This window comes from Papio anubis, chromosome X (genome assembly GCF_008728515.1).
Source record: "Papio anubis isolate 15944 chromosome X, Panubis1.0, whole genome shotgun sequence".
In the NCBI taxonomy this organism is placed as follows: domain Eukaryota; kingdom Metazoa; phylum Chordata; class Mammalia; order Primates; family Cercopithecidae; genus Papio; species Papio anubis.
In genome coordinates this window covers 1,431,023-1,574,302 of record NC_044996.1, presented here as the reverse complement: position 1 = coordinate 1,574,302, position 143,280 = coordinate 1,431,023, and the positions used below count along the sequence as shown (strand labels likewise).

The following is a 143,280-nucleotide window of genomic DNA, read 5'->3' as shown; positions in this document are numbered from 1 at the left end:
TGCCTGACTAATTTTTGTATTTGTAGTAGAGATGGGGTTTCTCCATGTTGGTCAGACTGGTCTTGAACTCCCGACCTCGGGGATCTGCCCGCCTCGGCCTCCCAAAGTGCTGGGATTACAGGCGTGAGCCACCGCGCCCAGCCTCCCTGGTTAATTCTTTAAAAAAAAAATTTCCTTTTTTTTTTGAAATGGAGTCTCGCTCTGTCGCCCAGGCTGGAGTGCAATGGCGTGATCTTGGCTCACTGCAACCTCCACCTCCCAGGTTCAAGCAATTCTCCTGCCTCAGCCTCCCAAGTAGCTGGCATTACAGCTAAAAATAGCCCGGCTAATGTTTTTTTTTTTTTTTTTTGAGACGGAGTCTCACTCTGTTGCCCAGGCTGGAGTGCAGTGGCACGATCTCTGCTCACTGTAAGCTCTGCCCCCCGGGTTCACGCCATTCTCCTGCCTCAGCCTCCCATGTAGCTGGGACTACAGGCACCCGCCAGCACGCCCGGCTAATTTTTTTTTTTGTATTTTTAGTAGAAACGGGGTTTCACCGTGTTAGCCAGGATGGTCTCGATCTCCTGACCTCGTGATCCGCCTGCCTCAGCCTCCCAAAGTGCTGGGATTACAGGCGTGAGCCACTGCGCCCGGCCAGCCTGGCTAATTTTTTTGTATTTTTAGTAGAGATGGGGTTTCACCATGCTGGCCAGGCTGGTCTCGAACTCCTGACCTCGTGATCCACCTGCCTCAGCCTCCCAAAGTGCTGGGATTACAGGCATGAGCCACCATGCCTAGCCAGAGCCCAGCCTAATTCTTAAAAATTTTTTCTAGAGACGGGGTCTCTCTGTATCGCCCAGGACCACACTCCTGCCTTGCCCTCAAAGCACTGGGATGACAGGCATAAGCCACTGTACCCAGCCTCCTCATTTTGTCTTCGGACTCCTGGGCTAAAACAATCCTCCCACTTTGGGATTACAGGTGTGAATCTTAGCATCTCCTGTAGATGCTTCAGATCTTTTTATTATAAAATTTTCATTATAAAATTATTAGATAGTTAAAAATTATGTTTATAAAGAAAAAAATGCAGCTGTCACATTGCCGACATGACAGTTTATGTAACTATAGTGAAGTGGTGCACTTGGTGAGGGAGGGAAATGCCAGCACGCTTGCGCAAGGTGCCTCATTGCAGCCTGGGAGAACAAAGGTGGGCAAGGCATTTCCCTCCCATGCCGAAGGCCTCCAGGAATAGAAATACCTGGTAAATGTCCACTGGCCAGTTCGTGTCCTCCAGTGGGTCCCCACGCCATCATGTGATTGAGGAGCGCTTCTTCCCATTCAAAGGGGGTCTTTGGGGACCCGGGTTTATGGAGCCCTCCTCTGCCTTGGTCCTGGGGGCTGCTTCTCCGTTCAGTGACCCTGTGACACCGGACCATCTTGTTCCCAGGGTCACTAGAGCCTGATTACTGTGGTGGCACGCCAGGTCCTTCAAACCTTTCATGTTTTTATTTTATTATTATTTCTTTTCTTTTCTTTTCTTTTCTTTTTTTTTTTTTTTTTTTTTTTTTGAGATAGAGTCTCACTCTGTTGCACAGGCTGGAGTGCATGGCGTAGTCTCAGCTCACTGCAATCTCCGCCTCCCATGTTCAAGTGATTCTCCTGCCTCAGCCTCCCGAGTAGCTGGGATGACAGGCATGTGCCATCACACCTGCCCTATTTTATTATTATTTTAAATTTTATTTTAGTTTCGGGGCTACATGTGCAGGTTGGTTCCATAGACAAATTGCATGTTGTGTGGGTTTTGTGTACAGATTATTTAATCACCCAAGTATTAAATAGTAAGCCTCACACCTAATAGGTGGTTTGTTTCTATGTTTTTCTAGCCTTTCCTTCCATGGCCGGCCTTTCACTTTGATCTTTGCTGTCTGTTTCTCTTCAGAACCACTGACTTCTGGTTTTGTCTTTCCTCTTCTTGGCCCCACTTGACCTCCACTGGGGCCTGGGCTAGCGCGCGTGCGCCACCGCCATCTTGGCCAGCTCAGGTCTGTTTCTTTGGGAGATTCTGTGATCCTCCCATGCCTCTCCTGCATGTGGCCCATGCACAGTAGTGTGTGGCTGCCCTTGCCCTTGTGGGTGGTTTTTGTTGGTGGTGGTGGTTTGTTTGTTTGTTTGTTTGAGATGGAGTCCTGCTCTGTCGCCCAGGCTGGAGTGCAATGGCGCAATCGCGACTCACCGCAGCCTCCTTCTCCTTCTCCTGGGTTCAAGTGATTCTCCTGCCTCAGCCTCCTGAGTAGCTGGGATTACAGGCGCCCGACACCACACCTGGCTAATTTTTGTATCTTTAGTAGAGATGGGGTTTCAGCATGTTGGCCAGGCTGGTCTCGAACTCCTGAACTCAGCTCACCCGCCCGCCTCGGCCTCCCACAGTGCTGGGATTACAGGCCTGAGCCCCTGCGCCCAGCCTCCTTGTGTTTCTCTACATGCACATTGTGCAGAGCCTCCCCACCCGGCTGCAGGACGTGACCAATGGCACATGTCCCCAGTCTCACACTCCTTCGCACGCCTCTTGGTGCTTATGTGTGAGAGCTTCGCACTTCAACTCAAGTAGAATTTAGCAAATCCCTTGCCAGTGGGGACAGAGCTCCCACTGCACCACAGCCTCAACAGCACTTGATGTGCTCACCAGGGTGATCTGCTGATCTGACAGGAGTGACAGTTTCATTTTGTCCTCTTTTGCCTTTTTCAGCTTAAAATCGAGGTTGCCTCAAAATATTAAACATAGATTTCCCATAGGGTCCAGCAGTTCTACTGCTGGATATAGGCACAAAGGAGTTGAAAGCAGGAGCTTGAAGGGATGCAATTCACAGCAGCCAAGAGGTGGGAGCTGGCCGAGTGTCCATGGATGAATACATAGATAAACACAATCTGCTTTATCCACACAATGGAATATTATTCAGCCATGAAAAGGAAGGGAATCCTTACACAGGCTACCACATGGATGAACCTGGAGGACATCATAATCAGTGAAAGAAGCCAGGACAGAAAGTACCTGATTCCACTTTTGGGAGGAACCTGTGTCAGACTCAGAGACACACTGCAGGATGATGGTCGCCAGAGCGGGGAGAGTGGTGGGGAGTTAGTCTTTTTCTTTCTTTTTTTTTTTGAGATGGAGTCTTGCTCTGTTGCCCAGGCTGGAGTGCAGTGGTGCAATCTTGGCTCACTGCAACCTCCACCTCCCGGGTTCATGCCATTCCTCCTGCCTCAGCCTCCCGAGTGGCGCCCGCCACCATGCCCAGCTAATTTTTCTTGTATTTTTAGTACAGATGGGGTTTCACCATGTTAGCCAGGATGGTCTCGATCTCCTGACCTTGTGATCCGCCTGCCTCGGCCTCCCAAAGTGCTGGATTACAGGCCTGAGCCACTGTGTCCGGCCTGGAGTTAATCTTTCTTTCTTTCTTTTCCTTTCCTTTTCTTTCTTTCTTTTTTTTTAGAGACTCACTCTGTCACCCAGGCTGGAGTGCAATGGTTACTGTGATCTCAGCTCACTGCGACCTCTGCCTCCCTGGTTCAAGCAATTCTCCTGCCTCAGCCTCCGGAGTAGCTGGGACTACAGGCATGCACCACCATGCCCAGCTAATTTTTTATATTTTATTTTATTTTAGAGACAGTTTCATTCTTGTCGCCCAGGCTGGAGTGCAATGCATGCTATTGGCTCACTGCAACCTCCATCTCCTGGGTTCAGGTGATTCTCCTGCCTCAGCCTCCCAATTAGCTGGGACTACAGGCCTGCACCACCATGCCCAGCTAATTTTGTAGTTTTAGTAGAGACGGGGTTTCACCAAGTCGGCCAGGCTGGTCTCAAACTACTGACATCAAGTGATCCACTCGCTTCGGCCTCCCAAAGTGTTGGGATTACAGGCGTGAGCCACCGCGCCTGGCCTCTACTTATTTATTTCTTGTAGAGATGGGGTCTCACCATGTTGCCCAGGCTGGTCTTGAATCCCTGGGCTCAAGTGATCCTCATGCCTCAGTTTCATGCCTCATCCCCAGTTGCTGGGATAGCACACATGAGCCACTGGGCCCAGCCTCCTCATTTTGTCCTTAATATCTGCTTGTAACCACCTCAACTCAGAATACATACCAAAACTTAGTTTGGATGTGTTTCCCAGGTTGCAATCCTCAAATTTGGCCCAAATACACTCTCCTTATATTAATGTTGCCTCAGTGGGTTCCTTTAGGTCGACACCACAAAATCTCGTACGGGTAATTCTGCAGGGCCACTCCCTCACCACCGCTGTCTCATAGATGGCTAGACGGAGGCCATGCTGGCTAGCAGCGATCGAGGGCTTACTGTCGAGAAAAGTCAGTTTAGAGAAATTGAAAGGCCAAGTTCACAGTGATAGGAAGTGGCTGCGGTGGGCTTTGCCCTGGGGCTTTGGACTTTGCCTGGAGCTGCTCCTCACTCATTCCAGGGAGCCCTTCCACCATGACCACTGTGACTTGCGATCCAAATTTCATTTGAAAATATATTTTTTTCATTTTTAAAAATTTTTTAGAGGCTGGGCGTGGTGGCTCACGCCTCTAATCCTAGCACTTTGGAAGGCTGAGGCGGGCAGATCACGAGGTCAGGAGATCGAGACCATCCTGACTAACACGGTGAAATTTTCTTTTTCTTTTCTTTTTTTTTTTTTTTAGAGATGGGGTCTTGCTATCTTGTCCAGTTGTCCTGGGCTCAAGCCATCCTCCCACCTCAGCCTCCCGAGTTGTCGAGATTACAGGCCACCATGCCTGGCCCGATGTTTTTTATTGGGGTAAAATACATAATAACATAAAATGTACCATGTTAACCAGTTTTGTGGTTAGTTAGTTCAGTGGTATTACACACATTCATAAAATGGTGCAACCAACCCCATCATCCATCTCCAGAACTCTTTTCATCCTTCCAAACTGAAACCCTGTCTCCATTAAATGCTAACTCCCCAGTCCCCCTCCTGCAGCCCCTGGAAACCACCCTTCATTTGCGCCACAGGTCAAATGTGGACACAGGGAGGCCATTGCACCCGGTCCCTGCATCTGAGCTTCCCCAGGGACTTCCCCGCCCCTGCTGCCTGAAGCTCTCCATCTCGCTGTCCAGATGGGCTGTCTTCCCCGCTGGCTCTGTATAGAGTGCAGCCCCAACAGGTGGAGAAGCTCAGCCCACAGCTCGCACACGGAGCTGAGATGTGCAGGTTGCCCAGCCGGCCCCGCTGCGGGGCTTCTGCTGGGACAGACACAACAAGCAGCAGATGTAGCACCCCTCCGAGGACTTCAGATCAGGAATTGTCAGAGATTCCAGAGACTGTCAGATTGGATGGAAACCCCCACTTCCAGCATATGCTGTTTACTAGAGACACACCTCAAACATATGTCCATGGAAATATTACATGTGAAAGAATGAATGCTAGGCAGTTACTACCAAAATCAAGCTGCCGTGGCTATATTAACATCAGACAAAATAGGCTTTGGGATAAAACAAAAACAGTTTAGGAATGATGTTAAAATAGGCTCTATATATCTTAAGCAAAAGTTGACAGAACTCTAGGGAGAAATAGGCACATGAAGCATCACAGAGGGAGGTTTGTTTTTTTTTTTTTTTTTTTTTTTTTTTTTGAGACAGTCTGGCTCTGTCGCCCAGACTGGAGTGCAGTGGCACACTCTGGGCTCACTGCAACCTCCGCCTCCCCGGTTCAAGCGATTCTCCTGCCTCAGCCTCCCGAGTAACTGGGATTACAGGCATGCACCACCACGCCCAGCTAATGTTTGTATTTTTAGTAGAGACGGGGTTTTGCCATGTTGGTCAGGCTGGTCTTGAACTCCTGACCTCAGGTAATCCACCCACCTTGGCTTCCTAAAGTGCTGGGATGACAGGTGTGAGCCACCGCGCCCGGCCCATAGAGGAAGGTTTCTACAAGGCTTTCCTGGGACAGTTCCATGGAGACACAGACAGTGTGAGCAGGCCCATGATTAAAGGCGCCTTGATGGACAAGTGTGGCAGTTTGTACCCTGCATGGGTGCAAAACACACCTCCCCATGTCCACAAGTGGCATCTAGAGGCAGTGGTGGTATCTGAGCTACAAAGCAAGAAGCAACTCAGTTCTAAGACTTGGAGTCAGACAGATCACATTTTCAGAGCACAAGCTACTGAACTAGAGTCAGTCACACACACACACGCACTCTCCACGTGATGCAAATTAAAAATATCATAATGAGGCTGGGCATGGTGGCTCACGCCTGTAATCCCAGCAGTTTGGGAGGCCGAGGCGGGCAGATCACTTGAGGTTGGGAGTTCGAGACCAGCCTGACCAACATGGAGAAACCCTGTCTCTATAAAAAAAATTAGTTGGGTGTGGTGGCACATGCCTATAATCCCAGCTATTCGGGAGTCTGAGGCAGGAGAATCCCTTGAACCCGGGAGGTGGAGGTTGCAGTGAGCTGAGATCATGCCATTGCACTCCAACCTGGGCAACAAGAGCAAAACTCTGTCTCAATAATAATAATAATAATAATAATAATAATAATAATACGGCCGGGCGCGGTGGCTCAAGCCTGTAATCCCAGCACCTTGGGAGGCCGAGACGGGTGGATCACGAGGTCAGGAGATCGAGACCATCCTGGCTAACACGGTGATACCCCGTCTCTACTAAGAAATACAAAAAACTAGCTGGGCGAGGTGGCGGGCGCCTGTAGTCCCAGCTACTCGGGAGGCTGAGGCCGGAGAATGGCGTGAACCCGGGAGGCGGAGCTTGCAGTGAGCTGAGATCCGGCCACTGCACTCCAGCCTGGGCTACAGAGCAAGACTCCGTCTCAAAAAAAAAAAAAAAAAAATAATAATAATAATAAAATAATTAGCCGGGCATGGAGGCACATGCCTGTAATCCCAGCTACTTGGGAGACTGAGGCAGGAGAATGCTTGAACCCACGAGGCAGAGGTTTCAGTGAGTGGAGACCATGCCACTGCACTCCAGCCTGGGCAACAAGAGTGAACTCGTCTCAAAAAAAAAAGAAAAAATCATAATGAGAATTCGAAAGTATTTAGAACTACTTTTTTTTTTTTTTTTTTTGTTTTAAAGTCACCTCTTGTCTCCCAGGCACAGGTCTATGATCTCAGCTCCTGCAACCTCAGCCTCCCAGGTTCAGGGATTCTCCTCCTCAGTCTCCCAAGTAGCTGGGATTACAGGTGCCACCTAGCCCAGCTAATTTTGTATTTTTAGTAGAGATGGGGTTTCAACATGTTGGCCAGGCTGGTGTGGAACTCCTGACCCCAGGTGATCCACCCGCCTCAGCCTCCCAAAGTGCTGGGATTCCAGGCCTAAGCCACTGTGCCTGGCCTTCAGGGTTTTAAGGAACAGTTTCATTTCCACAGTGGGGTGGCTGGAGAAGTAGGAGCGCCCCACCAGCAGCTGAGCAGAGAAGAAATGGTGGCTATCACACAGCCCACGCCTAGTGAATCCTCCAGTGAATTATTTCTGGCCTTTAAGAGACAGGTAATTCCAGCCGGGCAGGGTGGCTCACGCCTGTAATCCCAGCACTTTGGGAGGCTGAGGCAGACGGATCACGAGGTTAGGAGATCGAGACCATCCTGGCTAATACGGTGAAACCCTGTCTCTAATAAAAAAAAAAAAAAAAAAGAAATACAAAAAGTTAGCTGGGCGTGGTGGCGGGCGCCTGTAGTCCCAGCTACTCTGGAGGCTAAGGCAGGAGAATGGCGTGAACCCGGGAGGCGGAGCTTGCAGTGAGCCGAGATCGTGTCACTGCACTCCAGCCTGGGCAACAGAGCGAGACTCCGTCTAAAAAAAAAAAAAAAGAGAGAGAGAGACAGGTAATTCCAGGGTTTCAAAGAAAGTAAAGAAAAGTTTCCAGATGTGCTTCATGAAGCCAGAATAACCTTTGTCCCCCAGGAGAATGTTAGTGTTACAAAGACAGATTCTTATGGGTCCTGGTCGCTTCTCCACTGCGAGTCCACACCGGTGTCTGGCACACAGTAGGTACTCCTGGCTGACTCACTGAATCTGGTTGTAGACCTGACACACACACATGCACACACGGAAAAGTATCAATACTGCTGTTAAACACTGGTAGGCATTTCTAAAATCAAAACATTAGCTAATATCATCCAAAAGCAGATCAAGGCATGAATATCCAGGCTGGGCACGGTGGCTCATGCCTGTAATCCCAGCACTGTGTGAGGCTGAGGTGGGAGGATTGCTTGAGCCCAGGAGTTTGAGACCAGCCTAGGCAACATGGTGAGTCCGTCTCTAAAAAAAAAAAAATACAAAAGTTAGGTGGGTATGGTGGCGCGAGCCTGTGGTCCTAGCTACTTGGAGGCTGAGGGAGAATTGCTTGGGCCTAAGAGTCTGAGGCTGCAGTGAGCCGTGATCAAACCACTGCACTCCAGCCTGGGTGACAGAGGGAGACCTGTGTGAAAGGAAAATCAATCTTGGGGCCCCCGAATCATTAAGCTAAAGGGAAAAGTCAAGCTGGGAGCTGCTTCTGGCCAACCTGCCTCCCATTCTATTCAAGGCCACTCCTCTGCTCACTGCTTTTATTTTTTTATTTATTTTTTTTTTGAGACGGAGTCTGGCTCTGTCGCCCGGGCTGGAGTGCAGTGGCCGGAACTCAGCTCACTGCAAGCTCCGCCTCCCGGGTTTACGCCATTCTCCTGCCTCAGGCTCCCGAGTAGCTGGGACTACAGGCGCCCGCCGCCTCGCCCGGCTAGTTTTTTGTATTTTTTAGTAGAGACGGGGTTTCACCGTGTTCGCCAGGATGGTCTCGATCTCCTGACCTCGTGATCCGCCCGTCTCGGCCTCCCAAAGTGCTGGGATTACAGGCTTGAGCCACCGCGCCCGGCCTGCTCACTGCTTTTAATACTACCGTATTAGCCAGCAATTTCACTAAAGGTATACATTTAAAGTTGAAATCACCATGTCAAAGAGATACCTGCACTCCTGTGTTCACTGCAGCACAATTCACAACAGGCAAGAGATGGAATCAACCTACGAGTTTATCAGTGGGTGAATGGATAAAGAGAGTGTGGTATCTGTACACAACGGAATCCCATTCAGCCATAAAAAAGAAGGAAATCCTGTCATTTGCAACAAAGTAGATGAAACTGAAGAACACTATGTTAAATGAAATAAGCCAGGTACAAAAAGACAAATGCCACACGACCTCACTGATAGGTAGAAAATCAAAAAGCTGAACTCATAGAGCAGAATGGTGGGTACCAGGGGCTGCAGGGTGGTGGGTGGGGAGGGAAGGATGAGGAGATGTTGGCCAAGGGACTCAAAATTCCAATTAGTTCAAGAGATTTATTGTACGCCATCATGACTATGGTTAATAACAATATATTGTATACATTTGGTTATAGTATATTCACTTCTTTGCATTTTTTAGGAGTCGGGTGTGAACCCTGAATATCTGAGAGAGGTCTCAGTGAATTTATTTTGCCAAGTTTATTTTGCCAAGGTTGAGGATGCGCACCCATAACACAGCCTCAGGAGGTCCTGACGACATGTCCCCAAGGTGGTCAGAGCACAGTTTGGTTTTACACATTTTAGGGAGACTTGAGACATCAGTCAACATATGTAAGATGAACATTGGTTTGGTCCAGAAAGGCAACTCGAAGCGGGGAGAGGCCTTCCAGGTCATGGGTAGATAAGAGATCAATGGTTGTGTTGTTCTGAGTTTCTGATGAGCCTCTCCAAAGGAGGCGATCCAATATCCAATATGCATTCGTTTCAGCCAGCAGAGGAGCGGCCTTGAATAGAATGGCAGGCAGGTTGTCTTTTCTTTTTTCTTTTTCCTTTTCTTTTTCTTTTTTTTTTTTTTTTTTTAAGACAGGGTCTCACTCTGTCACCCAGGCTAGAGTGTAGTGATGAAATCTGGACTCACTGCAGCCTCAACTTCCTGGGCTTAAGCCTCCCACCTCAGCCTCCTGAGAAGCTGGGACTACAGGCGTGCACCACCACACCTGGATAATTTTTGTATTTTTAGTAGAGACAGGGTTTCTTCGTGTTGACCAGGTTGGTCTCAAACTCCTGACCTCAGGTGATCCACCTGCCTCAGCCTCCCAAAGTGCTGGGATTACAGGCATGAGCCACCATGCCCAGCCTACTCTTAATTTATTTTTTAAGTGCACGAGCTAATTTTTTAATTACTATTTGTAGAGATTAGGTCTCCCTATGTTGCCCAGGTTGGTCTCAAACTCCTGAGCTCATGCAATCCACCTGCCTTGGCCTCCCACAGTGCTGGACTGCAGGTGTGCGCCACTCTCTGGCCTCATTCTAGTTCTTAAACCCAAGGGTACTTATTTTCCAACATGAACCTTAACCTCACCCTTCCAGAAACTTCTCAGGCATGGGCAAGGTTGCAGTCTCCCTTACTGCAGGCAGCAATGACTTTACCAACAGGTGATCTCGGTGGGCTCGTAGGGGAGTGGGAGTGGGCAGTGGCCGTTGTCTTCCTTTTGTTGTCCGCTGGGGATCTTGGTTGGGACGGCTGAACCCAGCATCGTCTCCTAGCCCTGTGTTCAACAGCGCCGGGAGCGAGGTGACTTCCTATCCCCATGGTAAACAGTTCTGGGGCCTGGCGCTCTGCCACACAATCCTGAGAATTCAATTCACTTCCAGGACCAACACACCCGTGCTCCTGAAAGATGAGACTCGCAGAGCCCGGCCCGAGGCTGCACCCAGCAGTCCGAGGCTGACCATGCTTCCTACCCGGCCCTCTCTGCGCTGGCTCGCACTTCGGGCATTTTCTCTCTTCCTTTCCTCCGTAGTGATCCAAGGCCAGCTCTGTCGAGGGAGTGTTCTTCCTCTTTGCAGTGAGTCCAATAAACTCAGCTTTGCCTGAACAACAGGTTTTTCTGGTGGTGATTTTGGGGAGTCTACAGCCAACAGCTGAAATGGGGAAAATGGGGCGGGGGTGGGGAATCCCTTTTGTTTTTTGTTTTTATTTTTTACAGTCAAGTGAAAGCAAGTTTATTAGGAAAGTAAAGGAATAAAAGAATGGCTACTCCATAGACAGGGCAGCCGGGAATCCCTTTTAGCACCTGGTGGCTGCAGATGGGTAGAAATACAGACCATATTCGGTTCTTAGTTCAACTAGCCAGAGACGCAGAACAGGGTGGGAAGCCAGACGGTCACACCCAGCAGGGTAGCCGTGCCCCAGCACCTCATCAGGCTGCAGCCAACCAGGGCCTCTCCAGGCTGGGAAAACTCGATTCTTGCTGTACTTGGGCTTACTCGGCTCTCCATCTTATGCAAACACCTCTCTCCTTATGAAAGGCAAGAAGAATTTCTTCTGCACCAGGGATGGGTTGTGCCTGTCACAGCGGCCTGGGGACCTGGAGGGACCCTTTAGAAGCTTAGCCCAGCAATTCCTTTTTATATGTGACTCGTGTTCTATTCAGTTTTACTACTTCTTTTTTTTTTTTTTTTTTTTTTTTAGACAGAGTTTTGCGCTTGTTACCCAGGCTGGAGTGCAATGGCGTGATCTCGGCTCACTGCAATCTTCGCCTCTCGGGCTCAAGCGATTCTCCTGCCTCAGCCTCCCGAGTAGCTGGGACTACAGGTGCCCGCCACCATGCCTGGCTAATTTTTTGTATTTTTAGTAGAGACGGGGTTTCTCTATGTTGGTCAAGCTGGTCTTGAACTCCCGACCTCAGGTGGTCCCCCTGCCTTGGCCTCCCAAAGTGCTGAGATTAAAGGCGTGAGACACCATGCCCGGCCTTTTTTTGTTTGTTTGTTTTTTTGAGATGGAGTCTTGCTCTGTCACCCAGGCTGGAGTACAGTGGCACGATCTCAGCTCACTGCAACCTCTGCCTCCTGGGTTCAAGCCATTCTCCTGCCTCAGCCTCCTGAGTAGCTGCGATTACAAGTGCATGCCACCACGCCCGGCTAATTTTTGTGTTTTTAGTAGAGACGGGGTTTCACCATCTTGGCCAGGCTGGTCTTGAACTCCTGACCTCGTGATCCATGGTGCCTGGCCTACTACTTCTTTATTCATTTATTCATTTATTTTTTGAGACGGAGTCTCGTTCTGTCACCCAGGCTGGAGTGCAGTGACATGATCTCGGCTCACTGCAAGCTCCATCTCCGGGATTCAAGCGATTCTCCTGCCTCAGCTTCCCGAGTAGCTGGGACTACAGGTGCCCACCCAGCTAATATTTTGTATTTTTTAAGTAGAGACAGGGTTTCACTGTGTTGGCCAGGGTGCTCTCAAACTCCTGACCTCAAGTGATCTGCCTGCCTCAGCCTCCCAAAGTGCTGGGATGAGTTTTACTGGGACGTGCTTGGCGCAGTTTTACTTCTTGAGACAACTCTGAAGATTCTCTATTTTTCACAGAAAGTCATTCAGTTATATCTAGATTTTCAAATGTGTTGCCATAAAGTTATATTTATTATTTTAAAATTTTAATTTCCTCCTTAACCCAACATTTATTTAAAAGGGTCATTTCAGCTGGGCACAGTGGCTCACACCTGTAATCCCAGCACTTTGGGAGGTTGAGGCGGGTGGATCACCGGAGGTCAGGAGTTTGAGTCCAGCCTGGCCAACACGGTGAAACCCCATCTCTACTAAAAATATAAAAATTAGCCAGGCATTGTGGTGGGCACCTGTAATCTCAGCTACTTGGGAGGCTGAGGCAAGAGAGTCACTTGAACCCAGGAGGCAGAGGTTGCAGTGAGCTGAGATTGTGCCACTGCACTCCAGCCTAGGCAACAAGAGCAAAACTGTCTTAAATAAATAAATAAATAAATAAATAAATAAATAAAGGGTCATTTATGTTTTTTTGAGACAGGGTCTCCCTCTGTCACCCAGGCTGGAGTGCAGTGGTGTGATCATGGCTCACTGCAGCCTTGCCCTCATGGGCTCAGGCGATCGTCCCACCTCAGCCTCCAAGTAGCTGGGATGACAGCTAGTTGTGCCAACTAATTTTTCCTTCTTTTTGTAGAGACAGGGTCTCACTATGTTGTCCAGGCTAGTCTCAAACTCCTTCAGCCTGATTTTCAGTGTTCAGTTGGAGATTTCGTGGGGAGGGAGTGTTTTCTTTGCATTTCAGTCACTAATGAGGTCTGTCAAGCCTCCACTTCTTGCTGACCTGTTCTTTGTGGCCAACAGCATGGTATGTTTCTGAATGTTTCATGTTTGTTTGAAAAGAATGAGTATTCCCTGTTAGTTGGGCACACTTCTCTGCATATCAGAAAATAATTAAATGTTAAAAGATAAACATACTGGAAGAAAACATGAGTGGCTTTCAAAAATGATCTGAAAGTGGGAAAAGCCTTTTGAAGCCTGATATGCAAGCCAGAAGCTTAAAAGAAAAGATTAGTTTTTGTACGGAAAGTACCGCAAAGTCAGACAGAAACCAGGACAGAGTATCTGCAACATGTGTGGACAAAGGATTACAATCCCAAATATGGAAATAATTCCACCCACCAATCAGGAAAAGACCCACAACCTGATGGAAATCTGACAATGGAGGAAGGTCCACCTGAACTCATGATGAAAGAAAGAAAAGCATGTTTAAAAACAAGATATGGTTTTTTAATCTACGAAATGTGCAAAGATGAGGCTGGACATGGTGGCTCATGCCTGTAATCCCAGCACTTTGGGAGGTCGAGGCAGGTGGATCACCTGAGGTCAGGAGTTTGAGACTAGCCTGGGCAACATAGTGAGACACCATCTCTACAGAAAAATAAACAATTAGCCGGGCATGGTGGCACACATCTGTAGCCCAGCTCCTCAGGAGGCTGAGATGGGAGGATCACTTGAGCCTGGGAGGTCGAGGTTGTAGTGAGCCATGATCACACCACTGCACTCCAGCCTGAGTGACAGAGCCAGACCCTGACTGCTGCTCACAGAGATCTCACCTGAAGACACAGATACTGGAACAACCGAACTGGCCCTTCGGAGAGGCTGGTGAAATAAATGGCGTAGAGTACATTCATACAGCTCTAAAAAAGAACAAAAGTCAGGGTCATCCGTGTCCAGGGAACACTCTCGATTTGTCTTGTGAAACTGGCAAGGTGTGGAATCATGAGAGAAGCGTGAGTAGAGGGGACTTAAACCAGGGACTGGTGGCCACAGCTACTGTTAGTCAGGGGACTGGAGACTGGGAGACTGAGAAAGGGTTTTTCTTACTTTGTACATGTCTGTACTATTTGGATATATATTTTTTTTTTTTGAGAGGGTTTTTTTTTTTTTTTTAAAATTTAAAAAGCTTGTTTTGTTTTTCTTTTAAAAAAATAGGCTCTAAAAATTCTGGAGAAAAATAAAAAAGGCAACATGGTGGCCGGGTATAGGCGTCTCTTCTGATTCCAGGCTGGTCGGCACTGGCCGCCTTGCTCAATGGTTGCCTTAGAAACCGGCCTAGCGAGGGGGTGTCAGTTGTCTCTGGTAGCCATTAAGGCAGTGACTCAGCAGAAAACCCAACCCAAGAGGGAGTTGTTCATTCACTGACTTTCCTTCCCTCCCAGAAAAGCATGGGCGAGGCCATTTCTGTTACATTTGCTATCGGGTGGCAGCTGCTCCGCTGTGAAGGCGGTAGTGAGAAGCCTACCCACTCTTCCAGCCTCTCACTAGGTGAGTGGCGTCTCTGTGCTGCCCTGTCCCTCAGAAACCACAGGTTCCGGTCCCTCTGCCAGCCTGTCCCCTGTCTCGCCCCTCCTGCTGACAGGGTGAAACCAGCTTCCGTTCACAAGCGCTTGCTGGGGGTTGCCACGGCAACTGCTGTCCTAGAGACCACAGGCATGGCTCTTGGGGAGATCTTTAGTAAAAAACCCAACCAAACATCACGAGTGGTGGAACTCAGTGTGGCTCATAAACTCAACTGAGAGAAAAGCCAAGGGACGCATGTGGGCGTTCCAACCATTAAGCAAAATAAATACAAAGAAAACCCAGCATTGGTCCGAGTGGCTCGCACCTGTAATACCAGCACTTTGAGAGGCCGAGGTGGGTGGATCACCTGAGGTCAGGAGTTTGAGACCAGCCTGGCCAACATGGTGAAACCCCATCTCTACTAAAAATACAAAAATTGGTTGGGCGTAGTGGCGGGCGCCTGTAATCCCAGCTACTCTGGAGGCTGAGGCAAGAGAACTGCTTGAACCTGGGAGGTGGAGGTTGCCGTGAGCAAGATCATGCCTCTGCACTCCAGCCTGGGTGACAGAATGAGACCCAGTCTCAGAAAAAAAAAAAAAATGACATGCTGAGGCATGCTGCAACATAAATGAACCCCAAAATCATAATGCTAAGTGACAGAAGGCAGACACAAAAGATCCCATGAGTATTATCCCGTTTATATGGAGTGTTCAGAGTAGGTGAATCTATAGAGACAGAAAGGAGATGAGTGACTGCCTTAGCTGGAAGGGAAAATGGGGGAGAAATGGGCAGTGACTATTAAAAGGTATGATGTTTCTTTTTCTTTGTTTTTTTTGTTTTGTTTTGTTTTGTTTTTTGAGATGGAGTCCCGCTCTGTCCCCCAGGCTGGAGTGCAGTGGCACGATCTCGGCTCACTGCAACTTCCGCCTCCTGGGTTCTAAGAGATTCTCCTGCCTCTGCCTCCTGAGTAGCTGGGACTACAGGCACCTGCCACAATTGCTGGGCAATTTTTGTATTTTTAGTAGAGACGGGGTTTCATCATGTTGGCCAGGTTGGTCTCAAACTCCTGACCTCAGGTGATCCACCCACCTTGGCCTCCCAAAGTGCTGGGATGACAGGCGTGAGCCACCCCGCCTGGCCAGTGTTTCTTTTGGAATGATGAAAATATGCTCAAATACAGTGCTGGTTGCACAAGTCTGTGAATCTAGTAAAAACAATGAGTTGCACACTTCAAACAACTGAACCTTGTGGTGTGTGAGGTGTCTTAACAAAGCTGTTCAAAACCCCAGGATAGCTGGGCACAGTTGCTCAGCTGTAATCCCAGTACTTTGGGGGGCTGAGGAAGGAGGATCGCTTCAGCTCAGGGACTTGAGACCAGCCTTGGCAACACAGCGAGACCCTGTCTCTACTAAAATGTAAAAATAATTAGCTGGGCATGGTGGCATGCACCTGAGGTCCCAGGTACTCCAGAGGTTAAAGCAGGGGCTTGGGGGGCAGGTAGGTGGGGATTGCTTGAGCCCAGAAGATCAAGGCTGCAGTGAGCTGTGATCACGCCACTGCACTCCAGCCTGGGCAACATAATGAGATCCTGTCTCACTGTCTCAAAAAAAAAAAAAAAAAAAAAAAAAAAGTCCCAGCATGATCCTGATCACCCAAGCCCTCTCAACAAACACATGAAAGAAACACATATTGTTATTTCAAACTTCACTCAAAATACATAGATTTGTTTTGAACCTTTTGAATTTATTGAGACTTGGTTTGTGGCCTTCTATGTGCTGGGACCTGGAGAGGGTTTGCGGCATGTTTGTAGGAATAAGTCAGGATCAGAACAGAGCTGAGAATGGGTGTTCACTCGTATTCTTCAACGTCTCCTATTGAGATGATGTTATCCACTTGTTATTTTCTTGACCCTATTTTCTGCCAAAAATAAAGTAATTTGAGAGACAGATTGAGATCTAAGGTGGAAGAACAGATCTGCAGGAAGGCATGGAAGGCTCTAGAAAGGGTGTATACATGGGTAAAAAATGAGTTGTTTAGAACAACACTAATAATGTCCTTTGGGATTTAAAATATATTAAAACAAGAGCACCCGAGGCCAGGCGGAAACACAGTCTTGCTGCTGGGAGGCTCTGGCGTTGCTTGGGCCGCTGTGCCGGCGCTAAGGCTATCCTAAGGCAGGGCTGCAGACTCAATCCCTAGGGTAACTGCTGGAGTAATAATGAAAAGTGACACTGAGAAAAGGCAAAAAAAGAGAAAGAAAGTAACCAACAACAGATGGGACAACAGAAAACAAATGGTAAGCTGGTCCTCACACACAGCCAGAGCAGGAGGGTGGCGGGGGTCACGGTCTAATGGTGCAGAGGAGGAGGAGGATGTTGAGGGTGAAGAAACAAAGCCCATGCCCCCAAGTTGTACACTTATGAATAGTTAAACAGATGAATATTATGTTCTGTATATTTTATCACAATAAAAGATCGCACATACAGCCATATTGGCAAATCCATTAAAATGAAAATCGATAAACACACAAAGATTGCCGGGCTGGAGTAGAGGGAAAATAAAACCAATCAATCAATATGCTGCATCAAAGAGACGTTTTTTCTCTCTTCCTTTCTTTCCTTCTTTCTTTCCTTCCTTCCTTTCTTCCTTTCTCTCTCTCTCTCTCTCTCTCTCTCTCTTTCTTGCTTTCTTTTTTGACAGAGTCTTACCCTGCTGCCTAGGCTGGAGTGCAATGCAATGGCACAATCTCAGCTCACTGCAAACCCCGTCTCCCGGGTTCAAGTGACTGTCCTGCCTCAGCCTCCTGAGTAGCTGGGATTATAGGCGTGCACCATCATACCCCACTAATTTTTGTATTTTTTACTAGAGACAGGGTTTTACCATGTTGGCCAGGCTGGTCTCAAACTCCTCACCTCAAGTGATCTTCCCATCTCAGCCTACCAAAGTCCTGGGATTACAGGCATGAGCCACTGTGCCCGGCTGCATTTTATTTCTTAAAAACAGCTTTTTCTTTCTTTTTTTTTTTTTTTCCTGAGATGGAGTCTCGCTCTGTTTTCCAGCCTGGAGTGCAGTGGTGTGATCTCAGCTCACTGCAAGCTCTGCCTCCCGGGTTCACACCATTCTCCTGCCTCAGCCTCCCAAGTAGCTGGGACTACAGGCGTCTGCCACCACGCCTGGCTAATTTTTTGTATTTTTTTAGTAGAGATGGAGTTTCACCATGTTATCCAAGATGGTCTCGATCTCCTGACCTCGTGATCCGCCCACCTTGGCCTCCCAAAGTGCTAGGATTACAGGTGTGAGCCACCGCGCCCGGCCAAAAACAGCTTTATTGAGGTATAATTGACATAAAATAAACTGCACATTTAAAGTGAACAGTTTGAAAGTTATATCTGCCAAACGATCACCACAATCAAGAGAATGAACACACCAGGCCGGGTGTGGGGGCTCATGTCTGCAGTCCCAGCTACCTGGGAGGCTGAGGCAGGTGGATTGTGTGAGCCCAGGAATTTGAGACCAGCCTGGGCAACATGGCGAGACCCCATCTCTACAAAAAATACAAAAATTGGCCGGATGCAGTGGCTCACGCCTGTAATCCCAGCACTTTGGGAGGCCGAGGCAGGTGAATCACGAGGTCAGGAGTTCGAGATCAGCCTGGCCAACATGGTGAAACCCCGTCTCTACTAAAAATACAAAAAAAAAAAAAAAAAAAAAAAATTAGCTGGGCGTGGTGGCGGGTGCCTGTAGTCCCAGCTACTCCGGAGGTTGAGGCAGGAGAATTGCTGGAACCCGGGAGGCGGAGGTTGCAGTGAGCTGAGATCGCGCCACTTGCAGTGCAGCCTGGGTGACAGAGCAAGACTCTGTCTCAAAAAATTAAAAAAAAAAATTAGCCAGGCATAGTGGTGAGTGCCTGTAGTCCCAGCTACTTGGGAGGCTGAGGTGGGAGGATGGTTTGAACCTGGGTGGTGGAAGCTGGAATGAGCTATGATTGCACCACTGCACTCCAGCCTGGGTGACAGAGCTGGTCTCTGTCTCTAAGTAAGTAAGTAAATAAATAAATAAAAGAGAATAAACATAAACCAAATAAGAATAAACCAAAAGTTTCCTGGTGCCTCCAGCATCCCTTCCTCCAGCCCATTCCTCTTTGCCTACCCGCAGGCGCTGACACTTCCTAGACCGGCACAGAAATGGAGTCATCGCTCTGCTGAGTTGAGTGCTTTGCCCCTCTCTGTTGCTAGACTCCCCGGGGAGTCTTTCTCCTAAGGGGCGTGGGCGAAACTGGATGTCCCTGTGAAAAAAGGACATCTTGATACCTACCTACCCCAGATACAAGTATCAATTTGAGATGTAGCACAGATCTAAATATGAAATAAAGCAAGCATTAACCATAACAGAAATGAGGGGTGAGTTCGACTACGCTAAAATTAAGAATCATGTGCTTTTATCCCTAAGGCATAATGTTTTAAAAATTAAGATCTGTTCATCAAAAGTCATCATTTCTTTTTGAGACAGGGTCTCTGTCACCCAGGCTGGAGTGCAGTAGCACAATCTCGGCTCACTGCAGCCTTGACCTCCTGGGCTCAGGTGATTCTCCCACCTCAGCCTCACGGGTAGCTGGGATTAGAGGTGTGCACCACCACGCCTGACTAATTTTTGTATTTTTATTAGAGATGGGGTTTCACCATGTTGGCCAGGCTGGTCTAAAACTCCTGACCTCAGGTGATCCGCCCACCTCGGCCTCCCAAAGTGCTGGGATTACAGATGTGAGCCACTGCGCCACTGCGCCAGACCTAATTTTTTTTTTTTTTTTTTGAGATGGAATCTCACTCTGTTGCCCAGGCTGGAGTGCAATGGCATGACCTCAGCTCACTGCAACCTCCGCCTCCCAGATTCAGGTGATCCTCCAGCCTCAGCCTCTTGAGTAGCTGGGACTACAGGCATGTACCACCATGCCTGGTTAATTTTTGTATTTTTAGTAGAGATGGGGTTTCATCATGTTGGCCAGGCTAGTCTCGAACTCCTGACCTCAAGTGATCTGCCTGCCTTGGCCTCCCAAAGTGCTGGGATTACAGGCGTGAGCCACCATGCCCGGCCGAAAAGACATCATCTATCTTGAACATGCAAAGAAGTACCATATATTAATAAGGAAAAGACAACCTAGTTAAACAATAAGAAAAAGATTTGAATATGCCTTTCACAGAAAGGCCAATAAGCAAATGAAGTGATGTTGAGCATCAATTAGTCATTAGGGAAATGCAAATTAAAACTACAATGAGATACCACGTTGTGCCTATTAGAATGACTACGATGAAAACATGCTTCCGGTACCAAGTGTGGAGCAGCCAGAACTTTCATATATTGCTGGGGACACGTCAGCTGGTCCAGCTGCTCTGGATAGTGTCCGGCAGCACCTACTAAAGCTGAGCGCATGCACTGCCTGTGACCCAGCAACTCTGCTCCTAGGGACACACGCCTGTGATGCTTTTGTGTTTCCGAGAATCCCTGTCCCTGTGTGGCCCTGGGTTAGGGTTACCCACAGGAGCCATACGCCTGGGATCTGGAAGGCGGGGGGACGCAGTAGGCATTTGTGTGCTGTGAGGCCTGCTGTGGGGCCACCACAGCACTGCCAGCTCCCATCGAGTCTCCCTGCTCAGATGTTCCAACATGTGTATACAGATGTGTACAACACCCAAGAGAAATGAGTGCATACGTGCAGCAAGACATATTCAGAAATGTTCATAACAGCTTTATGCCAGCCAAACTCAATCCAAACATTCAAGAGTAGAAAGAGTCAAATGTGGCCTGTTCATACAATGGAACGCTACCCAGGAAGGCGAAGCAATCGCTTAGCGCTACTCATGGCTGCATCAGAACAACAGTGCAGAAGGCAGACGCGAGGCCGCACCATGTGTTAATCTATCCTCGCACTACTGCACAGAAATAGCCAAGACTGGGCAATTTATAAAGAAATGGGGTTGAATGGGCTCACGGTTCTGCAGGCTGGACAGGAAGCGTGGCTGCATCTGCTTCTGGGGAGGCCTCAGGAAGCTTGCAATCATGGCGGGAGGCAAAGGGGGAGCAGTCACATCAGATGGCCACAGCAGCAGCAAGAGCCAGACAGTGGAGGCACTACACACCGTTAAACAACTATCATGAGAACAGCACCCAGGGATGGCGTGGAACCATTCATGAGACCCAGTCACTTCCCACCAGGCCCCGCCTCCAGCACTGGAGACTGGGGCAGGGACACACACCCAAACTAAATCACAACACAATCTCATTGACATGAACTTCTAGAACATGCAAAACTATACGTGTTTAAAGCCAGGAGAGTGGTTGTCTCTTGTAAGAAACCTTTCTGGGGTGCCAGAATCCCCTTGGGGTGGTTTGTAACATGTCCACACGTTCTCTGGTGTTACACTCATCAAAAAAAGGCGACCTACAGCGCCTCTCCCCTTGAGTACACTGGCCTCAGGGACTTGCGTCTAGTGAGCAGGCTGCTGGGGAAGTGGCAGCACCTGATCCCGAGGTCAGGCCATCAGATGATGTGGCCTCCGCTGGGCTTTCTGGCTTGAGATGTTCCCCGGAGAACCCAGCCTTCCAGGGACGTAGAGGTGTCCTCACCCTGGCAGCATCCTCCGCTGGACACGAAGGATGGGTGGTTCCAGCTCGTGGCCACTGGGCCGCCCCGGCTAACCAACTGCAGCAGATGAGCTCTGCCAACTGAGACCTCACAGAGCGCAGGCTGACGAGCAAAACAAACATTGCCATTATTTTCAGCCCTTACCTCTTGGGGCAGCTTGGTATCTAGCAAGAGATAACTGGAGCAGATTAATATGTGGGTCTGTGTGGTGGCTGCCACATGGCCGTGTATGTATAAAACAGTCATTGGGCTGTACAAGTACAGTTTGTGTACTTTTCTACCTTTAACTTATACCTCCCTAACAACGTCTTTCAGAAAAGCGTTAACTCCTGAGGCTCTGGCGTGGGCAGCTGGGTGAGCGCTGGAACTAGTCACACATGCTGAGGTGGGAAGCTCGGTGAAAGGGAATCCCAAGTCTGGTTGGCCATTTAAGTTTATGGTGCCTGTGAGAGAAATCGGAAGACCAAAACCTCAGAGGAGAAAGCATGACAGAGATGCAGGCAGCTAAGAGGGCGCAGGGGTGTATCTGGAGGGACTCACACCTTGTAGGGGCTGGGTAGAGAGAGCTCACAGCACACAGAAAGAGCACAGACTTCAGCATCACAGAGGTCACAAGAGACAAGTGGTTGGCAGGGGAGTGGGCACCGGCGAGAGAAAGTCCAAGAGGACTGGATGGATTTGGCAACACAGAGACCACTGCTGTCCTGGACGAACACTGATTGGATGGAGTGGCAGCGTAGAAGCAGAGGAAGAGGTACTGCACAAGGAATGGGCAAGTGAGAAAACAGACAAGGATTCCGAAAAGTTCACCTACAAAGAGGAACAGAGAATTAGGGTTGTGGTTGGAGGGGGTGTTGGGTCAAGTGAGTTTTTATTTTTATTCTTCAAGAACGGAAGCTACCAGGACATGTTTGATGAAAATAGATTCAGAGGCCGGGCGCGGTGGCTCACGCCTGTAATCCCAGCACTTTGGGAGGCCGAGGTGGGCGGATCACCTGAGGTCGAGTTGGAGACCAGCCTGGCCAACATGAGGAAACCCTATCTCTACTAAAAATACAAAAATTAGCCGGGCTTGGTGGTGCACGCCTGTAGTTCTAGCTACTCAGGAGGCTGAGGCAGGAGAATTGCTTGAACCTGGGAGGCGGAGGTTGCAGTGAGCCGAGATAGCGCCGCTGCACTCCAGCCTGGGCAACAGAGTGAAACTCTGTCTCAAAAAAAAAAAAAAAAAAAAAAAAAAAGAAAAAGAAAAGAAAAAGAAAGAAAGAAAGAAAGAAAAAAGAAATAGATCCAGAAGCCAGGAAGAAATTGATCATGTGTGGTGACATTATGAGTGAAGAAGTCCTCAGAAAAGAGAAGAAACTTGCAATTCTGGCCACGATGGAATAACTGATGCCAGCTGTAAACACCTAAAAAACTGGGCAACTATTTTTAGATATTGGACAATAGGCCGTGCAGGGCTGTGAGCAGAGAGAAAACAAAGAAGGTGAGCCTTACAAGCACCCTGAGTTTCTGCCTGGAGGCACTTTCAGACCATGGTTTAGCAAGGGGGTCTGAGCAGCACCAGCACTCTCAGAGTTACCGGAGCGACCCAGCCAATAGCAGAGAAACAACGGAATCCCAGAAACATGGAATGAATCCAGAAAGTGAAAAGCAGAGGAAGACAGAAGAAAGAACAGATGGGGTAATAGAAAACAAATAACAAGATGATAGACTTAACCCTAACCATTACATGTCAATGGATTCAACAGACCAACGAAAGGCAGAGATTGCCAGATTGTTTCAAAGAGTAAGGCTGGGCTGGGCGCGGTGGCTCAAGCCTGTAATCCCAGCACTTTGGGAGGCTGAGGCAGGCAGATCACCTGAGGTCAGGAGTTTGAGATCAGCTTGGCCAATATGGTGAAACCTTGTCTCTACTAACTAAAAATATAAAAATTAGCCGGGCGTGGTGGCACACAACTGTAGTCCCAGCTACTATGGAGGCTGAGGCAGAAGAATCGCTTGAACCTGGGAGGCAGAGGTTGCAGTAAGCCGAGATTACACCACTGCACTTCAGCCTGGGTGACAGAGTAAGACTCTTATCTGGAAAAAAAGCCGGGTGCAGTACCTCACACCTGCAATCCCAGCACTTTGGGAGGCCGAGGTGCGTGAATCACCTGAGGTCAGGAGTTCAAGACCAGCCTGGACAACATGGGGAAACCCCATCTCTACTAAAAATAGAAAAATCAGTCGGGCGTGGTGGTGGACGCCTGTAATCCCAGCTACTAGGGAGACTGAGGCAGGAGAATCACCTGAACCTGGGAGGCGGAGGTTACAATGAGCCAAGACCGTGCCATTGCACTGCAGCCTGGGCGACAAGAACAAAACTCCATCTCAAAAAAAAAGAAAAAAAAAAGGGAAAAAAGTAAATATAAAGACAGCTTGGGCCAGGTGCAGTGGCTCACACCTGTAATCACAGCACTTTGGGAGGCTGAGGCGGGTGGATCATTTGAGGTCTGGAGTTCAAGACCAACCTGGCCAACATGGTGAAACCCCATCTCTACTAAAAATACAAAAACTAGCCGGGCGCGGTGGCACGCACTTGTAATCCCAGCTACTCAGGAGGCTGAGGCATGAGAATTGCATGAATCTGGGAGGTGGAGGTTGCACTGAGCCAAGATCACACCACTGCACTCCAGCCTGGGCAACAGAGTGATCCTTGCTTTAAAAAAGAAAAAAAAAAAAAAAGAAAAAAAAAAATACACACACACACACACACACACACACACACACAGAGAGAGAGAGAGATTGAGAGAGAGAGAGGGGAGAGACAGCTAGCTAGGTTAAAAGAAAATAATGCAAAAAATTAGACCATGAAAATCATTAAGCATAAGAAAGCTGGAGTAGCAATATTCATATCAGACAAAGCCGACTTTGAAAGACGGAATATTACCAGAGATTGAAAGGGGCATTTCATAACAACAGGGCTAGCCAGGTGCAGTGGCTCACGCCTGTAATCCCAGCACTTTGGGAGGCCGAGGTGGGCGGATCACTGGAGGTCAGGAGTTCCAGACCAGCCTGGCTATCATGGGGAAACCCTGTCTCTACTAAAAATACAAAATTAGCTGGGCATGGTGGTGGTCACCTGTAATCCCAGCTACTCGGGAGACTGAGGCAGGAACATGGCATGAACCTGGGAGGCGGAGGTTGCAGTGAGCAGATATCGTGCCACTCCACTCCAGCTTAGGTGACAGAGTGAGACTTCGTTTCAAAAAAAGAAAGGCTTAAAAATCAGTGATTTAAAGTGATGCCTTAGGAAGCTGGAAAGAGACAAGCAGGTTAAACCCAAAATAAATGAAAGGAAAGAAACAACAAAAAGTGGAAATCAACAAAATGGAAAATAAACCAACAGAGAAAAATCAGTAAAAGCCAAAATTGGTCCTTTGAAATTAACAATAAAAATTGATAAGCCTCTATCTATCTAGGCTGATCAAGAAAAAAAAAGGGCCAGGTGCAGTGACTCACGCTTGTAATCCCTGCAGTTTGGGAGGCCGAGGCAGATGGATCACCTGAGGTCAAGAGTTTGAGACCAGCCTGGCCAACATGATGAAACCCCGTTTCTACTAAAAATACAAAAAAAAAATTAGCTGGGTGTGGCGGTGGGTGCCTGTAATCCCAGCTACTCAGGAGGCTGAGGCAGGAAAATCACTCGAACCTAGGAGGCAGAGGTTGCAGTGAGCTGAGATAGCGCCATTCACTGCAGCCTGGGCAACAAGAGCAAAACTCCATCTCAAAAAAGGAAAAACAAAAAAGAATTTAAACAAGGTCACAGAATATAAGGTTCATATATAAAACTCAACCGCATTTTTTTTTTTTTTGAGGCAGGGTCTCCCTCTGTTGACCAGGCTGGAGTGCAGTAGTGGACTCATGGCTCACTGCAGCCTCAACGTCCTGGGCTCAATCGATCCTCCTGCCTCAGCCTGCTGAGTAGCTGGAACTACAGGCATGCACCACCATGCCTAGCTAATTTTTGTACTTTTTGTAGAGACGGGGTTTCGCCATGTTGCCCAGGCTGGTCTCAAACTCCTGGCGAAAGTGATCTGCCCACCTTAGCTTCCCAAAGTGCTAGGATTACAGGCGTGAACCACCACACCCAGCATCAATTGCATTTCTGTATAATATCATGATGAATTAGAAAATCAAAGATACCATTTAGAATAGCATAAAAAACATGGACTACATCAGGAAAAACCTGACACGGAAGTACTGGGTGTGGCCAGCCCAGAGTAGTAACAAGACCTGGGATACTCAAGAACCCTGAGGTGTAAGGCATTGGGAAAGCTCAAGGCTTTCAGTGCAACAAAGTCCACAAGTACAGCCCGAGATTGCAACATATGTTTTTATTACTCAAGGACAACCTGGACTTCACCAATGCCCAGCTTCATGGGGGCATGTAGTGTGACTCACGGCTGAACACAGAATCACTGTTAAGCCTGTGCTACAGCCCTGGGCTACTTTTGGACACGCAAGAGGACACTAAGTTACATGAAACCTGACTTGCTTCTAAAGACATGCGATACATGTTTTTTCCCTGAAAATGTTTCCCTTCCCTGTCTGCCATGCTCCCAACTTTTCTGCCTTCCTGGGGCTTCTCACTGTCTGGGTAACTAGGTCTTGGGCCTAGCTGGACCTTGGGTAGTGGCCCCTCTGCTACAATCAGTGCCTGGGCCTGAGGCGGTGCTTGTGGCCTCCAAAGCCTGACCTGGTAGAGCCTGAACACACTGGCCTGAGGCGGAGGGTGGGTGCTGCTCGACTCTCTGGAGGATCTCAGAATTCTTGCTTCTTGCTAGGACTGAATCGCAGGACTTATAGCCATACTTTTCCCAGGGTTTTTCTTTTCAAAACACGGTCTTGCTCTGTCGCCCAGGCTGGAGTACAGTGATATAATCGTGACTCACTGCAGCCTCAATCTCCCAAGCATAAATGATCCTCCCAAGTAGCTGGGACCACAGGCGTGCGCTATCACGCCAGGCTAATTGTTTAAAACAATTTTTTGTAGAGACAGGGTCTCAGCATGTTGCCCTGGCTGGTCTTGACCTACTGGGCTCAAGTGATCCTCCTGCCTTGGCCTCCCAAAGTGCTGGGATTACAGGCGTGAGCCACCGTGCCCGGCCACACTTTTCCAAATTGTAAGCAGCTAGGAGGGCCCTGGGCCTCATCGGCTCCATTGTGCAGGATGGCCACTGTCCAAAGAGATGGGCAAAGAGCTGCTGCCAGAGGCCTAGGCTGCGGACGCCCTGCCTAGCTCTCAGGGGAGCCAGCTCCCTGCTCCACACCCCTACGCAGCAGCCCCTCTCCTCCCCTCACGGGTCTGTGCAGCCAGCAGCCTCCCAACATGCGCCAGCCTCCTCACTGGATGCCAGCCTTCCTTGTCCCCAGATGCTGGCATGGAGGCAGGGTTCCACTCGGCCTGCCTGTGCCCACAGAGCCTAGAACAGCAGGGCCACCGCCTTCTCTCCCCCGCGGGTATAGGCCCCTGCCCCCACTGCCTGCAGAATGCTGAGGACTCGTGCACCATGAGAACTTCTGACCATGAGAACTTTGACTTCCGGATTTGGGGGATCTGCCCAGGTGAACAAATCAGCTCTGAAATTCATCACTTTCTTCGGGCCCCTGCCTGTCCTGTTCCAGGCCCAAGCCTACAGAAGGAAGAGGAAAGTCCGCTTAGCAAATCGGGGAGGCTCCCCCACTGCCAGAAGCCCTGGCTCAAGGGCTGGGCCATACTCCCTCATCTCCTGGGGCGTTCGTGGGAATTGAGGGGTTTTGTTTGTTTGTTTTTGAGACAGGGTCTGGCTCTGTCTCCCAGGCTGGAGTGCAGTGGCTTGATCACGGCTCACTGTAGCCTCTACCTCCTGGGCTCAAGTGATCCTCCCACCTCGGCCTCCAAAAGTGCTGGTATTACAGGCATGAGCCACCTCACCCAGCTGAGGGTTCGTAAGCAGTGGTTCTTCAAATAGTACCCGGGATGGAAAATTCCTGCTGGGGCTTCCTAATTTCCTGAAAGCAGAGTGGGGCAAGCGCCCTCGGGCTAAAGGAGGGGTTACTGTCAGGAGGGAGGGAGTGGGCCAGGGTCTTGCTAAGGGAGGCATGTGGGGCCAGCTGGGCTTCCAGAGGTCGCCAGAGCCAGTGGCCTGCCCGGCTGCCCCACGCCCTCAGCGCAACTGGGACAGACACTCTGCTCTTTGGGGCTGGCACGGATGCGCCTGAGCACCCCAGAGGCCAGCCCGGGCGGCAGCACCTGGAAGGGAGCTGGACGACAGCAGCTGCAGGCTGTCCAGGGCCCCATCCTCGTACAGGGCCAGCTTCTGGACCATCTTCTGTCGGGCAGGGTTGATGATAATCTGCGGTGGCTCTGATGATGACGATGCAGAGCTGCCCAGGACCAGTCCTGGGGTGGAGATAGCACTCCCTTAGCCTCATGCTGCGTCTCCCCAACCCCCAGCCTAGCACCCTGCCTCCCTGGCCTCAGGCCTGAATTCCTCAGAGAAGTCCAAGGGCAGGGCCCAGCTCTCAGGCTACCCGGGACAGAGCACTCCTTGTTCCCAGCCTTCAGGAATGGGGTTGGGAGAGGGCTGGAGAGCAAGCTCCACCTGGGGAGGACGTGGCCTGGGGAGGGGAAACCAGGCTTGCTAAGGACACAGCGAGCTGACCACCTGGCCCTGGTTCTCTTCTAGAAGGCTGGGGTGGGGACTACAGAGGCTTTGGCCCAAGGAGGCCCTGGTCCCTCTCCTGGGAACCCATCTCCCCAGCTACCTTCCACAGCTGTGGGCCGGAACCCTGGGCCACTCCCCCAGCTCGATTCTCCTGCGGTGTCCCCCTGAGGACAGCTGGCCTCCCCGAGGGGTGCTGGGCCCAGAGGGCAGCTCGGAGTCAAGTGCCATGAGCGCAGGGCAGCAGAGAGGCCACCTAAGCTCTCGTCACTCTCCACAGGCTGGTTGAGGCCTCTCTGGAGCTGCTCCGCTGCCTGCGCACTGGCTCCTGATGGTGCTGCCAGGGGCTGCCATGGGGCAGCCCCACTGTGGGCACCACCAGTGCTGGACACATAGGAATTCTCCTGTGGGGAAGGGGGGATGCAGCTGGCGGCCTCCAAATGCCCAGGCACCCCCGCCACTACTGCCTGCAGCTTCTCTAGCCTCTCGTACACCTGCAAGTGGAAAAGAGGGACTCTCAGGGTGAGATGGCAGCCCTGGCCGGTCACCCCGTGGGCAAACCACAGGGATGCTCCAGGCCATCCGTGACCTGCCTTGGGGCTCTAAAAAGGTATACCCTGCAGTTGGGAACGCTCTGCCCCTCGCCCCTCTGTTCCCGTCACAGGGAGTGCTAAGAACCGCGGCTGCCAAAGGCAAGGACTGAGAATGACCTCTTTCTCTTCTACAAAGTGAATCTCACTGCCCCACTGCCCTCAAACGGGGCCAGAGAAGAGGTGGGGTACTAGGGAGGGGACAGAAAAAGGCAGATGCAGTGGTGCAGTGCGCCCAGCAGGGGGCACTGCAGAAGCTCTTTCCTTCTTTCTCTGTGAAGTGGGGTGAGAGCTGGGCTCCGCAAAGCAGGACTGCCCGGGACCCTCAGTTCAGAGAGGCCCTGCCCCAAACAGAACCAAAGGGCAAGTAAGAAATGCGTGGAGACTCCAGAGAGACCTAGCAGGTGCTGAGATGGGGTCAATACAGAGCAGGGCCTGGAATGCGGGCTTTCTTGCTGGCCACCCCATCCCAGTGGGCAGCTGGCTACCTGGGTCATAGGAGGCCTCCTTTTGGCCCGGCGGTGCAGGCAGCAGCAGGCCAGCCGGCCCAGGCCCAGGCCCAGCTCAGGTGGGCAGGGCCCAGGCCTGGGGTCCAGGTGCTTCTTGCAGATCTGCATGGCGATGGGAGCAGCCCAGGAATCTGCAGCCAGACCTGCTTGCAGTGTGCTCTGGGTGCTCCTCAAAGCCACTCCAGCCTCCTCAGCCTCCTCTTCCACCAGGTCTTTCTGTGGGATACATCATGTGAATATGGCTACCAGGTGGCCACACCTACAGCTGCAATCCTCAAGTCCTTGTCACTCAATCCTATGGTGTTTTTTTTTTTTTGATAAAAAAAAAGAGATGGGGTCTCGCTATGTTGGCCTGGCTGGTCTCCAACTAGGCTCAAGTGATATTCCTGCCTCAGCCTCCCAAAGTGCTGGGGTTACAGGTGTGAGACACTGTGCCACAGCTCTTGGTCTTTCTACAATTTACTTTTTTTTTTTGAGACAGGGACTCATTCTGTCACCCAGGCTAGAGTGCAATCGTGGTTCACTGCATCCTCAACCTCCCAGGCTCAAGTGATCCTCCCACCTCAGTCTCCCAAGCAGCTGGGATTACAGGTGTGTACTACCATGCCTATCTTGCTATGTTGCCCAGGCTGGTCTCCAACTCCCAGGCTCAAGTGATCCTCCTGCCTCAGACTCCCGAGTAGCTTCTAGAGATTTATTAAACACCTACTGTGGACCAGTGGTGCTCTGGGCTCTAGGCATACAGGAACAAACAGAACCCTGGGCCCTGGTTTGACAGATCTGACTTCCTGGTGGGGGAGAGGCCCATGGAGCATTCTACCAGGACCTGAGGAAGTGACCCAGGAGCCGGGGTCTGAGGCATGAAGTAGCCTGAGAGGGCAGAGCCGAGAAGGAAAGTGCCCCACAGAGAGAGAGGTATCCTAGAGAGAGAGGTACCCCACAGAGAGAGGTACCCCACAGAGAGGTACCCCACAGAGAGGTATCCTACAGAGAGAGAGGTACCCTAGAGAGAGATAGGCACCCCAGAGAGAGGTGCCCCACAGAGAGGTACCCCAGAGACAGGTACCCCACAGAGAGAGAAGAACCCAGAGAGAGGTACACTATAGACAGGTACCCCACAGAGAGGTACCCCAAAGCAAAAGAGGTACCCCACAGAGGTGTGCCACAGAGAGAGGCACCCCACAGAGAGATGCTCCACAGAGAGGCACCCCACAGGCACCTGACAGAGAGAGGCACCCCGCAGAGAGAGGCACCCTGGGGGTGGAAACAGGACCAGAGGCCATCTCCAGTTCTGAGATCAGACAGACCAGGAGGAACAGCCAGGGTGGGCGGTGGCTTTTCTCGCAGAGGGAACAGCACATACTAAGGCTGTGAAGCAGGTGGCAGGGAGCGCCCCGAGTCCTGGGGACCTGGGGCATTGTGGGGTCAACCACATAAGGGATTGGGCCTTCACCCCAAGAGCAGAGAAAATGCAAAGGGGCCTTTGAAAAGAGCACTTTGGCTGCAGGGTGGGGAGCAAGTGGGAAAGTCCAAGGACCCCCAAGGAGCCTGCTGCGCTTCTTCAGCAGGATGCATGGATGGATGGACGCGGAGGGGAAAGGAAGGAGGGCTTGAGCCCGGCTCCTGGGTTCTCAGCGGGGCTGAATCCTGATGGAGACCCCACAGCACACAGGAACAGCCCCAAACAGGAGGAGAAGCAGTGAAGCAATTACTGGCTGAGCACATTCTGTGAAGTCTGTTTTGCATATGGGAAAACAGGCCCAGAGGGGAGCAGGAATTTGCTGGAAGGCCACTATCAGGCTGGGGCTAAAACCCAGGTCTCCAGTCTCCTGGCCCCACCACAGTCCATGGTGAGGCAGACAGAGTGGAGTAAGAGTATGAGGCAGCTCAGGCTGCCCTGCACGGCGTGGAGAGCTCAGCTGCAGCCTGCTAGGGCCCAGGAGGTTCCTCGGGGCCTGCTTCTGTACCCAGCGCCCTGGGACCGCCCCTCCCCCTGCCCCCAGCCCAGCTGGGGTCTGTACAAGGCTCATAGTGTCTGCAGGCAAACAGGTTTGTCCTCAGCAAGGTGAACGGAGTTGTTTGAGGCCCTGCCAACTTTCAAAAATGCGGCCACTGTGGCAGCAGAGGCATCCATGGGCACTGCGCCCCAATCATCCCCATCGCTGGGGCTGTGCCTGCTGGCTGCCAGCAGCTGTGTGTCCCCGCCTGGCCCTGCCTCAGGGGGCTCACCAGATACTTGATCCTGGCACCGTGCGTCTTCACAGCCCTCTGAGCAGCCAGGGTCTCGAGCACCACCTGGAGAGAGGGAAGAGGGAGAGCATGGCAGTGGCCTTGGCAGGGAAGAGGCCTCTGGTGTGGACATGGATCGGGCCTGACAAAGGTGTGGACAAAGGCAGAGCCAGATGTTATGGGACTGAAGCTCAGGCGTCTTGGAGGGCCCATTCGAAGACAAATTACAAACACACAGTTAGGTGCAGGGTGAGGAGGAGAGCCTCGGAGGGAGGGGGGCCCTGGAGCTGCAGCCTCTTGGGGTCCTGGCAGATGGCCCCTGGCCCGCAGTGCACTCTGCGGCCCCCACCTCTGCCTGCCTGTGGCTTCTCCTCCTCTGAGCCAGCAGAGGGGTCAGTGGCTCACCACCCCAAAGCTGAAGGTGTCCGTGTCCACAGCCAGCCTTCCTGTCTTGATGTACTCCTCGGGCAGGTAGGCCAGAGTGCCCCGCACTGTCCGCGTCCGGGCCACCGTGCTGCTCTGGCTGGGGCTGGACCCGGCAAAGCGGCTGAACCGGGCCAGGCCAAAGTCTCCCAGCTTGGGTGTCAGCCTCTCATCCAGAAGGACATTGGAACTTGGGGAGGGAAGACAGTGGCGTCAGCCCAGTCCTAGCTCCTACACCTGCCCGGCTTAGGTAAGGCTGGACTTGAGGCTGCCAGCCCAGTGCCTTGCCCACAGAAAGTGCTGGCACTGCCCTGAGTACTCCAGCCGCCTGGGGGCCTCTGCTCATCAGTGGGGCCCATCCTTGGCCTGTTTCCACACCTGTGCCATACCGGGTGTTGAGGTCCTAGGCCATGCCTGATCCCCACATTGACGGGATGGGGCCCCCCTTGCTGCAGGCCCTGCCCCTGCAGTTCTCATGGGCCCCTCCTCACCTCTTGATGTCTCCATGGATGAGGCTGGGGCTGTCCTGATGTAGAAACTGAATTGCCCGGGCTGTACCCAGAAGGATGTCCAGTCGCTGAGGCCAGGAGAGAGGTGGGCAGGCCTGGGTCTGGGGCGGCAAATGGGGACAGGGGAGGTTGCTGGGTGGCCATTCCTTGATCCCAACCAACCTTCTATCTGTCACCGTGCAGCCTGGAACAGCCACTTCACTCTCTAGGCTTCAGTTTCCCCCTTCTGGAAAACGAGGAGCAAAGTCTCCGTGACCTGCACTTGTTAAGCTACTCTGGCTGCTTGTCAAAGCATTCAAGGCTGGGCAGTGGCTGGGGACATGTTCAATAGAATCTGCTGGGCATAGGCTCCCAGGGCTCATCCCTTTGTCCCTGGGTGGTCGGGAAGTCCTTGAAGGCATTCTTCCCACTCTCCCCAAACACAGTATGCCGGAGGAGGCAAGGGGGTCCTCCGTCAGCGCTGGCTGGTCCAGCTGGTAGCCCCAGACCCCCTTGCCTCCGGGGCTTGCTGATGAGACCCTCCAGCTACTCCGCTTGCAAAGGGGAGGGGCCTGGGGAAGAGCTCTATAGAAAACAGTGGGCCAGGCCAGGCACGGTAGCTCACACCTGTAATTCCAGCACTTTGGGAGGCTGAGGTGGGCAGACCACTTGAGGTCAGGAGTTTGAGACCAGCCTGGCTAACATGGCAAAACCTCATCTCTACTAAAAATACAAAAATTAGGCAAGTGTGGTGGTGTATGCCTGTGGTCCCAGCTACTTGGGAGGCTGAGGCAGGAAGATTGCTTGAACCCGGAGGGTGGAGGTTGTGGTAAGCTGAGATCACACCACTGCACTGCAGCCTGGGTGACAGAGAAAGACTCCACCTCAAAAAAAAGTGACCCCACCATGGGCCAAATCCCCAGCGGGGTGCTGCTGGGGAGCTGGAAGTGCAGGCCTGGCCTGCTAGCAGGACCCGCTCACACAGGCTAAAAGCCCCAGGCCCCGCGCCCGGCTCCAGCCAGGTGTCAGGAGTGCTTTGGGTCCTCGGAAGCGTGCCGGGCCAGGTGAGCCTACCTGGCAGTGGAGCCGGTCCTCCAGGGAGCCGTTGGGCAGGAAGCCGTACACAAGGCAGTAGAAGCCGTTCTGAGCACAGTAGCCAGCGAAGTCCACAATGTTTGGGTGACGAAACCTGTTTGAAAAAGGGGAGCACTTTCCATCAGGCCAGACTGGGTGGGCAGCCCTGGCTGGGGCCTCAGCTTGCCTGGGCCTGGCAGGCCTCAGGCGCCCAAGGGAGCCAGGTCGTGTAGTGTGTGTTCTGAAGCCCCACGGGACCTGGTGTGGCTCCCCATCTGGCCTCACCTGGACAGCTGCTCCACCTCGGTCAGGAAGCTCTGCTTCACTGCAGTCCACTCCAGGTCAGCGTCCTGCAGCCCCCAGGGTGCGGTGGGGGAAGGGGCAGGGAAGACGGGCAGGGTGAGGCTCTCGAAGCGAAGGCCTTCGGGCCACCAGTGCCACGTGCCTGAGGCCCAGAACAACCAAGGGGCCAGGGACCCTGCGCCGGAATGAGGGCTGAAGGAGTTGTGTGGGGAAGCGAGGGGGAAAGGCTGGAGAAGTGAGGGTTGTCTGATGGCCTTCCAGGGTCCCTGCCAGGGTGCGACACTCACCTCCTTCAGCTTCTTCACAGCATACACCGTGTTCCTCATCACTGCCCGGTACACGCACCCAAAGCCACCCTCCCCGATCTTGAGCTCCTCTGAGAAGTTGTGGGTGCCCTGGGAAATCTCACAGAGGGGCCAGCAAAATGGAGAAGGGTGGGCTCCCTGCAGGAGGGACACCGAGCTCTCTGGGCCTGGCTGTGGAAAGAGAGCCTGGATCAGGTGGGGTCCCTGTCTCCTCCCTTCTGCCGAAGGCTCCAGGCTGTCCCCACCACAGCTGCCTCCCAGCTGACCCAGCTTGGCTGACTGCGGCTCTGTGGTACACCAAAGGCTGAATTCCTTCCTCCTTGTCTCGAATCTTCCCTAGGGGGCAGGGGACACCTACCTTGGTAGAGGAAGGGGCTGGAGATGGCGGTGGAGGCCGCAGGGAAGCAGGGCTTGGGACCAGGCCGAGCTCAGGCCCTGAATGGGTCTGGGAGCCTGGAAAAGCTTCATAAAGACACCAGTGAGAGGCAGGCAGAGACCAGCAGCAGGGTCTACAGCCGTGCCCATGGTCAAGGTGGGCCCTTCTTTGGGTCCACCGAGCCCAACAACCGGGCCCTCTTACCTGGGGAGAGGAGGGTGGAGGCTGAGGATGGCAACTTCCGGGGGCTCCAGGCCTCGGCCTCGGCGGGCGCAGGGATGCTGCTGGGCCTCGGGGCAGTGGTGCTTGGGGACGGAAGCGGGGCGGGAGGGTGCCCTGGGACGTCAAGGAAGGAAAGGAAGGTTGAGGCCCGGGTCGGGGAGCCCCGTGGGGCCCGCCGGCCTCCCGGCCGTGGGGTGCCCGGAGTCCCGCGCTCACAGGCTGTGATGATGTCCCGCGCGCGGAGCAGCTGCAGGTGCGTGAGGATGTGCACCAGGTCGGCCACACGGGCGTTGCGGTTGATCCAGGGCCACAGAACGCTGGCCGTGCGCTGCCCGGAGCGCTCGCACAGCCGCAGCTCAGTCTGGTCGCGCACGATCAGGGCGGCTGCGGAGCAGGGGGCGTCAGGCGTCGGCGCCGGGAGCCCGCGCGCCCCCCGCCCTCCGCCCCCCGGCCGCCAGCCGCCACCCACCGAACTGGCACCAGTCGGCGGGCTCCAGGGCGTCCATCACTTTGTAGAAGCGGCACATGACCCAGGGCGGCACCTCGTACAAGAAGTGCTGGGCGCCGGGGGCTGCGGGCTCTCCCGGGCCCGGCCCCCCGGCCATGGCCGCCGCCGCCGCCGCCGGGCCGGGGCCTGTCGGGGCCTCTCAAGGCCGCGGCGGGCACGGGCCTGGGCCGGCCGGGTCCGCGGACACTGACTCACTTCCCCTTCGAGCCGGCCTCGTGCGACACCCGGCGGGGCGGAAGGGGCGGTGCCCGGGCTCGCCGCCATCTTGCGCGCCGCGGCCGCGCGCTCGGCCACACGGGGGCGCCCCGCGTCGGGGAGGGTGCGGGTCCCGGCGCGTTTCGCGCGCGGCAGTCGGCCTCCCGGGCTCGCCCGGGCGGGGCTCTGGAGGACGAACGGCGGCTCCCGGCGTTGGGGACCGAGGGCAGGGCGGAGGCCCGGGCTGCTCGGAAAGGGGCCGGGGCCGGGCCTGCCGAAAGCTCCTGGGCGGCCCGGCGGGAGCCCTGCTCTCCACTGCGGCCTACAGGGCTGTTACCAGGAGCCCTGCCCGTCCGCCCCACGTCTAGCCCCCTGCACAGAGCAGCAGCCTTGAGCCGTTCAGACTCCTTGGGTGTCCTGAAATGTGCCAAGAACGCTGGCCCCCACAGCCGTGAGTGTACGCGTTGCTGCTGCCCCAGCCCTCGTTTGGCAAGGGTGAGCTCAAGCAGTTGTGAAGGCTTCCTGAGCCCGCCGGCAGAGCTCCTGTCCCCTCCTGGGCATCGTCCTTGAGCACTTGTCTGGACCGCCACCCCCGGTCCCCGCCCTGAGATGGGGAAGACCCCACAAGCAGCAACGCAGACTTACTCTTTTTCAAGTTTCTCCAGCTGGATGTCTCTCCCAGCGACAGTTCCCCTTGCCCTCTTGATCCTGACAGGGAAGGGGTGCCCCACCCCTAGCCCTACAGACTTAGAACTTTTCCTAGAAACGAGATCTGCCAAGGCCCACAGCTGGCCCCTGTTGGAGTCTCTTCCCAGAAGCCACCACCACTGTGGCCACTCCTAAGGAAGATGCCAACCATACCATGAAACCCATGGCTTCTCACGGGATAGACTTTACTGAGACGTACCAACTCAAGTATCTGAAATGACTATGCACACCCATGCTAACCTCCACGGGGGGACTTGTCCTGCTTACACACAAAGGCCCATCAGCTTCTGGAACAGGGCTGGTGCACGAGATGCTCAATGCATACAAGTAGACTTTTCAATCCTGGGATCTACCTTTCAAGGCCCGGCCTTTAGAGGGTACCTTCTAGTATGTGCATGTGAAGCTGGACTCCTTTGAGCAGTTGTCTCCTCCAGCTCCTTACCAACCTGGTGAGGCTGCTCCTGAGAGCCAAGGAAGTCTAAGTAACAAGGGGGCCCCCTTTGGGCAAACCCCTCAGCCTGCCCTTGTCTGGTCAGAGAACCAGGTTAACAGTCAGCAGAGGGCATGTGAGGGTCCTGGCCAGAATGAGACACAGGAGGAGCCACAGCCTGCAGGGGTGGGGGTGTCCAAAAGCACCACAGCACATCCAGACCTAGGGAGTGCCCCTACCATACGGGTCAGGAGCAGGGAGGTTGTGCTGCAGGCTGACTCATGCCAGGCCTTTCCTGTCACACGCTGAGCAGTGTGCCTGGAAAGCACTGGCTTGGAACAAGTTGAGGGGGCCAGCGAGGCCAGCATATGAAGGAAGCTTCCCTTGGCCTCTCGTGGCAGGCCTGAAGGCAGCTATCTGTGTCCAGGGACAGCCAGATCCAATGAGGAAACGCAGCACCATGCTGTCATGTGAGCTGGAAGGGGACTTCTGTCTTATAATGAAAGCCCAGACCTTGAGTCACTTTCACAGAGAGATTTATCGAGAATGCTAACAGCACAGGATACAGTACTTCCCAACAAAAGGTGCAAACGCGTCACTTAGAAAGGCATGCTGAGTATTCTTTGCTTTCACATGTATTAAAAAACTTACAAAAATAAAATAAAACTGCGTGCTGCCCATCTTTTCCAATAGTAAAAGAACCTTATGAAAAAATCACTTGATTTTACAACAAAAGACACAAACGGACATTTTTATGTAAATTTATAAGGCAAACTCTTTATATAATAAATAGGTTACAGGGATTCAGTGGGGGGGGGGGTTGAAACGTATACAGGTACATTCAGACAGGTTTACTGAAATGGTACAAATTTCCTTAATAAATTGCCTTTTGTTTTTAAATATATCAGTGCTTTCAGTCATTTGGCTATACACAAAGAACCTTTTTTCTGAACACTACAAAAAAGCAATCGATAATTTTTGTTTTTAAAACGACCTACTTATTTTCTAAAGTAATTGTCCCAAAACACAAAAACTGAAGGTGAATACGATGCAGGGCTTTTAGAGACATCTCCAGCTAAGTGTGTCCTGTCCTCTCCCCGTGCCCCAAGTGCACCTCTCCCAACCTCAGACGGGTTTCCAGGCTGGAGCCAGCTCCCTTCTGCACAGGGTGGCCTGTTACTGGCAATGCTGTCCACAGCTCTCGGCCTCTGAGCTGGCACAGGGGAGTATGACTTCAACTCAGGAGGGGGCAGACACCCTGCCTGGCTCTTCCAGATGCTGCACCCCGCAATGGTCACTACAGTCAGCACTATCTCCGCCTCTCAGAGGAGGGAGGGGCTGTCAGGTGTTTTGTGAGCCCAAAACTATGTCTAATGAGGGTAATGGCTTTTCTAAGATGTTTTTGCCATGGAATGGGAAGGGGGTTTCTCACATCTAAATTTTGCTGGCGATCGGATGACAGCCAAGAGAGAGCAAGCCCCCTCCATGGTCATTTTATTGCCCTGGGAAGGGGAGGGTGGGGAATAGAGATGTCACAGTGTTGAGCCCTGGAGGATGGGGTGGGATGTGACAGAAGTGTCTTAAACAGTAATGCCCATGGGGCACACCTTGGAGAGAGAATGCCCACCGCCTGGCCTGTCCAGGAAGAGCTACATCGGGGGGAGTGGCCAAATGCATCTGCCAACATTAGCCTGACCTGTGCCCACGGCAGAGCATCCCAGCCTCCTGCTTGGGTGGGCCCAGCCCCATTCTCCCCAGCTCTTCAGCTCTGCGCACACACATCCCCTCCTGGTTCCCCTCAAGGAAACATCAATCTTGTCTTTCCTTAAAAGTACGGAGTGTTGGTAATAATCTCAGGGGGAGGGGAAGCAAAACAAGAATCCACTGGGCAGAACAAAACCTGGTTTTGCTGTGACTTGGAAAGTGGCAACACATCAGCTATTCGGCTTGCTGGCTTGGAGTGGGACTCCCGGGCTCCACTGCTTTGGGTGGCTTCTGGCTGATCTGGGCAGGGGTGATCTGTGCAGCTCTCCCCTGTCATCTCAGTCAGCATCCCCCTCCCTCCGAATGCTTTTGTTTGTAAAGAAAAAGTGTCTAGAAATATTTGTCTCTGGAACAATTACTTTAAACATAGTTACAATACAGACTTCAGTTCAAACACAGAAGAGATTTACTTAGCAAAATTCCTTTCACCCACCAAAAATTACACAAATATAAGCCTCAACACCACAGTTAAGAGGACCAGTAGAGAGAACCTCATGTTTGGAACACAAAAGGAGAAATAAAAACCAAACCAAACCCAAACAGAAAAACCCCAGAAAGACAAGTAAAGGGCAAAGAAGGAAGGGGAAGGAGAGCAAACACAGCACACGTTACAGTGTCCAGATACACGGGAGCCCAGCACGGGCAAGGGCTCGGCACACATTGAGTAACAGTCCTGGTGATATTTGGTCATATATTCATCGACTACTGACTCTGGAGCGGCTGTTATTGATTGAAGCAGTGACAAATCAAACGGAAAGGAGGCCGTGGTAGCAAGGGAAGGAGCAGGCTTCAAGTTCTGCAAGCCTTTTGCACTCCACTGTCCAGCTCCCCAGAAACACTGAACCGGGTGGGCCCCGCTCCATCCGGGCAGGGCTAGAGGTCACCGGGTGAGGCTAACTCGGGCGTCGATTTCATGTCAGTCAGAAAACACGCACGTGGACGCACGCAGACACCCACCTGTTCATGGCCAAACATCAGCGGCAACGGCCTCCTCGCCGCCTCTGCCCCCATCCCAGGCTGGGTGGGGAGAGAGCATCGTGACCCACTGCTAACACTGAACACATGCCGGAGCAGGCCCCGGATGTGGGCCCAGAGGCTGCCCCAGCCCTGGTCCTCCGAGGGGCTCGCGGATAGCCCAGCCACTGAAAGAGCGTATGGCTGTTTTTGTTTTGGATTCAGGCCTCAGAAGAAGCAATGACAGCAGGGAGGGAAGCTTTTGGCCCTGGTGATTATAATGCTCTCTGCTTTGGAAGAACAAGTTTCTGGATTTTTTTGGTGTTTCTAATTATTAAAAAAAGATGATCAAAAAGAACTGTTACAGCTAAACTCTCTAGCAGATATTGCTCATTAAGAATTACAAAAGCAAATGCAATTACTCATAGGATGGGGGAGAAGAAAGGGACATTTCTGGAGTCTTCACTACTTCCTGGATGGGACCCACTGGACTGATGCACATGACTCTGGGGTCCCTGGCATTCTCCCTGGTGCAGCTCACAGGTTCCGAGACAGGCCAGGCCTCCCGTCTCCACTCCAGCCCACAGGCTCGACAGAGTGGGAAGGATGAAACACACTCGGACCCTACTGGCAAGGAGGCCTGCGAGGCTGACTCTCTACATGGGCTCACCGTGACCAGGTCACGGGAAGGGGATTGGGGGAGTCAGGCCACCCCAGTGGACTCCAGCTCCCAGAGGTGGAAGGGGACCAGGCTGTGCCGACTACATTCCGGACTTCAGCAGGTCAAGGGAGCGCTCCTGCACCCAGAACCTTGGGACCTCTTTCACAAGCATGGGAGAAACAAGAGTGCAAAACCTGGGTGCTGCCTGGAGCCTCCTTCACCTGGCACAGGAAAGCCCTTGAAAGAAGCGAGGAAAAGACCACGAATCTGCTTGGACAGAAGAAGTGACCAGCAGACAGATTTGTCGTTTTTTTTCTTTTTTTTCTTTTTTTATTTTCCCTTGTCCTATGCTATGGTTATCAGAAATATTGTAATTAAGCAACAGGTATAATTTTAACAGGTCTTTTTTTGTGTGTGGAGCCACAAGCAAAATGAGTTTATAATTGTGCAATATACAGATATATATATAAAAATTCAACTGCTTTGTGTGTCTAGTCAGTGCGTTAAATAAAAGGGACAGAAAAACTAAAAGCAAAACTAAAAAGCAAAACAAAAGCCCAGGATAGAGGAGACAAAGCAGGCCTATGCGCACAGTCTATGCATTACTGGATATAATCAGGGTCACCAGGAAGAACAGCTTTGCCACTTGACACACAAACACTGCAGGGAGAGGGGCTATCAGTGGGCAGGAGCCAAACCTCTTAGCCTTTTCACCTTATCTGCTCTCACTGCTGAGCAGGACCTGATTAAAGGTAGGACAGAATGGGGGTTTTGGGGGCAAAGAGATTTCCAAATTCCCCAAATGTTCTTGAATTCAAAGGTTGGATTTCCTCCAGGTCCTGGATTCTGCCTGTGCAAAGTCGGGGCCCGGAGTGGTAGCGGGGAGTTGTGCTCCCTCCTTGCACTGCCCTCACACCTGCCTCCTTCTGCCTCCTGACAGGGCAGACAGGGGGCCTTGAGGAGGCAGTGAGAGACCAGCTCAGGCGGCCTGCTGATCCAAGGCGAGCAGAGCAGGAGTGGGCAAGGCAGGCTGCCCCTCAGGCAGAAGTGCCTTCCTAGTTCCCTGGGTGTTTTCCCGACACATCAGCGCCGGGGCAGGCTCTGTCAAGATGAGAAGAGTGGGAAGTAGGGTGGTGTTGGGCCTTCCAGGTCACTGGTGAACGCTCCACCTTCCATACCAATCCCAAAAGACAGGGTCAGAAGCCATGTCCTCAGGTCGGCTACCTCCACAGATTCCCCTTGCCTGTAATGCTCACCAGGCATCTCAGGCCAAGTGCTAAGTATTTTTAGAACAGCATTTTTGTAAAAGCTTGCTCTTATTCATTCAAAAACATCAATATGTAATTTTCTGCCAAATGTTTTCTAGGTTTTCCTTCTAGATTGTTGAGAACTGACTTCAGGGTTCAGCTTTTCCCCTCTAATATGTAATTTTAGACCCTGGGGGAGGCAGTATCCTAGTGATTTATAACAAGTAGACTATGCCTTTTCTAAAGATTGATACAATAGCTAAAAGAGAAAGACACCAAAATGGAGAGAATCAACAATCATTTCAGAACAGCGAGAAGAGCAGGAAGACTGGGCAGGTCCTCCAGACCTGCTCCATGGTAGGGGCTCTAGAAACAGCTCATTCCTAAAGTCTAGGACATAGGTCCTAGAATCTGCAGGTATGAACTTGAAACAGGAATCCATTTGGGGCAATGACACAGGCTAAAAATGGATGCCCAAAGGTCTTCTTCAAGAACTGGTACCTGTAACCTCCCCTGGCCCAGTCAGCCCAGAGAACCTGACTGGAATGCTCTGGAAAAGGAGCTGTGGTTAGAGGGCGGATACAGAGTTCTAGCTGTCAGGCTCCACTTGGGCTAAACCAAATCCAGATGGTCCCGCCCAGGGGACTCCGCTCATATCCCTCTGCTCCCTCCTGGGCTTGAGCCGCTTATTAAGTGATTTAAAATTCAGAGGTTCTGTCAGCTAAAGAAACTCCTTTCTCCACCAAACTTGGCAGTTTGTGTCTGGTTATTACCCTCTTTCGCCATCACTGTCACAGCAATGAAAAGCTAGGCAGAGAAGCAGGTGACAATCTGGGGCTGCTCCCTATCCCAGGTGCACTGTTCATGCTTTGGACCTGGAATGATGCCACCCAACAGAAGATTGTCTGCACCCGCGTCGGCACTCACGAGTAGCAGCTTCTGCCATCCAGCGAGCTGGATGCTGGGGCCCTTGGCTAGTTTGGCACTGATGGATTGGGGGATGTAGCGTTTCTGGGTGTCCCCTGTGCCTTTTGACATGGGAATACAGCATCAGCAGACGGGAGCTGTGCTAGCGCCTGGCTGTGACCAAGTATCTCCAGCTCACTGAGCTGTCAAGGCCGGCGATTCCACTGGCTATGACAAGCCCACCACCAGGCAGGGCTCGGAGGGGTAGACCTGGGGGGAGCTCGACGACCTACAGTATTGTCAGGAGAGGAGGTAGTAACTAATAACTGGAACAAGGGTCGGGGAGACTGTGGATGTGACCTTAATGACCTAGCCCCACAGGTACTGGAAAGCTGTTGGTCTTCTTCTACTATTCACAAATTCACTGAAAGAGGCCCCCATCTTCATAGTGTTCAAGTACAGACAAAATTGAGGTCACACCCCAAAACTGGGCCGGACACAGCTGGTGAGAATCCTGCAGCTTAAGGCTTTCCCTCCAACCTCCTGTCAACCTGACCCCAAGGCAGGGGCAGCATGGGAGCTGCAGGGCCCCTGCCTGCCAGGGCAATAAACCGCCAAAGCTGTCTGCTGGCGACTGACTTGTGATGCCTTTGGGAAAGAAGAGGGAATGAGGAAGAAAGAGGGAAACAGAGAAAAAACCCTAAGGAGCCTCAGGCCCCACTGGCAGCTCTGGAATAAACTCGAAAGGAAAGAGGCTGGGGAACAAGGGAGCTGCAGGTGGGGTCCGAATGAAATAAAGTGACACTTAAAATGCTGTGTTCCCAACCACGACTGCCCAATTGGCCCTGAATGAACTGTCATGGGTGACAGGGGGGCCTGGTGGGCCACGCACTCCTCTTACCAGGACCAGATGACACCCAGGTGATGGGGAAGCAGCTCCGGACAATGAGTGCAGAAGCCACATTTCATTTGACTAAGTATAATGCATAAAAACCCAACTGACCAAAATAAACATCTTCTCAGTGACAACCTGGTCGGATGCTGCGCTCTTGTGGATTAAGTGTCCTTTGGTGGTGCCAGGAGTACGAGGCCACTATGGGGGCAGGAGCCTTTTGTCCTTGGAGGAAGAGTTCTGGAGGACTCACCCTCTCCTCTGACTCCCCTTCCCTTCCTAGGGAAGAGTCAGAAGTGAAGCTGGGGGGGGCAGGTGGAAGGGATCAGGGATCAGGGATTGGGCTGATGGGAGTTTGGTTGCAGGACTTGCTTTTACAGCATAAGAAAATGGATACATATATGCTAGAAAGTCCAACTATGAGACTCTACAAACAGAATGGGGCAAACTCCCTCACTTCTAACCATTCCAGAAGAGACAAACACGTTTTTTTCTTAAGCTACTGACTGCAACTGTCAACTATGGTTCCTGATCACTAGACTGGCAAAGGAAGAGTGCTAGACAGTTTCTATGATGTTTCACTCCTTCATGACTACACCGCAGTAAGGAAGCCAGGGACAATAACTGAAATACACAAGACAACACGCACTTGACAGTTCATGGCAGCAGCTCACGTGGGACATGCCTGTGGGTGTTTCTGGAAGCATAAGACTGCTGTCTCATTTGCTACTTTGATAAGGTACTTCTCAGTTGGACAGATTTAGATATAAGAGACATCTCTGTAAACACAGAAAAGGATATACCAATATGATGAAGATATGCAGCTAGATAAGGACTTCCTGAACAGAGGTTAAAAAGATGGGATCCCAAATGAAAACTGATCAATTAAAAACCCACAGCAGGCCCAAGCCTTGAAGCCCCTACACCACAGCTATGGACCAGATAGTGAAATGTGTGGTATTCTGGTCCCACTGTCTGCATCGAGCAAAAGCAAAACATTTCCATTATAGAAGAACTCCAAGGGAAAAGGAGGAGCCGAGGAAGGGCTGGGGACCTAGGTGCCGGTCCCGGCTCGGGTCTCGGGAGTTCTGCATCAGTACCGCTGCTGCCCTGCTGCACTACGCTAGACTCTGGACTTCTGAGTGAGCTCAAGGTCGGGTGGCATGGAGCCCCTGTTGCGCCACTCAATGACTGGCAGGCCACAGGGGGCCTCTGTGCTTTCCTCAGCTACCAAATGGGGCCCAGCTCCTCCAGGCCACTTCTCTAGAATAGAAGGGTGAAAAGGCTCGTTGTTCAGGGTGGGAAATGCCTTTTGCTTTTTCTTGCCAAGGAAGAGGGGGCTACCTAGGAGAGCAAGACCTTGCTGCTCTCTTGCTCTTCACAGACAGGCCAGGTAGGACTCAGAAGAGCCCAAGGCCTCCTCAGGGCTCAAAACAGGGTGGGGCTGGTACTGGCAGCAGGAGGACAAAGGGCAGGCAGAGTTCTAGGGACTGGAGCCGACACGTGTGGTTGGGCACTGCGGCTGCCTGGAAGAGAAGGGATGAACTAGGAAGGAGGACAGAGGAAGGGAAAGAACTGAAAGAATGAAATGAACAAAAGGCAGAAATGGAAGCAGAGAAGAGAAACCAATCAGGAAGTCCTTATAAAATTGCAGCAAACACTTAGAGTTTCGGAGCTTCGTGGGAACCCTATGTGCTGAGCCCACTTTAAAACAAGCGCAGGTATATATACATATCCAGGTAGTTCTCAACACCATCACATCTGGTGGCTTGAGGGACTAAACGTCACCAATTCAAGCCAGTTTGCTCTCAGAGCATCTGTTTGTTTTGAAGTGGGAACATGAAGACTCAATAGTGCAAATAATTCTAAGCTGTCCCTAAAGGAGTAGAATTGGAAAGTAACTGGAAGAACATTTTCTTCTCCTCCCCCTTTGCCCCTTCCCTGTCCACTAAATCCCTAACTACCAGTCACAGACTGCTCTGAGAGATGAGGAATCCCTCTCACCCCGCTGTGTTCGGCCCGGCCTGACCCTGGGCCAGCCTGCCTGTGCCTTGTCCTACTGCCTCCATGGCCTCTCTAGCGCCACCAACTGGAGGACGTCCCTTGAGAATGGACCATGCCACCTCACCCTGGGCCATCCTCTCCTGTGATTCAGGCCAGTCTACACCCAGTAGTTCAAGGGACAACTCCCTCCTAGCCATGCCGGAACAGACAAGTGCCACTTTCCTGTCCTGTGAAGCGTCCTTGCCAGTTTTGGATTGGGGCTGGGGTGGGGCCAGATTTGAGCCGCCACGGGTGGGATCGCACGGGCCATAGCCACTGGTCACATCCATCTCTAAAGAATCCAACTGTCTCTCCTGCCTCACACCTCCCTGTCCCAACGTGGTTGGGAGTGGGGGAGGTGGGGGGAGCTGGGGGAGTGGTAGACGGGGCACTGATGGCACCGAAAACGGGAGTGTCCTCTCAACTGCTCTGTCTCTAACGACCACATGGGGGAAAGGTTTGGGCGGGAGGGGAGGTGCCTGGTCAACAGCTTGTCTGGTCAGTAGTATCTGCAGCAAGCCTTGTTGAAGGAGCCTAGTTTAGAAAAGTGCAAAGCTACTTCTGGCCCTGGTTAGGTCTTCAACCTGACTGTGCTTGTCGGTAAGAAAAACATCCCCAATGCTCCAACTACTCCCACCCTGAAGCCACGAAACTCTAAGTTTACTGAAAGAAAAAAAAATATTTTTTATTTCAGTTAATCGGGAAGCTTTGTCAGAGCCCTACCCATAAGGAGAAGAGACAACAGCTGCCTTTATTCTTGTTGGTTTGCTTTGCAATCCGCTCTGTGTAAAGTCAGCTAACTCTCTCGGTCACGGGCGTCCGGCTGTCCACAGGCTCCTCTCTGTTTGGCCTTGGCATGGAGGATGAAACAATGTCTTTGCGCTCTCCCTCCCCTCGGTGTTTGTACTTTTCTGCGGCCGTGGCGGCGGTGGCGACCGCGGGCTGAGTCTTAGCTGGCTCCTTGGGGCAGCCGTCGCTCTCCAGTGAGCCTCCTCTGGGCATCTTCTCCTCTTTGCAGACGCTGCTGCTCAAGTCCTGGGGCTCAGGGGGGCTGGTGGGGTCCTCGGAGCTCTCGGGCTCGGGTGGAGGTGGGGGCAGGGGTGGGAGCAGTGGCACGGGGGCCTTTGGGGACTCTGAGTGGTGGTGATGGTGGTGGTGCTCCTTCTTGGGGGGCGAGGAGGCGCTGCTGCTGCGCCCCTTGGGGCTGCTCTCCTTGCTTTTCCGCCCAGGGCTCTTACAGGTCTTCAGTCCCTTCCCGCTCTTCTCACCGAGGGTGGACACCAGCAGGGGCTTCACCACTTCCTTGACCTCGATGCTGACCGTCTCCCGGGTCTTGCGCTTCTTGATGGGGAGTACGGTCTCCTGCACAGATCGAATAGAAGACTCCTTCACGGCTTTCTTTTTGGCCTCGGCGGCAGCGGCTGCCACCACACTCCCTGGCTTTCGGCCCCGTTTCTTGGGAATGGCCTGAGGGTCGGCCTCAGCTTTTCGCTTCCTGCCAGGGCGTTTGATCACCATGACCTGGGTGGATGTGGTGGCCCCACCCCCCTCAGCCTTGCCCCCTGGCGAAGTTTGAAAAGGCATCTTGACAAGGAGCTTCCCAGGACTTTTCTCCAGGACCCTTTTCACCTGCACACCCTCTGACGTGGCCGCCTTGGGTCTCGTGGTGCCGCTCCCTTTGGGGCGTCCCCGGCCTCTGCCAGTTCCTGGAGCTTTGGGAGATTTGGGCTTCTTAGGTGGTTTCTGCTCTCGCCGGGAGGGGCTCCCTCTCCCAGTTACCGTGAAGTCAAAATCATTAGGGTCCAGGGATGTGTCGCCTACCTTTTCGAAGTACGCAATCAACTCCACTTTAGAGCGAAAGGCTTTTCCCTGGGGACTGTGGGGACAAATGGAAAGACACAAGAAACAATTAGAGGCTCTCCATGGCAATGTCAGAGATAGGGCAGAGCGGATGCTGGTGACAACACTCTGATAAACGTTACTACTGAACAAGAGTTACACTGCCTGGCTGCCCCTGAGGACCTGTCACCAAAGCCACTCACTCGTCTGCCTGCCGCTGACCCCCCCAGGCCTCTCCAAAGTCCAGCAACCAAAGAGTCAGGTCTGGTACAGAAGGGCTGTTGGGCTGAGGCCCATTCTGCCGGTTGGTGCCTGGGCCTGAGTCACCATCTAGAACATACCCAATTTTGAACTCAGGTATGGTGGTCAGTCTCTCCAGGAATCAGTTTCAATAAGATAATCCTTTGCTCACCCTTCTCAGGGTTATGGAATTAAATGAGGCTGTCTGCAAATGTCATTTGAAAACTGCTAACCTTTTTGGGATCATTTAAGGGGCAGAACTGAAACATGCTTCTTCACTCCTCTGAACCCCTGGCTCTGCAAGTTCCTCTGCTTCCGCAGCGATTCCATCTCCAGATAAGGACTCGAGGTATGGAGAGGATAGAGGACCTGCTACCTTAAGAACTTCCCACTCAGGGCAGCGACCTCTTTACATGGTCATTTCAAGCATACCTGATCTCAGCGTTTATTGTTTATGTTCCCCCCGCCCCCGCCCTGGGGTTAGACATATACATTTTCCTGCTCCATGAGGGATCCCTGTCCCTGCCCTCCCTGCCCTATAGAGGCAGGAGTTGCTCTTACTTACTTGATCAAATACACATCATACTTCCCAGCAGAGCGGCCAGATTTCCTTTGTTTAAGCTTCCGTGTCCAGCCTTCAGGCAGGGTGGGGTCATCATACATGGGTCCCCGGTCACGGATGATGGAGCGCCGCTGTTTGGGGGAGGCAGAAGCTTCCGGCACAGCCGGGGCAGACCCCGACCCTTCTGATGTCTCCGCTTTGCCTGCCTCTGCGGGCTCAGCAGAGTGGTGGGCTGACGGCTGCACTGGCTCATGCTTGCCCTCTTTGTCTTCTTTCTTATCTTTCTTCACCTTTTTAAACTTGAGGGGTTTGTCCTTGAGGCCCTGGAGATCCTGGTCTTCTGACTTTTCTTCCCTGAAGTGTTAAACAAGTATGTAAGTATCACAGAGAACATGCCAGTCTGCAGAACAAGTGGGCAGAGGCAGGCTTGGATCCCCACCACATGCAAGGCCCCACACCATCATACACTCAGATCTTGATGTCCTTCCCCAGGACAACAGAGCCTTGAGTTGGGACCCAAATATTTCTTTAGGAATTTGGGCTACGGGTGGTGCTGGCCGGTGTGCCTGACCTGCACTGTGGCCACCTGCAAGTCTCCTAGCACTGCAGGAGAATCAGAGCCCTTTCCTCTGAGCGGAAACATCGTGGCTCCTGAGCATACTGCCCCAGCATGAGTCGAACCTCAAGGGCCTCTGGGCTCGATGGCTGACAAGAGGCCTTCGACTGCTGGAAACGGAGTCAAATGGGGGAGGGGGTCTCCTTTGTGAAAGCCAGGGCTTGGGTGTCTTTTCAGTTTTCTAGAATGAATGCTCAATGAGGCACACAGTACAGTGTCATGGAAAGCACACACAGGTTTGGAGCCAGCCAACCTGCACTCAAATCCTTTGCCGCTTTCCAAACATGAACCCAGCAAATGACCTCAGCATTCTGTGCTTCAGTTTCCTTATCTTGACAACAGGTAACCCCATCTAGACATCCTTACTGTGAGCATCACAGGAAAAAAGGCACAATGGCACTATATAAATATCAGCTAACTCAGGCCACAGGAAACTGCCGCCTAGGTTTCTGGAGTGATAAGAGAAGTAGTCCCAGGTGCAGTGAGCCTTTAACACAAAATGTTCCCTGATGAGGAATGGCCTCGGCCACAGCAGACGCGGCGAGAAGAGCAAGGAAAAAGGTGTGGTCCAGGCAGAGCCATATGTCCCCTTCCTGCTGGTGCAGAAGAGCACCCTACCTATTCTAGTGTTGGAGGCTTCCCCATTCTTTTCTGGTGACAGAAGCAGCTCCTTCTCTACACATCACTTTGGCCTGGTGGGGTCTCATCAGAAATGGCCACCATGAGGCCCCACGCCCCAGGATCAGTGTCTGGCCATGATGCTCTAGTAATCTGTCTAGTATGCCACTGTGAGACCTCCTAGGACTCCAGAGCCTCAGCAACAACAGGGGCAGCTTGGAAAGAAGCAGCAGCCACCTGCGAGTCCCTTCGTTAGCAGTTCATTCTGGAAAAGAGCATGACTACTCCTGCCCTCCATGTTCTCAGCCCCACAACTCCCCTGTCCCATGTGGTTCACATCAGTGCTGGTCACTGCCTTGTGGCTGGTCTACCCCAAGAGACTTCTCCTCTTGTCTACACTGCACAGACTGTGCAATGAGGGCATCATGGCACTCACTGGCAAGCATCCTTGGGAAACCAGGACTCAAATGATGTAGGGAAGTTACCAAAGGCGGTTAGTGCTGGGACTCGGAAGCTACAAGGATGTATCTCTCCAGAACCATCAGGTCAGGTGTAGGGAGGCAAGAGATGTTCCAATCTAGTGACAAGATCTTAGAGTGAGGGAATGTCTTGTCCCCACTATGATTCACCCGAGTTCCTCCCTATCCTGTATCTTCCACCAACAGTTTAGGGCCCAGAGTGTGGCTGCCAGAGTCACCTAGAGCCATTGCATACACAGAGGCATCCTACAACCCACAGGGCAGTCTTTCTTGCTGTAAAATGGGGTCCCTATTCTGTCCCGGCACAGAGCTCGCTTTTCTTTTTTTTTTGAGATGGAGTCTTGCCCTGTCACCCAGGCTGGAGTGCAGTGGCGCAATCTTAGCTCATCACAACCTCTGCCTGCTGGGTTCAAGTTATTCTCCTGCCTCAGCCTCCTGAGTAGCTGGGATTACAGGTGTGCGCTACCACGCTGGGCTAATTTTTGTATGTTTAGTAGAGACAGGGTTTCACCATGTTGGACAGGCTGGTCTCGAACTCCTGACCTCAGGTGATCGACCTGCCTCAGCCTCCCAAAGTGCTGGGATTACAGACATGAGCCACCACGCCCAGCCAGAGCTTGCTTTTCAAGTCTCTGAGTCTTACGGCTCTCAATGGGAAATGATGAAGAACGCTGGGAAGTTAGGTGTGGCCTGTGGCCCACGCAAGATCAGCCTTTGAGAATGGACCCCTACGCAGCTCCCCATAAAGGAGGGAGAGAAGGGGAGCCACCAGCAGAGTGGGCCAAGAAAGCAGATAGATGGGAATCGCTACTTCTACACAATCCATCATGGTGCTGCCTAATGCCAGGGCTGCTTCCTGGAACTTGGACGGTCCTGATGTCAGAGAAAAACAGTGAACTAATGGGAAAGATCTGGCTTCTTCGAAACTCTCATGTACATTTCCCAAATACCTTAATCACCATGAGGTCAAACTATAAACCTAAACATGACCTAAGGAATGCCTTCTAGAAATCTATATAGACACCTCCAGAAATCTCAAAGAATATATGCATGACGTTATTTGCCACAGCATTATTTTTACTAGTCAAAGTAAAAATGATAATCCAATACCTCAGATCCCTATCACCAGGGCACTTGTTAAATAAACTTATGGTGCACCCACACACTGGAGTACTGTGCAGCTCCAAAGGGACTAAACAAGAGCTCTAAGAACTGCGATGGAGTGATTTCCAGGATCCACTCTGAAGCAAAAGGAGTAAAGTGCAAACATATCTACTGCATGTTACCTAGGTAAGAAAGAAGGGCGGGGTATTAAGGAAGGACACACCATGAACTAATGAAATTGATTCCCTGCATGGGGTAGGGGGAACAAGGTGAAGGTACAGGCACAGGAGTGAGACCTAGCTGAACATGCCTCAGTGTAATTCTGACTTCTGAATCATGTAAATGTGTATATTACCCAAAATAAAATTCAAACTAAAAGTAACAAAACCTTATTACACTTAATGCAAATAGAAACAAATGAGTTTGGGCCAGGCATGGTGGCTTCAGCCTACAATCCCAGCACTTTGGGAGGCTGAGGTGGGAGGATTACTTGAGCCCAGGAGTCTGAGGCTGCAGTGAGCCATGACTACTACATCACTGCACGCCAGCCTGAGCAACAGAGCGAGACCCCATCTCTCTCTCTCTCTTTTTTTTTTTGAGACAGTCTTGCTAGAGTGCAATGGCAGGCGTGATCTTGGCTCACTGCAACCTCTGACTCCCGAGTTCAAGTGATCATCCTGCCTCAGCTTCCCGAGTAGCTGGGATTATGGGTGCCTGCCACCATGCCTGGCTAATTTTTGTATTTTTAGCAGAGATGGGGTTTCACCATGCTGGCCAGGCTGGTCTTGAACTCCCAACCTCAGACGATCCACCCGCCTTGGCTTCCCCAAAGTGCTGGGATTACAGGCATGAGCCACCATGCCTGGCTGAGACCCTGTCTCTTTAAAAAAAAAAAAAAAAGAAAGAAACAAATTTAATTCTACACCAAGCTGACAATATACCACAGAGAAAAGATTTATTTCAAATAACTTTTGACTACAGTGCTCTGAAAACCTGCAGTGGGACATATTCTAAGGCCAACAATAACACTCCAGGGGCAGTAAACACACTGGATTGGCTCCCAGGAGAGATATGTGATTCTGCTTCTGGGGCATCTTGTGCCAGAAAGCCTGGGGAGTGCAAGAGAAAAACAGGGAGGGCCCGTGAGAGGCCTCTAGCAGTGGTCCAGGTGTGGTCCAGGGTGGGGGCAGTTGAGGATTTGGGGCTGGTCTACGTGGTGAAGCAACAGAGCTCGCCGGTGGATTAGTGTGGGGGTGAGGGGCAGGGGTGAGTCAGGGACCACCTGTCCAAAGCCTGGGAAGATGGTGGTGCCACTGACTGAGAAGGAAAAGATTGAGGGGCCAGCCGGGCGCGGGGGCTCCCGCCTGTAATCCCAGCACTTTGGGAGGCTGAGGCAGGTGGATCACCTGAGGTCTGGAGTTCAAGCCCAACCTGGCCAACATGGTGAAACTCTGTCTCTACTAAAAATACAAAAATGAGCCAGGCCTGGTGGCAGGTGCCTGTAGTCCCAGCTATGCGGAAGGCTGAGGGAGGAGAATCACCTGAACCCAGGAGGCAGAGGTCGCAGTGAACTGAGATCGCGCCACTGCACTCCAGCCTAGACAACAGAGTGAGACTCCGTCTGAAAAAAGGCAAAACAAAACAAAAAAAAACCACTGGAGCGGCAGGGGAGCAACACCCACAGCGAGTTATACCATCAAGGAGAGAAAACAATTCTTCAGCTATTCACTATAAAGGGGGGAAACCCAGCTGTGATCAGATTCAGAGTTGGGCCTGAATGAACTGTTTGCTTGGGGGTTTTAAAGGCTTTTTATTGTGGTAAAATATACAAAACGGGTCGGGTGTAGTGGCTTACACTTGTAATCCCAGCACTTTGGGAGGCGTGGCAGGTGGATCGCTTGAGCTCAGGAGTTTGAGACCAGCCTGGGCAACATAGCAAAACCCTGTCTCTACAAAAAACAAAAACAAAAACAAAAACAAAAAACCCACAAAAATTAGCTGGGCGTGGTGGTGTGTGCCTGTAATCCTAGCTACTCGGGAGGCTGAGGCAGGAGGATCACTTGAGCCTAGGAAGTTGAGGCTGCAGTGAGCTGCTGACCATGCCACTGCACTCCAGCCTGGGCGAATTAACCAGACACATATAGACACATATATATGTCTCAACTATACATATGTGTGTGTGTGTATATACGTGTATATATATATATATACACAAAACAAAGTTTACCTTTTTAACTATTTCTAAGTGTACAATGAATGCACTTTTTTTTTTTTTGAGATGGAGTCTTGTTCTGTCACCCATATTGGAGTGCAGTGGCGCAATCTCGGCTTACTGCATGCAGACTCTGCCTCCGGGGTTCAAGTGATTCTCCTGCCTCAGCCTCCTGAATAGCTAAGATTACAGTTGCGTGCCACCACGTCCAGCTAGTTTTTGTATTTTTAGTAGAGACAAGGTTTCGCCATGTTGGCCAGGCTGGGCTCGAGCTCCTCAGGTGATCTGCCTGCCTCGGCCTCCCAAAGTGTTGGGATTACAGGCGTGAGCCACCATGCCCGGCCCTAAATGAACTTTTAATAGCACTGAAGATGGGAAATAAAGGGTCTTTAACTCTACTGTAATATTCTAGTTCTTTCTAACTGAAATTACCTGAAGCAAATATATTCTGTGGAAAGGCACATGGGTGTTTGTTAATTTGCTGGCTGCTACTTTTATAATTAAAGACAAATTTCAAAAAACCCACAAAGAAGCCTGGATTCTGCCGGGTGTGGAGTGCAGGTAAAAATGATTAAAAATGTGGATGGAGCTGGAGTCCATCGTCTTCAGTGACACAGCTCAGACACAGAAAGTCAAATACCGTATGTTCTCACTTAGAAGCAGGAGCTGAATAGCATGTGCACATGGACAGAGTGAGGAATGGCAGACACTGGAGACTGGGAAATGGGAAAGGTGGGAGGTGGTGAGGGATGAGAAATTACTTAATGGGTACAATGTCCACTATTCAGGTGATGGCTACACTGAAAGCCCAGACTTCACCACTACACAATATGCAACAAAACTGCATTTGTATCCCTTAAATTTAACAAATAAAAAACAATGATAGAAAACAGGCACTCCAGATGAGTTTACCCTAGCCCAGAGGGCCTGCCCAGTCCCAGGGTGACCTGGGCATTTGCACACCCTCACTGGGCCTTCACTGCAGGACCCAAGGGAGGGAGGCTGGGCTAGGGTGCCAGGTGACTCCCCAAGGCTGTCCCCCAGGGAGTTTATGGTGTTTGCTGAAACACAAACTTTTTCAAAGAAACCTGCCAGGTATGGTGGCTCATGCCTATAATCTCAGCACTTTGGGAGGCCGAGGTAGGCGGATCACCTGAGATCAGGAGTTCAAGACCCGCCTGGCCAACATGGTGAAACCCCATCTCTATTAAAAATACAAAAATTAGCTGGGCATGGTGGTGCAAGCCTGTAATCCCAGCTACTCGGGAGGCTGACGCAGGAGAATCATTTGAACCCAGGAGGCGGAGGTTGCAGTGAGCTGAAATCACGCCACTGCACTCCAGCCTGGGTGACAGAGTGAGACTCCATCTCAAAAACAAACAAACAAACAAAAAACAAACAAACAAAAAACCATACACCACTCTTCATCCTCCCTCTAATCAGAACCCCGCACCCACACAATTTTGATTACGAGGAGAACTAAATATCTAGTTCACAAGTTTATATATTTTAGAGTTGAAGTAGCCTCAGAAAAACCACCTATTCAACTCTTGAGTGTTACAGATGGAAAAAAGGAAGTTCGACTAGACAGAGGGACTTGTCTGAGATCACCGTGAGTCACAAACACACGTCTGTTCACCAACTGCCTTGGCTCTGAGGTAGATCCTGCAGCATCCTTCCACCTCCAAGAGCTCACAGTTTGGAAGCGAGGACAAATAGGTAACAACAACATAGTTCCAGTTTCCCTTCCCCCTGAAGAAAGCTTGTTCCAGGCACAGTGGAAGCACAGGGGTGTGGATAATGAATCAGGAGTGGGTGGGCTGTCAGGGCTTATGAATTCCACAGGCGGGACAGAGGGCTCAGGGCATGCCAGGCCAGATGGGCAGAGGTGGCACTATCAACATGGTTATAGCTCCTACCCTATCACCAGTGTGACACCCCTCCCTAGAGGAAAAAGTGACCAGTGATGCCCACCCTGTGTCACCAGAAGCTCTGGGCCTAACCCTGTCGCCCCCTCCCACCTTTTCATTTGGAGAACTTTCTGGTTCATCCGGAGAACTTTCATCTTTCAGGTTCAGTTAAGATGGCACTTCTAGACCGGGCGCAGTGGCTTATGCCTGTAATCCCAACACTTCAGGAGGCCGAGGTGGGCAGATCACTTGAGGCCAGGAGTTTAAGACCAGCCTGGCCAACATGGCAAAACTTCACCTCTACTAAAAGTACAAAACATTTGCTGGGCATGGTGGTGTGCGCCTGTGGTCCCAGCTACTCGGGGACTGAGGCATAAGAATCGCTTGAACCTGGGAGGCAGAGGCTGCAGTGAGCTGAGATCACGCCACTGCACTCCAGACCAGGCGATAGAACACGATTCCATTTCCAAAAAAAAAAAAGGCATTTCTGAGACACCTTCCCTGCTCCTGCGTCTCCTGCCTCCTTCCCTGCTCTGTAAGCCAGGGCACCCAAGCCCTCAGTGTACTTAGAACACCCCACTGTGCATGCCAACCCCCATCTCTCGGCTCAATGCATAATGCCAGGCACAGGTGCAACCCTCACTCAACGCATGCTGGATGAATAACCACAACACGGATGCAGCGCTCCACATGCTTCTTCTGATGGCTGGAGACCTTCGACCATAAGCTTCTAGCAAGGAGAGGCTAGCTCAGTGCTGAAAACAAGGTGGGCTCTGAAGTGGTGGATAAACAAATGATGAGTTTGGGAAGTATCAGTAGTCCACTGGACACTGGTGGCTTGGAGATGGCAGAAGATGAGGTGGAGGAAGTCACTGAGGAGGGCCTCAGTGCCCCAGGGACAGTAGTATGGAGGATGGTTACACCAGGAGGATGGATTGACTTCCAGCCATGTGGTGGTCAGGTATGCAGACACCTCTTCTGCTGAAACAACTACAACTGCCGAACTGAGTATCTTACAAGAGGCTGCTAAAGAAGCCACCCACAAGCTGACAAGGAAGGAAGGAATACACAGGCTGAAGAGCAAAGGAAAGCATGGGACCCTTTTCTATGGAGAAATCTGGCAGGCACCACCTTAACAAACGACCAAACGGAGCTCAGGCCCCTCAGTGCTGCTGAGATGAACCAGCATCACGAGTGGGAGACTGAAGCTTACCATGAGGAGACAGCAGGAAGAGTCCAGAGAGGGCATGCCACGCAACCACGGCCTGGACTCCTCAAGACGATGAGAGAAAACAAGGGGATGGGGGAACATTTCTGATAAAGGAGACTGAAGGGTGACACAATGGAATACAACACACGGTCCTAGACTCTGCATTCCAGGTTCAAAGGCTCTAAAAAAGGCATTTGTGGGGTATGTGGAAAAATGTAAGGTTCTGTGTTAGCTCATTGCTAAACTTCCTGAGCGTCTTAACTGTACTGTCTGCTCTGAGGAAAGGCATGCTTAAACGTTTAGGAGTGAAACAGCACGAGGACTATGACTAACTCTCAAGTGATCAATGGGCTGGGGGACATACAGTGCCAATATGGTAACATGTTTAAAAGGAGGGAGATGACATCAATATAATCAGAAGCTGTGCCAACTGACAGTAATATTTTGAAGCAGTCGCAGGCAAGCTTTTAACAATTAAAGAGAATGCCTTCATATTACACAAAGACATTAAGAAAAAAAGCTGGAGGCTGGGCACAGAGGCTCATGCCTATAATCCCAGCACTTTGGGAGGCTGAGGTGGGTGGATCACGAGGTCAGTTCAAGGCCATCTTGACCAACATGGTGAAACCCCATCTCTACTAAAAATAAAAAATTACCCAGGTGTGGTGGCGTGCACAAAGGGACCATGGCGGGGCTGGTGGCAATGCCAACAGACCTCAGTGTACTGTGGGGTTCTTTCAGCCAGAACTGTTCATGATTTCATCAGTGAGCTCCAGTTACCACACAACCCAAGTTTGGAGTGATCCACCCCACCCCAGGTTTTCCTGCACAAAATCATGTTTTTATTGTGTGATTTACAGAACACAAGATTTTTTCTAAGAATGCACACATCACACGTTGAAGCAGAAAGGCCTTTACAAAATCTTAAATACCTACAAAATATGAAGTAAGGCTCTTAAGAAATAAAATATTCAGTGATTTTGCTGCTAGAATGCAAACATTAGGTCAAATCCTTTATTTGATCTAGCAAAGGAAAATTAGAGTTGCAGGAATCTTGTTTTCAGGCCAAACCATGACATCCCGAGGGGTCTGATGGCAGGAACTGCCTGCATTTTCCTCATGAATGTGACTGCAGTGATCTTATGAGAAAGGTCCGGAAGGCCCTGCACATTACAGGGATGCAAGCAACAGCTGGCAGGTGTGACCAGCCAGGCAACTGCAGTTGAGGAAAGACTACTCAATCCCTGAGGTTTTCAGAATTTACAAAAAGGCAAAAAAAAAAGCCAGGTGAACAAGGCAGATGAAAGGTATTTCTCACTTGAATTGGAATCCAGCCCCCTCTCTGTCCCCTGGAGTGAGCTCCAAAGAAAATTCCAGAACCCCAGCAATATCCCAACCTTTCATAAATTCACTCGTGCTCTCCACTTTCTGGAGACAGCATTTCTCAGCACCTTTCGCTTCCAGTTATCCCTGGCAAAAAGAGCTAAACTACCACTCGAGGCAGTTAACCTAAGGGCAGGGTGGTGGCTAAGGCTCCAGGTGAACGGTCTGGGACCAGAGGAAATAATTAGCCCCACCTTGTACTGGCTGCTTCCATCCTAAAGTGTCATCCAGATGGTGCTTCCAATTCTTTCTACTTCCAGTATTAGGTGCAGAGTTGCGGAATCAAGGAGGCTTCTCTGCATGAATCAATAAAGGCTACAGCACTTTGAGACACAAGCTTCAGCCCTTTAAAAATGTGAGAAATCAAACTGGCACAGGCAGAGTGTCTCAGTGGTCTCCAGGGAGCAAGACAGAATGAGGTTCAGCTTGAAGGCTACAATGGTAGAGCCTGAGGTTCAGCTGCCCTGCTCTGAATTCACCGTCCATTTCTTAATCCTCCAGTTTTGAGAAGATGCGAGAAACCACTTATGTTTTGCAAAGCTTAAATAAAATGCAGTTCTTGCCAACCAAAAGCAGAACCCTTCCCAAATGCAGGCAACCATACGGTAAATCTCATCTTTATAGATGTGTAAAATGAAAACCTAAACACAAGCCCACCATATACAGGTTAAAAAATTCCTGCTGTGGAGAGCAGTTTCTCAAATGTTAAACATGGAGTTACCATATGACCCAGCAATTTTACTCCTAGCCACACACTCAAAAAACCAAAACTAGGCCAGGCGTGGTGGCTCACGTCTGTAATCTCAGCACTTTGAGAGGCTGAGGTAGGTGGATCACCTGAGGTCAGGAGTTTGAGACCAGCCTGGCCGATATGGTGAAACCACGTCTCTACTAAAAATACAACAACAACAAAAAAATTAGCCGGGCATGGTGGTTGAGTGCCTGTAGTGCCTGTAGTCCCAGCTACTCGGGAGGCTGAGGCACGAGAACTGCTTGAACCTGGGAGGTGGAGGTTGCAGTGAGCAGAGATCGCACCACTGTAATCCAGCTGGGTGACAAGTGAGACCTTGTCTCAAAAAAACAAAATGAACAAACAAAAAAACCCAAAACCAGTAACCAAACAGATATCCGTACACCAATGTTCATGGCCGCACAGTTTACAATAGCCAAATGGTAGGGGCAACCCAAATATACATTCTCAAGGGATGGATGGATAATCAAAACCTCATTATCTATAGGATGTAATATTATTCAGCCTCAAAAAGGAAAGAAATTCTGACTCATGCTACAGTGCAGATGAACCTTGAGGACATTATGCTCAGTGAAAGAGGCCAGACACAAAAGGCCACATAGTGCATAATTCCATTTATAGGAAATGTCCAGAATAGGCAAATCCATAGAGACAGGAAGTGGATTAGCTGTTGCCAGGGGCTGCGGGTAATAACAGGTGACTGCTACTGTGTTTGGGGTTTCTTTTGGGTGTTGAAAATGTTCTGGAATGACACAGAGGCAATGGTTGCACAACTCTGTGAATGTACTAAAAGTCACTGAATCGCACACTTTATTTTTAAACAGTTTTTTCTGTGAGCCTATGAATTATATTGAAGAATGAATTGTACACTTTAAATGAGTAAATTTCATGGTATGTGAATATCTAAATTAAAAAAAAAAAAAAAACATTAAAACAGCAGCTGACCACCAATTACTCTAAAGCATAAAGATACGTTTTGTGATGCCTGGCCAGTGCTCAGAGCCCACACAGCTGTCTCAGAGCAAGTGTATCTGGCTGTGGCACAGAGCCCCAGTAGATAGATGGGCTGTCCATCTGAGGAAGAGGCCAATGTGGGGACCTATAGTGATACATACCAGACTGGACCAATCCAACCTGAATGTGAAACTCTGAAGCCCAGGACACAGTAACCATGACAATCAGAAAGGAATTTAGTTCAAGAAGTTTAATGAGTAGGCATTTAGCCAAGTGGAAGGCTGTTGGCTATTCTGAGGGCATTTGATCATTTTTTTTTAAATTGTGGTAAAATACATATAACATAAAATTTACCATTAATAGCATTTAGTACATTCACAATGTCATGCAAACATCACCACTATCTACTTCCAGAACATTTTCGTAACTTCCAAAGACAACCCTTTACTCATTAAGCAGTTGCTCCCCACTCCCACTCGTCTCAGCCCCTGGTAACCACTAATCTATTTGTCTCCACAAATCTGCCTATTGTTGACACTTCATATAAGTGGAATAATACCCCTCCCCCGGAAAGCCTGTCTTTTAGAAAATGATTTTCATTTAAAAAGGCTTTTTTTTTTTTTTTTTTTTCCCCTGCTTAGCACAGTGGCTCATACCTGTAATCTTAGGAAGGCAGAGGCAGAAGGACTGCTTGGGCTCAGGAGTTCAAGATCTGCCTGGGCAACACAGTGAGACCCCGTTACTCACAAAGAGGAGGAAAAAAGACCAAAAAAAAAAAATCCCAAAACAAAACAATAAAAAAGGTTTTTTAGGGAGACAGGGTCTCGCTATGCTGCCCAGGCTGGGCTCAAGCGATCCTCCTGCCTCAGGCTCTCAAGTAGCTGGAACTACAGATGCGCCACCATGCCCAACTTAGAAGCATGCATTTTTTCAGATTTCACCATTCCCTGGTAACTTCTCCAGTGATTTCCCCTCACATCTTTGCCTCTATATTCTAGCAGGGTTCTCACGCTGATCCTACACACAGTGGTTAGAGATTCACCAGGCCAAACTCACCTCCAATTCCAAGTACCTAGTCCTTAAGGTCCAAGTGGCCTGTTTCCATAGACACTGACACTGTGCATGACTTTTCTGTCCTCAGCGACATGTTCCCACAGCTGCTGGTTTTCCCCATTTCTTGTTAATAATGTTTTTTTTCTTACCTTTGCATACTTCATGTAAACAAGTTTCACAGACTTTTAACAAAGTGTTGGCTGCTTTTATTGAAGAAGAGAAAATCTGCCAAAATAAATTTTCATCATGAAGGCAACACATTTTAGGGAACAAAAAAGGGCAGAAAGGAGATCTCTTTTACTAGAGAACTCTGCTTAAGGACTGGCTCATTTGATCCAAACATCTCATCAGTAACTTGGAGTGAGTGCCCTTGTTTTCGTCATCTTGCGTCTCACTAGTGTAGGTCAGTCCACATCAGCCTGCCTGATGTACTTGGTTCGTAATGCTGACATCTGAGCCCCCGTGTTTATTTCACCTTGATTCTACTGAAACGACCAACGAAATGCAAAACAGGAGGAAACATCTCCATCAATGCCTTCAGAGGAACTGCTGTAGAATGTGGTGGGGCTGGGATCCATGTGAGAGAAGCAGCGCTCACATGATTCCACCACAGTTAAACACATGGGCAAAGGAGGACCTGCTGGGAGGTATGAGGATTCCGTAGCAGAGCCAGAGAAAATCTGCAAGATCAGAGAAACTGGGCCTAAGAGCCAGACTGGCAGAAGTGCAGTTTGCCGGTGGCAAAAAGAAGGACCTGAACCACCAGTGCCCTAGGTGGCGAGGTCAGTGACAGGCTGGCCAGGTTTTCCTGGGCACTGCTGGGAAAGAGAGAGACACTGATATAGAGGAGATTCTACTTGTCTTAAGAACCTGCCAGCAGCACCCTGGGTCCCCACACCCTGATTCCAGCTGCCAAAGGGGAAGCAGCAGGGACTGAAGCTCCATCCCATAAACAACTCTCGGGACTGGAGATCAAACAAGTATCAACAAATTAGTAACTGTCCTGTGTACAAATACAAATTAGGTGGAAACCATAATGATTGAACACCAGTCATTTCAGTCAAGATCCCAACTGGAGGCCGGGCGCGGTGGGTCACACCTGTAATCCCAGCACTTTGGGAGGCTGAGGTGGGCAGATCATGAGGTCAAGAGTTCGAGACCAGACTGACCAACATAGTGAAACCCCGTCTCTACTAAAACTACAAAAAATTTTAGCCAAGTGTGGTGGTGGGTGCCTGTAGTCCCAGCTACTTGGGAGGCTGAGGCAGGAGAATCACTGGAACCCAGGAAGCTGCAGTTGCAGTGAGCCGAGATTGCACCACTGCACTCCAGCATGGGCAACACAGTGAGACTCTATCTCAAAAAAAAAAAAAAAAGAAAGAAAGAAAAAAGATCCCAACTGGATTTTCTTTGGAATGTGACATTTACCTAGAATATGTATCTGAGAACAGTCAGAAGGAGTCTGTGTGTGTGAGGGGTGGGGGGGATGGCTTCCTTCTGGTAGCCACTGCTCTAGGGAGTATTCCTCACCATCGTGTCACATAGCACACAACAGGAGCACTCTCACATGGATTAGGGAATTAGATGCAGACCTCCTGCACAACTGCCCTCTTCCAATCCTAGTAAGATAAGACACAAAAGAAAGGCGGGGAAGGGGAGTGTGAAGGGAAGACTTCAGCAAACAAAGGAAAGGGGTGTAATTCAAAGCAGTCTGAGAAAAGACTCCAGAGGACAATGCAGTAGCAAAGCCAGGCTCCTGCCCCGTCCCCAGAAACCACCCTAGGGAGCAGGCAACACCCTGGGAATTTGCAGCCAGTAAGCTGGAGAGAAGCAACCAAGTGGGAGTCCTTCACTTTTTCCTTTTAGACCCAGAAACTCCATCTGGGAGGTGCAGGAGAAATGGCGAAGTGCCCAGTGAGCCAGCCCAGCTCTGTGGGAAGCAACTGCTCTTAGGTATACACAGATTATGGAACCACCCAGAGACTGAGGTGCCCCTATCCCCATGGAAATGGCACACACATCCCTCATGCAGCTAGAGTGAGCCTTACTATAAGACATCCAACACAGTTCTTAGAACAAAGAGAAGAATCCAGATAGGGCTGAAGACTACATGGCTGCAGCTCCCTCCAGCGTGCAAATTCTCTCCAAATACAAGATAACAAGCCTGCACACGATAGCTCAGAGGGGAAAACAGCGAGGGAGGATGCCAAGAAACCGGGAAGAGAGAGCCAAGAATTCCTCCACTGTCTCAAAGCAAACAGAACGACTATGCAGAGCCATCCAAGCCTGAGCCAAGATGAAAAGAAGCGACATGTAACTATGCAAACATATTATGGCCAAAAGAAAAAAAAGAGGCCCAGGGAGGGAGATGGCACGAGAAAGGCAAAGTCTCCCACTGAGAAGAGAACACACAAGGAAGGGAAAAAAATTCCCCACAACTTCATAAGAACATGTTCCTAATAAAAGAGTTCAAAGATGGGATGATAAAACAGAATAAGATGAAAAGACAAATTTCTAACCTAGAGAAACAAACTGCAGACCAAAACACATCATTATGAAACTAATAAATACATTGAAAAACAGCCAGAAACAGAATATACATAGCTGAAAATCAAATTAGACAAAGTAAATGCAGATGAAAAAGACAAAAGTTAAAACAATTAGGGCAAAGCTAATAGCATTGGAAGAGAGACAAAGACAATCCCACATAAGGAATTTGTGTCCCTGAAGTACAGAACTCAACAAATGGAACAGAAGATGCTGTCAAAGATCCATAAGAGAGCTGACCTGAAACAGCAACGACTACATCTGCAGCTTGAAAGAATACACCATGTTCCCAGGACAATTTGATAAAGAATGCTCAATAGCAAGACAGACTCTAGTCAACCTACTCAACTTCAAGGATAAAGAAAGCATTCTTCAAGCACCTTGGGATTCTTCCAAGGGGGAAACATCAGAAGACCAGACACAATGTCTACAAAGTTCTGAGGCAGCTTAGCGCAGTGGTAGTGGGGGAGAGGTCAGAGGTAAATTCAGAGAGATGGACAGGGGCCAAAGCCTCTCTGAGATGAAATCTGAACACAGATCTGAAGGAAGTGTGTGGTGAGGGAACAGGTCAGGTAAAGAGGGGTCCAGCCAATAGGGAGCAGTAAGAGCCAAGGCTCTGACTCTAGCAACATTCTGGCAAGTTCCAGGAAGAGCAAGAGCAGTGGGAGCCAGGTGAGCAAGGGAGAGAATGGTAGAGAATGAGCTCAAATAGGCAGGGAGAGATCACGTTCCATGTGGCTGCTGAGGCAGGCCCGGTTACACAATTTGTGGAGCCTGGTACAAAATGAAAATGCAGGGCCTCTAGTTCAAAAATTAAGAATTTTGAGATGGTGACAGTAGAGTAATAAACCAAGCCTGGGTTTCAGCAAACTCTGGGCAGTTACACGGGACCATGAAGCTGGCTCTGCTTTCAAGTAATGGACTTTGGGTTTTATTCTGAGAGGGTTTTTCTCAAGGGAGTAACCTGATCTAATGAACATTCTTCAAAGAGCCCATCTGAGGCTGGGCACAGAGGTGTGTGCCTGTAATCCTGTATTTTGGGAGGCCAAGGCAGGAGGATTGCTTGAGCCCAGGAGTTCGAGACCAGCCAGGGCAACACAGGGAGATCCCAGTCTCTACAAAAAATATAAAACTTAGCCAGGTGTGGTGGTGCATACCCGTAGTCTCAGTTACTTGAGAGGCTAAGGTGGGAGGCCTGCTTGAGCCCAGGAGGTTGACGCTGCAGTGAGCCGTGATTGTGCCATTGCATTCCAGCCTGGGTGACAAAGGGAGACCTTATCTCAAAAAAAAAAAAAAAAAAAAAAAGGAAAAGATCCATTCTAACTATGGGAAGATGTAGAGTAGAAGGAGCGGGGCAGGAGGGTGCAAGATGCCACAGAGGGGCTCTGCAGAAGCAGATGTTGGGTCACGGTTTGGGGTGTAAGATGTTCATCAGGAACTGACATCCATAAAGGGAGGTGGGAAGAAGTCAAAGAGAGAGACCTTAGGTAAGGAGGCTCTTGCAGCTGAGGCCAGCTGAAGGAACAGCGGACAGTGCCTGATAACTGGAGTGTCCGCAGGGGATCCGGAGAGGAGAGTGGCCTCCGGGTCTGCCATGTGAGACTACCATAGAGTCTAGGCAGGGATGCAGGGGGCTGGTCTAGGTGCCATCCCTGAAGGGCATGTGCACTGGGACAGGGAAAGGGCGACAGATCCAGGACTCTGACTTCCATATCTCATGTTTTTGATACTGAGGTATTTAGTTTTCTAGAGGCCTAAAGGGCAGCTGGATATATGAGTCTGGAGTTCAGGGAAGAGGTCTGAAGAGCCAGGCAAGTGGGTGAGGGCATGCTGAATATAAGTGTAAACAACCCTCCCCTTGCTATTTGGAGTTGTGATGAGGAGAAAGAATCAACAGAGGAAACAGAGAAAGAGGACAGTGCAGAGAAGGAAGATCAGACATATCTGTCAATATTATTGGTGGCACTCAACAGAAACCAACTCTAGCTGATTTATGCAGACAAGGACTGATGAAAAGCTACTGAAGATGCATGTGGTGATGGTTGCACAATATAAATGTGCTCAATACCACAGAATTGTACACTTAAAATGGTTAAGGCAGTACATTTTATCTTTTGTGTATTTTACTGCAATTTTTAAAACTAGGGGGAAAAGGCTACTGGGTGATGAGAGAATCCCTAGAGTGTTGGAGGAACAGGTTTGAGTCCATTTGGCCAGGAACAATACTCCAAATCCTTCTGCCAAGCCAGTCCAAGCAGCCAGTACTGCCTTTGCGACCCTGCAAGGCAGCAGCACTGGCCACTGGCACTGTGGCCTAGGAGCTCATCTTTCCTGCAGCCCCAATGCCAGGAGACAAGGCTCTCCTACCTGGCCCTGCTCCTCCTAGCATGTGAGTCTGATTGGCAGAGGCCAAGGTACATACCTACACCCTCATGTAGAACTCAGGTAATTTCTTTCTGTAAAGGGCCAGATAGCATTTTCCACCTTGTGAGCCAGACAGTATCTGTCACAACCAGCCTACCTGCTGTTGTACAGGAGAGCAGTCTTGGGCAATGCACAAAGGACGAGGTGGAACTGGGTCCTGGTAAAGCTTCATTTACGAAAATAGGCAGTGGGCTGGACTTGGCCCTGGAAATACCGTTTGCCAACTGCTGCCCTGACCGAAAGGGAAGCTAGGCAAATAAGCATCTGACATTTGCAGTGACTACAATCAGAGGTCGCCTGGGATCCTATCAAACTCGTGAGGTGAGAATTCTCCCAGACCCAGAGGGGGTTCAAGATGGGAGGGGAGAGGGCCCCCTGGAGAGTATTAGGTACCAGAAGAGACATAAGGAAAGCGCTGAGAAGGAGTGACAGCCACCAATGACTGATAAGATTATTTCACGGAATGTGGGAAAGCAAGCGTTCATGGAGCAAGCTGAGCAAGGAGCAGCAGGCAAGGATGAGGGCCCATGAGTGGAGAGAACTCTTAGAGAGTTTGGCTGAAAGGAGAAAGAGAGACTGAGCAGGAGCCGAGAAGGTATGAGCTGAAAGGAGCTCAGTTACGACGGTAAATTCTAAAACAAGTTCGTCTGGTGATGGGCACAGTTCACAAGAGGAGGGAAGACCGACGGAGTCCCAGGGGCGTCAAACAGTGGTTGACACTGAAAACTATGAAGACAGTAAGTCCTCATTATAGGCAGAGCTGTCTAAGTTAGAACTCTGTGGGTGGAGGGGTTTCCAGTGATGACCAACTCCAGGCTACAACCATGGGAATGAGTGGCAGAAGAGACGGAGGGAACCAGGCACTAGGAGGGCTGTCTACATGCATATGTGTGCTGGAGTCAGGAACTGGCATGGAATCCTCAATAACAAAGGACTGACTGGGGCAGTGAGCAAGCCCACAACAGTGGTCTGTGGGCCAAAAGGCTGAGTGTCACAGCCCCCCTATGCCAAGCCTGGAGGTACATGGGATCAGAGACTGCTGAGGACTTGGCAGGAGGCACAGGCGTGGAGAAGCAGGGCCTAACCCAGGTGTGTGTGTGACGTGGCAGGGAGGGGGTGGTGGTGGTTAGGAGGGGCTCTTTGGGGAAGAGATACCTGATTGGGTCTTCAAGGATAAGCAGGGCAAGGCGAGGCCACAGGGGAGGGAAAGGAGAAGAGAAGGTGACTTGCACAGGGGAGCCAATGACAAAGGCCAGGAGTGCAAGAAACATGGTACCTGGGAGGAACTACAAGCAGTCCTGGACTTCTGAGGGCTATGTCCATGAGAAAAGCGGCAGCAACAGAAGGGACCACAAAGAGAGGCAGGAGCCACATGAGGGGCCCTGATGTCACTTGAACACAGCGTGCCACTCTTGGGTTTAAAGCAGGAGAATGAGATTGACGATAGGGATTGTGTGGAAGATAGAGAGGTAGAGGAAACATCATAAGTTATCACGGGAGTCCTAGGGCGAGATGAGGGAATTGAACCAGGACAGCGGTAGAAGGGATGAAAGACGACAGAAAAGGGACAAACAGTTAAAGGAACAATTTGTGGGGCTTGGTGGCTCCCCTGGATGTGGGCAGTGAAGGGCAGGGGCCTGTTGGGTTTCCAGCTTGGGTGACTGGTATGGCTATCAACTGTGACAGAAAACAGTGGACATGGCATTTGTCTATTTGGTCTTCTGATCTATCCACCTTATCTTGAAGGAGATGGGGGTGGTAGGGCGGGCAGTGAGTTGAAAAGAACGGAAGGGAGAAAGAGGGCAGACATCTCTTAAATGTTTGCACGGTAAAATCTGACTAAAAGGCACACACGCCCCACAAGCCTTTTTCTTTTTTTTTTTCCCCTCCAAGAAGCAAAACAAGTTTTATTTCCATAGTAGTTCCTTTTAGTGCTCTCTGTCGCCACCTAACGGACGGCCTGGTGGAAGAGGCTCAAGAGGTAGCAGCCTAGCCTACTCAACGGCAGAGGTATCAAACTCACCCATGCACCTGGGTGGGGGAGGACCAAAAGAGGCCCAGCTGCTTCTGGAAGATCATCGGGAGTCTCTTCTGGAAGACCAGGGGCTCTTGGAGCTAAAACAGACGTCCATTCATTAATAATACCTACTTCAACAACTTAAGATCGTGTTCAGCAGATGCACATCAACCTTGACTGGTCTGCGCTCCCCAAATCGGGTATAATATTGAGGCATATTGAGGGAACAATCTGTAGATATTCATGAAATTGTTTGGTGGGGCAAAAATTATGGGGCACTTAAGCCTAGCTGAACTCAGTTTCAAGTTCTAGCATTTAACACACCATCTCTAAGTTTACGTGTACTTTATGAGTGCAGGAATGCAACAAAAAAATCTTGTGTAAAGTCCTGGCCCTCAGGGCAAAGCAAGGGAACTACAACTCTTGCTGCAAACTGCCTTCCTCCCACAGATGTGACACATTCACAAATCTCATTCACTGAACAAGTGTCACACCAGAGGTGACAAGAGGGGAACATGCAATAATAGGTAACTTTCCTGTCACAAGAGACTGCTTGGAGACAAGGATACAGAGCCCAGCATAGGAGACGGGACAAAATCATGAGGGTCAAGGACCACACCTGGTTTAACTCCCAGAAGAGTTTTAGCCAGTAAAGAGCTGCAAGGAGGAAACCACACTCCACGAGAGGCCACTAAGATAAACGCTTGCACCTGATTAAGTTTTCACCTGAAGAGTGTGGGTAAGGACAAGCCTGCCTTGTTGGGTTAGGGTGAGGGGAGGGACCCAATGGAGATCTAATCCCAGAGGTTTGATCACAGGGGCTGATGAATGAGAGGTGGAGATCGGGAACATACGCCTTCTTTTTTGAGACGGGGTCTCGCTGTGTCACCCAGGCTGGAGTGCAGTGGCACCATCTCGGCTCACTGCAACCTCTGCCCCCCAGGTTCAAGCGATTCTCCTGCCTCAGTCTCCCGAGTAGCTGGGATTACAAGCACCTGCCACTGCACCCGGCTAATTTTTCTATTTTTAGTAGAGACGGGGGTTTCACCATCTTGGCCAGGCTGGTCTTGAACTCCTGACCTCATGATCCACCCGCCAAGGCCTCCCAAAATGTGGGGATTACAGGCATGAGCCACTGCACCCGGCCAGCCACTCTTTTTTTTGAGATAGAGTTTCGCTCTTGTTGCCCAGGCTGGAGTGCAATGACACGATCTTGGCTCACTGCAACCTCTGTCTCCTAGGTTCAAGTGATTCTCCTGGCTCAGCCTCCCGAGGAGCTGGGATTACAGGCAGGCGCCACCATGCACAGCTAATTTTGTATTTTTGTAGAGATGGGGTTTCTCTATGTTGGTCAGGCTGGTCTCGAACTCCCGACCTCAGGGGATCCGCCCGCCTTGGCCTCCCAAAATGCTGGGATTACAGGCATGAGCCACCATGCCCAGCCTAAGCCACTCTTTTGGAAAGCTCAGCAGAGAAGATGCATGAGGTAATACGATGGAATGTTAGGTGGCCTTTAAAGGGATGTTTATAGCTTTTCATAACATGGGTGTATTAGTCTGCTCAGGCTATAACAAAATAGTATAGACTGGGGGGCCCTACTCAACTGAAATTTCTCACAGCTCTGGAGGCTAGAAGTCCAAGATCAAGGTGTCAACACATTTAGCCCCTGGTGAGGGCTCTCTTCCTGGCTTGGAAATGGCTACCTTCTCATTGCGTACTCACATAGTGGAGAAAGCAAGCTCTCTGCTGTCTCTTGTCATAAGGAGACCCACCCTCCCTCCTGATTTCATCTAAACCTAATCACCTCCCAAAGACCCCATCTCCAAATAACATCACATTGGAGGTTTGAGCTTCAACACTGGAATTACGGGGGACACAAACATTCAATCCATAATAGTGCTGATGTTTATGTTTTTTGTTTTTTTGTTTTTTTTTGTTTTAGAGGCATTTTATTTAGACAACTAAAAACAATTAGATGTTCAGAAGCAGTGTACAATGAAAGAGAAATCAAACCAGTTACTTTATCATGTACTCCCTCTTCTTTACAACTGAAGCGAAAAAAAAAAAAAAAAAAAGGGCATTCTGCTTTAAGGAAAAAGATCAGAAAAATAAGCCAATATATTTTTCTTCTCCATAATAACATAAACGGCTACAAGAACCCTAATTGTAATAATAGAAATTGGATGTTGGCTTGTATATATTCATTAAAAAGATAACAGGCCACTGTACTATAAGAGGATAACTCCACCTCCCTTTATCTGACACTCCTGAGTTTTCACTTACAGGTAACACCAAGTTAGTTAGTTGTTCCAGCACTGGAGATAATTCATTTTCCTCATGATGTTTATGTTTTAATGTTAAATGATAAAGCACGGCACAGCAGCACACACACCGTGTGATGCCGATCTATTTTTTTTTTTAGACAGGGTCTCACTCTGTTGCCTGGGCTATACTGCAGTGGCGTGATCACACCTCACTGCAACCTCAACCTCCAGGTTCAAGCAATCCTCCCACCTCAGCCTCCCAAAGTGCTGGGATTATAGGCATGAGCCACCATGCCTGGCCTCCAATTTGTATTTAATGCCACTGAACTGTATATTTAAAAATGGTAAATTTTAGGTGATGTGTATTTTACCACAGTTTTTTTAAAAGTCTAAGAGAAGGCAAGAAAGGAGAAGAAAAATTTAAAAGAACAGAAAATATGGAAAAATAGAATGCACAAAATAATATACTATAAACAAATCTAAATGTATCAGAAATCAAATAGATGTTAAAGGACAAAACAGACAGAATGGATTTTTTAAAAAAATCTAGCTATTAGGCTGGGCGCAGTGGCTCAAGCCTGTAATCCCAGCACTTTGGGAGGCCAAGACGGGCGGATCACGAGGTCAGGAGATCGAGACCATCCTGGCTAACACGGTGAAACCCGTCTCTACTAAAAAATACAAAAAACTAGCCGGCTGAGGTGGCGGGCGCCTGTAGTCCCAGCTACTCGGGAGGCTGAGGCAGGAGAATGGCGTAAACCTGGGAGGCGGAGCTTGCAGTGAGTTGAGATCCGGCCATTGCACTCCAGCCCGGGCCACAGAGCAAGACTCCATCTCAGAAGAAAAAAAAAAAAAAAAAAAAAATCTAGCTATTGGCCAGGCATGGTGGCTCACGTCTGTAATTCCAAAATTTTGGGAGGCTAAGGTGGGTGGATCACCTGAGGTGAGGAGTTTGAGATCAGCCTGGCCAACATGGTGAAACCACATCTCTACTAAAAATACAAAATTAGCCAGGTGTGGTGGCGCATGCCTGTAGTCCCAGCTACTCAGGAGGCTGCGGCAAGAGAACTGTTTTGAATCCAGGAGGTGGAGGTTGCAGTGAGCTGAGATCACGCCATTGCACTGCAGCCTGGGAGACAAGAGCAAAACTCCATCTCAAAAAAAAAAGGCCGGGCGCGGTGGCTCAAGCCTGTAATCCCAGCACTTTGGGAGGCCGAGGCGGGTGGATCACGAGGTCAGGAGATCGAGACTATCCTGGCTAACATGGTGAAACCCCGTCTCTACTAAAAATACAAAAAACTAGCCGGGCGTGGTGGCGGGCGCCTGTAGTCTCAGCTACTTGGGAGGCTGAGGCGGGAGAATGGCGTGAACCCGGGAGGCGGAGCTTGCAGTGAGCCGAGATCAGGCCACTGCACTCCAGCCTGGGAGCACAGCGAGACTCCGTCTCAAAAAAAAAAAAAAAAATCTAGCTATCTGATATTTTCAAAAGCTCTACATACCAAAGACACAGGAAAGAAAAGAAAAGGAAGAAAAGAAAAAACTGGGATGGGCGGGCGTGGTGGCTCACACCTGTTGTCCCAACACTTTTGGAGGCCAAGGCTGGTGAACTGCTTGAGCCAAGGAGTTTGAGACAGCCTGGGCAACACGGCAAAACCCTGTCTCTACTAAAAATACAAAAACCTGGCCAGGCGTGCTGGTGTAAGCTTGTACTCTCAGCAACTCAGGAGGCTGAGGTAGGAGGACCACTTGAGCCCAGGAGGCAGAGGTTGCAGTGAGCTGCGATTGCACCACTGCACTCCAGACTGGGTGACAGAGGGAGACCCTGTCTCAAAAAAAAAAAAAAAAAAAAGAAAAATAAAAAAAAAAAAAAAAAAAAAAAAAAGTAAAATAAATAAAATAAACAAATAACAATTAAAAAATAAAATATTAGTATGGTCACTTCATAATACCAAAGGGTTCAATACACCAGGAATGTGAAACTGTATCTAAAATTGAAAACGTGGCCTAAAAATAAATAATAAAATGAAAATTACCAAACTCTGTGGAGAAACTGACGTGTCCATCACTACAGTAGATTTTAACACATATCCCATCAGTTGACAAATCAAGTAAACAAAATGACAGTAAGATAAAATACTTTCACAATAAAAGGATAAGACAGAGGTAATGAATATATGTAGAATCCTGCACCCATGCTTGGCGGTGACATATTCTGTCCAACTGCAAGAACTGGTGTCACACAGACCAAGTTCTTTGACCACAGTGCCATTTAGTTATAAGTTGATTTTTTCTTTTTTTTTTTTTGAGACAGAGTCTCGCTCTTGTTGCCCAGGCTGGAGTACATTGGTGCGATCTCAGCTCACTGTGACCACCGCCTCCCGGTTCAAGTGATTCTCCTGCCTCAGCCTCCCGAGTAGCTGGAACTACAGGTGTGTGCCACCATGCCTGGCTAATTTTGTATTTTTAGTAGAGACGAGGTTTCACCACGTTGGCCAGGCTGGTCTCAAACTCCTGACCTCAGGTGATCTGCCCGCTTCGGCCTCCCAAAGTGCTGGGATTACAGGCGTGAGCCGCCTTGTGTGGTCAATTTTTTTTTCTAGAGCAACTGGGGGAAAAAAAAAAACAAAACCCAAAGCCATGTGCTTGGAAATTGAAAAAAACATTTTAAAGTAATTTGTGAGTCGAAGGAAGAAACAAAGAAAATTTTAAAAATCCTTGAGCTAACTTCAAGTGACAATACTATCAGAACTTGCCAGATACAGCTGAAGTAGTTCCAGAGGGTTAGCCTTAAATGCTTACATTTGAAAAAAGGGTAGAAAAATCAACGAACCACATTTATAATTTAAGAAGTTAGGGCCGGGCGTGGTGGCTCATGCCTGTAATCCCAGCACTTTGGGAGGCCGAGGCTGGTGGATCACCTGAGGTCAGGAGTTTGAGACCAGCCTGGTCAACATGCCAAAACCCCATCTCTACTAAAAATACAAAAAATTAGCTGGGTGTGGGGCAAATGCCTGTAAATTCCAGCTACTCAGGAGGTTGAGGCACGAGAATCACTTGAACCTGGGAGGTGGAGGTTACAGTGAGCTGAGATCGCGCTACTACACTTCAGCCTGGGCGACAGAGCAAGATTCTCTAAACAAACAAAAAAAAACAGAGAATGTACTCTAAGACCATAGAAAAAATAATAAAGATAAAAGCAAAAGCAGAATTTAATGAACTAGAAAAGAGACACAGAGTAATACAGGGCAATAATGCCTACGTGTCTGCTTCTTGTAAGACCAATGAATCTACTGAACTTTTACCAAGACAAGGAAAAATGGGAGAAGGTACAAGTAAACAACAAATACTAGGAATGAAAAAGCAGATATAATTACAGATGTTGCAAAGGTACAAAAAACTATAACATGAACAACTTTATGCTAGTCAGACAAAATGGACAAATTCTTAGAAAAAAAAAATTTAACAGCTTACAGTAGCCCAAGCAGGTGCAGGGAAAATAAAAATAGGTTTAGATGTGTCTGTGTGTGCACAGAACACCTCAAAAGACACAGACAAGACCCTGGATGCAGCTGTTCCCTGAAGAGAGGCGTAGGCAGCTGGGAGACCAGGGCAGCAGGGACACTCAGACCTTGCATCACTCTGGAGTTTGCACTTCCTGAATTGTGAAGCATGCACATGTGTCACTTATGCAACAGTGAATCCAAACGTGCCTGTATACAAGGAAAGGCCTCACCTGGCTGCGCCGTGGAGGCTGGCCTGGCGTGTGGAGTAGGCAGAACATTAGCAAGCTACTGAGCAGGTGCAGGTATGAACATCAGCTGACGCTGGTTCTTTGCTTTCTTTTTAATCTTGACAAATTTGGTAGGTGAAAAGGCATCATTTTTGTTTTCGTTTGCATCACTTTGATTACCAGCAGGCAGAACTCTTTTCCTATCTTCATTGGCCATCTGTATCTCTTCTTTTATGAATTTCCTGTTCATAGTCTTTGTTCATTAGTGGTGACTAGTGGTAAGCTAGCAATAAGAACTGTTTGCATTCAAGTCTAGACTGAGAAGGAAATTAAAAAATCTGCCCATGTATTCTCACAATAAATGACTACTGACTAGCCTGAGATAATTGTACCCACTGCCCAGTTAGAGGCATTAAGCCCAGGATGATTCACTTCAGACTTGTCCCTGACCTTCCTCATACCCTTTCCAGAAGGGCCCCTTGAACTGCTATGGTACTCCTAAATTACTATCCCATTACCCAAATGATGGAGAGCCAATCAAAAGCTTAGACCAGAACACTTTCCCAAGTTATCTTCCAATACCTTCACAATGATCACTTTATATACAATCTCATTGAATGCTCAGCAACACATGTAAGCAATGTTTAACCGAGGGCAACACTGAGGCTCAAAGAGGGCAAGTGACTTGATTGCCGAGGTCACCTGCTAGGTTCAAGAGCTGAGAATTAATCCCAAGGCTACCTGGCTCAAAAAGCCTAACCTCATCTACTATACTTGAGGCAAAATCATGAAAGTGTGTTTTTACCTTGCCCAGACCCTGCACACTGCATCAAGGTCCTGAGTTTCAAGCAACAGAAATCAACTCTGGTTAAATTCAATCACAAAGGAGTTCTTGGGCAGCAGATCTGGAAATGGAGAGAGAACTAGAGAACTAGGCTCAGAAAAGTTGCAGGAATAGAGGCTGCACCACTGCAAATACAGCCAAGGTTACAGTGTAGGGACCTGCTGGTTGGGACACCCACCCTGGGCACTGCTGCACATCATCAGTAGACATTAGCCACGATTGTTGGTTTTGTGGCTTAGGTGCCACCACCATGACTAATCCTTTACTGTCCCTCAAGAGTCAAAATCCATGAAGGCAGAATGGGTTTGGCCAAGCCTAAGCTTCATCGCCATCCCCTAGTTTCCGGAGAGCAAGGGGAGGGAATATATCCATTCCCCTGTGGCAGGCACTGCCAGCTGTCCCCCAACATCCATGTTCTCCATCTGCCTTACTAATGAGACCCTGTGCTCAGCTAAGGAGAGTTATTTCCCACTTCCCAGTAGACCATGGGATCATGTTACGGCTAAGGAGACAGTGGCTGAGCGCACTCCTGTTCATCATTCTCTTTCAAGCTTGCTCTTGTTCTACTGACTATGGGCGGAGCACACCTCCCACCCACTGACTCTGGGCTTGCTCACGTGTTGATGGGATGGGGGAAGAAGAGGCTTTAAGAGGCTTCTGTGACTCTGCTCACTCCTCTTGGACTCCTGACCTCCGCCTATGAAGAGACTTCCCCTGGCAGTTGCTTCTCCCTCCTGGGTCCTGGAACGACAGGCTTGAGAACAGATCTGAATCCCATCTTGCAGCTGACCCAGACCCATGTGTGAGAAATAAATAATTGCTGTTATACCTACTGAGCTGCTGGTGCTGTGTGTTCCCTGGGACAAGATGATGGGTGTGAAGGTGGAAATGGAAATACTGAACGGGCCTAGAAGTTAAGATGTCAAGTGCCATTTTGCCTTTCCCCTATGACCTCTTTCTTCCTACCTGGAGGAGTGGATGCAATGACTAGAGCAGCAACCATCATCTCACAACCAAGAGGCAATCTTGAGAAATGGAAGACACCCACTGAGGGGCCCAGGGTCTTGGATCCTTACAAAGCCACTGCAGTGGTCATGGACAGCATGAGAAGGAAGTACACCACAGGCCCCCAACCCCATCTTCAGGTTTTCTCAGGTAGAAACTAGGGTCCACCTGCCTCCTACTAAGATATACACAATGGGGAGACTTTTAACACAAAAAAAGGTATGAAGATGGTCAGAAGCTAAAAAAGCAACAAAATGTTCATGATATGCCATAGTGAGGTTTACTCACTACACTGCTTTTCCACCGAGTTATCACAATCACTATAACTCAACCCATTGAAAAAATGACAAAATAGATTCTGAGATTCTCTTCCTATTTCTGTTAGCTAAAAAAGCAGCCTTTGAATTGTTTATAAGTGAATTCAAGAGACAAAAATAAACCCAGATAATTCAGAATGTACTGAGTACAACACATATGCCTTCTATGTCATAAGCTCCCAGCATTATTTATTCAAAGAAAACTTGCCTCGTTGCAAAAATATAAAAAAACTTAAAAAAAAAAAACCCAATTACACAACACACCACCTCCTACAACACCAGATTCCTTTTCCTTCCTTTGTAACCTCACCAGAAGCAAAACAAAGCATTGTTCAAATTGCTGAGACCCAGAAAGTTCAATTAGAGCATAAAAAATGCTCTCCCAAAGTCTAGATACCTAGCAGGGAAATGAGCAGGCTAAACCTCCTGAGTGAACCTGGACATTGGCCCCAAGTAACAGGCACATTTAGTCACCAACGACTAGATTCCACGTGATTGAATCCAGAAACCCTGCCCCTTCCCATTCCCTTGGCGATCCAGGGGGACACCATCAATTGCTCACTCCTTCTCCTTATACTTACAGTTAGTGGTGCTATACTATACAGGGGAAGGCGTGAGGGAGTCACACATGCTTTGGTGCTCAAGAAGCTCATAAGCCATTAGGGAAAGAGCAAAATGCTAGAAAGCGGTTGTCACTTCTGGCTACAGAGGTTGCAAAAGACGTCTGCAAGGGTCAGTGAGGGCCCAAAGGAGTAGTAACCAAGGCCCTGAAGCCTGGGAGCTGAGGTGGGTAGTGTCAACCTCTTCTCAATAATCAGTTCCTAAGGTTCCATCTGAGCAAGCAGGAAACCACAGAGGCCATTCTCATGGGTACTTTAAGCAGTGCATCTGTTGGCAAAACACAAATGCTGCCACACAAATACTAAGCCACAGATTGCAAAGGCACCCGATAGCCCTCAAAATTCATTTCTCTTGTTTCGCAAAGCTGCACTGGGAAACTGTGCTGTTAAATTATATGCTCATAAAGGAGGTATGTTTTAAAAGAGGGGCAAATATGTGGGTGCTATTTAGACTCTCACTGATTTGTTCCATGTTTTCAGATAACTGCACTCCACCCCTCCCCCGCCAAAGTAACTCAATCTCCACATATTTGCCTTTATGTATACCTTCTAACTCATGACTACGGCTTTGATTAACCCATAAACAATATTGTTCCTGTTAGCCATGGAGAAGCTAAGGAGCCAACAGCAGAGCAGGCTGCATGTTCTTCCATCCCTCTTATAAGACAAAACCTTAGGGCAATGTCCCACTACAGAATTTATTTGTTAATTCACTCAATAAATTAAAATATGCATGATTCTAGGCACTGAGGACATATCGAGGAAGAGGCAAAAAAAAAAAAACCTCTGTCCTCATGGGACTCAGATTCTACAGGAGTGGGGAGAGGGAGGGAAGGGAGTGGGAGAGCACAAACAAAACCAAGCAGTAACACAGCTTGTGGCAGATGGTGACAAGTCCTATGTTTGTCAGGGGGAACTGGTGGGGCAGAGGCAGGCTGCCTGATTTACAGACAGGGGTTTGCTCAGGGAGGGTCACACTGAGAAGGTGACACTTGAGCAGACATGCGTGATACCTGGGACAGAGGGCAGAGGAGAGGTCAAGGCCTTGAGGCAGGGGTATACTTCGAGGGTCCAGGGAGGAGCCAGGAGGCCAGTGAGGCCGCAGTGCATGAGTGGTGGGAGAGTGGCAAGAGAGGTGATCCTGTTGGGCTGTGATTCTGAGTGAGCAGGGACCCACTGGAGGGTTCTGAACAGAAGAGCACCCTGGTGTGGCGCACAATATTGCAGAACTAAACCAAGAACTAGGGGGCAAGGGCAGAGGCAGGGAAGCCGGACACCTGGACCAGGGTGGGAGCAGTGGAGGCAGGGGAACTCATCAGATTTTGCATCCATCTTGCAAGTGGAGTCACAGTATTTGTGGACAAACAAGATAACCAGCGCCAGGTTTCTGGCCTGAGGAGCAGGGAGTTGGAGTTGCTGTTTACTGGAAAGGAGAAGACCAGGGAAAGAGAATATCTGGGGAGGATAAGGAGTTCCCGTGACCCAGTCAGCCTGGAGACATAAATCTAGGAGCCATGAGGCTGGACGGAATCACTTCGGGAGTGAGGGTGGAGAAGAAAAGCCTGAGCCTGAGGCCTTCCAACATCACATGTGAAACAGAAAAGACTTGAGGAGGACAGACATTCACACACTCACCCAGGACTTCCTGAGGACCCACAGATGCCAGGCACTGTTCTAGGAGCTTGGGCTACATCTGTAAATCAAGGAGACAATCCTGTCCTGTGGAGCTTCTGCTCCGGCAGGGGTGATAGCTAAGATAAGCACAGTCAGTCACGTATTCAGCTAGAAAGAGACAAAAGCTGTGGTTTGCACTGAGAAGGTGCACATCAGTGCAGAGACTCAAGGGAGGGAAAGGATTGCCTCGTATGGGTATTGGGGTTAACTGATGACAACAGCTCCAGGACAAGAAGTGACAAGCAGCTCCCAGATTTAACAACATGAAGGTCATCACTGGAGACCTCATGGAGCAGCTTGGCAGAGCTGTGGCAGCAAAGGAACATTGTAGAAGGTTGAAGAGAGTGTGGGGACAGGGACTGGAGTCTTGCTGGTAAAGGAAAGCAGAGATGCTAGACAGAAGGGGGGTTGGGAGCAGCTTTTATCAAGGTGGGAGAAGTAGCAACAAGTTTCTAGGGCAGGCGAGGGAGGAATCTCTGATGCAGGAGAGTGCAGTAGAGGACTGGAGAGATGCCTTAGAACAGCAGCGAGGGCCTGGGACAGGCGTTCCATGACAGCACAAGGGAGGCAGAGCAAAGGAGCAGACGCTGTAGACATTCTCTTGAGCTTGCTTCTGTGCTCTCTGGGAACTAAGACATCAGCTGCAAGGAGGTGTGACAGCTGATGAGGAGGGTGGGAGGGGCTAGGAGAGACCGGGGAACTGCAGTATGCAGGTGGGCTTGGCGGCAAGAAGTTTACCTGAGGTGGACATAAACTTAAAGGGGGATCAATGAAGGAGTCACATTCAGCTTCAAGATGGAGCAGGCATGGGGCAGACATGACTGAATTTCACGAGGCTGGGGCTTTGTCGACTGAATATAACAAAGCAAGGAAGTGCTGAAGTGCTGAGATAGTGTGCCAGGGAGTAACGACGTCTCTGACTGGCACTGAAGCTATGAAGGAAAGGAATAAGGATACAAAGGAGGTGAAGTCTGAGAAAAGATGGAGCCACTGATGGATTCTAAGTGCCTGTGAGGTCAAAGGAGTATTAGAGTTGGGTATTAGAGGCAGTGAACAGGAAAAGGATCTCTCCTTTTGCAGATCACAAAAAAAACGACCAGAGCTAAACAACCTTTACAGCACTATCCACTGTAAAAGTTGTTTGAGAAAGAACAAAATGTAGTTAGCCTTCAGAACATACGCATCTTTATTTTATTTTATTTTTATTTATTGAGACCAAGTCTCACTCTGTCGCCTAGGCTGGAGTGCAGTACAATCTCAACTCACTGCAACCTCCGCCTCTGGGGTTGAAGCTCTTCTCCTGCCTCAGCCTCCCGAGTAGCTGGGATTACATGCACCCGCCGCCACACCCGGATAATTTTTATACTTTTAGTAGAGACAGTGTTTCACCATGTTGGCCAGGCTGGTCTTGAACCCCTGACCTCAGGTGTTCCGCCCGCCTCAGCCTCCCAAAGTGCTGGGATTACAGGTGTGAGCCACCGCACCCGGCTTGGAGCATATGCATCTTTAAAAAGTTGTCTTTGGCCAGGCGCAGTGGCTCACGCCTGTAATCCCAGCACTTTGGGAGGCCAAGGCGAGTGGATCACCTGAGGTCAGGAGTTCGAGACCAGTCTGACTAGCACGGTGCAACCCCATCTCTACTAAAAACAAAAAATTAGCCAGGTGTGGTGGTGCATGCCTGTAATCCCGGCTACTTGGGAGGCTGAGGCAGGAGAATTGCTTGAACCCGGGAATGCAGAGGTTGCGGTGAGCCGAGATCACACCACTGCACTCCAGCCTGGGCAACAAGAGCGAAACTCTGTTTCCAAAAAAAAAAAAAAGTTGTCTTCAAGAGCATAATCAAAGATACTTTCACTTCTTAATGTTTTGTTTCCATGTCTCGTCACAGAACATGGTACAGACAAATATTAGAATGGACTCAAGGGATCACTTGATTTTTAACTACAGAAACTTTCTGGTGACTAACGAGCACTGTCTTGTTTACATCTGCTGAAGTATGGGCACCAGACAAGAGTACAGCGCTGTCACTCAAAGCCAGGAATGATATGGATGTTACCATGAGGACTACTCAGCAGAAGATAAGCATCTCGTATGTCTACAGTGAACTCCTTTAGGCTAAACTATTGTTGCCAATGGTATATGGATTAGGACTGACCGCCACTGCCCATCTGCTTATAGCTTAGAGTCTGGTGAATGCAAACAACTGTTTTGGGGGGACTTCTGGTCCTTCCTTGGGCTCTGCTATCCTGGAAATGGACAGGCTTCTACAGGGGTTCAATGGTAGCCCTGAATAGTTAGGTGTACATCTTAACCCTCAGACCCTGTGGTTCTGACCTTATTTGGAAGGTCTTTGCTGCTGTAATTAAATGAAGGATCTTGATATGAGATCATCCTGGATTTAGGGTGGGCCTAATACAGTGACAAGCATCCAGAGAAGAATACGGGGACACAGAGAAGGCCATGTGAAGACACAAGCAGAGAATGGGGCAACGCAACTGCAAGCCAAGGAAAGTCCAGAACTGCCAGGCAGCCACCAAAAGCTGGAAGAGGCAAGGAAGGATCCCATGCTAGAGGCTCTGGGGGGAGTGGAGCCCCGCAACATCTTGATTTCAGACCCCAGGCTTCCTGCACTGTGTGAGAATACAGTTAGGGGTACTTTATTCTGACTACTCCGTAAACTTGAGCTCTAATTCTCTCTCAGCTTCTGAGCTTTAACAAAGTCTGTGCAACTTCTAGAGGAAGCATTTACTCAAAGTCCACCTTCTGCAACAGCTCTAGATGCCGCTTCCCCCCTCCACACAAGGAGTCTGCTCCTGCAGGTCCCCATTTTCTCCTCCTCATGCTCCCCTCTCTCCTGGGCCATTCCCAGAAGGATGCAAACATGCTCTCATATTCACCCACCTGAAAAACACCCTCATCCCCCTTTAGCCCACTCCTATTTTTCTGGTCACCATTACAACAAAACTTCTTAAAAAGAGTTGTCTATACCCAACCTCCACTCCCCCACCTTCCATCACTCCAATCTGGCTTCTGTCCCCATCACCTCTAATTCAGTTCACCATGTGGCAGGTAGGGTTTTTGCTAGTTTTAGACACAATGGATCTTGTTATTCCTGGCTTAAAAGCCTTCACCAGAGGATGGCCAACTGCGTACCTTTATTTGCCACTTGACCCTTCAAACCTCAAAGAAACAGAAGTACAGACATATGAAAAGGAAGAAATTTCTAACAGTGGCAATAACAGGAGAGGACCTCTGAACGGATAAGATATGCTCAGCAAATTTCTAGACGCTGAAAGTAGGCAGGAACATGTTGACTTAATGGAACAGAGAGGAATGTACTACAAGAGAGCTATAGAGCAGATGAGAGCCTGTATACCTATCAGGGCCCCAAAGAAGCTCTCAGACCAGACCAGACCAGACCAGACCAGACCAGAGGAGGGGCAAGCAGTGCTTTCATGTGTGCAACACCTGGGGGCTGCTGACTGCCAGATCTTGACCCACAAGCTTTGGGGCAGGGCACCTTCAATAAGCTCCCAGGTGAGGCTGATGCTGTTGGGGCTGGTGAGCAGAGCAAACTTGGAGTGGCAAGGTGCCACTTCTTCCCTCAGGCAAGAAATCAAAGGGTCCTTTCTAAATCAATAGCTAGAACCTTCCCTTCCCCGCCTCCCCCACCCACCCAAAGGCTCTTGAAGTGGCTGGCAGCAGCCCAGGTGATGCCTACCTTTTCCCAGCCTCTAAGAGTCCATGGGGGCAAGAGCTGACCCCTGCCTCGCCTCTACAGAACTTCTCCAAACCACCCTTCAGAGACAGACCCCGCAGGCAACAGGCCACTCCACCACAGCAGAGAAGTGGCAGTGCGGCAGCTACCCAGTTCCTCTCCCCATCCCCGGTGGCTCAAGAGCCAGCCCCATGGAAGAGAGACCAAGTCTGTCCTTAGAGGAAACAAATAATATTCTCAGAGAAATCCTAGAATATAGAATAGTCATAAAATCAGAACAGAAACACCCATAAACAAGAAATAAACAGACAACAAAAGAAAAGTATCAGGCAGGGCGTGGTGGCTCATGTCTGGTGACACCATACCAGGCGTGGTGGCCCAGCACTTTGGGAGGCAGAGGTGGGAGGATTGCTTGAGCCCAGGAGTTCGAGACCAGCCTAGACAACACAGAGACACCAGCCCATGTCTACAAAAATAATTTAAAAATTAGCCAGGCATAGTGGCACATGCTTGTAGTCCTAGCTACTCAGGAGGCTGAGGCAGGAAGACCACTTGAGTCCAGGAGTTCAAGGCTGCAGTGACCTATGTATGATGGCACCACCACACTCCAGCCTAGGTGACACAGTGAAATTCTGTCTCAAAAAAAAAAAAAAAAAAAAAAAAAGAAAGTATCTATTAAAGTATTTTCACCCTTTAAAAATCAGGTTGTCTTTTTATTACTGAGTTGTAGGAATTCTTCTCCTGAATACAAATCCTTTGTCAGATATATGACTTTCTATTTTTTCTATGACTGGCCTCAACTATTTTCTTGGTGGGCTTATCTTTTCATTTTCTTTGAGACAAGGTCTCACTCAGTCACCCAGGCTGGGGTGCGGTGGTGTGACCTCGGCTCACTGCAGCCTTGACCTCCTTAGGATCAAGCAATCCTCCTGCCTCTGCTTCCTGAGTAGTTGGGACTATGAACTATGGGTGCATGACACCATGGTTGGCTAATATTTTGTATCTTTTGTAGAGATGGGATTTTGCTATGTTGCCCAGCCTGGTCTTGAACTCCTGGGCTCAAGCAATCTACCTGCCTTGTACTCCCAAAGTGCTGGGAATACAAGCATGAGCCACAGCTCCCAGCCTATTTTCTTTTCTTTTCTTTTTTTTTTTTTAAGAGACAGTGTCTCACTATATTGCCTATGTTGGCCTAGAACTCCTGGGCTCAAGTGGTCCTCCTGCCTCAGCCTCCCAAGTACCCAGTAGTGACTACAGGCAAGCCTCACCACGCCCAGCTCTGTCTTTTCATTTTCTTAATGATATCTTTTGAGGACCAAAAGTTTTGAATTTTAATGAAGTCCAACTTATTTTTTCTTTTAAGTTATTGCTTCATGTATCCTAATAAATCTTTTTTTTGGCCTGGCACGGTGGCAGCACTTTGGGAGGCCGAGGCAGGCAGATCACCTGAGGTCAGGAGTTTGAGACCAGCCTGGCCAACATGGCAAAACCCTGCCTCTACTAAAAATACAAAAATTAGCCAGGCATGGTGGCGCACACCTGTAATGCCAGCTACTTGGAAGGCTGAGGCATGGGAATCACTTGAACCCGGGAGGCAGAGGTTGCAGTAAGCTGAGATCGCACCACTGCACTCCAGCCTGGGCAACAGAATGAAACTGTGCTTAAAAAAAAAACACAGGTGGCCGGGCGCGGTGGCTCAAGCCTGTAATCCCAGCACTTTGGGAGGCCGAGGCGGGTGGATCACAAGGTCAGGAGATCGAGACTATCCTGGCTAACATGGTGAAACCCCGTCTCTACTAAAAATACAAAAAACTAGCCGGGCGCGGTAGCGGGCGCCTGTAGTCCCAGCTACTTGGGAGGCTGAGGCGGGAGAATGGCGTGAACCCGGGGGGCGGAGCTTGCAGTGAGCCGAGATCGCGCCACTGCACTCCAGCGTGGGCTACAGAGCGAGACTCCGTCTCCCCCACAGATAAAAAAAAAAAAAAAAACCACACAGGTGTGTGCCACACCTTTCTCTTTGGACTGCAAAGATATTTTCCTATGTTTTCTTGCAGAAGCTTTATATCTTTAGCTTTTAAAACATTTAGGCCTATAATCTCTCATGAATTAATTTTTATGTACGGTGCGAGGTAGTGTTATGGGTTGGACTATGTCCCCCAAAAAAGATATGCTGAAGTCCTAACCCTCAGTACCTCACACTGAGACCTTAGTTGGAAACAGGGTTGTTGCAGGTGTAGTTAAGATGAGGTCACACTGGAGTAGGGTGGGCACCAATCCAATATTACTGTTGTTCTTACAAGAAGTAGGCCATGTAAAAACAGAGACATACATGGAGAATGCTGTGTGATGAGGCAGACAGATACTGAAGTAATGCAGCTGCAAATCAAAGAATGCCAAAGGCTGCCAACCACTGGAAGCTAGGAAGAGGCAAGGAAGGACTCCCCCACAGGTTTCACAGAGACCATGGCCCTGCTGACAGTTGATTTTGGACTTCTAGACTCTGTAAATTACGAGACAGTAAATTTCTGTGGTTTTGTTTTGAGACAGAGTCTCACTCTGTCACCCAGGCTGGAGTGCAGTGGTGCAATCTTGGCTCAGTACAACCTTTGCCTCCCAGGTTCAAGCAATTCTCCTGCCTCAGCCTCTCGGCTAGCTGGGATTACAGGTGTGCACCACCACACCTAAGTTTTTTGTATTTTTAGTAGAGACAAAGTTTCACCATGTTGGCCAGGCTAGTCTTGAACTCCTGACCTCAGGTGATCTGCCTGACTCGGCCACCCAAAGACTGGGATTACAGGCGTCAGCCACTATGCCCAGCCAAATTTCTGTGGTTTTAAGCCACCTAGTTTGTGGCAACTCTAGGAAACTAATATTTAGGGTAAGGTCAAGGTTCATTTGTCTGGTATGGATGTCATTTGCTATCATCCAGCACCATGTGCTAAAAAGACTTTCCTTTCCCACACTGGACTGTTCTGGTGCCTCTGTTAAAAATCAAATGACTATAAAGTCACATAACATAAGCCCCTTAATTTTGTTCTCTTTCAAGATTACTTTGGATGTTCTAGGTTCTTTGCATTTCCATATACATTTTATTTATTTATTTATTTATTTATTTATTTATTTATTTGAGGCAAAGTCTCACTCTGTCGCCCAGGCTGGCATGCAGTGGCACAATCTCGGCTCACTGCAACCTCCACCTCAAGGTTCAAGTGATTCTCATGCCTCAGCCTCCCAAGTAGCTAGGATTACAGGTGTGTGCCACCCTGTCTGGCTAATTTTTGTATTTTTTGTAAAGACGGGGTTTCGCCATGTTGGCCAGGCTGGTCTCGAATTCCTGACCTCAAGTGATCTGACTGCCTCAGCCTCCCAAAGTGCTGGTTTACAGGCATAAGCCACCGTGCCCAGCCTCCATATACATTTTAGAATCAGCTTATCCATTTCTACAAAAAAAACTTTGCAGTTATGACTGGGGTTATGAATCTACAGTTCAATGAAGGGAGAACTGACATTGTAAAGACACTTAGTCTTTCAGCTGATGAACATGGTACATCATTCCATTTATTTAGGTCTTTAATTTCTTTCAGCAACATTTTCAGTTTCAGTGTGTAAATCTTGTACACTTATTAAATTATTCCTAATGGTACTGCATTTGAAATTTCATTTCTGATTAATTTTTGAATAATGATCTTGTACCCTGAGACCTTGCTGAATTCACTTTTTAGTTCTAGCGGTTCTTTCTTCTTGATAGTTTCTTTCACATTTTCACATTACCTACAAATAGAAATAGTTTTACTTCCTTTAAATATTAATGCCTCTTATCTTTTTTCTTGCCTCATTATACTGGCTATGACCTCTAGTATAATGTTGAATAGAAGTGGTTAGAGTGGACATCTTTGCCTTTTTCCTGATTTTCGGGGTAACATGTTCAATATTTCACAGTTAAGTACAATCTATATCTATAGCTCTTTCATACATGCACTTCCTCTATTTCTAATCTGCTGAGTTTTTATCATGAAAGGGCACTTAATTTTGTCAGATGCTTTTTCTGTATTTATTGAATAGACTATATGGTTTTTCTCCTTTATTATCTTTTTTTTTTTTTTGCAGACTGGGTCTCACTGTTGCCCAGGCTGGAATGCATTGGTGTGATCTCAGCTCACTGCAACCTCCGCCTCTCGGGTTCAAGGATTCTCTTGCCTCAGCCTCCCAAATAGCTGGGAGTAAAAGTGCATGCCACCATGCCCAGCTAATTTTTCTATTTTTAGTAGAGACAGTGTTTCACCACGTTGGCCAGGCTGGTCTCAAACTCCTGGCCTCAAGTGATCTGTCCACCTCGGTTCCCAAAGTGCTGCGATTACAGGCGTGAGCCACCGCACCGGGCCTCCTTTATTATCTTAACGAGGTGAATTACACTAACTGATTTTTGAATGTTGAAGCACACTCGTGTTTCTACGAAAAGCCTCTTGGTGGTAATATGCAGGCACACCTTATTTGATTGTGCTTCGCTTTACCGTACTTTGCAGATAGTGAGGTTTTTTTTTATGCAGGGCTGCCACACACCTTCAATTTCTTAAAAACTCACTATCTGCAACCAAGAGGCTTTTCGCAGAAAAAGATTATACTTAACTGTGAAATATTGAACATGTTACCCCGAAAATCAGGAAAATTTTGAATAACGATCTTGTACCCTGAGACCTTGCTGAATTCACTTTTTAGTTCTAGTAGGTTCTTTCTTTTTGATAGTTTCTTTCACATTTTCTACGTTACCTACAAATAGAAACAGTTTTACTTCCTTTAAATATTAATGCCTCTTATCTTTTTTTCTTGCATCATTATACTGGCTATGACCTCTAGTATAATGTTGAATAGCATGTGCTCATTCCATGTCTCTGTCACATTTTGGTGATTCTCACAATGTTTCAAATTTCTCATTATAATATTTGTTATGGTGATCTGTGATCAATGCTCTCTGATGTTAGTACTATCATCATTTTGAGGCACCACAAAGTGCACCCATAAAAGATGACAAACTTGGCCAGGCGCAGTGGCTCATGCCTATAATCCCAGCACTTTGGGAGGCTGAGTTAGGCAGATCACCTGAGGTCAGGAGTTGAAGACCAGCCTGGCCAACATGGTGAAACCCTGTCTCTACTAAAAACACAAAAAACAAGCTGGGCATGGTGGCACATGCCTGTAGTCCCAGCTACTCGAGAGGTTGAGGCAGGAGAACCGCTTGAATCCAGGAGGCGGACATTGCAGTGAGCTGAGATTGCGTCACTGCACTCCAGCCTGGGTGACAGAGTGAGACTCCGTCTCAAAAAGAAAAAAAAAAAAAAGGTGGCAAAGTTGGCCAGGTGCAGTGGCTTACACCTGTAATCCCTGCACTTTGGAAGGCCGAGGCGGGTGGATCACTTGAGGTCAAGAATTCGAGACCAGCTTGGCCAACATGGCAAACCCTGTCTCTACTAAAAAATATAAAAATTGGCCAGGTGTGGTGGTGCATGCTTGTAATACCAGCTACTCGAGAGGCTGAGGCAGGAGAACTGCTTGAACCCGGGAGGTAGAGGTTGCAGTGAACTGAGATTGCGCCACTGCACACCAGCCTGGGTGACAGACTGAGACTCTGTCTCAAAAAAAAAAAGAAAAAAAAAAAGATGGCAAACTTAAGGGATAAATGTGTATATTTTGACTACTCCACCAATCAGCTGTTCCCCCATCTCTCTCTCTCTCTCTCCTTGGGCCTTCCTATTCCCTTGGACACAATATTGAAATCAGGTCAATTAACAACCCTACAATGGCCTCTAAGCATTCAAGAGTTGTATGTCTTTCTCTTTAAACCAAAAACCAAATGATCAGGCTTAGTGAGGAGGGCATGTTGAAAGCCGAGAGGCCAAAAGGTAGGCCTCTTGTACCGAAGTTAGCCAAGTTGTGAATCAAAGTATAAGTTCTTAAAGGAAACTAAAAGTGCTACTCCAGTGAAAACACAAATGACATGAAAGCGAAACAGCCTTATTACTAAAAAACATCAAGGAAGTTTTAATGGTCTGGATAAAAGATCAAACCAAACCCAACATTTCCTTAAGGCAAAGCCTAATCTAGTGCAAGGCCCTAATTCTCTTCAATTCTATGAAGGCTGAGAGAGGTGAGGAAGCTACAAAGTGTACTGTTTAATTTTCAAATATTTGGGGCTTTCTCTGGGTCTTACCATTATTATTACTCCCCACCCCCACCCAACTCTGTTGTCCAGGTAGGAGTACAGTGGCACAATCACGGCTCACTGCAGCTTCAAACTCTTAGGCTCAAGCTAATCCTTCCATCTCAGCTTCCTGAGTAGCTGGGACTACAGGCGTGCACCGCCATGCCCAGCTATTAACCGTGATATTGGTATTATAATTTTGTAACTTTGTCTATTACAAGATAAAGCAAGTAAGTAACTATATTAGTATTAGTAAGACCCAACATTTTCAGTGTAAGGAAAATATATATACAGATCCAATAAAAGTTAGCCAGGCGTGGTGGCTCACACCTGTAATCCCAGCACTTTGGGAAGCTGAGATGGGAGGACCACTTGAGGCCAAGAGTTCGAGACCAGCCTGGGCAACAAAACGAGACCCCCATCTCCACAAAAAATTTTTAAAAATTAGCCGGGCCTGGTGATGTGCACCTGTAGTCCTAGCTACTCGGGAGGCTGAGGGAGGAGGATTGTTTGAAGCTCAGGCATTTGAAGCTGCAGTGAATTAGGATTACACCACTGCACCACTCCAGCCTGGGCAATAGAGTGAGACCCTGCCTCAAAATAAATAAATAAATAACGTTAAAAAAGAACCCTGTAATGTTAAATTGCCATAGAAGACATCATTATGCATTCATGACTTAAAAAAAAAAATTGAGGGCACAGTGGCTCACATCTGTAATCCCAGCACTTTCATTTTTAAATTTTTTTTAACAGCACTTTGGGAGGTTCAGGTGGGAGGACCGCTTGAGCTCAGTTCGAAACCAGCTTGGGCAACATAGACCTCGTCTCTACAAAAAAAATAAAAAATAAAAACTGAATATATTTTCTAGCTGTGTCCTCTGAAAGTGCCTAGATATAACGCTACCCCAGTAAGAATCAGCACATTTAGCCCCCACATGTTGGATTCTAAATGCCGTTGCCACTAAAAAGAACCAGAGCTCTCCCTGGAACCAGTTCTAGGACAGAAAAAGCACATATTGGGATGGAATATCTTGTGCCAGAAAACAAGAAATTGCTCAAAGACTAATTAATGAGGGTATGCCAGGAGAATATAGACACCAACATGAAGGGACTCTCGTTGACCCAATTTGAATTGTAAAACATTTAATAAATAAATCTCTATGAGTCCACATTGACATGAAAGAGAAAAGGAAACACAACAGCAAATATTTTGCCACCATTTGAGGTGATTATACCAACTCCTTACTCTGAAATGTAATAATTAAAGGCAAAGATTAAGCACCAATACTGTCTTTTTAGGGGGAAATATAATGCCTCCTTATTTGATGAGGGAAAATTCATTATAGAGAAATGACAGTACTAAATGTAGAAGAGGTGATAATTAAAAAAACTATCATTTTGCAACCCCCAATGTAATAATGGTTTCAGGCAAGGATCAATGAATGCTAAAATCATTATGCAAATGGCTGTTGGGCAACAGGATATTTGTTGGTGCCAAAGCATGACATCACAGATTATATATCAATTACCACAGGAAAACTGTACATCTACAATGGGGAGATTTGGCAGTCACCTCCTCTTTTTTTTTTTTTGAGACAGAGTCTCACTCTGTCGCCCAGGCTGTAGTGCAGTGGCCGGATCTCTGTTCACTGCAAGCTCCGCCTCCCAGGTTTACACCATTCTCCTGCCTCAGCCTCCTGAGTAGCTGGGACTACAGGCGCCCGCCACCACGCCCGGCTAGTTTTTTGTATTTTTTTAGTAGAGACGGGGTTTCACCGTGTTAGCCAGGATGGTCTCGATCTCCTGACCTCGTGATCCGCCCGTCTCGGCCTCCCAAAGTGCTGGGATTACAGGCTTGAGCCACCACGCCCGACCTCCTTCTCCTTTAATCAACTGTAAAACGTAGCATCACAAACCACAGGGTAACGAGCCATTAAGTGCCTGGTAAGCTGATGCTATATGAAGTACACAGTACTGCCTATGAAATATTCTTGCCCAAAATGTTTAACCTGAACATGCCTGTAGACCTAACTTCTCATTTACAAGTAATATATATGGACAAACAAATTAAATTATATCACAAGAAAAGAGAGACATCTAAAATGTGGGCCAGCTAGTCGTGGTGGCACAAGCCTGTAGTCCCAGCTACTTGGGAGGCTGAGGCAGGAGGATTACTTGAGGCCAGGAGTTCAAGGCTAGCCTAGGCAACATAGTGACATGCCATCTCTAAAAATATATGTGTATCTTAAAATGTGAGCCCTTCTATATGACAATTGAGCAGACTGCTTCAAAAAGTATCACAAGTGAAGGAGAGGTGGGTAGGCTGTTCTTGTTGAAAGAGACAAAGGCGCTCGGCACGGTGGCGCATGCCTATAATCCTAGCACTTTGGGAGGCCGAGGTGGCCGGATCACTTGAGGTCAGGAGTTCAAAACCAGCCTGGTCAACATGGTTTAGTAGAAACCCTGTCTCTACTAAAAATACAAAAAAGTTAGCTGGACGTGGTGGTGGGCACCTGTAATTCCAGCTATTTGGGAGGCTGAGGCAGGAGAATCGCTTGAACCTGGAAGGTGGAGGTTGCAGTGAGCGGAGATCACACCACTGCACTCCAGCCTGGGAGACAGAGCGAGACTCTGTCTCAAAATAAAATAAATAAATAAGAGACAAAGGAAGCATATTCAAATGAAATGTATAAATCCTAATTGCTTTGGAGCCCCCCAACAGCGATAAGAGACATTTGGAGGAAATCTGAATTTAAAGTGGGTGCCTGATAACATTAGAGAATCATTGTTAACTTTTAAAGATGTGATCGGGGTATTGTGCTTATACTGGAAAATGTCCTTATTTTTAGGAGATGTATACTGAAATACTTAGGGGTGAAATGTCATGACATCTGTGAGTTCCTTCTAAATGGTGAGCAAAATGGTATAAAAATGCACCCTATCTACACAGACCAGGAAAATATGCCAAAATGTTAACAACTGTCTAATCTAAGCAGTGGGCACACAGGCTTCACAGTAAGTTAAAAAAAAAAAAAAAAAAAAGGTTTGGCTGAAATCAAAAATTTAACAGAAGGGATAGAAAATAAAGTCAGGAGGTTGAGTGCAGTGGCTCACACACTTTGGGAGGCTGAGGCGGGTGGATCACTTGAGGTCAGGAGTTTGAGACCAGCCTGGCCAATATGGTGAAACCCCATCTCTACTAAAAATACAAAAATTAGCCAGGCGTGGTGGTACACACCTGTAATCCCAGCTACTTAGGAGGCAGAGGCAGCAGAATCGCTTGAACCTGGAAGGCAGAGGTTGCAGTGAGCCAAGATGAGGCTACTGTACTCTATCTAGCCTGGGTGACAAAGCAAGACTCTGCCTCAAAGAAAAAAGAAAAAAGAAAAAGAAAATAAATGCAGGAGATCTTCCAAAATTCAGAGCACCCCCCACCGCCCAATAAATGAAAAATATGAGAGAAGACAGAGGACCAATATAAGAGGTCCAAAGTTAAACAGTAGTCCCCATAGAGAAAATGAAAGGATGTAAATTAGTAATTTTTTTTTAAAAAAAAAGAGTTGACAAAAGTATTCAGATTGAATGACCACAGTACAACGAGTGAACAAGACACAACTCTAGACACATTCTCATGAGATTTCAGGACACTAAAAATAAAGAGACAAAATCCTGAAAACTTCCAGGGAAGGAAGAGAAAAGAAGGGCACCTACAAAAGAACCATAATCAGATTGGCATCAGGCATTTGTTGCATTTGTTACTCTGCATACTAGAAGAGACGCCTCCAAAGTTAGGAGAAAAAAAATGATTTTCAACTTGGAACCCTATACTCAGTCAACCAAGTATAAGAGTAGAAGAAAGGTATTTCAGACATGCAGTGACTCAGAAGACCTATCTGTTACAATGCTTTTGGCTACAAGTAACAGAAAATAAAACTAAAGCTGGCTCATCCAGTAAGAAAGTCCATCCTACCTGAGTCCCTAGCTCAGGTAGGGCAGGCCCCAGCTACAGTGCAATCACCAGCTGAGCAACGGCATCAAGACCCAGGCTCTTCCTGTTTCTCTGCTCCGCCTTCCTTGGTGAGTAGGCTTTATTCTCAGGCTTTGTCCCTAAGTCTGAGGTTACAAAAGGGCCCCCAGCGACACCTTTCTCATTTACTCCAGAGAGAGAAAAAAGAGAAAGTCTTCCCTGAACCGTGCCATCGAAGCCCTTCCCTTCAGTCTGAGTGAACCAACTTAGATCCTATGTCCATACTTGACCAGTAACAGTTGCCAAAGGAACACAATGTGTGGAATGACTTAAGGATCCTTTCTGAAGTTGGGAATAAGGTAGAAAGGTGAATAATATCAGGATTCTGTTAGGAATGGGCAAAGAAGAAATGTATATGGGGTAAGTGACAACGGTATCCACTACAGTTTACTCCCCATGCACTCTATCTGAGCACATTATTTAAGGATGCAGTTCAGAAAACGAGGAAGCAAACCATGTAAAAGGAAGATATGGGTTCTAAGACACAGGGGCTCCAACCCAAGAGCCCAGTGAAGGGAAGATCCAGGTATAGCTGTATGCAACCTTAAAGAGCAAATACTTGCCCAGATTGCAGAAGGGCAGAGGCCTTTCAAGAGAAAGGTCTTCAGTGGAGAAAAAGCAGAATCATACGAAATAAACAGCACTGCTAAGAGCATTTTACAACATAATTGAGGAGGAATAGTAAACAAAATAAAAAGGCAACTGGAAACAGTGAGCAAAACAAAGAGCTATTTAAGCAAGCCAAGGTTTGAATATGAAGCAGATTAAATCCTAGCAAGGATTTTAAGCAGGTGACAGAGTCTAAGAAAAGGGAATCCATTTGACCTTGCTTGGTCGTTCTCCTTTGAGTGGTCCAGACCTGTGAAGAAGGAAATGTAATCCTGGAACATTCATTATTTGGTTTTGCCAAGAACAACAGTTACATGTGTAATAATGTAAATAATGTTATTTTCAACTTTAGAATTAACCTACAACTTGGCTGCGGTTGCAGGGCAAAACATAAATGTTAACAATTGCAAGAATGGGTATTGTCAAGTATAGCTTTTAGGAGGCAGAAGTTGAGGAGGGAAAGTGGAAGGAAAAGTAGGGTTATTAATATCCTTATCTTACACAGAGGGGAACTGACATATGGACTAAAATACTGTTTAAAATTTACAGAGAAATGTGGGCCAGGCATGGTGGCTCAGACCTGTAATCCCAGCACTTTGGGAGGCCGAGGCAGGCAGATCACCTGATGTTAGGAGTTCAAGACCAGCCTGGCCAACATGGTGAAACCCCGCCTCTACTAAAAATAGAAAAATTAGCCCAGTGCACTGGTGTGTGCCTGTAGTCCCGGGTGCTCGGGAAGCTGAGGCATGAGAATCACTTGAACCCAGGAGACAGAGGTTTCAGTGAGCAGAGATCGCATCACTGCACTCCAGCCTGGGCGATAGAGTGAGACTGCATCTCAAAACAAATAAAAACTAAAAAATAAAATAAAATAAAATAAAATAAAATAAAATAACAGAGAAATGTGAATATGAATTTCAACATGGGGAGGTAACGTAAGCTAAGTCATTCTCTTTCATTTCAGGGAGTTAATACAGTTCCCTAAAGTTGGCAAATCAAGAAAGATGTATAAGCATATGATTCAATTTTGAAGGTAACCATCAAAGGACCTAAAATCAGAAACAGTTAAAAGTTGACATGTCTGGGTCAGGGAAGGGAAGGGGAAGGGGTAGACTGCTGTTTTTACAATAACCTCTTTTGTTACATCTAACTTGTTACCGAGTAGTTGCAATATTTTGATAAAAATTCAAAACCCAAACAACCTTACCCTTCATGTTTTCTATTGCTCTGATGTTAACATCCAAAATCCTGTATTATCCAGCCCCTGTTGACCTCTCTGACGGCCCGGCCCCTTTGCCACTCTCCCTTAACCCCTCATTCAGCTCCTGCCACACAGGACTAAGCTCTTGACAGACTGAGGGCCTTCACACACGCTCTTCGCCATCTGGAAGGCCTTCTTCCACTCTGCACCTTGCCCACTTATGTTCAACCCTTGGTTCCCTGTTGTCGGTGTTGCCTCCTTGGGGAAGACTTCCTTAACCCTCCCAAGGCTGAGTGGTTCCCCCATTGTACAGTCATGAGTCACTCAACGACAGGGATATGTTCTGAGAAATGTGTCATTGGGTGATTTACTTGTGCTAACATCAGAGAGTGTTCTTACACAAACCTAGATGGTGTAGCCTACTACACATCTAGGCTATACGGTATATAGCCCATTGCTCCTGGGCTATAAAAATGTACAGCATGGTACTATACTGAATACTGCAGATCACTAGAACACAATGGTAAGTATTTGTATATCTAAACATAGAAAAGGTACAGTAAAAACATGGCATTCTAATCTTATGGGACCACCACTGTATGTGTGCTCTGCTGCTGACTGAAACGTCGTTGTGCAGCACGTGACTGTAGAGGAGTGTAGCGGGGTCCCACCTCCATACTTGTCCTTCTGAATACTTAAGTACTTGTATAATTATCTAAGATCTGTCTCTGCCAATGAACTCAAGCTGTACCAAATCTGTCTAGGATACCCCATCCCTGCCCAACACAGGGCCTGAGGTACTATAGATACCTTACTTACTCAATTCTGGAATGAATCAATGGACTACAGTCTGATGTACTGCAAATCCTTCAGCATGGGGCAGGAATGGAACTCAGTGTTTAAACTGAACTATAATGGCCAGATGAAAAAGAGACCAAATGTGAAATAATTCCATCATTTAGAATTGAGTGTTGGTATAACAAACAGACCCATGAAATATGTAGCGTTTCACGAGGATATCAGTGAGGAAGTTGTTCCTCATTGCATAGTGATACTTGCACATGCATGTTTACTGCAGCACAATTCACAATTACAAAAATATAGAACCAGCCCAAATGCCCATCAATCAAAAAGTGAATAGAGAAACTGTGGTTTTATATATATATATATATACACACACACACACACACACACACAAAGGAATATTACTCAGCCATAAAAAGGAGTGACTTAATGGCATTCACAGCAACCTGGATGGAACTGGAGACTATTATTCTAAGTGAAGTAACTCAGGAATGGAAAACCAAACATCGTATGTTCTCACTCACAAGTGGGAGCTAAGCTATGAGGATGCAAAGACATAAGAATGATACAATGGACTTTGGGGACTTGAGGGAAAGGGTGGGAGGGGGTGAGGGATAAAAGACTACAAATTGGGTTCAGTGTATACTGCTCCGGTGATGGGTGCACCAAAATCTCAGAAATCACCACAAGAACTTATTCATGTAACCAAATACCACCGCTTCCCCCAAAACCTATGGAAATAAAACATTAAGAAAATAAATAAAATTTTAAAAGAAAGGTCATCCCTACACTTGAAGTTATAAAATAATTCTACCATAAAACACACACACACACACACACACACACACACACACACACACACACACACGAACAAAGTCCTGCTGCATACCTCTGAGAGGTGTTTTGTGGCTTGGACTAGCATACTGGCAGTGCAGATGCTGAGAAGTGGTTGGCCTAACAGGACTTGCTGACAGATTCAGGGATGATGAGAGAAAGAGCAGTGATATATCAGGGCAGGCATTGTGGCTCACGCCTGTAATCCCAGCACTTTGGGAGGCTGAGGTGGGCGGATCACAAGGTCAGGAGTTCGGGACCAGCTTGGCCAACATGGTGAAATCCCGTCTCTACTAAAAATACAAAAAATTATCCAGGCGTGGTGGTGGGTGCCTGTAATCCCAGCTACTCGGGAGGCTGGGGCAGAATTGCTTGAACCCAGGAGGCAGAGGTTGCAGTGAGCCAAGATTGCACCACTGCACTCCAGCCTGGGTGACGGGAATGAGACTCCGTATATTAAAAAAAAAAAAAAAAAAAAAAAAGCAGAATCAAGGATGACTCTCCTAGAATTTTGGACTGAGTAATTGGGTGGATATTGATGTTGTTTACTGAAATAGAGACAACAGGAGGAATAGGTTTGAAGGGGGAAAAGAATCAAGACTGGGACTTGTTAAATTTGAGATACTTATGAGCAACTCAAGTAAATGCTGACGAGGCCATCAAATTTGGAGCTCAAGAGAGAGGTTTGAAATGCAAAAACAGAGTTGAAGCCATCAGCCGGCAGACACATCATCATTCAGTCATGAAAATGCAGAAATAATGGAAATGCCTCTTCATTAAATTAAGGCATAGCCATACAATGAAATGTTATGTGGTTACTAAAAATGATGATAGAAAAACATTATCTAGACGTTATCTTTATCTGTAGATGACAGATTTACGGACGGTTTTTAATTTTCATCTTTGTATATTTTCTGAAAATTTTTTGTCCATTGAACATGTATTACTTTTATAATAAGAAAATGCAGGCTGGGCACAGTGGCTCATGACTGTAATCCCAGCACTTTGGGAGGCCAAGGCAGGAGGATCACTTGAGGCCAGCAGTTTGAGGCCAGTCTGGGTAACACAGCGAAATCCCATTTCTACAAAAAATTTTTTAAAAATAGCCAGGTGTGGTGGCATGTGCCTGTAGTCTTAGCTATCTGGGAGGCTAAGGTAGGAGGAATACTTGAAACTGGAGGTGGAGGCTATAGTGAGCTGTGACTACATCACTGCACTCCAGCCTGAGCAACAGAGCAAGAGCCTGTCTCAAAACAAAAACAAAAACAAAGAAAGAAAATGCAAGTAAGTTATTTTCATTTTAAGGAAAAGTGAAGATATATGTCTATTTTTATGGACATGGATATTTACAACATTTTGTTGAGAAAAGGCAGCAAGTTACAAAAGTACACATATGATCTCATTCATCTAAAACACTATGTGGGCCGCGCACAGAGGTGCACACTTGTAATCCCGGCACTTTGGGAGGCTGAGGCGGAAGGATCGTTTGAGCAAAGGAGTTTGAGACCATTCTGGGCAACGTGGTGAAACTCCCTCTCTACAAAAAAAACAGAAAAATTAGCTGGGCATGGTAGCGGGCACCTGTAGTCCCACCTACTTGGGAGGCTGAGTGGGAGGATCACTTGCACCCAAGAGGTCGAAGCTGTAGTGAGCTGTGATCGCACCACTGCACTCCAGCTTGGGCGGCAGACCTTGACTCAAAACAACAACATGTGTACATGCTTACAAGCAGATAAGAAAGACTCTGGAAGGATGTTTAAAATGCCAACAGCAGGCCGGGCGCAGTGGCTCATGCCTGTAATCCCAGCACTTTGGGAGGCTGAGGCAGGCGGATCACGAAGTCAAGAGATGGAGACCATCCTGGTCAACCTGGTGAAACCCCATCTCTACTAAAAATACAAAAATTAGCTGGGCATGGTGGCACGGGCCTGTAGTCCCAGCTACTTGGGAGGCTGAGGCAGGAGAATTGCTTGAACCAGGGAGGCAGAGATTGCAGTGAGCTGAGATCACACCACAGCACTCCAGCTTGGCAACAGAGTGAGATTCTGTCTCAAAAAATAAATAAATAAGTAATAAAATAAAATAAAATGCCAACAGCAAAAGTAACTTTTAGGCTATTATGTACCAACCAATTTATGCGATACTGAGAAGCGTTAAACAGTTTTAGTTGCATTACACTTTGCATAATATACACAAAACACTAGACATGTTAATAAATGTTTAATTTAATAAGATGATCTAAGTTTAAGTGTAATTTTGACTGCTTTTACTATACCTGTGTTTTCCCCCACTAACTGACTAGTCAAGTCCTGATTGGTTTTTAAGAGACAGGGTCTTGCTATGCTGCCCAGGCTGGCCTCAAACTCCTGGGCTCCAGTGATTTTCCCACCTCAGCCTCCCACGTAGGTGGAACTACAGGTGTGCACCACCACACCACCACACCTGGCTTAAGGTCTGTTTTTATATTTGTAGCCACATGGTATGAAGTACAGAACAGGCGTTCTTAACCTTTTTCTGCCATGGACCCTTCTGGCCTTCTGGACCCCTCCTCAGAAGAATGTTTTGAAATGTGTAAAATGCACAGAAATTGATTAACAACATATTTCAAGAGTTGGTGCTCAAATATGTGCTTCTTCAGTAAATCATTAAATAACCAGATCTAGAGAGGGGTTCAGTAATTCCCCTAAGTTTGAAGCAGTGATGAGCATATATGATATTTCAAAATATCTGTAACAACTATAATATGATATGAAAGTATCTTTGATCTCTACTGGTGAGTCACTGCTATTCTAACACTACCATGGTCTGTTGCTTACAACTGTCATTGAAGAAAAATGTGGATTTTTTTTTTGAGACGGAGTCTCGCTCTGTCACCCAGGCTGGAGTGCAATGGCGGGATCTCGGCTCACTGCAACAACCTCTGCCGTCCGGGTTCAAGTGATTCTCCTGCTTCAGCCTCCAGAGTAGCTGGGATTACAGGCAGCCACCACCACGCCCGGCTGATTTTTGTATTTTTAGTAGAGACGGGATTTCACCATGTTGGTCAAGCTGGTCTCAAACTCCTGACCTTAGGTGATCTGCCTGACTCAGCCTCTCAAAGTGCTGGGATTACAGGCACGAGCCACCACAACCAGCTGGATTTTTTTGGTTAAAGACAGGGTCTTGCTATGTTGCCCAGGCTGGCCTCAAACTCCTGGGCTCAAGTGATCTGCCCTCCACAGTCTACCAAAGCACTGGGATTACAGGCATGAGCCACCATGCCCGGCTAAAACTCTGGACTTTCAGAGAGATTAGTGAAAATAAAGACTGAATGTTTTTCCCATCCAAGATCACAGACTCCGCTGAATTCTCAACCCAAGTTGGAGACCTTGGTCTAGAAAGATACACACCAAACACTAACAGCAGTTTTTTTTTTTTTTTTGGATAGTGGAATCGCCAGAGTGATTCTATTTTGTTTTATAATATTTTTGTAGAGATAGGGTCTCAATATGTTTGAACTCCTGGGCTCAAAAGATCCTCCCACCCTGGCCTCCCAAAGTGCTGGGATTACAGGCGTGAGCCACGGCATGCCTGGCTAATTTTTTATTTTTGTACCTATATGCATTTTCAAAGTTTTCTACAATGATGTTTTACAATTAAATTTTATAAGAGCTTAATAAACACATGTATTTCTTTGTCTTAAACAACCTGGAAGGATGACTAGGAAACTTTATACAACTGATTACAGACATTCAATCTTCCATAACTACTTAAGTGTTATGATGACTCTAATCATTCCCGTGTTCTTACAAGCTAAGAAAAAAACTCACTAGAATTATTTATTCTGGAGTTAAAAAGAACAAAAAGACAAACTGTCACAACTGCAGACATTTGTCTATTTTTTTGCCAAGTGTAATACCAAAAACAGCTGAAAATATTAGAACAAATTAGTACTTAATATGGACTAATACCTTCTGCTGTTTACAAAAACACAAAACCCAGAAGCACACGGAAACTTATATTTTAAAAATAAGTTATTATGTGTAGAAAGACTTAAAATACAACTTATCAAAGTAATGCCAAAACTTACATACCACCAGACAAAGTGCTTTAATTTTTTTTTATTTTTTTGAGACAGCGTCTCGCTCTGTCGCCTAGGCTAGAGTGCAGTGGCTCGATCTCTGCTCACTGCAACCTCCACCTCCTGGGTTCAAGTGATTCTCCTGCCTCAGCCTCCCGAGTATCTGGGATTACAGGCGCCCAGCCACTTTTTGTATTTTCAGTAGAAATGAGGTTTCACTATATTGGCTAGGCTGGTCTTGAACTCCTGACCTCAAGCGATCCACCCACCTTGGCCTTCTAAAGTGCTAGGAATATATGCGTAAGCCACCACACCCGGCCGAAAATGCTTTATGTTTTAAAAAATGATTCATACATAGAAAGTAAGCACATGCTTGAAAGTGCTCAAGTTTTAGCAGCAATGTGGAATGTTGCAAAAGAGACAGGGACACAGGGAAATGTGCATATCTCAGAAGCCTACTTTGTTTTCTTTCAAATCTAAAAATAAAACCTTTGGACTGCCCTATTAATAAGTCTAGAAAATGCATGCCATTTTTTTGTGGAAAGCTTTCACAAACATGGAAATAAAAATATCTTCTTCTCGGTTAACAGGACTAAAGGATGTAAACATAAACCAGATGCCAATCCTTGTTTCTCTACAATCCCCTTCTCCCCCGTGGCTCTGGACAGGCTTCTATTGTAAAACTATTTCTATGGCACAAGGAGACATATCAAATGAATGAACACTGGTCTGCATGGAGCAACACGGACCAGGTTCAAAAGTCAAATGCTGAGCGAAGAGTAAGTTGTAGGATGTTTCATATAGTAGGATATCATCCAGTAAATTTGCAAAACACTTTATTCCATGTTGTCATGTGTAATACAACAAAAACCTTGCGTGGGGAGTATCCTGGTGACCTTTAGGGGACAGGCTACCTTGGGGAAGCAGGGCAGACAGAGTGCAACTACAGGGCTGGGAATTCAGCTGAATCTGTCCTATTTGAGTTCCATAGTAAGAGGACTGACAGGCATACGACCAACTGCTAACATTTCCTAAGTCTGGGTGAAAAGTACCCAAATAGCTACTACTTGAGCTGAGTGTAGAGGCCACGAAGGAAGAGGGTGGGGGAAGACTATGGGAAGACAGGACCTTAGAATGACGCCAGGAATGGTGGAAGAGCTGACAGCATGGAGGAAGAGCTGGCAACAGGGCTTAGGGCCCACTTCCTGAGCCCAGGCTTGGGGAATTACAGCAGTGCTGTCCACAGGGGCTCATCAGAGTGGACTTGGTACTTGACAAGACAGGAGTCAGCTTGCTCACACACTGCTTCCTTTACCATCAAAGTCTTAGGTAAATATAAAAAATAAAAAAATAGAACTAAGCAGCGCACTTTGTACCATAGCTGACTCCCATTCCATGCAAGCTCCTGACCTTCTCACAGCCTGGCACTTTCGTGCATTAGACAATAAACCATGCTGGAGAAGATGATGCCCTGTCCCCATGAAGGTTCCATGAAGAGACCTGGAGTGGACTGGGAGCCCCAGGGGCCCAGTGGATAGGGTGGGGTGGAAAGGGACAGCATAGACGGGTGGAGCACCTCACGCTGCCTTCTGGGGCCCAGGGAACATCTCAGAGTGTGATGGGGCCTGGAAAGAAAGCTGAGCCTGGCCGGGCGCGGGGGCTCACACCTGTAATCCCAGCACTTTGGGAGGCCGAGATGGATGGATCACCTGAGGTCAGGAGTTCGAGACCAGCCTCACCAACATGGTGAAACTCCGTCTCTACTAAAAATACAAAAATTAACTGGGCGTGGCAGCGGGCACCTGTAATCCCAGCTACTTGGGAGGCTAAGGCAGGAGAATCGCTTGAACCCTGGAGGTGGGATTGCAGTGAGCTGAGATCCCGCCATTGCACTCCAGCCTGGGTGACAGAGCAAGACTCTATCTCAAAAAAAAAAAAAAAAAAAAAAAAAAAGACTCATGCATCTCTCCCCACTGATGCTTTCTTCTTGACCTAGTTATGTTTCCTTATTGTTCAGGTCTTAGATGCCATTTTTCAAAGAAGTCTCCTCCCTGACCCACCTCTCAATTCTTGGTAGGATCTCCTCTGATTTTTTTATGCGCTCCCTTAGTGGCTGGAACTTCTCTCCATCACAGAAGTTAGCCTCTTGTAAAGTCATAGCCCATTTGCCCGTCTGTGTACCTCCCATTAGACCAGAAGACTGCTGAGGGTAGGATAGTTTCCAGCAGCTAGCACAGTAACTGACACATAATAAGTGTTCAATTAGTACAGCTTAAATAAAGTACTGCTATATAAAGAGTTCAACAGTCACAGAACGAAGTAACCACAGCCTGTTCCTGAATTGGATACCTCTTTCTTATGCATATTACAGCACGAAGGAGGCAGAAGGTCCAGCAGCAGAGGGAGATTCTCCAACCCCAAGTACCAAGGAGCTACCACAACCTAGAATGCTCCCAAAATAAAAATGCTCCACTTTCTTCAAGGTTCACAAACAAGAACTGGCTGAAGTTCCCCTTGTCAAGTAAAAAGGTCCTCCCTCACACGCCCTATTCAGATGAGGTCACTTTTGATGAAATGGAAGTTTCCAAAGTTTTGCTTTCTAGTGCTAACTGCTAAAAGCTTCTTCCTAGCCTAATAGCTATCTGATCTCTACAAATAGTATTGCAGTGGTATATCTGTATGCTTATTTACTCAGACGCAGCTTTTTCTTTAATAGTGTGCAATTAAAAGGCCACTCTTGTCAAGCTCCATGGCTCACGGTTGTAATCCCAGCACTTTGGGAGGCCAAGGCAGGAGGATTACTCAAGCCCAAGGAGTTCAAGACCAGCCTGGGCAACACAGTGAAACCCCGTGTCTACCAAAAATAAAAATAAAAAATTTAGCCAGGTATGGTGGCACATCCCTGTAGTCCCAGCTACAAGACAGCCTGAGGTGGGAGGATCACATATGCCCCAGAGTTCAAGGCTGCAGTAAGCTATCATCATGCTGTTGCACTCTAGCCTGAGTAAAGGAGTGAGATTCCGTCTCTAAAAAAAAAAAATTCAAACAATAAGTAAAAAATTTAAAAACTGGTTAAATAAATTGTGGTACATCCATAATAGACTATTTAAACCCAACCCTTAAAAAGAATGATATGGTTCTATATGAACTAATTCTAAATAATCTCTAGGATACATTAACTAAAACAAACAAATGTACACAATATTTTACAGTACGTATAAAAACACAACGCCCACATACCCTTGTGTATGTATACACATGTAAAATATATACACAAACCTAAACACACAAAAATACGTCCAATAGAGACAAAGAGTAGAACAGTAGTTGCCAGAGGGTGGGCAGGGGGAAGGGGAAAGGGGAGAAGTGGGAGTTAGTATTTAATGGGTATGAAATTTCAGTTTTGCAAGACGAAAGGTTGCAGAGATGGATGGTAGCAATGGCTGTACAACAATGTGAATGTACTCAGTGCCACTGAATTGTACAGTTAAAATTAAAACTGTAAATTGTTATATATATATTTTATAAAAAAATTTAATACATGTGTGCACACACACTTTTTTTTTTTTTTTTTTGAGATGGAGTCTCATTCTGTCACCAGGCTGGAGTGCAGTGGCGTGATCTCAGCTCACTGCAACCTCCGCCTCCTGGGTTCAAGCTATTCTCCTGCCTCAGCCTCCCGAGTAGCTGGAACTACAGGCGTCTGCCACTGTGCCTGGCTAATTTTTTTGTATTTTTAGTAGAGATGGGGTTTCACCATGTTGGCCAAGATGGTCTCCATCTCTTGATCTCATGATCCACCCACCTCCACCTCCCAAAGTGCTGGGATTACAGGTGTGAGCCACTGCGCCCAGTCACATATATATATATATTTTTTTAAAGAAACTGGTAATAGTTGCTGCCTCCAGTGAAAGAAATGAATGTTTGGGAAGAGGGTAGCAGAGAGACTTTACAATATAACTCTTTTTTCTTTATTTTTGAGACGAGGTTCCACTCTTGTCGCCCAGCCTGGAGGGCAATGGCATGATCTTGGCTCACTGCAACCTCCGCCTCCCGGGTTCAGGCGATTCTCCTGCCTCAGCTTCTCAAGTAGCTGAGACTACAGGCGCACACCACCACTCCCAGCCCAATATAATTTTTTTCTTATATTCGTTTTTTTGAGATGGACTCTCACTCTGTCACCCAGGCTGGAATGCAGTGGCACGATCTTGGCTCACTGCAACCTCTGCCTCCTGGGTTCAAACGATTCTTTTATTTTTTTTTATTTTTTTTGAGATGGAGTCTCGCTCTGTCGCCCAGGCTGGAGTGCAGTGGCTGGATCTCAGTTCACTGCAAACTCCGCCTCCCGGGTTTACGCCATTCTCCTGCCTCAGCCTCCCGAGTAGCTGGGACTACAGGTGCCCGCCACCACGCCTGGCTAGTTTTTTTGTATTTTTTTTTAGTAGAGACGGGGTTTCACCGTGTTAGCCGGGATGGTCTCGATCTCCCGACCTTGTGATTCTCCGGTCTTGGCCTCCCAAAGTGCTGGGATTACAGGCTTGAGTCACTGCGCCCGGCCTCAAACGATTCTTCTGCCCCAGCCTCCTGAGTAGCTGGGATTACAGGTGTGCACCACCACGCCTGGCTAATTTTTATATTTTTAGTAGAGATGGTGTTTCGCCATGTTGGCCATGCTGGTCTCAAACTCCTGACCTCAGGTGATCCACCCACCTCAGCCTCCCAAAGTACTGGGATTACAGGCATGAGCCACTGTGCCCAGCCTCATATAATTTTTTATATCACCTTTTTAATTCCATATTGTCTATCTAACTATTCAAAAAATCATTTAAAAAACCCCGGCCTTATACAAGAAGCCTTTTCCTTAATCATATCATTTATTCTATCCCTCTTCCTTCAAATAAAAAGTATTTTCAATCCAAATCAGAATTCAACTTCAGCTTTGAGGGTATTTATTAGATTCAAATAATGTAATTGACAAAAATTACACTTGCTACCCTAAGAATATATTCACTAAAAGCTTTTTTTTTTTTTTTTTTTTTTAAAGAGACAGTGTCTTACTCTAAAGAACGAGGCTGCCCAGGCTGGAGTACAGTGGTGTGATGATGGTTCACTGCAGCCTAAACTCCTGGGCTCATAGGATCCTCCCGCCTCATCCTCCCGAGCAGCTGGGGCTACAGGCATGAGCCACCAAGCCTGGCCTCTCTCTTTATTTTTATCAGCTGTTACAGAAAAGCTTCAAAATCTTCATAGAAGAAAATTATCATTTTTACCAGTATAAAACTTTTATTGCATCCCAACCAAGCTAAGATGAATACAGAATTGTTTCAGCAGAAAAAAGTTACCATTATCATAATTCAAGACAAAAATCAGCCTGCAATTACACGAGTTGCAAAACAAACTACTCTAATGTCACAGTCTATCCTAAAGCTCCAACTTACATCAGAATTTAAAACACACACACATATACACAACCCTGTGGATTCCTCCTCATTTATGTAAAACCTGCTTTTGTGATGATCTGCTATTTTCTTGAGTCTTCTGGAATGAGCACTGTAGCCCCACTCCGGATAAGGAGAAGATATCACTTCTAGGGCTTAGCACTGCCCCAGGCTTGAAGCAGATGCTCAAATATTTGTTGGGTGAATGAACAATTGTCTGCTGATAGGGCTGCCATCAAACCTCATAAAGAAAAAATTCAGAAAAAAGCAACTTTATAGAGAAAATAGGAAAAAGTTTAAGAGATATTTTGCTCACTTCAAGAAATCAGCATTTGTTAAAGGTGAAGACTGGATTGACTGGTTCACCAAGTGGCTTAGACACAACTGACTAAGTGGGCTATACCTTATCCCACCCCAAAGTTAAATACAAAACAGATATTTTTTTAAATCACAGGAAAAACACAGGACAACTTAACTATAACATTATTATATTTATTTATTTATTTATTTTTGAGACAGAGTCTCACTCTGTCACCCAGGCTGGAGTGCAGTGGTGCGATCTCGGCTCACCAAAACTTCTGCCTCCTGGGTTCAAGCGATTCTTCTGCCTCAGCCACCCCAGTAGCTGAGATTGGAGGCGCCTGCCACCATGCCTGGCTAATTTTTGCATTTTTAGTAGAGACGGGGTTTCACCATCTTGGCCAGGCTGGTCTCTTGACGTCAGGTGATCCACTCACCTCAGCCTCCCAAAGTGCTGGGATTACAGGAATGAACCACCACATCTGGCCCTTTTGTATGTATTAAATACGTATGTATGAATATAATACATCATCAGGTTTTTTAGGAAGAAAATACAGATGACTACTGATCTGTTGTTACGAGTAGGAAAGGATTTCCTGGCGGGGCGCGGTGGCTCACGCCTGTAATCCCAGCACTTTGCGGGGCTGAGGCGGGCAGATCATGAGGTCAGGAGATCGAGACCAGCCTGGCTAACAGGGTGAAACCCTGTCTCTACCAAAAATACAAAAAAAATTAGCCAGGTGTGGTGGCGGGATCCTGTATTCCCAGCTACGCGGGAGGCTGAGGCAGGAGAACGGCGTGAACCTGGGAGGCGGAGCTTGCAGTGAGCTAAGATCACGCCACTGCACTCCAGCCTAGGTGACAGAGCGAGACTCCTCTCAAAAAAAGGGTAAGAAAGGATTTCCTAAGTATAAAAGCAAAAGAAGAAATCATAACAGAAGTATTATATATCAGAAAAACAAGAATCAAGACATAAGACAAAATAGGAAAATATCTGCATGACAAAGAGTTAACATCTTTAATACACTAAAAACTATGACAATGATTATTGAGGTTTAGCCTCAGTAATAATCCAAGTAGCACCAATTTAAAAGATGTATGTCCAATTCTGGGAGGGTATGGGAAAATGGCACTTTCTCAGACTATTGTGGGAACTGGGATAGCCATCTTGGACAGTGATGTGGTGGTACCCACCAGAAATTCCAAGTCTAGGCAGCCATTCTTCAAAATCACTGGCACATGAGGAATTTCAATCCTGTAGTATTTTTAATAACAAACCACTGGGAAATCCAACAGAGAGACAATGAAATGCATGATGGTAAGTCAGCCCTGGACTACACTGCTACTTAAAAGAAATGAGGCAGAGATAAATATATGAGAGGGATAAATGCAGAATATGTATATATAACACCATCCTGAGGCCGGGTGTGGTGGCTCACTTTGGGAGGCGGAGGTGGGTGGATCGCCTGAGGTCAAGAGTTCGACACCAGCCTGGCCAACATGGTGAAACCCAGTCTCTACTAAAAAATACAAAAATTAGCTGGGTGTGGTGGCAGGTGCCTGTAATCCTAGCTACTTAGGAGGCTGAGGCAGGAGAATCACTTGAACACAGGAGGCGGAGGTTGCAGTGAGCCGAGATTGCGCCACTGCACTCCAGCCTGGGTGACAGAGCAAGACTCCATCTCAAAAAAGAAAAAAACAAAAACAAAAAAAAACATCCTCCTGTATAACACAAAAAGTACATAGTTTAGTCTTAGAAGGATCTACATTAAGCTATTAACAGTGGTTATTCCGGGTAGTGGGAGCAGAGACTAAGCAGCGAGCCTTCATTTTTTTACCTGATACTTTTTTTTTTTTGGAGACAGAGTCTCACACTGTCACCCAGGCAGGAGTACAGTAGCATGATCTTGGCTCACTGCAACCTCCGCCTCCCAGGTTCAAGTGATTCTCCTGCCTCAGCCTTCTGAGTAGCTGGGACTACACGTGCGAGCCACCACAGCCAGCTAATTTTTGTATTTTTAAGAGAGATGGGGTTTTGCCATGTTGGCCAGGCTGGTATCGAACTCCTGACCTCAGGTGATCCACCTGCCTAGGCCGCCCAAAGTGCTGGGATTACAGGCATGAGCCACCTCGCCCAGCCACCTCATAAATTCTTAAGTGGTTTGATTTTTCTATAAATCCATGTGTTATTTTAGTAATTCTTTAAAAAGTAAAAGAAGAAAAATAGATACCAAGCATTTATCTACTAAAGACAAGTACTGTCCTTTGAGAATTCCCTCAAAAGTTCTTTGAAGCTCAAATGGCTACATCTTTCCCATTCATAAGTAATAAGATATTTTAAAAATCTCCTCTTTCTATATTTCTTTTTAAAAGTTTACTTTCAGTTAGCTTCCTCGGGTTGAACTCTCTGTACATTTCTTAGGAGAAACTGTATGGTGTCAACATTGCCTGTTTTATAACATCCATTCGTGTGATCTGAGAAAAAGACTCTTAAAAACCCAAACCACCCTACAGGCCTAACATCTTCCAGAAGAAACCCATTCACTGCCCATATTACATTTAGTCCACACAATTTCTGAGACAAAGCACAAAGCACTAGCCATACAACTCCCACCAGCATAAATACGTGGAGTACAAAGAATGTCCTGTCAGTCGGGCCCAGAGCACACCCCACAGCAGTAAAGGAGAATGACAATTTGAGTCACAGGATCAGGAGCAGAATCAAATTTGGGACTTGAGGAGTGTGATGCTCTTCCTTCCTTCCACACCTTCTATTCTCCTTCAGCCAAACCTTGCCCTCACATAATTCCTAAGCAGGCTATTTCTTATGGATGTCTACAACAGCTTCACACTGAGGTGTCAGAAACCACAAGAGAGACACAACAAAGTATGACTTAGGGTCTCAGTTGGAATCACAATGGCTGTATATGTGAAAACCCACATTTTTGCTTAGGGGGAAAAAAAGGGAAAATTCAATTGGAACATTCGGCTTTACCACACAGAAATTCTGAAATCCACACGTCAAAACATCAAATGTGGAGTGACCACTAATCAAAAAAACAAAAACAGAAACAAAAAAACAAACAAACAACAACAACAACAAACAGCTTGAGATGTTGAGCCTGAAGGAACCATTCATTTTTACAAAACTAAAGTCCACACAATGGTGCCAACTAGTTCAAACTGCAGCTGATACAGCACCTGAGTGTCAGACCTAGAATGACTTGGGCCCCCAGCTTTTTACAAAGTACTCATCCTCCTCTAGAGTCTCAAGAACAGATGTATATCTGGGTACTCTCTTTAGTGTGGCAAGCACATGATATTTATTAGTCATGGCCCCCGGTGTTCTGAGACAGCTTTCAGGAGGGTGTCCTTCTAGGGAACCAACCATATACCAGTTCCCATATCTGAAAATGCATTACCACTGCTCACTAACGCTGACCACTAAAGCATTTACCCCAAACCGAAGTAAACACATGCTGAAGACCGCTAAGGCAACAGCAGCAGCGCAGAAGGGCTCAGTGCAAGCGCTCTCAGCTCAGCTGACCTGCTTCAAGGTGAACTGAAGTTGCAGATCACCAGTTCCGGCTCTAATCTGACGCCCGCCCCCAGATCTCGCTGTAGCGACCAGGTAACCCTACCCACACTGACCTTTCAGGGCTCAGGGAAGTGACTTTTTTTTATTATATGGCACAGTTTGGCACAGTTATGTCTTTAGTCTTTGGGGTACTTTTATACTGTCCAAGAGTAGTATATTTTTTCCTTTTTTCCTTTTTTTTTTTTTTTTTAAAAAAAAAAAAAAGAAGGCCAAACCAGGACATATACTAAAAAAAAAAAAAGGAAGGTTACTTACCTGAGCCCTAACATCCCAGCTACCATGGAATCCTGTTGGAGCTGGTCTACAGAAGCAAGGTGTATTCTGGGGAGTCACATGTCACATCAAAGCAGGAACTGGTGAGTCTGTATTTTTATGGAGCCTAAAACAAAGAAAATTGTAAGTTGAAAGCCCCCATTGAGCTGCACGACCTTTTTCCCAGGGCTATTTGGGACATTTTGAAGATAAACACACAGACAAAGTACTATGCTATTTCCCAGCTTACCTAGCTAGAAACAAAGGATAAACTGCAAATTACTGGCACGTAAGTAACACACAGTGCTAAAATAGAGGAAAGACTCATGCTTGTTAGAATCAACACTATCACAAGTCTTGTCACCTCTAGGGGACACTTCGACAGTACAAAAGCATACCATGAATGGTGATTTCTGGCCAGTATTTCTTCCACCACGTCACACAGAAATTCTCAGGGAAGAATACATATTCAAGAGAATATGCAACATCAAAATACCATCCCTGAAAGAACACATGGAACCTAGAGGCAGTCTCCCTTCTTTTGCAAGCAGCTGAATGAAGTTGCAATGAGCTGCTGTAACAACATCACATAAAGGGGCTTTAATCCTGAGAGAAAAAATCAGCACCATGGGAAACCACGTGCTCTGGGAGACCCAAAGCCATCATCCAAAACATGCAAGTCTATTTCAGGGCAATCAGTTTTAAGCCTCTCAGATCAGTCAATCTCACTGTTTAACAAACTGAGTTATCAGTTTGATAGTTTCTCTTTTGCTTTTGAACACATGTTCAAAAAAGGACTTTTGTCAGTACCATTTCTGTCATTAAGATAACCATCATTTCCTTGTTAAAGCCTAAACTGCCCCATATTAATTACCTAATTTCTGATACTATGCTGGCCCAAAAGTAGCACTTTTATAAGCTAAAAACAAAAGCTCAGAGCATACAACTTAGAGACCATCCACACAATTACTCATGTAATCAAACCCGGAAGAAGGGCAACACCAACCAAGTCTTTTACTGCTCTTTTGCTGCTCTATAGCTAACAGGATGGTATCTAAAATTATCTTTTGAGGTTCAGTGAGGTCTCATAATTCCCTTAAACAGTCAAGTCATAGAATACTTTGAAACCCCAGAAGTCAAGTTAATAGTATTACTCGGTTAGCTATCTAATAAAAACCAAACTGGTATCCTGGCTAGGAGGCCCTGGAAAAGTCACAACTTCTCAGGGACACAGGTTTTTTTTTTGTTTGCAAACTGATGGTGCTGGACTAAGGATCCTTCTAGTCCTTAAAGTTTAAGATAATTAACTTAAGATTTCATGTCAAAAAGAAAAGAGACAGAGGCCGGGTGCGGTGGCTCACGTCTGTAATCCCTGCACTTTGGAAGGCCGAGGCAGGTGGATCACAAGGTCAGGAGTTCAAGACCAGCCTGGCCAAGATGGCGAAACCCTGTCTCGACCAAAAAAAAAAACCAAACCAAACAAACAAAAAAAAAAATTAGCCAGACGTGGTGACGGGTGCCCGTAATCCCAGCTACTTGGGAGGCTGAGGCAGAGAACTGCTTGAATCCAGGAGGCAGAGGTTGCAGTGAGCTGAGATTGTGCCACTGCACTCCAGCCTGGGCGACAAAGCAAGACTGTCTCAAAAAAAAAAAAAAAAAAAAAAAAAAAAAAGAAAAAAAAAAAAAAAAAAAGAAAGAAGCCAGAAAATGACAGCAGTTTGTGAAATCTAATAAAGAAAAAAGTTCATATATATATAAAACACCCCTAGCTCTTAGGCAAGGAAGACAAGTGCATCCTTACTAAGGTTTAGTCCTGTCAGCTTCAGAGGCAATAATGAGAGCCCAGACTACAGTGTCTACAGGAACTGCAAAACAGCCACACACCACAGCGGGGACACATTCACACGCCACCAGACCCAGCATATGTGTGCTTGAAGAAGTTATAAAGACTCAGGCTTTTTATTCTCTAACGAAATGGTCATTCTCCCTTTGATGTGGGGGTGGGGATGCCCTGCCCACCCCCCAATTCCGGCTCCCACTCAGTTATCCCACACACCATACATACCATCAAAGTATTTAAGCAATGGCATGTGAACCAAGCTTTTGACAGGAGAAGGTTTCTTGAAATAGAAAGGCAGAAGAAAACAGATAAAAGCAGAAGAGCTCAACTTCTACTTAAGCCCAAAGAAGAGGGACCTGTTCACGTCTTGTCCTACCCGGAATGATGCACATGCACAGGGCTTGCCCGGACAGCAGTAGTTTCACTGGAAAGGGCTGGTATGGAGGCACCGAGGACAAGGTCCTTCCATCGCAGCGGTGATAATGCTCTACCCAAGAAAAAGAGATTGTGTCTGCCAGCCACGCAAGACTGGTCTGCAAGGATGTCACCATAGTAGAGGGCAGGGAAAACAAGCAGGTGTCCTGCCACACTCTTCGGGACTGGCCAGTCTAGGAGTGTGCTTTACCCCATGCACTGAAAACACTGGTTACTAGAAATATCAAACATTTTCTGTGATTCTCTCCTCCTCCAAGATAACTCGGGCAGCTTGAGAACAAACTGCTTTTAGCTAATTAAAAGATTTCTGCTGATATTACCCTTTATAAAATATTTCAGGTTCCAGGACACGTCATTTATCATGCAGAGTCCAAAGCAGTGGAAACCAGGCTCCAATAATAAACTAACAATTTTATCTCTGTTGTTCTTTATTTTAGGTTAAAGAAACGAACTTCTCATTTCATCTCCACATGGGAGGAATGTTCCAGAGGGGGTAACAGCCTATTAAACTCATCTAGCCAGTTTTTTTGTTTCTTTATTTTTTTTTCAAACTCCACAGCTTGCCTCCCTACTCCACTAGATGAGATTGCACAGAGGCAGGGCAGGCACGGGAAATGACTCTGGTTGGAAATTACAAACATATACACACAGAATGTAAGCACCATAACCCTTTGAATACACAGTGGTTTGTGCCTTGCCCCAGACCTACCTAAGTATTAAACAGCACAAAAGTCGGAGTTCTGCTGACTGTATGACACTCTCCTATCAATCGGATAAAACAAAGACCCAGTACTCTAAGCTTAAAGCATTCCAGGTTAAATTTTAGTAACAGGCAATAGGAAGGTGTGATAGGCCAGTGCTAACAAGAAAGTCATAGATGGTTTCTTTGAGCTGTTAGGACACTGGAAAGGGCTGGTATGGAAGCCCTATGGAGCCATTAGGACAATGGAAAGGGGGGTACCCCTCCACCCGGCACTTTGAAGAGAAAACTATACTATGGAAGCTGCCTGCACTGTTGAAAGGGCTAGGTGTATGATAAACAGCTAACTGGAGGGGAACCCGAGGAGACAAACTGCCAACTATGAAGAACAAAGCAGAGACCTCAACTTGTCATGTCTCAAGCTCAGATGTACAAACTTTGGGATCGTCAAGTGAGGCTCCTGTGTCTGCCTGGGGATATGACTGTATTCCAGTGATCAGCCACCTAGCTGACCTGCCACGAATGGGTGACCTGTGGTGACTTATTTTAATCAACTGTACTACTTCTAGATTGATTGGGTGATTTAAGGTTCTGACATATTCACGTAAGAAAATAAAAGCAAGTGCTTCCTACACTTCCTGACTGGGATTTGAAATAGAAATCCTGAAAAGCCGATAAATAAGCCTATTTCCCTAAATCCTTGGTGGAAATTCCCAAAAGATTAAAAAATCCAGACCCTATCTTATTATAGGGACCCAGCAGATTTCAAAAGACTCAAGAGGTCAGCTTAATCTGGTTATTAACTGAAATTGCTGAGATACAGATGAACATTCCAGCCACGGAACCCAAAATTCTCTAGAGTAATAATTACCTATTAGTGCAGCGTTACTACCGAGGCCGTATATGCTTTTTACAGTGTAACAAAATGCCTAAAACTTATGAGAGTCCTACAACGTCTAAGTCACTCAGTATCACATCCAAGTAGGTATGGTTCCTGGATCACCAACCAACCCATGAATTCGATCCTGTTATCTCACAGTTTGGGGTGCTGATCCCGCACAGCAGAGACACAACGTGTGCAAGGCTCGGCAGAGCCCATTCCTGTTCCTGGAAAAATAACCAGAAGCACACATCTGCCTGACCATGAGTCAGGAATATCAATTTTGTGGTGGAGCCCATTTCTGCTGTGACCAACCCACACCCGAACACACTCACAACAGAAGTCACCGCCACAGAGCAATTCCAGAATGAGCTTTTTCCCCCTTGGGGTCCATACTTAGCAATGTCATAAACGGTCTCCCCTGCGAGAGCAATCCTTTTAAACTCTTCATAATGACCTTAAGTCTTTAGTGCAAAACCACAGAAACATTGCCACTGCCATATAAAAGTCATCTGAGTTTCAGTTTGGGTGATTCGGTCATAACCAAACTGAACAGAGAATAACCTTTCAGGCACAATGAACAGGAGCCACAGCGTCGCGATGAACTTGCTCCATCTGGTACCGGTGATCCCGAGCGCTCCAGGGCGATGAGAGCCCGTTACCTACTATGTCCCACTCCACTTATGTAACTGGAAGATCGCCGGCGAAGGGGAGGGTAAGATGGGAGGGTGCTCACATTCCGAGGCCACAGCACTCCAAAGAACCTCTGAGCACCCTGGGGACACGCTCGCACCTTAGAGCCTCAGGCGCCGAAGAGCCTCGGGTGCTGCTGGACGCACAGTCCCCTACTCACGGCTCCTGATGGGAACTATAACCACCTCTTTAGGATGAGTTGTGGGACCCAGAACACAATGTCTAGTCCCTTTTGTGGACACAACAACTCCACCTCCCTGTTCCTGCTAGATGTGGTGCTGGAGCCGGCGGACCTACCTGCCTCGCGTGGGGGTGGGGGGGCAGAAATTCATGGAATGGGCGAGAAGGAGGGGAAGGCAAAGCCCAGAGATGGGGTGAGAGCTCAGGAGGCCCCAGGCGCACCCCTCCCGACGGGAGGCGGGCGCACGCGCGCCGGTGGGGGGCTGGGCCAAGTAACGGGAGAGGGGGCGCGCGAGGGAGGAGAGGGGAGAGCGCGATCCAGGGAGAGGCCGGGGCCGCGGGCGCGCGACGGCGCCGCGGCCCAAAGCCCCGAGAAGGGCAGGAGCGCGCGCAGCCCCGACAGGCGAAGCCCCGGCGACAGGGGCGCCCGCGGGGCCGGGGGCCGGGATGCGCGCCGAGGGCGGAAGAGGGGCGTCAGGCGAAGGCGGCTCCAGGGAGGCTGCGTTGAGGGACGCAGTCACCTGCGAGCACGGGCACGGGCCGAAGGGAGAGTCGCCACCGGCGGCGGCGGGAGGGGGAGGGTAGAGAGGAGGGACGCCATCCGCCAGCCGTGTCGTCCGACCCCGCGGGCCCCTCCCGCGCCACGTCCCGCCCCTGACCCCCGCCCCCCGGCAAGGGTCCCCGCCCGCGGCCACGGCGGTCCCACTCACAGTCTCTCCTCCTCGCCTCCTCCTCCTCCTCCGCTCGGCGCGGCGACGGCGGCGGCGGCCATTTTCCGGACGGCTTTTACCACAGCCCTCTCTCCGAGAGGAGGGAGCGCGCGCGCCGCCGACGCCGGGACCCCGCACGGTCGACGTCGCGCCCCGCCCTCCCGGCCGGCCCGCGCGCTGCTGCACCTGCGCGCCCGCGCCCCGCCCCCGGCGCCGCTGCGAGCCCGCCCGCCATTGGCTGTGATGGCCGGGCTGGGGCGGGGGGGGCGGTCACAGCGGCGATGCAGTCAATTGGCGAGATTTCTTGTCCATTTCGGCCAGGGAAAAGGAGGCGGTCCTCTCCAGCTGTTGATTGGCTGCTTTCGGCCGTCCTTTGGGGAAAAGAGGCGGCTTGGGCGCGGAGGGGCTGGTTTAGTGGGCGGAATTTGAATGTTAAGGATTAATGGACCCTTGCGGATGCTGGGGCAAGTGAAGGCCCAGGCTCGGGACGCCTGTTTGCGCGGCCCTGAGGGGCGATTGACCCTCTGTCCACAGATGCACCGAGTGCGCTGCAATAAGCGTTTCACTGCACCCGCAGTTTCTCAATATCACCATTTTCAGCAGAAGCAGCAAAGTTACCCGCCCTGGAGCCTGACGTTGCCCCAGCTGAGGGGCCTTGGTTTCAGAGGCCTACTCAATGCATTATTTCATCTGAGCCTGCCCGGTGGTCACGTTCTCGTAGGGGTGGGGAATAAACTGACAACAAATCCCAACCCTGGCCTTCGCAGAACTCTGGCGGGGGAAGAGAGTGCATGCCAAGGCCTCGTGACACCTGTCATTGTTGGATCAGATGGTTTGGTGGAGGTGTGAATAAGGGGCAATGTTAGCTCTGCCTGAAAGATGTGATTTGGGAGCTGAGATCCAGCAATTGTTCACTTTCCTAGAAAAATGGATTTGGAGCTGAGATCCAGCAATTGTGTTTTGGGAAAATATGAGAAAAGTGTTAGCTAACCAGGTGTTCAGGACAGGAGTGTTTGTTAAGGGGACCTTACCCTGATGCCAGTCATTATCCAATCCATTCAGTGATCCTTCTGTTAGTTCTATGCTTAGCAAGAAAACCTGATTCTGATTTGGCTGCCTGCCCCCATTCATTTATTGACTACCTGCTATGTGCCAGGCACTCTTCCAGGCTCTGGATGCATGGTACTGAACAGACAGCATACTAAGATTCTTGCCGGGAAGATTCATACTAGCATACACATAAGTATAATGTATCATTTCACATAGTGACAGGGGCTTTGAGAAAGATAGAGTAAGAGTAAAGGGGGTGCTATTTAGGTATCTATGGGTTTTCATCCTCATTTTACTCCCTCATTTGAATATCTGGGGAAAGAACATTCCAGGCAAGTTCAAAGGCCATGAGGAGAGACTATGCCTGGCATGTTGGGGACTAACAAGGAGGTCAGTGTTGCTGGAGAGTGGTAGGGAATGTGATTGGAAAGGCAGCCGGGGCCACTACGAAAACTGGGAGTTCATTCTTTTTTGAGGGGGTGGGGGATGGGGTCTCATTCTGTAGCCCAGGCTGCAGTGCAGTGGCGCAATCTTGGCTCACTGCAACCTCCACCCTGAGCTCAAGCGATCCTCCCTGCTCAGCGTCCTAAGTAGCTGGGACCACAGATGCTCACCACGCCTGGCTAAGTTTTTGTATTTTTGATAGAGATGGGGTTTCACCATGTTGCCCAGACTGGTCTCAAACTCCTGAGTTCAGGTGATCCGCCCACCTCAAAGTGCTGGGACTACAGGTGTGAGCCACCGCACCTGGCCAGAACCGAGAGTTTATTCTAAGATGAGAAGCCCTTAGAGGATTTTGAGCCAGGAGCTGTCTGATGTATGTTGCAGGTGTAGAGTGGAGAACTGGACATGATGGGACAAAACTACAGCACAAGGCTAGTTGCGAGGCCCTAGAACAGTCTAGGAGAAAGAGATGATGGTGGCTTTAACTAGGGTGGTAGCAGTCAGTGCAGCTCTGAGAAGTTGTGAGATTCAAGATATGTTTTCAAAACTGAACAAAAGGACTGGATGTAGGGCATAGAGAAAGGAAAGAAACAAGGATAATTCCTGAGATTGGGGCCTGAGCAACTGGGGAAATAAGGGTGCCTTTCACCATGGTGGGGAGAACTACAGGAAAAGTACATTTTCAGAGGTGCAGATCAAGAGTTCTGCTTTGGCTATATTAAGCTTGGGGTGCCCAGTGGTGTGAAAATGGAGATGTTGAGTAAGCCGTTGGGTGTGTGATGCTGAAGTATAGAGATGCAGCTAAAGCAGTCAAAAAGTCATCACGCTGAACATCCAATTCAAGAAGCCATAAAAAAATGACAGAGTAAGCCTGCAAAAGTAGAAGAAAGAAAAATAAGGATGAATAAAACTTAATGAAATAGAAACAAATGATGGAGAGGATTGAGAAAATTTTAAACCTGCTTCTTTGAAAAGCTGAAAAACAAGAGCCAACCCTCTAACAAGCTGGATATAAAAAGAAAAGAGAAAAGTAAATTATATTACTCATGGAAAGATTTTATTGTGAACCGTGCGTCAGTAAATTTGAAAACATAAGCAAAAGGAATACATTCCTAGGAAAGTACAGCTTACCAAAACCAGCTCTAGAAACAGAAAATCCCTGTAACCACAATGAAATTGACTATGTATTTAAAAACCTACCCATCCCCCTACGCACAGACACAGACACACAGACACACAGACACACAGACACACACACACACACACACACACAGAGAGAGAGAGAGAGAGAGAGAGAGAGAGAGAACAGACCAAGAGGGCTTTACGGATGACTTCTACCAAATCTTTAATGAGTAGGCAATGCCAATCATACACAGAAAAGAAATAAATGTCTCCAAACTTATTTTACTAGACTAATATATCTACTATGATGAGCCAAGAAAAGTATGACACAAGATGTGGAAATAAGTTTTAAAATTCTAGACAAATAAACTGAATCCTGCAGTATATGATCTATCACAACCGAGTTCAATTTTATCCTAAGAATGCAAATATGGTTTACAATTAGAAACTCAACCTTAACAAACTTAAGGGGAAAAACACCACATAATTATTTCAATAGATGCAGAAAAAGCATTTGATAAAATTCAACATCTACTTATGATTTTTTTAAAAAATCAGAGAACTGGAGTTCAAGACAAGCCTGGGCAACATAGCAAGAAGCAAGACCTGGTCTTTACAAAAAAAAAAAATTTTAAATATTAGCCAGACGTAGTGGCACACACCTGTAGTCCCAGCTCCCTGGAAAGCTTAGGTGGAAGGATCACTTGAGCCCAGGAGTGAGCTATGATTGCACACAGCACTCTAGCCTGGGCAACAAAGCAAGACCCTGTCTCTTAAAAAAAAAAAAATTGACCAGGCATGGTGGCTCATGCCTGTAATCTCAGCACATGGGTCACAAGATCAGGAGATTGAGATCATCCTGGCTAAAATGGTGAAACCCCATCTCTACTAAAAATACAAAAAAATTAGCCGGGCATGGTGGCACGCACCTGTAGTCCCAGCTACTCAGGAGGCTGAGGCAGGAGAATTGCTTGAACCTGGGAGGTGGAGGTTGCAGTGAGCCGAGATCGTGCCACTACACTCTAGCCTGGGCAACAGATCAAGACTGCATCTCAAAATAAATAGATAGCTAGATAGAGAGACAGACAGATAAAATAAAAGGTTAGGAGAAGGCAAAAGACCTGAATAGACATTTCTCAAAAGAAGACATTCAAATGACCAACAGGTACATGGGAAAAAGCTCGCTAGGCACCTTGGCTCACACCTGTAATCCCAGCACTTTGGTAGGCCGAGGTGGGAAGATCACTTGAGTCCTGGAGTTCAAGACCAGCCTGGTTAACGTGGCAAGACCGCTGTCTCTAAAAAAAGGAAAAATTAGCCAGTCATAGTGGTGCACACTTGTCATCTCAGCTACTTGGGAGGTTGGGGTGGGAGGATCACTTGAGCCCAGGAGGTTGAGGCTACAATAAGCTAGGATCGTGCCATTGCACTTTGGCCTGGGTGACAGAGTGAGACCCTGTCTCCAAAAAAAGAAAGAGAAGGAAGAAAGAAAGGAAGGAAGGAAGGAGAAAAAAAGCTCAACATCACTCAATCTCAGGGAAATTCAAATCAAAAGCACAATGAGATACCCCTTCAATTCAGTCAGAATGGCTTTAATCAACAAGACAAAAGAAGACAAGTTGGCAAAGATGTGGAGAAAAGGGAATACTTTCATACTGTTGGTGGGGTAGTAAATTAGTATAGTCACTATGGAGAACAGTATGGAGGTTTCTCAATAAATTGAAAATAGAACTACCAGCAATCCTACTACTGGTATATATCCAAAGGAAATGAAATCAGTATGTGGAAGAGATATCTGCGCTCCCATTTTTATTGCAGGACTATTCACAATAGCCAGATGTGGAATCAACTTAGGTGTCCACCAACAGATAAATGGATAAAGAAAATGTGGTACATATATGCAATGGAATACTATTCGGCCATAAAAAAGAATGAAATCCTGTCACTTAAGACAGCATGAATGAACCTGGAGGACATAATGCTAAGGGAAATAAACCAGAAACAGAAAGACAAATACCACGTGATCTCAGTCATATGTGGAATCTCAAAAACAAAAAAGAATTGATATCATAGAAGCAGAGAGTAGAACAGTAGTTACCAGAGACTAGGGAGAGGATCGGGGAGAGGAGGATGGGGAGAGGTTGGTCAACAGGTACAAAGTTCTTATTAGATAAGATGAATAAATTCTGGTGTTCTGGCCAGGTGCAGTGGCAAATGCTTGTAATCCCAACACTTTGGGAGGCCGAGGTGGCTGGGTCACTTGTGGTCAGGAGTTCGAGTACAGTCTGGCCAACATGGTGAAACCCTGTCTCTACTAAAAATACAAAAATTAGCTGGGCATGGTGGCGGGTACCTATAGTGCCAGCTACTTAGGGGGCTGAGGCAGGAGAATTGCTCGAACCCAGGAGGCAGAGGTTGCAGTGAGCTGAGATCACACCACTCCACTCCAGCCTGGGTGATAGAGAGAGATTCTGTCTCAAGAAAAAAAAATTATGTTGTTCTATTGCACAGCAGGGTGACTATGGTTGACAGCAATATATTGTATGTTACAAAATACCTAGAAAAGAGACTTTTGAAATTCCCACAACAAAGAAATGGTACATGCATGAGGTGATGGATATATTAACTACCCTGCTTGGATCATTGTGCAACATAAATATATACTGAAATATCAAATTGTACTTCCTAAATATGTGTCAATTAAAAAACAAAAATAAAAAGCCCCACATACATCCTTCTTCCATTCTCTTTTAAACCTCATTCTTGGTGCGTCACTGTGGGGAGAAAGGCCCATTTCAAGTCAGTTCCCCGGTGTTAGGATGCAGGCGTATAAACATGACCGGTAATACAAATCTGGAAAATGTAATGAGGGAAAAAACGATTCAACTCACTCTCACTACAAAAATTATAAAGCAGCTTGGAATAAACTTAATAAGAAATGTCAAAACCTGTATCAACAAGCTACAAAACTTTACTGAAAAATCTAAAAGAAGAAAACAAGGACAAAAACAGACACTAGCATATTCCTGGAAGGGAAGCACCGACATTATAGAAATGTTCATTCTTCATCAATTACTCTGGAAACTCTTTGCCTCAATCAAAAGTCAAGAAGTTTCATGGGCTGTAACAGGTTAAATCTGGATTGGAAAGAGTAATGTACAAGACTAGAAATCAAGAAGTTTTTGAAATATTAAAAGATAATGAAAATCTTGCAAAATTCTTTAGACTGAATAGAAGGGACTTAAGTTATACAGTTTCACACTTGCCATTGAAAAGTAGAAAAATATACTATAATCAAAATTATTTACTATTAGAATTAAAAATCGGTCATTTAAAAAATGGGACTATAATAGTTTAAGGTCCCCTTAAAAACAGGACGGTAGAAGATAAAAACCAGGAAAATCTAGTATAGATGGTAATTGACAGAAAGCCCACAACCAGAAGGATTTTCGCAATATGACAAACGACACAAACTTTTACTCCATTTGTCTAAAAATCCCTTGAACTGATAGAAAATATATATATTTCAGAAGAGCTAATCCAGACCAGGAGTGCTGGCTCACGCCTGTAATCCCAGCACTTTGGGAGGCCAAGGTGGGAGGATTGCTTGAGCCCAGGGGTTCGAGATCAGCCTGGGCAACAAAGTGAGACCCCATTTTTACCAAAAATGAAATAAATTAGCTGGGCGCGTGCACGCCTGTAGTCCTAGCTACTCAGGGAGGATCGTGCCACTGCACTCCAGCCTGGGAGAAAGAGCAAGACCCTGTCTCCAAAAAAAAAGAAATGACCAACATTAAGAGCCCTACATATTAAAACCCAGGAGATAGGGCTACAGAGGTCACCTAGAAAAAGTAATAGCCTTAACCATATTTGTTAGAAAATAGATAAGAGATGAATAAATTCTGATATAAGACACCATGAGCAGACTCAGATGTGCCTGAACACGCGCGCACACACAGACACACAGATATGCAGACACACACACACACACAGAGACACATACACAGACCCACACACACAGACACACACAGACACACACACACACACACAGAGTTTTCCTTCTTTACTCATAGAAGTGCACTAAAAGAAGAATGTCAAGAAACAGAAAGGAGGCAGGGCGCGGTGGCTCATGCCTGTAATCCCAGCACTTTGGGAGGCCAAGGCGGGGTGGATTGCTTGAGGTCAGGAGTTCAAGACCAGCTTGGCCAACATGGTGAAACCCCTGCCTATACTAAGAATACAAACAATTAGCCAGGTGTGGTGGCACGCACCTGTAATCCCAGCTACTTGGGAGGCTGAGGCAGGAGAATCGCTTGAACCCAGTAGGCAGAGGTTGCAATGAGCCGAGATCGTGCCATTGCACTCCAGCCTGGGCGACAGAACAAGACTCCGTCTAAAAAACATAAAGAAAAAGAAAAAGGAAAAAAAAAAAAAAGGAAAGGAATAAACCCACCAGACTGAAGAGAATGTGATGAGGATGGAAGGTTATCATCAAAGGACAACAACTTTATAGCAAGCATATGGGAATTCATTGATGAATAAAATAGGCAGTAAAAATCCAGGTGAGAATATTTGACAAGGGAGCCACAGAGAAAGTGGAAGCCAGTTTGCTAGATATAACACCAGACAATCAGAATCAGCAGGCATGTGGTAGAAAACAATAGAATTAGATAGGATTGAACACACGGGGATTAATTGAAGGCCCCAGTACAGAATGACTATACCAGTTGGAACCTCCTCTCCCCACCAGACAGCTGAGTTGGGAGCTGTCACAGGCCTACAGGGAAAACACCTGACAGTTCTCTAAAGAAATTGACTGAGGCCGGGCGCGGTGGCTCAAGCCTGTAATCCCAGCACTTTGGGAGGCCGAGACAGGCGGATCACGAGGTCAGGAGATCGAGACCATCCTGGCTGACACGGTGAAACCCCGTCTCTACTAAAAAAATACAAAAAAAAAAACTAGCCGGGCGAGGTGGCGGGCGCCTGTAGTCCCAGCTACTCGGGAGGCTGAGGCAGGAGAATGGCGTGAACCCGGGAGGCGGAGCTTGCAGTGAGCTGAGATCCGGCCACTGCACTCCAGCCTGGGTGACAGAGCGAGACTCCGTCTCAAAAAAAAAAAAAAAAAAAGAAATTGATTGAAATGTTGGTGGAGAGCTAAGGCTCCCAGCATGGATGCTGACAACCCCTGAACAATTGTTTCCTCATTCCAGCATCTGGGGGATACTCTGTTCCTCACCTCCCTGCCCTACACAGAGAAGAGTCACAGCAGGAAAACAGACCTATTTGCCCAACAGCAGATTAAATCCACAATACTTATCCAATCCTTCCTTATTACATATAAACCAGCCAGTAAACATTATCAGAAATTTGATGAAAGCCTTCAACAGAAAAAGAGTCAAGATAAACCTGTAGAAAAAAAATATAAACTTGGACTTCAAAAAAATTCAGGGAATGTACCAAAAAATTTTAATTTATTTAACATATCTACAGGACTAAAAGAAAATACTGTATTCATAAAACAAGAACAGAATATTATGTAAAAAGAGCAATCAGAGAACAAGAAGGAATTACTGGAAATTAAAATATGATTACTGAAATTCAAATTTCGATAGAAATACTGGAAAATAAAACTGAAGAAGTCTCCCAGAAAATAGAACAAAACAATAGGGACAAAAATATGAGAGAAAATATAGGGACTTTGAAGAGTGATCTAAGAAGTCCAGCAAGCAACTAACAAACAAGAATTATTGAAAAATGAAATCAAGAAAAAGGAACAGGAATCAGAGTAGCACCAGAGTTCAAAACAACGCCAAATTATAAAAGATCATAGGACAACAAGAAAAGAAAAAGATTATAGGGCAATGCTTTCCAAATTCCATGGGAAAATGATTTTCCACATAGAAATATACTATCCAAAATATCCATTATGTGTGATAATGGAATAAAAATATTTTTAGATACACAAGACCTAAGAAAATTTGCCTCTGAAATGTACTTTCTTAGGAAGCTACTTGGGGATGTTCTGCAGCAAATCAAGGGTGCAAGCCAAAGAAAAGGAAAACATGGGATCCATAAGACAATGGATCTAATCCAGGAGAGCTGTGATGGGAAATACCAAGGATGCCAACTGGGCAGAAAGCCTGGTTGGCAATCAGTCCAGGTTGGAGTAGGAGAATGGTAGGCTCTGGGAGAGAGGACTCCAATAATTAAATATATATATATATATATATTTATCCGGGTGTGGTGGCTCACGCTTGTAATCCCAGCACTTTGGGAGACCGAGGTGGGCAGATCACCTGAGGTCAGGAGTTCAAGACCAGCCTGGCCAACATGGCGAAACCCCGTCTCTACTAAAAATACAAAAATTAACCGGGCATGGTGGCACATGCCTGTAATCCCGGCTACTAAGGAGGCTGAGGCAGGAGAATCACTTGAACCTGGGAGGCAGAGGCTGCAGTGAGCTGAGCTTACACCACTGCACTCCAGCCTGGACGACAGAGTGAGACTCCGTCTCCAAAAAAAAAAAATACCGTGTATTTGTGAATTCAACATATTAGATGGTGTGATTGGGAGTTTGAAGTTGGATACGATAATGGCAAATAGTACAAGAAAATAAGGAAAAGCAATTAGAAATACCAGGAGGAAAGAACTATACAAGAAAGTTATGATCTGTGGGGTGCTCACACCTGTAATCCCAGTACTTTGGGAGGCCAAGTCGGGCGGATCATGGGGTCAGGAGATCGAGACCATCCTGGCTAATACAGTGAAACCCCGTCTCTACTAAAAATACAAACAATTAGCCAGGCGTGGTGGCGGACGCCTGTAGTCCCAGCTACTCGGAGGCTGAGGCAGGAGAATGGCATGAACCCGGGAGGTGGAGCTTGCAGTGAGCCGAGATAGTGCCACTGCACTCCAGCCTGGGTGACAGACAGACCGAGACTCCATTTCAAAAAAAAAAAGAAAGTTATGATCAAAACGAGAAGCAGGCCAGGCGCGGTGGCTCAAGTCTGTAATCCCAGCACTTTGGGAGGCCGAGGTGGGCAGATCACATGAGGCCAGGAGTACAAGACCAGCCTGGCCAACATGGCGAAACCCTGTCCCTACTAAAAATACAAAAATTAGCTTGGTGTGGTGGTGCACACCTGTGATCCCAGCTACTCAAGAGGCTGAGGCATAAGAATCGCTTGAACCTGGGAGGCGGAGGTTGCAGTGAGCTGAGATTGCACCACTGCACTCCAGCCTGGGTGATAGAACTAGGCTCCATCTCAAAAAATAAAAATAAAACAAAGAAAAAAGAAAAAAGAAGCAAAGTAAGATAGATCATAATTTTCCTAATTGATGGTAAGAAGAGAATCACTGGGACCTGGGTGCTAAGAAAGTTCTCTTTTCAAGTGGCTCAGGGACTATCGAATTAGATGTATAAGAAGGAAATATAATCCTAGCATTCCTCTTGTTGACCTGGCACTGAAAATATTTATATAGACTTTCTAATGTGAATTTTTGTTTTTGCTTTTCAGCTTTTATCGTCAACCTATACACAAAACATGGAGGGATAGGTTTTTGTTGCTGGATGGGACACACTTCTCTCCTCGTTATGTGTAGCAAGAGTTAACTCCAGCAGGCCTGAGTGTTCCTGAGGGTGGTGTTGGGGACCCCCACACCTGATATATGACCATGTATGTAACACCATCCACTGTTATCTTTAGTTCTTTGTATGTTTAAATAATACATTTAAACCTCTTGTTCCATTAGCTTTCACTAGTAAAGTTATCTTTGACCATTTTGCATCAGCTACACTTTAATTTTACATTGTCAGGGTTAACATTTACATCTCATCCTGATAAAGATGAAAAGTAATCACCAAGGGAGAGGTGGGAAAGTGGAAGGAGAACAAAAGCCTATTGGGGTTTGAAGGGCCCCAAGAAATTATATCCATTTTCCCCCACCTGAGTGTAGTAGAACTTGGCTGTTTGAGTCTAAGTTTCATTAGCATACACCCATAAGATCAGCGAAGAAAATGTTGACAAAGGGAAAACACGCTTTAATATCTGAACATACTAGGAAATGACACTGATGAAAATAGTGCCTCTCAGTGCCCAAACAGATGGAAGACCGATGGGATTGATCTAGCCTCAGGAGAACCAAACACACTGGGGAAGATCCCCTTCTGCCTTATTGGTGGGTGGTTACATTCCGGCACCCACTCTTTTTCATCTGTGATTCAGGAAGAACTCCCAGTGTGAACTGTGGTGGCCACTGCCCTAGTTCTGGCCAATGAGAAGGGTAGACAAGTCTACTAAGGGGCTTCTGGAAGCTGCAGCCATTTGCTTCTCCTGGACAGGGTTAGGTCTGAAGGTGACATGGAATGGTGGCAGAAGCTCAACTAGGCATCAGAGGTTTATGGCCACTTCTGTAAGGTCTAAGGAGATTAGAGACTTCACCAGTATCTATTATTTCCCAGTTTGGGCTTTTCATCATGTTTTCTTCCGTTTTTCCCTTGCTTGTGTTGGCAACTGTTTTATCTTTTTGTCTTGCTGTAGTATTCTCAAAGAACCAGTTTGGGGATTGATGTATTAATGATCTGATATCTCTGTATTCTGACTTGGTACTTTGTTTTCATCATTACTGGTTTCTAGATATTCTGCAAATTTTTCTTTGAATTTTTTTGACTAAAGGGTTTTGTTTTGTTTTGTTTTGTTTTGTTTTGTTTTGTTTTTTGGGACAGAGTCTCACTCTGTCACCCAGGCTAGAGTGCAGTGGTGTGATCTCAGCTCACTGCAACCTCTGCCTCCCAGGTGCAAGCGGTTCTCCTGCCTCAGCCTCCTGAGTAACTGGGATTACAGGTGTGTACCACCATGCCTGGTTAATTATTGTATTTTTAGTAGAGACAGGGTTTCACCATGTTGGCCAGGCTGGTCTGGAACTCCTGGCCTCAAGTGGATCCACCCACCTTGGCCTCCCAAAGTGCTGGGATTAGAGGTGCGAGCCACTGTGCCTGGCCTTGACTGAAGTTTTTTTTAAAGGGAGTTCTAAATTCTAAACAAAGGATTTTGTTTGTTTGCTTTTTTGCATTTTTTGTTGTTAATTTTCCATTCCAAGAATGTGTTCTTTATTATTTCTTCTCTATTCTTTGAAATTTCTTGAAGATCTTCTTTTGCTTAATATCTGGTCAGTGCTTCTTCTGACGAGACACTGCCTTCCGCCACGAGGCTAAGCATAGTCAGCTCTTTATTGTGGTCTGTGTATCAGTCCATTCTCGCATTGCTATAAAGCAATACCTGAGGCTGGGTAATTTATGAAGAAAGGAGGTTTAATTGGCTCACAGTTCTGCAGGCTGTACAGGAAGCATGGTGCCGATACCTGCTTGGCTTCTGGGGAGGCCTCAGCAAGCTTACAATCATGGCAGAAGGCAAACGGGGAGCAGGCACATCACGTGGCGAAAGCAGGAGCAAGAGAGAGAGGGGAGGTGCCACGCACTTTTTTTTTTGAGAGAGAGTTTCACTCTGTTGCCCAGGCTGGAGTGCAATGGATGGTGCTGTCTTGGCTCACTGCAGCCTATGCCTCCCAGGTTCAAGCGATTCTCCTGCCTCAGCCTCCTGAGTAGCTGGGACTCCAGGGTGCCACACACTCTTAAACAACCAGATCTGGTGAGAATTCACTCACTGTTGTGGGGATAGCACCAAGAGGATGGGGCTAAATCATTCATGAGAAACCCACCCCCGTGAACCAATCACCTCCCACTTGGCCCCACCCCCAACAGTGGAGATTCCAATTCAACAGGAGATTTGGGTGGGGACACAGATCCAAACCATATCAGTCTCCAAGTGACTGTTTCATCAGTTTAGAGTAGTCCCAGGAAAACAGAAACCACTTCCACTGAGGGCACTAAATACCAGGAAAAGGGCACCCAGGACTACTTGGAGGTTGATAAGGGATCAGCACAGCCCACCCGAGGCTGGAGGGCCACAGAGAGAAGGCCTAGAACCACAGGGGCCTTTTGGTAGGAGCTGCAGCTGCCGCCAAGCTGCTCCTCCCGCTTCTTCTTCCCTCTGGTCTCCAGCTCGGGTCTCCTATAGCCAAATCCAGCCAGAAACCAGCTAGGCCTGGATCATGGGACAGGCAGGCAGCAGGACCTGCCCCTGCAGGGTGAGGGAGAGGGAAGGCCAGATATTTTTAAGACTTTATATTTTAGAGCGCTATTAGGTTCACAGCAAAATTGAGAGGAAGGTACAAAGAATTCCCATATTCCCCCTGTTCCCATAGTTTTATCTTTTCCAGAATGTCAAAGAGTTGGAATCCTACAGTCTATAGCCTCTTCAGATTCCCTTCTTTCACTTTGTAATATGCATTTAAGCTTCTTTCAATGTTTTTTTCATGGCTTGAGAGCTCATTTCTTTTTAGCACTGAGTGATATTCCATCAACTGGATGTACCACCGTTTATGTATCCCTTAACCTACTGAAAGGCATCTTGGTTGCTTCCAAGTTTGAGCAATTATGAATAAAGCTGCTATAAACATCCATGCGCAGGTTTTTGTGTGGACATACATAATTTATCAGCTCCTTTGGGTAAATACCAAGGAGTGTGATTGCTGGATCATCTGGCAAGTGTATGTTTAGTTTTATAAGAAACCATCAAACTGTCTTTTAGGGTGGCTGTATCATTTCGCTCTCCCGCCAGCAAGAAATGAGAGTTTCCATTGCTCCACATCCTCACCAGCATTTGGTGTTATCAGTGTTCTGGATTTTGGCCATTCTAGTAGGTGTGTAGTGGCTTCTCATTGTTGCTTTAATTTGCATTTCCCTGATAATGTATGATATGGAACATCTTCTGATATGCTTATTTGCCATCTGTCTATCTTCTTTGGGGAGGTTTCTCTAAAGATTTTCTACCCAATTTTCTTGTTTGTTTGTTTGTTTGTTTTGAGACAGAGTCTCACTCGGTCACCCAGGCTGGAGTGCAATGGTGCAATTTTGGCTCACTGCAACCTCCGCCTGCCAGGTTCAAGCGATTCTCCTACTTTAGCCTCCCGAGTAGCTGGGATTACAGGAGCACACCACCACCCTTGGACAGATTTCTTTTCTTTTCTTTTTCTTCTTCTTTTTTTTTTTTTTGAGACAGAGTTTCGCTCCTGTTGCCCAGGTTGGAGTGCAATGGCGCAATCTCAGCTCACTGCAGCCTCCACAATTCTCCTGCCTTGGCCTCCTGAGTAGCTAGGTAGCTGGATTACAGGCACCTACCACCACACCCAGCTAATTTTTGTATTTTTAGTAGAGACGGGGTTTCACCAGGTTGGTCAGGCTGGTCTCAAACTCCTGACCTCAGGTGATTCACCTGCCTTGTCCTCCCAAAGTGCTGGGATTACAGGCATGAGCCACCACACCTGGCCTTGTTAATTGATTTTTGAATGTTGAGCCACCCTTGCCTACTTGGGATAAATCCTACTTGGTCATAGTCACAATTCTTTGTATACATTGTTGAATTCTATTCGTTAATACTTTGTTGAAGATTTTTGCATCTATGTTCATGAGGGATATTGGTCTATAGTTTTCTTGGTATGTCTTCTTCTGGTTTTGGCATTAAGGTGATGCTGACCTCATAGAATGCATTGGGAAGTATTCTCTCAGCTTCTTCTGAAAGAGATCATAAAGAGCTGGTATACAGTTATGCATCGCTTAATGATGGGGATATGTTCCGAAAAATGCATCATTAGGCAATTTCATTGTTGCGTGAACATCACAGAGTGTACTTATACAAACTTAAATGGTAGCCTATATGGATTAGCTTATTGCTCCCAGGCTACAAACCTGTACAGCATGTTAGTGTACTAATTTTGTTGGCAATTGTAACACAATGGTAAGTATTTGTGTATCTAAACATATCCTAAGCATTGTAATTCCCATCATATATGCAGTCTGTTATTGACTGAAAGGCTCTGATGTGCCACATGACTGTAATTTCTTCCTTAAATGTTTGGTAGAATTCAACAATGAACCCATCTGGGCCTGGTGCTTCCTTTTTTGGAAGGTTATTAATTATTTATTCAATTTCTTTAATAGGTATAGGCCTATTTAGGCTGGGCGCAGTGGCTCACGCCTGTTATCCCAGCACTTTGGAAGGCCGAAGTGGGCAGATCAACTGAGGTCAGGAGTTCAAGACTAGCCTGGCCAACATGGTGAAACCCCGTGTCTACTAAAAATACAAAAAAAAAAAAAAATTAGCCAGGTGTGGTGGTGGGCATCTGCAATCCCAGCTCCTCGGGAGGCTGAGGCAAGAGAATCACTTGAACCCGGGCGTCGTCGGAGGCTGCAGTGAGAGGAGATTGCACCACTGCACTCTAGTCCAGGTGACAAAGTGGGACTCTGTCTCAAAAAAAAAAAAAAGATATAGGCCTATTCAGATTGTTTATTTCTTCTTGTGTGAGTTTTGGCAGATTGTGTCTTTCAAGGAATGGATTCATTTTATGTAGATTCCAAATTTGTGGGCATAGAATTGTTCATAGGATTTCTTTATTATCCTTTTAATGTTCATGGGATCTATAGTGATGTTCTCTCTTTCATTTCTGATATTAGTAATTTGTGTTCTCTATTTTTTTCCTAGTTAGCGAGAGCCATACAAATTGTATTATTCTTTTCAAAGAACCAGCTTTTGGTTTCATTGATTTTCTCTATTAATTTACTGTTTTTAATTTTATTGATTTCTGCTATAATTTTTACTTTAAATTTTATTTTATTTTTATTTTCTGTAGAGATAAGGTCTCACTATGTTGCCCAGGCTGTTCTCAAACTCCTGAGCTCAAGCAATCCTTCTGCCTCAGCCTCCCAAAGCACTGAGATGACAGGCATGAGCCACAGTGCCTGGCCTGCCATAATTTTTATTATCCTTTTTCTTCCGCTTACTTTGAATTTAATTTGCTCTTCTTTTTCTAATTTCCTAAGGTGGAAGCTTAGATCATTCATTTTAGATCTTTCTTCTTTTCTAATATATGCAGTCAATGCTATAAATTTCCCTCTAAGCACTGCATTCACAGCATCCCACACATTTTAGTAAGCTGTGTTTTCATTTGCATTTAGTTCAAAATACTTATAAATTTCTCTTGAGATTTCTTCTTTTACCCATGTGTTATTCAGACACATGTTGTTTAATCTTCAAGTATTTGGGGACTTCCAGTTATCTTTCTGTTATTCATTTCTTGTTTAATTCCAATGTGGTCTGAGAGAAAACACTGTGTAATTCTATTCTTTCACATTTGTTAAGGTGTGCTTTATGGCCCAGAATGTAGTCCATCTTGGTGAATGCTCCATGGGAGCTTGAGAAGAATGTGTACTCTACTGTTGTTGGATAAAGTATTCTATAGATGTCAATTACATTAGGTTGATTGATGGTGTTGTTGAGTTCAATTATGTCCTTCCTGATTTTCTGCCTGCTGGATCTGTTAATTTCTGACAGAGGGGTATTGACGTCTCTAACTTTGTCAATGGACTCATCAATCTCTCCTTGTTGTTCTACCAGTTTTTGCCTCATATATTTGAACACTTTGTTGTTAGGCACTTACATATTGAGGATTGTTATGTATTCTTGGAGAATTGAGCCCTTTATTGTTACGTAATGCCTTTTTTTTTTTTTTTTTTTGAGATGGAGTTTCACTCTTGTTGCCCAGAGTGGAGTGCAATGGCACGATATCGGCTCACCACAACCTCTACCTCCCAGGTTCAAGCAATTCTCCTGCCTCAGCCTCCCGAGTAGCTGGGACTACAGGCACCTGCCACCATGCCCGGCTAATTTTTTGTGTTTTTGTAGAGACGGGGTTTCTCCATGTTGATCAGGCTGGTCTCAAACTCCCAACCTCAGGTGATCCACCTTCCTCAGCCTCCCAAAAGGTTGGGATTACAGGCATGAGCCACCGCTCCCAGCCTGTAATGCCCTTCTTTATCCATGATAACTTTCTTTGCTTTGAAGTCTGCTCTGTCTGAAATTAATATAGCTACTCCTTGGTTTCTTTTGATTAGTTGTTAGCATGATATATCTTTCTCCATCCACTTACCTTTAATCTACAGGTGTCTACACTTCAAACGGGTTTCTGTAGACAACATACAATTGGGTCATGTTTTGCGACTTACTCTGACAATCTCTGTCTTTTATTCTTCCTTCCTTCCTTCCTTCCTCCTTCCTTCATTCCTTCCCTCCCTCCCTCCCTCCCTTCTTTCTCTCTTTCTTTCTTTCTTTCTCCCTCTTTCTTTCTTTCTTTCTTTCCTTCCTCCCTCCCTCCCTCCCTCCCTCCCTCCTTTCTTTCTTTCTTTCTTTCTTTCTTTCTTTCTTTCTTTCTTTCTTCCTTCCTTCCTTCCTTCCTTCCTTCCTTCCTTCCTTCCTTCCTTCCTTTCTTTCTTGAGATGGAGTCTCACTCTGTCACCCAGGCTGGAGTGCAATGGCCCAGTCTCCACTCACTGCAACCTCTGCCTCCTGTGTTCAAGTGATTCTCCTGCCTCAGCCTCCCAAGTAGCTGGGATTACACGTGCCTGCCGCCACGCCTGGCTAATTTTTGTATTTTTAGTAGAGATGGGGTTTCCGCATTTTTGCCAGGCTGCTCTTGAACTCCTGATCTCAGGTGATGCACCCGCCTCGGCCTCCCAAAGTGCTGGGATTACAGGCCTGAGCAACCACGCCCAGCCAATCTCTGTCTTTTAATTGGTGTACTTAAACTATTGTCATTTAATGATATTTGGTGCTGTTTTCTGATTTTTGCTTTTGTTTCTATTTTTGTTTTCTGCTCTTTTTCTTCCTTTTGTGGTTTTAAATGAGCATTTCATATGATTCTATTTTCTCTTCTTTCTTAGCATATCAGTTATACTTCTTTTTTAATACCTTTTTTAGCAGATGCCCTAGAGTTTGCCATATACATTTACAACTAATCCAAGCCCACTTTCAAATAGCACTGCACCACTTCCCAGGTAGTGTGAGTACCTTATAATAACACAATAATCCTAATGCTTCCCTCTCATCCCTGTGACAATGCTGTCATTCATTTCACCTGTGTATTAGGCTACATAATCAAATACATTGTTGCTACTATTATTTTGAAGAAACTGTTAGCTGTTAGATCAATTAGAAATAAGAAAAATAAACGTTTTTCTTTTACTTTCTTTTTTTTTTTTTTTTTTTTGAGACGGAGTCTCGCTCTGTCGCCCAGGCTGGAGTGCAGTGGCCAGATCTCCGCTCACTGCAAGCTCCGCCTCCCGGGTTCGCGCAATTCTCCTGCCTCAGCCTCCCGAGCAGCTGGGACTACAGGCGCCCGCCACCTCGCCCGGCTAGTTTTTTTGTATTTTTAGTAGAGACGGGGTTTCACCGTGTTAGCCAGGATGGTCTCGATCTCCTGACCTCGTGATCCGCCCGTCTTGGCCTCCCAAAGTGCTGGGATTACAGGCTTGAGCCACCGCGCCCGGCCATCTTTTACTTTCATTTATTCCTTTTCTGATGCTGTCCTTTCCTTAGATAGATCCAAGTTTCTACCCTATGTCATCGTCCTTCTCTCTAAAGGACTTCTTTTACCATTTCCTGCAATGCAGGTCTACTGGCAACACATTTTCTCAATATTTATTTGTCTGAGAAAGTCTTTATTCTCCATCATTCTCGAAGAATAACTTCCAGGAGTACAGAATTCTAGGTCAGTGGAGTTTCTCAACACTGGAAACATTTCAGTCTGCTCCTTCCTTGCTTCCAGGGTTTCTGAGAAGTTGGAGGTAATGATTTCAAAATGGTTCCTTTTCCCTCCCCCTGCCAAAAGCATGAGGAAGTTATTCTCTGGTATTTACTGTGAGAACCTGGTCAAGTTCCTGGAGGTAAAACTCATAAAATCGTGCTCACCCCATCACTGGCCACCCCTGAAGTTTTTAGCTCTGAAATTTGTCCATACCTAGCCTCCAGCAATTCGTCAATTACAGTTCAGGTCTCCCCTCCAGCAGTGGTTCCCATGGATGTTTCTGCCCAGTCGTGATTCTCTGTATCCACCTGTGTCTCTCCAACTTCCAGGGCAGTGGAAGTGAGCTTTTCTTATAGGTCTAAGAAAAGCTGTTGATTTTTCGATTTGTTCAGCTTTTCACTTGTTGTTACCCACCAGCTTTAGACTTTTACGTGCTGTTTTGGAATAGCAGCACTTGAGCTGCTTGGCTTTCTCATAGTTCTCCATCTACGTGGGTTTCCTGCTGGCCGCCACTGTTCAAACCGCTGTTGCTCCATGCATCTGAGTTTGCTAGACTTGGTTCCAGAATGTTTCCTTCCAGATAACCACTTATTTCAAAAATGGGGATGATTCCCTGTGCACCAGCTCCTGACTTAGGCCCTATGGCCCTGCCATTCCAAGAAAAGGGTCACTTGTTTGTCCCTCAGAAGTACCAGTTAATTGAACAACTGTCTGAACTCTTCAGAGACCCATCTGCTCTCAGCAACCTCTTTCAGTTTGGGTGAATAAATGTAAATTACTGAAAAAAGTAGTAATAGTGTCTGGCAAAGCAGAACTCAAAGAACATTAAATGGTATCAAAAAAGTATAATTTTATGTCAATAAGGAGACCACTTTGCCATAAAGAGGTAACTGTAATCAATCTTTATGAACCAGGCAGCATTTATTAGAGAAAGCACAGTTTGCTGGAAGTAGGTGAAGAAGAAATGGGCAGAAGTATGACACAGTCTTTTTCTTTTTTTTGAGACGGAGTTCAAGGCTGTCGCCTGGCTGGAGTGCAGTGGCCGGATCTCAGCTCACTGCAAGCCTCGGCCCCGGTTCTATTCTCCTGCCTCAGCCTCCCGAAAGTAGCTGGGACTACAGGCCTCACCACCCGGCCTCGCTAGTTTTTGTATTTTTAGGTAGAGACGGGGTTTCACTATGTTAGCCAAGATGGTCTCGATCTCCTGACCTCATGATCCGCCCGTCTCGGCCTCCCAAAGTGCTGGGATTACAGGCTTGAGCCACCGCGCCCGGCCGACACAGTCTTTTTCTTGGGGCAAAACCAAGAGAAGGAAACAAGCTGGCTAAAACTATGTGTCAAACTGTGCACACTACAGAGAATGTGCACTATGTAGTTCCAAGGACAAATTTACAAAGGATAATAATATATCATGCTGCAAAGGAAATCAGAATCAATTACTCAAATGGCGTTGGCTGCTGAGAAACCCTCTCCACCCAGCACATCTGGAACAGGAGCTGCCACTGCCACTGCTACCTGGTCCTGCTCTCTGCCTTGGCTCTGCCCTCCTTCCAAGCACCTATCGCTACTGAATGTTCCAGATTCTAGAGGTATGTTCACTTTGGTCTTCACTGCTCAAAGGAGTGTGCCCCAGGAACAAGGCTCAAGCGTCTGGAAGTGCCTGGCCCAGCATCGGCACCACATGCCAGTTCACTGAATGGATAACTTCTGCAAACACACTCGCACCTCTCTTGCCTTTGTTATTGGTGTCAAGGAGGAAATGACATCTTTGCGGATTTCTTCAGTGTTCTACCCCCAGAGTCTAGCATGACAGGCAGTGGGAGGGTTGTGAATTTAGACAGAGTGACAGGGAAGTCTCTCTTTGTAGAAATGTACAAGAAAGGTGATGCATAGAAAACCAAGTGGTGAGTAAGGAAAGAGCAACCTGCTTGCCCTTTCTCTAGGCGAAGGCTCCCAGGAGAAGGAAGCCGGACAGAGTTTCTGGGTCGTGGTCTGGCCTTGGCTTCCCTGACAGTTCATTTCTGGGAAAGCCCGTGGGCAAGGTTGTTAGCGACTCCTGGGAAACAGGGGTCTGCAGTCGTGCACCTGACAGGGCTGGGATGGGAACCAGAGACTGCACACCTGTCTCTAAGTCACATTTTACCATTCCAGGCTGGCTGCCCTCAAGCCTGGGAGCTGGTCAGGCTGAACCTTCCTCCCGGGGTCTCCTTTGCATCTCACGTCTATTGGTGCCAGTGTCCCTGTAGCCCTTGTCGTCTTGTTCTTGTCTACCCCCTGAGTTTGGTGCGCTGAGAAAGAGTGTATGGGAGACAAATGTTTGAGAGCGTGCATGTCTGACAAACTTCTGTCCACTGATGCCGTTGATGATGTGGCTACATGTGGAATTCTAGATTGGAAATGATTTTCCTCCAGCATTTGGAGGGAATTGCTCCATTAGCTCCAGGTGTTGCCACTGCAGTGTGTGTGTGTGTGTGTGTGTGTGTGTGTGTGTGTGTGTGTGTGTCTGTGCACATACATTACCTGTATATTATGATGTTTTGACATCTTTTCTAAAAACTCCAAAAAACGAAAACAAAAAAACTCTTTCTGGTTGGGGAGACTGTCTACCAAGGGCCAGCCAATTCTTAGAGAGAAGGAAGGGCCCTGCCCTGAACAGGCCTTTGGTGTGCAGACTGAGCAGCCCAGGCCCTTTCCTCCTCCTTCTGGCCAGTACACCCCAGGAGGCCAGATTGCTCTGCCTTCATCATCCCAGAGGCAGGCACCAGGCAACCAGGGACCAGCCCTGTGCCCTTAAGCTCCCTAAACTGCTGGCCTTGCCCAGCCTTGCCTTTGCTGTGGAAACCCCAATAAAGACTCTAGCCTCAGTCTTCCTGTCGCCCCTGTATTCCACCTCCCGACCCCCTGGTGCTTCCCTGTGGGGCCTCGTGTGCCCGGCCGTGTCTCCCACGTCTAGGACCCGTGAGGACAATCAACTGTTTTTTCCTGAGCCTGTACTGTGGCTCACTTGACTGGCCCGCCATTCTGCTTCCTGCCTCTACACCAAACTCTCCTTGGAAGCTCGTTGAACCTTCCTCGTATCCTTGGTGCTCTGAGATGTCATGGTGATGTGCCTGGGAGAGGCTCTGCTGTCAGCCACACACAGGGCATACTGTGGGCATTTTCCATTTGGCAGCTCCTGCCTTTCAGTCTGGGAGAATGACAAGAAGGTCTGGGGACATCAGATTCCCCAGAGAAGACACTTGTAACAAGCTGCCTGGAGGGCCGGGGCCTGGCTGCAGAGTTCTGGGAGCAGAGCAGGGGAGGGGATGTCGCTCTGCGCATGCAGGCAGCGCCGGCTCCCAGCGTCACTCTGCTCTGGGTAGAATTTCACTGCCTTCAATCGGACCTGGTGTCCCACAGTTCACTGACTCCTTTGCCCTCTCCAGAGAATAAAGTCCCCCATTTCTGTCAGGATGGAGGAGGCACAGTTGCCCAGGGGCACACAGGCAGAGAGGTTTGCCTGGGCTTGAGGGCATTCAAAGGACATAGGACTGGCAGTGCTGAAAGTGTCTGGAACAATAGGTTACCCTAGCACCCGGAGCTCAGAGTGCTTAGTAACCATTAGTAACCAGCTTTCACCCAGTCCTTTTTTCTTTTCGAACCAGGGTCTTGCTCTGTCTCCCAGGCTGGAGTGCAGTGGCGCGATCTCAGCTCATTGCAACCTCCGCCTCCCCAGTTCAAGCAATTCTTCTGCCTCAGTCTCTGAAGTAGCTGAGATTATAGGCATGAGCCACCACGCCTGGCTAATTTTTGTATTTTTGGTAGAGACAGGGTTTTGCCATGTTGCCCAAGCTGGTCTGGAACTCCTGGGGTCAAGTGATCCACCTGCCTCAGCTTCCCAAAGTGCTGAGATTACAGGCGGGAGTCACTGAGGCCAACCTTTACCCAGTCCTCTTTATTTTAGTGCTCCCTTCGCCCCCAGCTCCAGTTCCTGGGCCCTGGGCTCCCTCTCTGCAGCTTGCCCTCTGATGTACTGAGAGCTGTTTGTCCGGCTCCCCAAACCTTGTTCCTGTTGTGTCATCCCCCGCCCTTCCCATTCATGTCGATTTATGCCCCTTTTCCTCTCCCAAAAGTTGCTTTACTGTAGCTTTACTGGGGTGTGGAATGAGATGCAGATGTTCAATCTGCATTCTTGACCTGGAATTAACCTCTTTGTGAATTTTTATGTTCATAGCAGCTTTATTTGTAGTAGTTCTGACTGGAAACGACTCAAATGTCCTTGAGAGAGTGAATGATAAATTGTGGTACATCCATGCAAAGGAATACTATTCAGCAACCAAAAGGAATACGATATTCAAGCAATGACCTAAACACATGTGAAAATAATTACACTAAAAGCGGCCACATTGAGAGGATACACTGTACGATCATATGGAATTCTAGAACATGCAAACTGATCTATAGTGACAGAAAGCTGATCAGGGGTTACCCAGAGATTGGGATATGGGGTGTGTTGGGAGGAAGGATTTAGAGATGCAGGAGGAAGCTTTTAGGGGTGATGGGTGTGTTCATTACCTTGATTGTGGTGGTTTTAAGGGTGTGTACCTGTGTCAAAATGGACCAAATGGTATACTTTATGTTATTTATGTTTTATTTTTATTTTATGTTATTTATTTTTTTAAATTAGAGAAAATTAGAGATGGGGGTCTCACTATGTTGCCCAGGCTGGTCTCAAACTCCTGGGCTCAAGCAATCCTCCTGCCTCAGCCTCCTGAGGAGCTGGGACTACAGGCACATGCCATGGTGCCCAGCAAAATTATATACTTTATTATTATCATTATTTTAGAGACAGGTCTCACTCTGTTTCCCAGGCTGGAGTACAGTGGCAATCATAGTTTACCATAACCTCAAACTCCTGGGCTCAAGTGACCCTCCTGCCTTGACCTTCCAAGTTGCTGGAACCACAGGTGCATGCCACAATGCCTGGTTAGTTTTTAAATTTTTTGTAGCAACTAGGCTTCACTGTGTTCGTTGCCCAGGCTGGTCTCAAATTCCTGGCCTCAAGCAATCATCCTGCTTCGGTCTCCCAAAGTGCTGAGATTGCAGGTGTGAGCCACCACACCCAGCCTCTGTATACTTTAAGCAACACACACTTTGTTTTATGTAGGCTATACCTTGATAAGGCTGTTTGAAATAGAGTGCATCAAATATATTGTATAGTTTAAAGAACAATTCTAAATCGAACACCCATGCAACCATTTGCTTACTCCTAGTAATGGAGTGATTCTCATTTTATTCTTAAAGATTTATCATTTTGCCCTTCATATTTAGGTTTTCAATCTCTGCAAAATTGATTTTTGTGATGGTGTGAAGTAGAGGTACAGCTTCCTTCCTTTTCCTTTTTTTACAGTTTCTTTTTCTTGCTTTTCTTTTTTTCAGAGTCTCAATCTGTCACCTAGGCTGGAGTGCATGGAGTGCAGTGGCGAGATCTCGGCTCACTGCAACCTCCACCCCGGGGTTCAAGTGATTCTCCTGCCTCAGCCTCCCAAGTAGCTGGGATTACAGGCGCCTGCCACCACGTCTGGCTAATTTTTGTATTTTTAGTAGAGCCGGGGTTTCACCATGTTGGCCAGGCTGGTCTTGAACTCCTGGCCTCAAGTGATCCACCCACCTCGGCCTCCCAAAGTGCTGGGATTACAGGCGTGAGCCACCGTGCCAGCGTTTTCTTGTTTATGATCTCAAGGGGATGCTTTCAACTTTTTGTCATTAAATATGATGATGCTATAACTATTTTAATAAATCCTTTGCTAAGGAAGTTTATTTTAATTCCTAGGTTTCTGACTTTTCTTTTTAATCATGAATGGATATTGAATTTTATCCAGTGTTTTTTCTGTGCTTATTGTGGTGATCATGTAATTTTTATTTTATTTTTTATTTTTTCGAGACAGAGTCTTGCTTTATCACCCAGGCTGGAGTGCAGTGGCATGATCTCAGCTCACTGTAGCCTCAACCTCCTGGGCTCAAGCGATCCTCTTGCCTCAGCCCCCCAAGTAGCTGGGATGACAGGCATGTGCCACCACTGGCAATTTGTGTGTGTGTGTGTGTGTGTGTGTATTATTTGTAGAGATGAGGTTTCACCATGTTTACCAGGCTGGTCTCAAACTCCTGAGCTCAAGCGATCTGCCTGCCTTAGCCTCCCAAAGTGCTAGGCTTACGGGCATGAGCCACCATGCCCTGCTGATCATGTAATTTTTCTTCTTTAACATTATTATGGTTAATTACAATAAATGATATTACATTATTAAACTAACTTTGCACTCCTGAGATAAACACAACTTGGTCACCATGTATTATCTTTGCTTTTTTCTTTGCTTTTGTTTTTTTCGAGACAGCGTCTCGCTCTGTCACCCAGGCTGGAGTGCAGTGGCACAATCTCGGCTCACTGCAACCTCTGCCTCCCGGGTTCAAACGATTCTTCTGCCTGAGTCTCCCGAGTAGCTGGGATTATAGGCACACGCCACCAGGCCCAGCTAATTTTTTGTATTTTCAGTGGAGACTGGGTTTCACCATGTTGGCCAGGCTGGTCTTGAACTCCTGACCTCAGGTGATCCATCCGCCTCAGCCTCCCAAAAAGCTGGGACTATAGGCGTGAGCCATCGTGCCCAGTCCAGTCACCATGTATTATCATTTTTATATATTGCTAGTATTTTGTTTGGGATTTCTGAATCTCTGCCTACAAGTGAAGTTGGCTTATAATTTTCTTTCTCATAATGTCCTTGACAGGTTTTGGTTTCAAGGTTATGTTTGCCTTCTAACAAGAGTGGAGCCTCTTTTTCTTAATTCTCTGAAAGAGTTTGTATAAAATTAGAACTATTACTTCTAGAATATTTGATAGATCTTGCTGATGAAGTCATCTAGGCCTAGAGTTTGGTTTGAAGGGAAGATATTTTATTACTAACAAACAATTTATAATTATATGACTATTTAGAGTCTCTGCTTTTTCTTGAGTCAATACTGGTCATTTCTTTTTCTAGGACTTTGTTCATTTCAACTGTATTTTCAAATGTATTGGCATAAAGTTATTCACAATAGCCATTACTTTAAAATCCTGTCTGCATCCGTGGTTATATGCCATTTTCCATTCATAGTATAGTGTCCATGTGCCTTTTCTCTTGTTTCTCTCAATGAGGACTATAAATGTCATTAGTCCTGCCAGGGAAGCTTCTGCCTCTGACAGGCATCAGTGCTTTGCTCCCTGCTCTAAGGAGTCATCTGTGTGAAGTTTTTCCTTTTCCCATCAATCATGTCGCCATCCTCCTGGCAGTAGTATAGATTGGCGTCTGACATGGAAATGGCACAAAGACCCCATCCACAAGTAGATAAACTTTATTTCAAGCTTAAGAAAAAGCATATTTTCTCCAAACTTAAGCAGAACATTGTTATCAGAAAAAACTGGACTTTCTTGCAATGTATTTCTTTTTTTGGGGGGAAGAGGGAGGGATGGAGTCTTGCTCTGTCACCCAGGTTGGAGAGCAGTAGCACGATCTTGGCTCACTGCAACCTCCGCCTCCTGGGTTTGAGCAGTTCTCTGCCTCAGCCTCCCAAGTAGCTGGGATTACAGGCACCCACCATCACGCCTGGCTAATTTTTGTATTTTTAGTAGAGACAGGGTTTCACCATGTTGGCCAACCTGGTCTTGAACTCCTGACCTCATGATCCACCCGCCTCGGCCTCCCAAAGTGCTGGGATTACAGGCGTGAGCCACCGCACCCGGCCTCTTGCACTGTATTTCTGTTGGAAGATCACAACCATGTTGCTCATTCTTTCTTATTAAGATTCCCATATCTGGTGTTTCTTGGAGATGTATCTAGGTCAACATGACCCAGGTTTAACCCAAACAACTCATAAAAACATGGCAGACTTTTAGCCCTTGGGAAATGAACTTGCTTTGGCCCTACTGAAGAGACTCATCTAAACCCTCTTCTTCCTCTGAAGCCTGTCCCTGAGAACTCCACCTTCCCTTTCTCTTTTCGGGCTGCCATGCTGCACTTGGACCTACGCTCATCGTCTCCTTGGCTGTTGCCATTGTTTAGAGGTTCCCCCGAATGTCCCTGGCCTCAGGATAGCTGCCACTGGAGCACAGCCCTGGCCTGGGAAGTACCAGCAGGACCCCAGAGTCTCCTTGAGCCTCTTACCTTCCTTCCCAGGAGGACTGTCACGGAGGGGGAAGCCGAACTTTGGTCACAGCAATTGAGCTGCTTTCCAAGCTCTCATCTGTCCAAGTGCGATGTCCACTGGAAGTTTCTGGTCCTTTGGCCTGTTTTGATTAGTTCCTCTTGTCTTCCAGGGTGAGAGACCAAAAGTCCTGTTTCTGTAAATCATGGCTGTGTGCCAGCATACAAAACTGACAAGACCCCTTAGGACATTTGTCTTCTAATTTTGAAAACGGAAGCCTGGATGAAGTGTCCTGTCTCCCAGATTGAAATCTTGGAAAACCTGTTTGTGACACCACTGGTTATCTTTTCTGTGCTTCCCGTCTGTGGCCAGAATTGTGCTGAAGAGCCTGGGCCAGAGCCAGCTGAGTAGCCCTGCCCTGTGGACCCAGGGGTCTTTTTATAGTTAACTTGTAGCTATGGCTGGAGAACTGGTTCTGCCTGTCTTCTGTGGTTTCCTGGCTGTGCACACTACTGAGCTGTCACCAAAAGGGATCAGGGCTTGTTCCGTGCCTGTGTTCTCCAGGGAACAGGATCACAAGACAGCTGTCCCTGGGATAATGGACTCTCGGCAAGAATTTGGCTCCTGGGGGTGGCTCAAGGGCACCCGAGACAGCTCAGTCATGGTCATGGGGGTCTGAGTCTTGTACCGGGAGGGAAGCGAGTGAGTGGAGGCCAGCTCAGCCTGTCTGGCCCCCATGAGACTGACCTCTACTTGAACTCCTTGAGGCTGGTCCTTCTGCTCCGAATAACCAGAGAAATCCCAGGAAAATAACACACATTGGATTGCGTAGAATAAAGTGACAGCATGGCAGGAGAAGCTGTGGGAGCTAGTGTGAGGTTCAAGCTTCAGCACTGAATAGCAGCTCATCCTCCATCCACACTTTCTTTTTTATTATTATTATACTTTAAGTTCTAGGGTACATGTGCACAACGTGCAGGTTTGTTACATATGTATACATGTGCCATGTTGGTGTGCTGCACCCATTAACTCATCATTTACATTAAGTATATCTCCTAATGCTATCCCTCCTCTCCCCTCACCCCACCTACAGGCCCTGGTGTGTGTGATGTTCCCATCCTGTATCCAGGTGTTCATTGTTCAATTCCCACCCAAGTGAGTGAGAACATGTGTGTTTGGTTTTGTCCTTGCAATAGCTTCGCTGAGAATGATGGTTTCCAGCTTCATCCATATCCCTACAAAGGACATGAACTGATCCTTTTTATGGCTGTGTATGCACTCCATGGTGTATATGTACCACATTTCTTTTTCTTTTTTTTTGAGACGGAGTCTCTTGCTCTGTCACCCAGGCTGAGTGCAGTGGCCAGATCTCAGCTCACTGCAAGCTCCTCCTCCTCGGTTCACGCCATTCTCTGCCCCTCAGCCTCCCGAAAGTAGCTGGGACTCAGGCACCCACCACTTCGCCTCAAGGTTTTGTATTTTTAGTAGAGATGGGTTTCAATCGTTAGCCAGGATGGTCTTGATCTCCTGACCTCTGATCTGGCTCCATCTCGGCTTCCAAAGTGCTGGGATTACAGGCTTGAGCCACTGCACCCGCCTGTGCCATGCATTTTCTTCTAATCCAGTCTATCATTGATGGACATGGTTGGTTCCAAGTCTTTGCTATTGTGAATAGTGCCACAATAACATACGTGGTGCATGTGTCTTATAGCAGTATGATTTATAATCCTTGGCTATATACCCAGTGATGGACACTGGGTCAAATGGTATTTCTAGTTCTAATCCTGAGGAATTGCCACACTGTCTCCACAATGGTTGAATTATTTTACAGTCCCACCAACAGTGTAAAAATATTCCTATTTCTCCACATCCTCTCTAGCACTTGTTGCTCTTGACTTTTAATGATCGCCATTCTAACTAGTGAGATGGTATCTCATTGTAGTTTTGATTTGCATTTCTCTGATGGGCCAGTGATGGTTACAGTTTTTCGTGTGTCTGTTAATATTGCATAAATGTCTTCTTTTGAGAAGTGTCTGTTCATATCCTTCAATCTAATTTTTGATGGGTTGTTTCTTTGTAAGTTTGTTCTGAGTTCTCTGTAGATTCTGATATTAGCCCTTTTGTCAGATGAGTAGATTGCAAAAATATTCTCCCATCTCTGTAGGTTGGGCTCTGTTCAATTTGATGGTAGTTTCTTTTGCTGGGCAGAAGCTCTTTAGTTTTATTAGATCCCATTTGTCAATTTTGGCTTTTGTTACATTGTTTTGGTGTTTTAGATGAAGTCCTTGCCCATGCCTATGTCATAAATGGTATTGCCTAGGTTTTCTAAGGTTTTTATGGTTTTAGGTTTAACATTTAAGTCTTTTAATCCATCTTGAATTAATTTCTTGTATAAGGTGTAAGGAAATGGGATCCAGTTTTCAGCTTTCACATATGGCTAGTCAGTTTTCCAGCATTCATTTTATGAAATAGGGAATCCTTTTCCCATTTCTTGTTTTTGTCAGGTTTGTCAAAGATCAGATGGCTGTAGATGTGTGGTATTATTTCTGAGGGCTCTGTTCTGTTCCATTGGTCTATATCTCTGTTTTGGTACTCCAGTACCATGCTGTTTTGCTATCAGAGCCTTGTAGTATAGTTTGAAGTCAGGTAGTGTGATGCCTCCAGCTTTGTTCTTTGGCTTGACTGTCTTGGCAATGCAGGCTCTTTTTGTTCCATATGAACTTCTTTGAAGTAGTTTTTCCAATTTGCAAGAAACTCATTGGTAGCTTGATGGGGATATACTTGACCTATAAATTACCTTGGGCAGTATGGCCATTTTCACGATACACCTGATCCCACCATTTGTTCTCCTAAAGAGGTCCTTTCATCCCTTGTAAGTTGAGTCCCAGATATTTTATTCTCTTTGGAGCAGTTGTGAATGGGAGTTCATTTATGATTTGGCTCTGTTTGTCTGTTATTGGTGTATAAGAATGCTTGTGATTTTGCACATTGATTTTTGTATCCTGAGACTTTGCTGAAGTGTTATCAGCTATGAGACTTTTGGGCTGAGATGATGGGGTTTCTAAATATATAATCATGTCATCTGCAAACAGGGACAATTTGACTTCTTTCCTAAATTGAATACCCTTTATTTCTTTCTCCTGCCTAATTGCCCTGGCCAGAACTTCCAACACTATGTTGAATGGGAGTGGTGAGAG

The 143,280-nt window shown here is 47.4% G+C and overlaps 2 protein-coding genes across 6 annotated transcripts; both read right to left on the bottom strand.

The window, feature by feature from the left end:
• Positions 1-26,116: 26,116 nt before the first annotated feature.
• On the bottom strand, positions 26,117-35,244 carry IRAK1 (interleukin 1 receptor associated kinase 1). Its single transcript, XM_009198519.3, has 14 exons — positions 34,931-35,244; positions 34,678-34,845; positions 34,444-34,575; positions 34,222-34,325; positions 33,846-34,034; positions 33,541-33,605; positions 33,256-33,370; positions 32,185-32,303; positions 31,676-31,883; positions 31,271-31,336; positions 29,021-29,257; positions 28,046-28,436; positions 27,531-27,680; positions 26,117-26,931 (listed from the first exon to the last, which is right to left on the bottom strand). The coding sequence occupies exons 1-14, from the start codon at positions 35,064-35,066 to the stop codon at positions 26,873-26,875; spliced, it is 2,139 nt and encodes a 712-aa protein (XP_009196783.1). The 5' UTR covers positions 35,067-35,244; the 3' UTR covers positions 26,117-26,872.
• Positions 35,245-45,428: 10,184 nt separating this feature from the next.
• Positions 45,429-113,762, bottom strand: MECP2 (methyl-CpG binding protein 2). 5 transcript variants are annotated; one of them, XM_021933093.2, is made up of 5 exons: positions 108,183-109,598; positions 74,144-74,267; positions 72,686-73,587; positions 47,414-47,764; positions 45,429-46,645 (listed from the first exon to the last, which is right to left on the bottom strand). In XM_021933093.2, exons 4-5 carry the CDS (start codon positions 47,509-47,511, stop codon positions 45,562-45,564), a joined length of 1,182 nt encoding a protein of 393 aa, XP_021788785.2. In that variant the 5' UTR covers positions 47,512-47,764; positions 72,686-73,587; positions 74,144-74,267; positions 108,183-109,598; the 3' UTR covers positions 45,429-45,561. The 5 variants fall into 5 exon arrangements, with proteins under 5 accessions (XP_021788785.2, XP_003918522.2, XP_021788782.2 ...); XM_003918473.3 differs by lacking the exons at positions 72,686-73,587; positions 74,144-74,267 and adding an exon at positions 113,618-113,762 and having other exon boundaries at positions 108,183-108,306; XM_021933090.2 differs by having other exon boundaries at positions 72,686-74,267.
• Between the last annotated feature and the right edge of the window lie 29,518 nt (positions 113,763-143,280).

Excerpts from the sequence above, each read along its gene's own strand:
- IRAK1 (XM_009198519.3), bottom strand. The coding sequence starts at position 35,066 with ATGGCCGGGGGGCCGGGCCCGGGAGAGCCCGCAGCCCCCGGCGCCCAG. Across the intron at positions 33,606-33,845 it reads CTGTGAAGAAGCTGAAGGAG|GACGCTGACCTGGAGTGGAC; the intron begins GTGAGTGTCGCA and ends TGGGGGCTGCAG. Across the intron at positions 28,437-29,020 it reads GGAGGCCTCCTATGACCCAG|GTGTACGAGAGGCTAGAGAA; the intron begins GTAGCCAGCTGC and ends TTCCACTTGCAG.
- MECP2 (XM_003918474.4), bottom strand. The coding sequence starts at position 113,679 with ATGGCCGCCGCCGCCGTCGCCGCGCCGAGCGGAGGAGGAGGAGGAGGC. Across the intron at positions 47,765-113,617 it reads GGAGGCGAGGAGGAGAGACT|GGAAGAAAAGTCAGAAGACC; the intron begins GTGAGTGGGACC and ends TTAACACTTCAG. Across the intron at positions 46,646-47,413 it reads TATGATGTGTATTTGATCAA|TCCCCAGGGAAAAGCCTTTC; the intron begins GTAAGTAAGAGC and ends TTGTCCCCACAG.